This window comes from Perna viridis, chromosome 1 (assembly GCF_037379345.1).
Source record: "Perna viridis isolate PV_CMFRI_1.1 ecotype Kerala chromosome 1, ASM3737934v1, whole genome shotgun sequence".
Classification (NCBI taxonomy): Eukaryota; Metazoa; Mollusca; class Bivalvia; order Mytilida; family Mytilidae; genus Perna; species Perna viridis.
In genome coordinates, this window is record NC_142445.1 from 27324619 (window position 1) to 27452853 (window position 128235).

General features: G+C 32.2%; 3 protein-coding genes across 5 annotated transcripts; 2 read left to right on the forward strand and 1 right to left on the reverse strand.

The window, feature by feature from the left end:
• The first annotated feature begins 18857 nt into the window (after positions 1–18857).
• Positions 18858–69112, forward strand: LOC148628030 (metabotropic glutamate receptor 4-like). The gene is made up of 7 exons (XM_088583603.1): positions 18858–19906; positions 59197–59413; positions 60966–61253; positions 62904–63209; positions 64264–64390; positions 66249–67173; positions 68307–69112. The coding sequence occupies exons 1-7, from the start codon at positions 19406–19408 to the stop codon at positions 68658–68660; spliced, it is 2718 nt and encodes a 905-aa protein (XP_088439729.1). The 5' UTR covers positions 18858–19405; the 3' UTR covers positions 68661–69112.
• A 6596-nt stretch (positions 69113–75708) lies between these two features.
• On the reverse strand, positions 75709–101551 carry LOC148628031 (guanine nucleotide-binding protein G(i) subunit alpha). The gene is made up of 9 exons (XM_088583615.1): positions 101255–101551; positions 100493–100535; positions 98673–98814; positions 91385–91542; positions 88947–89075; positions 85959–86088; positions 83380–83533; positions 79886–80081; positions 75709–78284 (listed from the first exon to the last, which is right to left on the reverse strand). Exons 1-8 carry the CDS (start codon positions 101370–101372, stop codon positions 79891–79893), a joined length of 1065 nt encoding a protein of 354 aa, XP_088439741.1. The 5' UTR covers positions 101373–101551; the 3' UTR covers positions 75709–78284; positions 79886–79890.
• A 2987-nt stretch (positions 101552–104538) lies between these two features.
• LOC148628032 (TBC1 domain family member 22B-like) lies at positions 104539–125371 on the forward strand. 3 transcript variants are annotated; one of them, XM_088583635.1, is made up of 12 exons: positions 104539–104734; positions 108202–108258; positions 109081–109295; positions 110589–110777; positions 111398–111468; positions 112542–112670; positions 113609–113674; positions 116452–116572; positions 117967–118149; positions 118683–118810; positions 119698–119793; positions 120493–125371. In XM_088583635.1, exons 1-12 carry the CDS (start codon positions 104655–104657, stop codon positions 120625–120627), a joined length of 1470 nt encoding a protein of 489 aa, XP_088439761.1. In that variant the 5' UTR covers positions 104539–104654; the 3' UTR covers positions 120628–125371. The 3 variants fall into 3 exon arrangements, with proteins under 3 accessions (XP_088439761.1, XP_088439752.1, XP_088439771.1); XM_088583626.1 differs by lacking the exon at positions 113609–113674 and adding an exon at positions 114285–114350; XM_088583645.1 differs by lacking the exon at positions 113609–113674 and adding an exon at positions 114285–114350 and having other exon boundaries at positions 109081–109265.
• Positions 125372–128235: the final 2864 nt, after the last annotated feature.

A 128235-nucleotide genomic window follows, 5' to 3' on the forward strand; every position in this document is an offset into this window, starting at 1 on the left:
CCACCAATTCAACCAATGAGCATTTGGAACGTACGCAAAAATAGTCCTACGCAGAAATTACCCCTGTTCCTCTTAGCGCTGTGAAAAAAGTTCTCATCTTATTTTAAAAATTTAAAGAGTTTCTGAAAGGAAAAACATTTCTGTACATTTTATAGGTGCATTTTGCTTCTTGTGATGTGAAGCCTAATCTCCATAATGATTTTTAAATATACCCCTATCTTGTGAAAACACTGGGATTTCCCATGCTATTTATAGACCCTTCACTTCCGGTGACCAGTACTGCACTGCAAGTCTGCTAACCCCACATGCCATTCTGAGGATTGTGAGCTGACATATGTAGAATCATGCTGATATATAGTCATCTGCAGGTTAAAGTTAAGGTAAAGTCCAGAGAAGCCATTGAATATTGTGAAATTAGCATAGAAGCCTATGGGAAGTGGAATTAGTGGTTTTTAGCCTTAAATTGAAGCCATGGCAAAATGAAAAGTTTCTTGAAATAGCTTTAAACTACTTGAAGATCTTGTTAACTTTGCCATGAGAGGAATACACTACAAAAATCCTTCAAAATATGCATTTTTTTTAAGTTATAGGTCCAAATTATGGAAAATTGGTCTTTTTGGCTGATTTTTATGTCCTATCTTGTAAAAAGTGTAGAAAATTTAGTAAAAATATCAAATATTAAACTTTGAGGGCTATATTTACCTAAATATGGTAGTAATAAGCACTTGAAATCAAGTTTTGTGTAGATTTGAGCAAAAATTAGGTTAGAAATGAGGAAAAACTCACTTTCATTACTGCGGTTAAGGCCATATAAGCATTCCCCTATGGCAACATGGAAAATCCATTATTGAGCACTTTTTTTGCTTTAGGTGCCCTTTACTGGTCATGTTTTAATGTGAAAACACTGTATTTACAAATTTAATGCCAAATATATCACCTTTTGTGAAAATTTAAAGATTTAGGATTTTTGACATGTGATCAAGAAAAAGGGGGAGGCATGTCAGAAATAAATTTTTAAAAATAGACCAATTTCTCAGAAAATGATTACTTTTAAAACTATTTCTTCATTAATATTGTTAAAAAACAAGTTGTGATTGATATTTTTTATTTGAAAAGTCAGAAAAAGTTCTTTGCAAATATTTAATGCATTTCAGTATGGTAGAATATTTTCACTTTTTTGCTCGCACAACTTGGTTACCCTATATTTAAAAATCAAATATTTAAAAAAGTGCTTGTCACATTTCACTGAAACTTTGCAAATGCATTCAGTATGTGTGTAGGAAGATACCTGTATAGTTATTTATTTTTTCTAAGACAAAAAGTGACTCTTTAGGTTACAGACCACCAATTCAACCAATGAGCATTTGGAACGTACGCAAAAATAGTCCTACGCAGAAATTACCCCTGTTCCTCTTAGCGCTGTGAAAAAAGTTCTCATCTTATTTTAAAAATTTAAAGAGTTTCTGAAAGGAAAAACATTTCTGTACATTTTATAGGTGCATTTTGCTTCTTGTGATGTGAAGCCTAATCTCCATAATGATTTTTAAATATACCCCTATCTTGTGAAAACACTGGGATTTCCCATGCTATTTATAGACCCTTCACTTCCGGTGACCAGTACTGCACTGCAAGTCTGCTAACCCCACATGCCATTCTGAGGATTGTGAGCTGACATATGTAGAATCATGCTGATATATAGTCATCTGCAGGTTAAAGTTAAGGTAAAGTCCAGAGAAGCCATTGAATATTGTGAAATTAGCATAGAAGCCTATGGGAAGTGGAATTAGTGGTTTTTAGCCTTAAATTGAAGCCATGGCAAAATGAAAAGTTTCTTGAAATAGCTTTAAACTACTTGAAGATCTTGTTAACTTTGCCATGAGAGGAATACACTACAAAAATCCTTCAAAATATGCATTTTTTTTAAGTTATAGGTCCAAATTATGGAAAATTGGTCTTTTTGGCTGATTTTTATGTCCTATCTTGTAAAAAGTGTAGAAAATTTAGTAAAAATATCAAATATTAAACTTTGAGGGCTATATTTACCTAAATATGGTAGTAATAAGCACTTGAAATCAAGTTTTGTGTAGATTTGAGCAAAAATTAGGTTAGAAATGAGGAAAAACTCACTTTCATTACTGCGGTTAAGGCCATATAAGCATTCCCCTATGGCAACATGGAAAATCCATTATTGAGCACTTTTTTTGCTTTAGGTGCCCTTTACTGGTCATGTTTTAATGTGAAAACACTGTATTTACAAATTTAATGCCAAATATATCACCTTTTGTGAAAATTTAAAGATTTAGGATTTTTGACATGTGATCAAGAAAAAGGGGGAGGCATGTCAGAAATAAATTTTTAAAAATAGACCAATTTCTCAGAAAATGATTACTTTTAAAACTATTTCTTCATTAATATTGTTAAAAAACAAGTTGTGATTGATATTTTTTATTTGAAAAGTCAGAAAAAGTTCTTTGCAAATATTTAATGCATTTCAGTATGGTAGAATATTTTCACTTTTTTGCTCGCACAACTTGGTTACCCTATATTTAAAAATCAAATATTTAAAAAAGTGCTTGTCACATTTCACTGAAACTTTGCAAATGCATTCAGTATGTGTGTAGGAAGATACCTGTATAGTTATTTATTTTTTCTAAGACAAAAAGTGACTCTTTAGGTTACAGACCACCAATTCAACCAATGAGCATTTGGAACGTACGCAAAAATAGTCCTACGCAGAAATTACCCCTGTTCCTCTTAGCGCTGTGAAAAAAGTTCTCATCTTATTTTAAAAATTTAAAGAGTTTCTGAAAGGAAAAACATTTCTGTACATTTTATAGGTGCATTTTGCTTCTTGTGATGTGAAGCCTAATCTCCATAATGATTTTTAAATATACCCCTATCTTGTGAAAACACTGGGATTTCCCATGCTATTTATAGACCCTTCACTTCCGGTGACCAGTACTGCACTGCAAGTCTGCTAACCCCACATGCCATTCTGAGGATTGTGAGCTGACATATGTAGAATCATGCTGATATATAGTCATCTGCAGGTTAAAGTTAAGGTAAAGTCCAGAGAAGCCATTGAATATTGTGAAATTAGCATAGAAGCCTATGGGAAGTGGAATTAGTGGTTTTTAGCCTTAAATTGAAGCCATGGCAAAATGAAAAGTTTCTTGAAATAGCTTTAAACTACTTGAAGATCTTGTTAACTTTGCCATGAGAGGAATACACTACAAAAATCCTTCAAAATATGCATTTTTTTTAAGTTATAGGTCCAAATTATGGAAAATTGGTCTTTTTGGCTGATTTTTATGTCCTATCTTGTAAAAAGTGTAGAAAATTTAGTAAAAATATCAAATATTAAACTTTGAGGGCTATATTTACCTAAATATGGTAGTAATAAGCACTTGAAATCAAGTTTTGTGTAGATTTGAGCAAAAATTAGGTTAGAAATGAGGAAAAACTCACTTTCATTACTGCGGTTAAGGCCATATAAGCATTCCCCTATGGCAACATGGAAAATCCATTATTGAGCACTTTTTTTGCTTTAGGTGCCCTTTACTGGTCATGTTTTAATGTGAAAACACTGTATTTACAAATTTAATGCCAAATATATCACCTTTTGTGAAAATTTAAAGATTTAGGATTTTTGACATGTGATCAAGAAAAAGGGGGAGGCATGTCAGAAATAAATTTTTAAAAATAGACCAATTTCTCAGAAAATGATTACTTTTAAAACTATTTCTTCATTAATATTGTTAAAAAACAAGTTGTGATTGATATTTTTTATTTGAAAAGTCAGAAAAAGTTCTTTGCAAATATTTAATGCATTTCAGTATGGTAGAATATTTTCACTTTTTTGCTCGCACAACTTGGTTACCCTATATTTAAAAATCAAATATTTAAAAAAGTGCTTGTCACATTTCACTGAAACTTTGCAAATGCATTCAGTATGTGTGTAGGAAGATACCTGTATAGTTATTTATTTTTTCTAAGACAAAAAGTGACTCTTTAGGTTACAGACCACCAATTCAACCAATGAGCATTTGGAACGTACGCAAAAATAGTCCTACGCAGAAATTACCCCTGTTCCTCTTAGCGCTGTGAAAAAAGTTCTCATCTTATTTTAAAAATTTAAAGAGTTTCTGAAAGGAAAAACATTTCTGTACATTTTATAGGTGCATTTTGCTTCTTGTGATGTGAAGCCTAATCTCCATAATGATTTTTAAATATACCCCTATCTTGTGAAAACACTGGGATTTCCCATGCTATTTATAGACCCTTCACTTCCGGTGACCAGTACTGCACTGCAAGTCTGCTAACCCCACATGCCATTCTGAGGATTGTGAGCTGACATATGTAGAATCATGCTGATATATAGTCATCTGCAGGTTAAAGTTAAGGTAAAGTCCAGAGAAGCCATTGAATATTGTGAAATTAGCATAGAAGCCTATGGGAAGTGGAATTAGTGGTTTTTAGCCTTAAATTGAAGCCATGGCAAAATGAAAAGTTTCTTGAAATAGCTTTAAACTACTTGAAGATCTTGTTAACTTTGCCATGAGAGGAATACACTACAAAAATCCTTCAAAATATGCATTTTTTTTAAGTTATAGGTCCAAATTATGGAAAATTGGTCTTTTTGGCTGATTTTTATGTCCTATCTTGTAAAAAGTGTAGAAAATTTAGTAAAAATATCAAATATTAAACTTTGAGGGCTATATTTACCTAAATATGGTAGTAATAAGCACTTGAAATCAAGTTTTGTGTAGATTTGAGCAAAAATTAGGTTAGAAATGAGGAAAAACTCACTTTCATTACTGCGGTTAAGGCCATATAAGCATTCCCCTATGGCAACATGGAAAATCCATTATTGAGCACTTTTTTTGCTTTAGGTGCCCTTTACTGGTCATGTTTTAATGTGAAAACACTGTATTTACAAATTTAATGCCAAATATATCACCTTTTGTGAAAATTTAAAGATTTAGGATTTTTGACATGTGATCAAGAAAAAGGGGGAGGCATGTCAGAAATAAATTTTTAAAAATAGACCAATTTCTCAGAAAATGATTACTTTTAAAACTATTTCTTCATTAATATTGTTAAAAAACAAGTTGTGATTGATATTTTTTATTTGAAAAGTCAGAAAAAGTTCTTTGCAAATATTTAATGCATTTCAGTATGGTAGAATATTTTCACTTTTTTGCTCGCACAACTTGGTTACCCTATATTTAAAAATCAAATATTTAAAAAAGTGCTTGTCACATTTCACTGAAACTTTGCAAATGCATTCAGTATGTGTGTAGGAAGATACCTGTATAGTTATTTATTTTTTCTAAGACAAAAAGTGACTCTTTAGGTTACAGACCACCAATTCAACCAATGAGCATTTGGAACGTACGCAAAAATAGTCCTACGCAGAAATTACCCCTGTTCCTCTTAGCGCTGTGAAAAAAGTTCTCATCTTATTTTAAAAATTTAAAGAGTTTCTGAAAGGAAAAACATTTCTGTACATTTTATAGGTGCATTTTGCTTCTTGTGATGTGAAGCCTAATCTCCATAATGATTTTTAAATATACCCCTATCTTGTGAAAACACTGGGATTTCCCATGCTATTTATAGACCCTTCACTTCCGGTGACCAGTACTGCACTGCAAGTCTGCTAACCCCACATGCCATTCTGAGGATTGTGAGCTGACATATGTAGAATCATGCTGATATATAGTCATCTGCAGGTTAAAGTTAAGGTAAAGTCCAGAGAAGCCATTGAATATTGTGAAATTAGCATAGAAGCCTATGGGAAGTGGAATTAGTGGTTTTTAGCCTTAAATTGAAGCCATGGCAAAATGAAAAGTTTCTTGAAATAGCTTTAAACTACTTGAAGATCTTGTTAACTTTGCCATGAGAGGAATACACTACAAAAATCCTTCAAAATATGCATTTTTTTTAAGTTATAGGTCCAAATTATGGAAAATTGGTCTTTTTGGCTGATTTTTATGTCCTATCTTGTAAAAAGTGTAGAAAATTTAGTAAAAATATCAAATATTAAACTTTGAGGGCTATATTTACCTAAATATGGTAGTAATAAGCACTTGAAATCAAGTTTTGTGTAGATTTGAGCAAAAATTAGGTTAGAAATGAGGAAAAACTCACTTTCATTACTGCGGTTAAGGCCATATAAGCATTCCCCTATGGCAACATGGAAAATCCATTATTGAGCACTTTTTTTGCTTTAGGTGCCCTTTACTGGTCATGTTTTAATGTGAAAACACTGTATTTACAAATTTAATGCCAAATATATCACCTTTTGTGAAAATTTAAAGATTTAGGATTTTTGACATGTGATCAAGAAAAAGGGGGAGGCATGTCAGAAATAAATTTTTAAAAATAGACCAATTTCTCAGAAAATGATTACTTTTAAAACTATTTCTTCATTAATATTGTTAAAAAACAAGTTGTGATTGATATTTTTTATTTGAAAAGTCAGAAAAAGTTCTTTGCAAATATTTAATGCATTTCAGTATGGTAGAATATTTTCACTTTTTTGCTCGCACAACTTGGTTACCCTATATTTAAAAATCAAATATTTAAAAAAGTGCTTGTCACATTTCACTGAAACTTTGCAAATGCATTCAGTATGTGTGTAGGAAGATACCTGTATAGTTATTTATTTTTTCTAAGACAAAAAGTGACTCTTTAGGTTACAGACCACCAATTCAACCAATGAGCATTTGGAACGTACGCAAAAATAGTCCTACGCAGAAATTACCCCTGTTCCTCTTAGCGCTGTGAAAAAAGTTCTCATCTTATTTTAAAAATTTAAAGAGTTTCTGAAAGGAAAAACATTTCTGTACATTTTATAGGTGCATTTTGCTTCTTGTGATGTGAAGCCTAATCTCCATAATGATTTTTAAATATACCCCTATCTTGTGAAAACACTGGGATTTCCCATGCTATTTATAGACCCTTCACTTCCGGTGACCAGTACTGCACTGCAAGTCTGCTAACCCCACATGCCATTCTGAGGATTGTGAGCTGACATATGTAGAATCATGCTGATATATAGTCATCTGCAGGTTAAAGTTAAGGTAAAGTCCAGAGAAGCCATTGAATATTGTGAAATTAGCATAGAAGCCTATGGGAAGTGGAATTAGTGGTTTTTAGCCTTAAATTGAAGCCATGGCAAAATGAAAAGTTTCTTGAAATAGCTTTAAACTACTTGAAGATCTTGTTAACTTTGCCATGAGAGGAATACACTACAAAAATCCTTCAAAATATGCATTTTTTTTAAGTTATAGGTCCAAATTATGGAAAATTGGTCTTTTTGGCTGATTTTTATGTCCTATCTTGTAAAAAGTGTAGAAAATTTAGTAAAAATATCAAATATTAAACTTTGAGGGCTATATTTACCTAAATATGGTAGTAATAAGCACTTGAAATCAAGTTTTGTGTAGATTTGAGCAAAAATTAGGTTAGAAATGAGGAAAAACTCACTTTCATTACTGCGGTTAAGGCCATATAAGCATTCCCCTATGGCAACATGGAAAATCCATTATTGAGCACTTTTTTTGCTTTAGGTGCCCTTTACTGGTCATGTTTTAATGTGAAAACACTGTATTTACAAATTTAATGCCAAATATATCACCTTTTGTGAAAATTTAAAGATTTAGGATTTTTGACATGTGATCAAGAAAAAGGGGGAGGCATGTCAGAAATAAATTTTTAAAAATAGACCAATTTCTCAGAAAATGATTACTTTTAAAACTATTTCTTCATTAATATTGTTAAAAAACAAGTTGTGATTGATATTTTTTATTTGAAAAGTCAGAAAAAGTTCTTTGCAAATATTTAATGCATTTCAGTATGGTAGAATATTTTCACTTTTTTGCTCGCACAACTTGGTTACCCTATATTTAAAAATCAAATATTTAAAAAAGTGCTTGTCACATTTCACTGAAACTTTGCAAATGCATTCAGTATGTGTGTAGGAAGATACCTGTATAGTTATTTATTTTTTCTAAGACAAAAAGTGACTCTTTAGGTTACAGACCACCAATTCAACCAATGAGCATTTGGAACGTACGCAAAAATAGTCCTACGCAGAAATTACCCCTGTTCCTCTTAGCGCTGTGAAAAAAGTTCTCATCTTATTTTAAAAATTTAAAGAGTTTCTGAAAGGAAAAACATTTCTGTACATTTTATAGGTGCATTTTGCTTCTTGTGATGTGAAGCCTAATCTCCATAATGATTTTTAAATATACCCCTATCTTGTGAAAACACTGGGATTTCCCATGCTATTTATAGACCCTTCACTTCCGGTGACCAGTACTGCACTGCAAGTCTGCTAACCCCACATGCCATTCTGAGGATTGTGAGCTGACATATGTAGAATCATGCTGATATATAGTCATCTGCAGGTTAAAGTTAAGGTAAAGTCCAGAGAAGCCATTGAATATTGTGAAATTAGCATAGAAGCCTATGGGAAGTGGAATTAGTGGTTTTTAGCCTTAAATTGAAGCCATGGCAAAATGAAAAGTTTCTTGAAATAGCTTTAAACTACTTGAAGATCTTGTTAACTTTGCCATGAGAGGAATACACTACAAAAATCCTTCAAAATATGCATTTTTTTTAAGTTATAGGTCCAAATTATGGAAAATTGGTCTTTTTGGCTGATTTTTATGTCCTATCTTGTAAAAAGTGTAGAAAATTTAGTAAAAATATCAAATATTAAACTTTGAGGGCTATATTTACCTAAATATGGTAGTAATAAGCACTTGAAATCAAGTTTTGTGTAGATTTGAGCAAAAATTAGGTTAGAAATGAGGAAAAACTCACTTTCATTACTGCGGTTAAGGCCATATAAGCATTCCCCTATGGCAACATGGAAAATCCATTATTGAGCACTTTTTTTGCTTTAGGTGCCCTTTACTGGTCATGTTTTAATGTGAAAACACTGTATTTACAAATTTAATGCCAAATATATCACCTTTTGTGAAAATTTAAAGATTTAGGATTTTTGACATGTGATCAAGAAAAAGGGGGAGGCATGTCAGAAATAAATTTTTAAAAATAGACCAATTTCTCAGAAAATGATTACTTTTAAAACTATTTCTTCATTAATATTGTTAAAAAACAAGTTGTGATTGATATTTTTTATTTGAAAAGTCAGAAAAAGTTCTTTGCAAATATTTAATGCATTTCAGTATGGTAGAATATTTTCACTTTTTTGCTCGCACAACTTGGTTACCCTATATTTAAAAATCAAATATTTAAAAAAGTGCTTGTCACATTTCACTGAAACTTTGCAAATGCATTCAGTATGTGTGTAGGAAGATACCTGTATAGTTATTTATTTTTTCTAAGACAAAAAGTGACTCTTTAGGTTACAGACCACCAATTCAACCAATGAGCATTTGGAACGTACGCAAAAATAGTCCTACGCAGAAATTACCCCTGTTCCTCTTAGCGCTGTGAAAAAAGTTCTCATCTTATTTTAAAAATTTAAAGAGTTTCTGAAAGGAAAAACATTTCTGTACATTTTATAGGTGCATTTTGCTTCTTGTGATGTGAAGCCTAATCTCCATAATGATTTTTAAATATACCCCTATCTTGTGAAAACACTGGGATTTCCCATGCTATTTATAGACCCTTCACTTCCGGTGACCAGTACTGCACTGCAAGTCTGCTAACCCCACATGCCATTCTGAGGATTGTGAGCTGACATATGTAGAATCATGCTGATATATAGTCATCTGCAGGTTAAAGTTAAGGTAAAGTCCAGAGAAGCCATTGAATATTGTGAAATTAGCATAGAAGCCTATGGGAAGTGGAATTAGTGGTTTTTAGCCTTAAATTGAAGCCATGGCAAAATGAAAAGTTTCTTGAAATAGCTTTAAACTACTTGAAGATCTTGTTAACTTTGCCATGAGAGGAATACACTACAAAAATCCTTCAAAATATGCATTTTTTTTAAGTTATAGGTCCAAATTATGGAAAATTGGTCTTTTTGGCTGATTTTTATGTCCTATCTTGTAAAAAGTGTAGAAAATTTAGTAAAAATATCAAATATTAAACTTTGAGGGCTATATTTACCTAAATATGGTAGTAATAAGCACTTGAAATCAAGTTTTGTGTAGATTTGAGCAAAAATTAGGTTAGAAATGAGGAAAAACTCACTTTCATTACTGCGGTTAAGGCCATATAAGCATTCCCCTATGGCAACATGGAAAATCCATTATTGAGCACTTTTTTTGCTTTAGGTGCCCTTTACTGGTCATGTTTTAATGTGAAAACACTGTATTTACAAATTTAATGCCAAATATATCACCTTTTGTGAAAATTTAAAGATTTAGGATTTTTGACATGTGATCAAGAAAAAGGGGGAGGCATGTCAGAAATAAATTTTTAAAAATAGACCAATTTCTCAGAAAATGATTACTTTCAAAACTATTTCTTCATTAATATTGTTAAAAAACAAGTTGTGATTGATATTTTTTATTTGAAAAGTCAGAAAAAGTTCTTTGCAAATATTTAATGCATTTCAGTATGGTAGAATATTTTCACTTTTTTGCTCGCACAACTTGGTTACCCTATATTTAAAAATCAAATATTTAAAAAAGTGCTTGTCACATTTCACTGAAACTTTGCAAATGCATTCAGTATGTGTGTAGGAAGATACCTGTATAGTTATTTATTTTTTCTAAGACAAAAAGTGACTCTTTAAATTGAAGCCATGGCAAAATGAAAAGTTTCTTGAAATAGCTTTAAACTACTTGAAGATCTTGTTAACTTTGCCATGAGAGGAATACACTACAAAAATCCTTCAAAATATGCATTTTTTTTAAGTTATAGGTCCAAATTATGGAAAATTGGTCTTTTTGGCTGATTTTTATGTCCTATCTTGTAAAAAGTGTAGAAAATTTAGTAAAAATATCAAATATTAAACTTTGAGGGCTATATTTACCTAAATATGGTAGTAATAAGCACTTGAAATCAAGTTTTGTGTAGATTTGAGCAAAAATTAGGTTAGAAATGAGGAAAAACTCACTTTCATTACTGCGGTTAAGGCCATATAAGCATTCCCCTATGGCAACATGGAAAATCCATTATTGAGCACTTTTTTTGCTTTAGGTGCCCTTTACTGGTCATGTTTTAATGTGAAAACACTGTATTTACAAATTTAATGCCAAATATATCACCTTTTGTGAAAATTTAAAGATTTAGGATTTTTGACATGTGATCAAGAAAAAGGGGGAGGCATGTCAGAAATAAATTTTTAAAAATAGACCAATTTCTCAGAAAATGATTACTTTTAAAACTATTTCTTCATTAATATTGTTAAAAAACAAGTTGTGATTGATATTTTTTATTTGAAAAGTCAGAAAAAGTTCTTTGCAAATATTTAATGCATTTCAGTATGGTAGAATATTTTCACTTTTTTGCTCGCACAACTTGGTTACCCTATATTTAAAAATCAAATATTTAAAAAAGTGCTTGTCACATTTCACTGAAACTTTGCAAATGCATTCAGTATGTGTGTAGGAAGATACCTGTATAGTTATTTATTTTTTCTAAGACAAAAAGTGACTCTTTAGGTTACAGACCACCAATTCAACCAATGAGCATTTGGAACGTACGCAAAAATAGTCCTACGCAGAAATTACCCCTGTTCCTCTTAGCGCTGTGAAAAAAGTTCTCATCTTATTTTAAAAATTTAAAGAGTTTCTGAAAGGAAAAACATTTCTGTACATTTTATAGGTGCATTTTGCTTCTTGTGATGTGAAGCCTAATCTCCATAATGATTTTTAAATATACCCCTATCTTGTGAAAACACTGGGATTTCCCATGCTATTTATAGACCCTTCACTTCCGGTGACCAGTACTGCACTGCAAGTCTGCTAACCCCACATGCCATTCTGAGGATTGTGAGCTGACATATGTAGAATCATGCTGATATATAGTCATCTGCAGGTTAAAGTTAAGGTAAAGTCCAGAGAAGCCATTGAATATTGTGAAATTAGCATAGAAGCCTATGGGAAGTGGAATTAGTGGTTTTTAGCCTTAAATTGAAGCCATGGCAAAATGAAAAGTTTCTTGAAATAGCTTTAAACTACTTGAAGATCTTGTTAACTTTGCCATGAGAGGAATACACTACAAAAATCCTTCAAAATATGCATTTTTTTTAAGTTATAGGTCCAAATTATGGAAAATTGGTCTTTTTGGCTGATTTTTATGTCCTATCTTGTAAAAAGTGTAGAAAATTTAGTAAAAATATCAAATATTAAACTTTGAGGGCTATATTTACCTAAATATGGTAGTAATAAGCACTTGAAATCAAGTTTTGTGTAGATTTGAGCAAAAATTAGGTTAGAAATGAGGAAAAACTCACTTTCATTACTGCGGTTAAGGCCATATAAGCATTCCCCTATGGCAACATGGAAAATCCATTATTGAGCACTTTTTTTGCTTTAGGTGCCCTTTACTGGTCATGTTTTAATGTGAAAACACTGTATTTACAAATTTAATGCCAAATATATCACCTTTTGTGAAAATTTAAAGATTTAGGATTTTTGACATGTGATCAAGAAAAAGGGGGAGGCATGTCAGAAATAAATTTTTAAAAATAGACCAATTTCTCAGAAAATGATTACTTTTAAAACTATTTCTTCATTAATATTGTTAAAAAACAAGTTGTGATTGATATTTTTTATTTGAAAAGTCAGAAAAAGTTCTTTGCAAATATTTAATGCATTTCAGTATGGTAGAATATTTTCACTTTTTTGCTCGCACAACTTGGTTACCCTATATTTAAAAATCAAATATTTAAAAAAGTGCTTGTCACATTTCACTGAAACTTTGCAAATGCATTCAGTATGTGTGTAGGAAGATACCTGTATAGTTATTTATTTTTTCTAAGACAAAAAGTGACTCTTTAGGTTACAGACCACCAATTCAACCAATGAGCATTTGGAACGTACGCAAAAATAGTCCTACGCAGAAATTACCCCTGTTCCTCTTAGCGCTGTGAAAAAAGTTCTCATCTTATTTTAAAAATTTAAAGAGTTTCTGAAAGGAAAAACATTTCTGTACATTTTATAGGTGCATTTTGCTTCTTGTGATGTGAAGCCTAATCTCCATAATGATTTTTAAATATACCCCTATCTTGTGAAAACACTGGGATTTCCCATGCTATTTATAGACCCTTCACTTCCGGTGACCAGTACTGCACTGCAAGTCTGCTAACCCCACATGCCATTCTGAGGATTGTGAGCTGACATATGTAGAATCATGCTGATATATAGTCATCTGCAGGTTAAAGTTAAGGTAAAGTCCAGAGAAGCCATTGAATATTGTGAAATTAGCATAGAAGCCTATGGGAAGTGGAATTAGTGGTTTTTAGCCTTAAATTGAAGCCATGGCAAAATGAAAAGTTTCTTGAAATAGCTTTAAACTACTTGAAGATCTTGTTAACTTTGCCATGAGAGGAATACACTACAAAAATCCTTCAAAATATGCATTTTTTTTAAGTTATAGGTCCAAATTATGGAAAATTGGTCTTTTTGGCTGATTTTTATGTCCTATCTTGTAAAAAGTGTAGAAAATTTAGTAAAAATATCAAATATTAAACTTTGAGGGCTATATTTACCTAAATATGGTAGTAATAAGCACTTGAAATCAAGTTTTGTGTAGATTTGAGCAAAAATTAGGTTAGAAATGAGGAAAAACTCACTTTCATTACTGCGGTTAAGGCCATATAAGCATTCCCCTATGGCAACATGGAAAATCCATTATTGAGCACTTTTTTTGCTTTAGGTGCCCTTTACTGGTCATGTTTTAATGTGAAAACACTGTATTTACAAATTTAATGCCAAATATATCACCTTTTGTGAAAATTTAAAGATTTAGGATTTTTGACATGTGATCAAGAAAAAGGGGGAGGCATGTCAGAAATAAATTTTTAAAAATAGACCAATTTCTCAGAAAATGATTACTTTTAAAACTATTTCTTCATTAATATTGTTAAAAAACAAGTTGTGATTGATATTTTTTATTTGAAAAGTCAGAAAAAGTTCTTTGCAAATATTTAATGCATTTCAGTATGGTAGAATATTTTCACTTTTTTGCTCGCACAACTTGGTTACCCTATATTTAAAAATCAAATATTTAAAAAAGTGCTTGTCACATTTCACTGAAACTTTGCAAATGCATTCAGTATGTGTGTAGGAAGATACCTGTATAGTTATTTATTTTTTCTAAGACAAAAAGTGACTCTTTAGGTTACAGACCACCAATTCAACCAATGAGCATTTGGAACGTACGCAAAAATAGTCCTACGCAGAAATTACCCCTGTTCCTCTTAGCGCTGTGAAAAAAGTTCTCATCTTATTTTAAAAATTTAAAGAGTTTCTGAAAGGAAAAACATTTCTGTACATTTTATAGGTGCATTTTGCTTCTTGTGATGTGAAGCCTAATCTCCATAATGATTTTTAAATATACCCCTATCTTGTGAAAACACTGGGATTTCCCATGCTATTTATAGACCCTTCACTTCCGGTGACCAGTACTGCACTGCAAGTCTGCTAACCCCACATGCCATTCTGAGGATTGTGAGCTGACATATGTAGAATCATGCTGATATATAGTCATCTGCAGGTTAAAGTTAAGGTAAAGTCCAGAGAAGCCATTGAATATTGTGAAATTAGCATAGAAGCCTATGGGAAGTGGAATTAGTGGTTTGTAGCCTAGACAATTTCAACTACAGATCCGTCAACCGTCATGGTGATTAGCAATTTTGTAGTAAAATGATATTTAGAAATTGTGAAATTTCTCACCCCAGAATTGCTTGCACATGAACGTCGTTAAACTTTATTATGAACTTTGAAACGGTTTCAATATATTATTGAATTGACAGGTGCAAATTCTCTCTTAAGTGAATGTAATTGCTATTTTTTTGTAGATCCGACCTCCAAAACGTTTTTTACAGTTTTTCAACAAAAAGTGGTGCCATTTTAAATATACGCGAATGTTTCGTGGCGTACTGTTAACTTAATTACCCATGCTGTGATTGGTTCCAGTTGTCACGAACTAGGCCTTCCTATTCAGAAAGTTTGTTCACTTCTGTAATCATTCTAATTTTGTTCATTATCAAGTGTGTTCGCCACTTGTGAAAACAAAGCTGTCAAAAGAAAGCGAATTCAATTTTAAGAAAAGTTGCATTAAAAACTGTTATTCTCTAAGCATACAAACATATTGTAAGGAAGTGTTATCGTTGTTTAAAGAATGAAGATTTATGCTTGTTATTGAATATCCATCTGAACCATGCGTACAGATTTTTTCACCGTGTCATAGTTTTCCATTTCCTCTTTCTTCTTCCACGATCGTGACATTTTATGACCGTGTTCACGTGTTAATTAAGATATCCGAAAACCTATATTTTACAATGTATACGGTACTATTATATACTAAAAGTTTGTCACGTCGTTTAGCCCGGTGCAGGTCTGGATGTCAAAAAATAGGCCTGCAGCAGCGCTAAGCTTGTCGTAAAAGGCGACTAAATAGTGCTCAGAACCCTAGCCGGGAGCTAGGGACTCTGCCTACTGAGCAACTGGGATGTGTGCCCCAGGCGTGTTACATGCTGGGGTTGTCAGGCTATAATACGGGAAACCTGACCGCAAACCATAGTGGTTCACCGTGTTGGGAAATATGTCACGTTCCTCGCACGTTAAAGAACCCTACTGTGGTATTCGATAGGAGTACGAACTTTAGCGCGCCGCCACAGGAGGCTAAATTTCCCGACCTTACCCATCCCTCCCTTTTTCTGGTGGCAAACAAAATTTTTCGACCCCATCATCCTTGTGTCCCATCCCTTTTTTCATTTCATCATCATTTCATGTTCATTTTATCATCCATTTCATGTTCATCGTCTGAATATAGCTGAAACATTGCTGCTCGGATGTTAAACCCCAACGATCAATCAATCAAGTGACCACTTTTTTTTTAATTTAATGTGCATGTACTGCCTGGTATCTTACTAACTATTGTAAAAAAAAAAACATCGTATTTGCATACCGGAATATTTAATATTATTTTAATACATTGATGTATGATAATTCTTTCCATAACACTATTGCATATTAGTAATTTATCTAACATGCAATTTCTATTAGTTAAATGTTGATCAGCTGATACTTAGAATTCCAAAGTACTGAAAGGAACCCATCCGATTACCGGGTATTGTCGGTCAATACCACACAATGCGGACTGCCACTTATTGGTGAGTAAGATCCCTTAGAAAGAATGCATTGGAATACCTAACTTTGACATACTAATGCATGGTTCTTCAATACAATTATCAGAATAGTAAATGATTGTGATAGCTTTATCACAGAGTGTGATATGGAACGGAAAACTGGTATTGCACGCTCACGGCTCGGGCAATATCATTTTTCTTGGTCCATGTCACTACTCTTGGGCAGTCCGCGTTTTTTTAAATTACCCTCACAATCATGAACTTTTCTGTAAGTATCACATTACTACACTTTAACTGCCAACCGTCCTTTGCCAACACGTTTGAAGTACAATAAATACAATAAAGCAATCACTTAATTCTTTCAAAGTAAACATTTGAAATTTAGAAAATATGGAAATCAGGTACCTTAAAAGACGAAGATTTCCACCAGTGCTGGGTTTTATTCGGTACATTATATTTTACTTGGTTTATAGAATTTCAGAGCTATATATTTCGAAAAAGTTTTAATGTTTTTGCAATGAACTAGAAATAGTGTCGTGGTCTTTGTTTTGCCTTTAAATATTTAGATGAAGTGCTCTTGTGGATTTTAGACTTGATTACATAAACCGGTTTCGTAAATTTGTTAATTTAAATGATACAAATGTAATCATATTATTTCATTGTCTTGAATTTCACATTTTCAATATATATTCAATCGCAATTTTTGATTAAGTATTTTGAGTAAGTTCACACTAGTGACTTGATTATTTACTTGCACCAAAATGACTCCGTGCAGGTCCGGGTGTCAAAAGAATAGGCATGCAGCAGCGCTTAGCTTGTCGTAAAAGGCGACTAGATAGTGCTCAGAAACCTAGTCGGGGGCTAGGCGCTCTGCCCACTGAGCAACTGGGATGTGTGCCCCAGGTGGTGGAATGGGGTACCCCTGGTGTGTAACATGCTGGGGATGTCAGGCTATAATACGAAAAACCTGACCACAAACAATAGTGGTTCACCGTGTTGGGAAAGATGTTGCGTTCCTCCCACGTTAAAAAATCCTGCTGTGGTATTCGATAGAATTAGGAACCTTTGTGCTCCGCCACAGGAGGCTAAATTGCCCGACCCTACCAATCCCTCCCTTTTCTAGTGGCAATCTAAATTTGTCGACCCTGTTGCCCTTGTGTCCCATTTCATATTCATTTTATCATCCATTTCATGTTCATCGTCTGAATATTTCTATAATATTGCTGTTCGGGCGTTAAACCTCAACAATCAATCAATCATTCACCAAAATTTGTAGGAAATCGAAACTCTCTATAAATTTGTTTGAGTGCAGAAAGGTTTTTAGAATTGTTTTCGTTAAACAACTTTGACTTTGAAGTCATTATTCAGTACGCGGGTAAGATGTTTATGTAATAGATCATATTTCGTCGATTTTAATCATTTACTAATTGGGATTCGTTCATGATTTCTACTTAAGTAGTACTCCAGCCAAGAATCACGCAAAATGTGATTCATGGTTGGAAAGCCTACATATTTTTATTTTTGATACTTTGCTTATAACGTTGTACTAAACAGAAATTAACATGTGGTTTTTCATATAACCCCTGTTCATAAGAGATATAAATTATATAAAATGTACTGTAGAATTCAAAATAAACGGAGATAAATCTGTAAATGACACTAAAATACAGTAGAAACCATTGGATTTCAATGCAAATTATCTCCTAAGAGCAGACAGATTGGAATAAATGGTTATACCTTTTTTCCTATAGACCTGTAAAGCAACTTAATAACAAAAATAAAAATGTGTAGCCTATTTGGTGGTGTATCACATATTACAGAATGTGCATGATTCTTAGCTGGAGTACTACTTAATATTTCCCAACCATGATCATGTTTACAATAGTAACAAATACTCTTGATTTAAATTTTTCATAAGTCAAAATTGCATTTTTGCAATTAACAAATTAAGAGTTATGAATTGTATTGACGATAATACTTGTGCTTTTTCACTTGTTTCTGTTTTGTTTCGACTTAAATTGTTTCTTTGATAAGTTTTCTATATCAATATTTGTGTTAAATAAGAGTAATAACATTTTAATTGTTCTTTAGAGCAAGAGTTAGGAAGAGTCTGACAATTCTGTGAACTGCCTAAACAGTACCGATGACATGATTTATTGGAGAGTGGTGTTGGACAGTGGAGCGTTTTATAATTTTGTAAGTGTTAATCTTGTATGAATGGAGTAAAGCGTTATAAACGAAGCCGATTTTACTTAGCTCAGAAAACAATTGTTAAATTTTAAACGTGCATATCTCTTTCGTATAGAATGTTTGGACATCGTGTGTATTGACGGAACTGGCTATCCATATAGTGTATATTTTAATTTTTTCCATGCATTATGAATTTTATAATTCATTTTACAGAAGAAAAATATCAAAAGCTGGATTTTATGACATCATTTTAATTGTACGAATACAAATTTTCAAGTGATGTTTTTTTAAGTCACTTTATAGAGAGAAAAATATCTTTCATCGTTATATTTGAAGCAAGTACTTCTGAAATAAGTACTTAAGTATATACGCGGAAGATAAATTTAAGTAATTTATTCCCTGTAGTTCTGATTAATAAGATAGTATATGTGTAATTCCAGAGAGAGAAAATTAATACCGTATTCAGAGTATGACCTTTTTACATTACATTGTATCGCACAGCAAATGATACAATAGTCTTGTCTGTTTCGAAGTTTCGAGTGAGATTCATTTGGAATAAATTTAACTCATTTTGTCATGACCCCTAATTACTTTCTTTAGTTAGATGAAGGCAATCATTAGTAGGATCTGATCTGTTAATACTGGTGTAAAACTGGAATTACTCATCGAAAGTGACTAATTGGATGTTTTATCAATATTATGTGATTAAAAGAAAGGATGCTTTGTTTTCTAACTTTATCAGGTAGACTAACACTAGCAGGTGCCACAACCAAAGGTAATTTCTCTATTAGGCTATTAAATCGATTTGTGCATAAACGTCTTCGAATCTTTCCATAACATCACACGTAAAGCTATCGCTGCTGGCGGTGCGCATGTGTGTAACACCGTGATAGTTATGGTTAGAGTTGTTGATTTTTTGTCGCCTGCGTAACAATTCTTTGTATTTATTCTTAATGATAACATAGAAATATGAAATTAGCATGTGAAGGAAAAACTAATTGGAGTGTGTTACTTATTGTTATAATTATTTCATGTTGCGTACGATTGTGTTACCCTAAGGACAAGGCAAAACTGATAAAAGACGGGAAAATAATTTTTGGCGGTCTTTTTCCGATGCACGAAAAGGGCCAACAGGGTGAAGGCAGATGTGGAAAAATAAAGAAAGAAAAGGGAATTCAAAGATTAGAAGCTATGTTGTTCGCTGTACGAAGAATAAATGAAGACAAGACAATACTACCTGGGATAACCATAGGGGTCCACATTCTAGACACGTGTAGTTCAGATACCTACGCATTGGAACAATGCATGGATTTTATCAAAGCACAAATAACAACAATTGACAACACGGACTATTATTGTGACAATGGCACAGTACCAGAGTATACGCCTATCAAACCTGTGGTTGGGGTGATCGGAGCAGCTTCTAGCACTGTGTCTATAATGGTGGCTAACATTCTCAGGTTGTTCAAGGTAGGATGTTTTTTTTTTTTGTAATATCAATGTTGTACTTGGAATGCAATTTTTTATTCTGTGATTTCGTATCTTAAAACGGTTTCTGTCAATATACATTTTTTTTTAATCCTGAAACATACGGGGCGTTTTATAAACATATAATACAATTGGCGTAGATATTACATGTACATATTTATCCTAAATACCGTATAGAGTTTATCCATCATCAATGCAACTTTTGCAACACGAGAAACATGATAGATATTAATTATTTTAAATATATCATACTAATCCAAAAAATAAATACAAGCCGACTTTTTTTTTAAATACTAATTACTTGTATTCGTCAATATAAACGCCACGTATTATATTACACCAACAGTTTTTCTTTGATATTTACAAAAAAATGTTCTTTTCTACTTAGTAATTACAGTCACTTTTCGTCTCTGGTAAATTTCCTGTTCTAGGTTATCAAAGGAGAATTATTTGCCGACAGCCGAAAAGAAACTATCACAAATCATAAAGTTTCTCTAAAATCGATGAAGAGGAAGAACTTGGAAATCGATTGATTTTGAACTTAATTAAATTGATCTTATTTCTTATAATATCCAAAATGTATTCCGATCATTTCAATTTTTTGTATTTAGCACCACTTGGTCAATACCAAAGATACCCAAGGGTATTCACCGACCCAGTTGTCAGACTTGTCTGACTCGATTTATATTATAGATCAATAAGGGAAATTTTCAAAGTTTAGTTGAGTTTCTGTTTTGATTTGAAACCGAGGTTGTGTCAAATTTGACATACATACAAAGAAAAGATGAACATGGAAGTCCGATTACACTTAAACATCTTCAGCAGTAATTATTTTTAGCAGAAGTGTTAAGCCTATCGAAAATGAAAGTGAAAATACACTTATTATAAATACATTTTTTATGGGGGGATATAATTTCACATTTAAGCCTTAAACGTACAGAAAAAAAAAACAAAACACACACGCTCTGCTATAGAGGCAAGGGATACCAGAAGAATTACCTCAAAATTTTAATGACACAGAAACGTCGACGTTGAGAATGTAGATACAGCGCTTTGAAACTTTCAACTTTAAACTTTGAAGGTAGCAAATAAAGCTTCTAGTTTAATTACCATTGTGTGTTAGAATCGGACAACGGGTGGAACATAATAACTCTCAAATTTGTCTTTTTGCCTGAAAAATATTAAATACATCTAGAAAACAGCCAAAAAGCTATTTAAATTCTCCAGGAAGCATCTGTGACATAGATATTTTCTGACTGCTTATATAGGAAAAAAGTGTTGGAAAATTTTCACTTAAATTTGACCTATCAAAGTCTTAAAAAGGCAAACTTTACAAACGGTTGTCAACCGAATATGCCCGTAGCAGCGCTCACCTTGTCGTAAATGGCAATTAGTAGTGCTGATAACTATGGTCGGGGGCCAGGACGCTCTGCCCACAGAGCAACTGAGTTATGTGCCCCAGGTCGTGGAATGGGGTACCCCTGGTATGCTACATGCTGTGGTCGTCAGGCCATAGTACGAAAAACCTGACCGCAAACCATAGTGGTGCAACATGTTGGGAAAGACGCCACGTTACTTGCACGTTAACGAACCCAGCTGTGGTATAAGATAAAAGTAGGAACATTTGCGTTCCACCACAGGAGGCTAAATTGTCCGACCCTACCCCTCTCCCTACTTTCAGTGGCAATCAAAGTTCGTCGACCCTATTTTCCTTGTGTCCCATCCCATTTACATTTTCATCATTTCATGTACATTTCATCATCCATTTCATGTTCATCGTCTTGATATAGCTGAAATATGATTATGAGATTATGAGGTATAAATACTTGGATTATGCAATAAATGTTCTGCGTTTTTTTCAAGTGCAGCACATTACACACATTTTGCCTGATTCTTAGACAGAGAACTACTGAAAGGCTTTTAAAGTAACACAAGCATTCCGTCTTGTTTAAATAGCGTCTTACTTGTTTCCTTTAAATGGAAAAGATGATATACCCGACATCCGACTGGCAAGTCTCGCGGGAAGTCGCGTTGTGACACGTTGCATGTTAAGTTTCTATGTGACGTTATTAGTAATTGAATGAATTTTGAGCACAACCCTTGAGATTGTTTTCACGTGTTGAATGTGATTGATGCCTTCTTCAGATTTAATGTAAGGAACAATATTTGATGAAATTTCATTCTATAAATCTCAGCATATTGGAAATTTGAAAACCAACTGCATAAGAAACTAATGAAATAAGATTAACAGGAACATTGACCCAAAGTCACTTAAAGATAATAAACGTATTTTTTTCAGCATAACCACGTTTAGAATTATAAGTTTTTAAATACAATCATTGTTTTATTCGACGGTATAAATAAAAACATGAATTTATCCCAAAGTGGGTCATTTTGATATGAATAGAGTATAAGATCTGAACATGATAATGAAAATTGGTTGTAATTTTATATAATTGTACAAAAATTTGAACTCGAATTGTTAATAACCTGACAATGAGATTTACTTAAAGTGAAGTTTTGATTTCTTCGACAAAACACGTTTGGCATATTAATAACTGTAACCAGGTGCAAAATTAGCAACATAATATATATGAAATATCAGTATTAATTAAAAAAAAATCAGACAGTGATTCATGCACGTCCAAAACCTACCAAATTCACTTTTATTTCTAATTCAGAAACATACAGACCACATAACCAGTATAGGTTTGACATGAAGATGTTGCAATCTTGAGAAACGAATAATAAAAACTGTGTATAAAATTGTCACTTTGTGTGAGTTATCGTTCTTGATTTGGTTGATTTTATTTGGAAATGACTATGGTTTTCTAAAAAATATAGATCTGAATAATAAAAGGACTATTGTACGTGCATCGTTTGTTGGGTGTGTTTATCTTCATCATACAATAGCTGTGCCTGAATTATATATGGACTGGTACTTAAAAATAATCCTTCAGATTCCCCTTGCCATTAAGTATCATAAAGAACCCGTAATGATCATTTGTTTTCTGACACTTTCTCTATTTCCTGGTTTAACTTAAAGATTTTTATTTCAATGGTTTTATAATCTGGGTGTAAGAATACTGAGCATTGTTACTTTGAAATGAGATTGATAATACACTGCGTTGTATATTAATACTTGTATGTTTGTTTTCTTTATGAAGTGTATTACATGTGGTTGAACTAAATGTGACCTTTTTGAAGTGAACTTTAACATTGTTATAATTCATATACGTTTAGTATAAATTTTTAATTCTCAAATTATATCTAAAATTGAAGTGAAATTTCTTTTTTCTTTGTAATTTTATTTTTAATCACAAAGATCGAGATTGTGGATAGTTAGATAAATTTCTGTTTGTTCTAAAACTGGTATAAGCATTTCCAGCATTCTCCGGAACGGTCATAAAAACGTTGGAACTAGATCCATCCGCAATTTAGGACATACATTTTGGGGTGTCGGTTAACCTATTTTAGTTGAAAAAACACCCCATGATATGACTTTTTAGGGGGTTGTCGGTAGGCTATTGTTAGATGACCTTTTTTTGGGGGGAGGGGGGTTCTCTGTCATACAATTGATAGATGATAAAATACCATATGATATGACATAAACAAGGTCAAGGTCATCCAAACCACATCGAAAGTCAATAAATTCACAGTATTGGAGATTGTACACAATACCTTGGTTCAACATTCAATATTTAATAATTAATAGAAATTAGATATTCTCACAATTAAAAATGTGGGCATAAGGTAAAATTAGGGTAACAACAAAATTACCGAACACTAATCCGATTCATAATCAAGTCCAAACTAAATCTGGCAAAATAAATATTACACCATCGGAGTAAAACTGAGAAACAATCCAAATATAAATTGTCGATTAATGCATAAGCGGTTTTTTTCATAAAATAAGTAGTAAATTATTTTATTTTATTTTGTTTAAATTCTTTGGAATAGCCTATAGTTCTCTTAATTATCAACGTCAAACAGGATTACCACACGTAGGCATATGTCCCCCACCGCAGCAAGTTAAAAACCCAACAGAAAAGCAAAAATCTTTATCACTGAAATCGCTATATAATGAGGAGGTATAACGCTTATAGAAAATATAATTCATATCAAAACCATGTAATTAAAACAACAAGCATTTTCAAAAGATCTTTCAACTACACCACATCAGAGACCTGTTCAAATTTCCCAGCAAATTATGTTAAAGGAGTTGCGTCCACAAGGTATTGAATTGTTGAAATGTACAGAAAGAGTAATCAAGGGAACCAAGATTCTAACGGAAATCGAAAGAATGTTGCAGGGACAAGAGCCAGACAGGGGAAACAGAAACACACAAACAGAACATAAAATAACCGCAATAATACGTACCATCAAAGCAACAAAAGTAAATGAGCAAATCGGACTCCACTAAAAACTGGGAACATGGACCGACTTGCTCACAAAATGTCAAGTCCGGAGTAGACATAAGAAGAAAGAAAACTGTGACACATTGAACAAATCAGTTTTCATTGCGCAGATGGATACAACGATCCACGAGTTCATGATGACAACCATTGAACTTATGTAGTGATGACTTCAATCTTGTAGCAACATAACCCTGCTCCAGAAGCTTAATAGTAAGAAGTTTAGCGCGATACAAAAAGTCTGCGTAGTTACGGCAAGCTCTGGCATAACGTATGAGTTGTGAAACGAAAACTCCATACGCAGGTGCTGAAGGGATGTTGCCACCGATGAAAAGGTAGGTGACAATACTGAATGAAAAGTCATCACGTTTGGTCAGTAGTTTTCCTTTACCATCGATCTCTAAGTGTAGGTCAAGTTATGAGGCTGACTTCAAAGTGTCTGTAATACAAAAAAAATGTATCCTTCAAGTTCTTTGGGGTAGATGCGATGTATCAATTCCCCGAAACTAGGATTGTTTAACGATAATACGTCATCTATATAGCGGAAACTGAAATTAAAGGATCTAGGTAAACGATGTTCTTTCTTTCGGATCAGGTCAGCTATAAAGTCAGCTTCATAAGAGTGAAGGAATAGGTCAGCAAATAAAGGAGCACAATTTGTTCCCATTGGAATGCCGACCGTTTTGAAAAACGCGTCGACCACACTGAACAAATATGTTGTGAATAAAAAATTCCAGCACTTTGGAAACATCTTCGTTGTATTTGGAAGATGATTTGGAATTATTTTTACGAAGTATGAGGAATGTTGCTAAAATTTTAACTGAAAAAGTATATGACTGAATCAACTTTTCACATATTAAATGTTTTTAATACATTTTTTTCATTAAGGTTATTAGAAAGTAAAACGATTAAATCTATCTCATGCTACGTATGAAATGTTTCTTTAAAATATCCCCTAATAATTAAAGATTTTGCCACCAACATCACAAGCAAATTTATTTACTTTAAAATTAAAAAAAAACATTTTAAGTTTTGTAAACAATATTTAAAGTAAGACACACTTGTTCTTGAATTCTCGTTACCATAAGGAATAATATAAATAAATACAACTTATTTACTTTGAATTGACGAGATCGTGAAAGTCATTATAAGGTTGTGGTGGTACAGTAGCTCCTGTTATAAGTAACTGCTCATTCCACAATTTACCTTGATTACGGTCTGTTTCATCGCGCAGAATTTGTCATACAACAAAAGAAACACAATTGGTCTCTATCTTCTAGTTACTGTATCATTATTCAGCTTTTACTTTAGTGGTATGAATATGATCAAATCATGACAAGCTATAGAGTAATTATTTTATACTGACATTTTAAGAGTTTGTGCCAAAATTCGAGCTTTATTTCCAAGACAATTGGAGCTCTTCGTAAAATTAAAGCAATTTAATTTAGATTTTTCTTATCAAAATTCTATATATCTATAATATGTGAACAATCAACATATTTGGTTGAGACTAAATTCTATATATATCCATGTCATTAATTTCACAAAAACTCGTAAGAGTCAAGTTGATCGCAACTTATGACGTCATAACTTACAACAAAATTTACACTTACGACATCTGCTGAAACTTTTCTGATATGTACAGTCACTTAAACAAAACGAAACTTAACGTAGACAAGTACATAACTTAAGAGAGTGCAGGAATAAAAGCCAATTCTGGATTTTCTCTCAGACTTATTTTTTTACCTGACGTTTTATTTTTGTCCCCCGCGAAATGCCGGGGATCCATCCATTCGTCCATCCATCCGTGTGTTCGTCCGTCCGCCAACGTTTTCCGCTCTTTTTTATAATGCTTTTACCAAATAAGTTTGTTTTTTTTTTTTTTTTTGTATTTGGCCTTATTATGAAGAGTTGCAGATTAAGTTTGACTTTGGTTACGGTTAAATGATTTTTACGGAAGTTATGGCCGTTGGACTTAAAAAAATTTAGTGAATTTAAAGTTTTCCGCACTTTTTTGTAATGCTTTTACCAATTGATTTTATATTTTGCATGTAGGCTTACTATGAGAAGTTACAGATTAAGTTCGACTTTGGTTAAGGTTGAATGATTTTTACGGAAGTTACGGTCCTTGGGCATTGAAAATTTCAGTAAATTTACAGTTTTCAGCACATTTTTTGTAATGCTTTTACCAATTGATTTTATATTTTGTATGTTGTCTTACTATGAGAAGTTACAGATCAAGATTGACTTCGTTACGGTTGATTGATTTTTATGGACGTTACGGTCCTAATTGGAATTAGAAAATTTGCCCCGTGCAGGTCCGGGTGTTAAAAGAATAGGCCTACAGCAGCGCTAAGCTTGTCGTAAAAGGCGACTAAATAGTTCTCAGAAACCTAGCCGGGGGCTAGGCGCTCTGCCCACAGAGCAACTGGGATGTGTGCCCCAGGTGGTGGAATGGGGTACCCCTGGCATGTTAAATGCTGGGGTTGTCAGGCTATAATACGGAAAACCTGACCGCAAACCACAGTGGTGCACTTTGTTAGGGAAGATATCACGTTCCTCGCACGTTAAAGAACCCTGCTGTGGTATTCGATAGGATTAGGAACCTTTGCGCTCCGCCACAGGAGGCTAATTGCCCGATCTTGCCCATCCCTCCCTTTTTCTGGTGGCAATCAAAATTTTTCGACCCTATTATCCTTGTGTTCCATCCCTTTTTTTTTTTCATTGCATCGTCATTTCATGTTCATCGCCTGAATATAGCTGAAATATTGCTGCTCGGACGTTAAACCCCAACAATCAATCAATCAACTTAAAAATTTCAGTGAATTTAAAGTTTTCCGCATTTTTTTTTTGGCGGGGGACATTGGAACGCTGTTTACTTATAACATTTAATCTTCTACTTGTAATGGGTTTGTTTTACAATTATATCTGGTCTCATCACTTTAAAGTCAAATTGTGTATGTATGGACATTATCTAACACATGCAATCAGAGAAATATCCATTTTGTGAAAGCTGTTACTGGAAGGTTATTATAGCAGCTTTGGTAAAAAAAAACATATTTTTAAGGGGGAAAATTAGAAATGCACTTTGTGGACTCTTATGATAAAACAACTCTTTAAAAGTACAGAATGACAGTTTGACAGAAAAAATCGAGTTGAACATAGAAAATTACGTTATTTTTGAAGCATGATGGAAGCGTTCACACATTATCAGACATGTAAACAGTTAATATTATCTCACAAGGACAACTTACAGGTTTTAAACTATAGGGAATCATTCGTAATCTAATTAGAATCCATATTTGTCTGCTTTCTAGTGGTTTATATATTTTGGTTTTCTGACGTAAACCTCAGTGTATTAAGAAAGATACGATTAGCCAGTAAGTTGTGTACAATGAAACCTGTGTAAACCTAGCCCCTTTTGGACTGTAGAATTCGTTCGGTTAAAACAGGTGTTCGGTTTGCTCAGATTCAAAGTATATATTATTTGACACGAAGTGTTTAAATAAGTGTCTTGTGAAAGCAGATTCGGATTAGATAGGTTTCACTGTATCAATCGCAGCACAAAACGTGCTTGCCTGTCGAAAAACGTGCAGTGCACATAGAATTCATACATCCCAACTATGTTAAGCGCAGGATCAACGAAGAATTACTGAGATGGGGGTGAGTTCAAATATTTTTGTTAACTTCATTCTTCATAAGCAGTGTAAATGCAGCCAGTTCGTTCACTTGTTAAAAGGTTATGAAGTAGGTCGTAAAATTGAAGAAACGTACTAATTAGAAGGTTCTCTGTCGAGAAGAAAAAAAATAAACGGATTTATTTTTCAGTGAAATTCAACTCAACGGTGTAATTAGTAATTATACCAGTTTTACCAACCAAACTAAATAATGTGACTTTCTGAAAGAGTTGTGGTTATTTTCACCTTTGATTCAAGTTAACCTTACTTTATTAAGAATATGTACCCATATTCGATGGCTTCAAAATGCCCTAAAATGTCATAAATATTTGTTAACACAAGTCTGTTGCCTCATGCCTTAGTTTTGTACGGGCAAACTGAGTAACAAATCGTATGCACAAAACTTTTTTCTAAGATATCTGGTGACTTCGTCGTTAAATAGCACAAAGTTTTACACTGTCAATGTACCGTACAACCAATCTTAGGTTGTCATTCAGATGTTGCACCTTCCGAATGATATATATATATATATAGAAAGGTCTGAAAAATTTATTCCCAACGATGTTAGAACTGTCAAATTTGCGATGCAAATTTTTGGTCGTTCCCTCCGCGGGACTTGAACTCGTACCGCTGTGACATATATGGCAACACCGCCTGATGTTATTATGTAGGAGAGAGAATTATATAATATTGATTTGTTGTGACATGCATCATTAATTTGATCCTCTCTCCTACATAATAACATCTAAAATGAACTGTCCCGTACTACCATACATCGTGTACTAAGTTGCAGCCCTAGATTAATCCTACGAGGAGGAACGACGACCCGGCCAGCGAAAGCTATATTTTTATATAGCCTAGCTGGCCGAGTGGTCTAGGCCGCTGGACTTTGTGCAGGCGGTGTTGCCATAGATGTCACAGCGGTACGAGTTCAAGTCCCGCGGAGGGAACGACCAAAAAAATTGCCTCGCAAATTTGAGTTCTAACATCGTTGGGAATTTTTCAGACCTGTCTATACGTTTATATATCTTCCCTGTATCAATTTGATCCGATGGAGCAGTGTAGCGAATAGAGTCGTCACATTCTGAGACGTTTATATATATATGTGTGTGTGTGTGTGAAAATCGCAATTTTCTAGAGTTATCGTCCTTGATTTAGTTGAATAAATAGGAAATGAATGTATTGTTTACTCCAAAGTACAGATCTCTTTGCAGAAAGGGCTATAGTTACGCACAAATATGGTGTATGTAGATAGATTGTTCTGTGGGTTTTCTGGACCATGAATCAACTATACCATTGGTAGTTGATGTGAATTGGTTCTGTGAGTTTTCTGAACCATAAATCAACTATACCTTTGGTAGTGTCTGAATTTGATACAGATTTGACCTTAAATAATACTACCAATCATATGCACTTGTGTTTAAGGTTCTTCAAATGGAAAACCCATCAAGGATATGAAGAAAACTACCTGAACAAAATAAAACGGAATAAAACTCATGGAAAATTGGTTCAGTCATTAATGTGATCGAATTGACGTCGACAATAGTGACGTGTTCTTTAAAATGTTATCTTGCGCCAAAAGTTAAATATGGCTAGGTTTGTTAGTGTATGATTTTTTGTGTGTTATTGTCAACTTTTGAATTGATGTTTTTGACCCATTCGCACGAATTCATAGGGTCACGTTACGACACGTGCAAGACTTATTGACAGTTGCGTTTTTATGAATATATACAATAAATGGTTACGTATACTTATATTGAAATAAAAATCCTTTAGTAAATGGTAAGTAGTTTTTTCGATCACATGGTTCCTTTTCGTCGGTTTAATACATTATTAGAATATGACCGAATTTAACCTTTTATGATGGGTAGACAATCTAGGAATAGGTGTTTTTCACACAGTTTGAACTTACATGATTAGGAATGGCACAGCAAATTCTGATTAGATTCAACGTTCTAAAAACAGAATCTATCCATCACGTTATGTAAATTAGACTATTATATTTATATTTATCATTTGGTGCATACTTAGACCGGAATTCAAAATTAAACCAACAGTTTTGAGAATACTACCACTTGCATTGATCTTCTTTTGGAATTGAATATTTTGATTAATGAAATACTTCTTAATCCAAGTTGTTTTTGCAAATTTCCATTGTACCCACATTGAATACCTGCATGTAATGTAACAGTATAGCAAATTATACCCCCACTCAACGAGTTGGTGATTTATTGGAATCACCTAGTCCTTTCGTCCGTCCGAATTTAGCTATGCTGCCGAAGGATGGGTTGATTGAATATTTGGTGTTTGTCTTTAAATAGATAAGGCACACGTGGTAAGCAGTTATAGATGCTGTCTAATATCATATCAACCTCCTGTTTCGTGTGGATGTATGGAATGATCGAAAAAATATCGTCAAATGGATGGATTTATTTTAAATTTAATTTGAGTGCTTTCCGATATTAACTTTCTGTACGAGTGGATGTATTTCTAGCACGACAACGTGTCAAATTAACTTTAATTTAAAATTCAATCTTTAAACTAGGTATTAATAAATCTAAGAAATGTACCATATACTTCCTACAGAGTTTATGATGGCCGCATTCAAGATAACGACCATAAAATGTTCGAAGTGATGGCTTATTTTTAAGAGATAAAAAATTGCTAAATAAACCTCAACAAAGATTATGAAAGATTGAATGTTTTAAATATTTCAATAGGATTGTAATTGTCAAAACTGATATCTTGAAGTCAAATGTACTGAGCTTGGAAGGTCCAAAATTTGCACTGCATCATCCGTTCCAAAATATTTCAAATTCACTTTCATCTTTTTTTATTCATTTCAATATGTTATATGCATTTTATGAATTTACAATAAAGGACCTATTGAAAATACCACATGTTGTGTATCTCAACGAACTGAAAATAATTTACATTGTTAACGATCCATTAGGTTATGTCAATTCACTATTACTTTAGTTTTGAAAATCTTCAGTTTTCTTTATTCTATCATTAACCAAACTTATGGAATTTACAAGAAAGCAATGCAAATCGACTTCTAGATAGAACTAATAGCCAAGTATTGTGGTCTTGTATCATGAATAATAAATACATAGTCATATTCACCATATCTCTGAAACAAGTAGGTCATTACTGTCAATACCTGTGATTAAATATGATTTCTTGATCAAGTTAAAGTAACCTTTACCACCTGTAAACCCTTTTGATGGTTTTCTGTTGTAGAATGGTCTATAAATGTTATGATAGGACTGCACATCGTTTAGCTTCAAATACTTGATATAAAACGCAATACAAGAATTTTCCATCTATATTCAGTGCCGCCACTCACCGTGAGGAAATTTACCTTGGAGTTGTTACAGCATAATAATTAGCTCAATTCATTAATTTTTATTAAGACAGGAGATTGCACTATTGATCTTTTATGACCATTAATGAATAACAATGAGGGGTTCCGGACAACAAATATGGCTGTCGTGCAACCATTAGTGCCATAAAGATTCAATCACTATGCCAAGTCAGTCGTTACACATTACAATATTTTACTCTTAGAAACCCTTCGTTGTCCAGATGATAGCTGAATTAATATACATTTTTTCCAGTTTCTGTCACAGTCTATCATCTTTCTTTAAGAAAAAAAATGTTTGATTTTTAAGCACAGTCTTCATGTGTTGTTTTTTTTTTATGACCGACCTTTGGTATATGCTTTTGTTAATAACATTGTATCAACACATTTTTGGAAGGGAGAAAATCGGTGAGGCAAACAGAATAAAAGATTAACAAGTAGAAAGTTAGCGAACAAAGAACTGTGAAAATTACATTAGCATTAAAGATGCAATTTATAATTGAATTATATTTTTTTCCATCATGAAATTATTGTAATTTAATTTATCAAGATACACAATGAAGTAGGATAATTTAATTTCAATTCGTAGTAGTGATGCAATTTTAATCTGATTAAATCTCACAAGTAATAACGATTTCAATTTCGCTTTAACCTCAAACATACTTACAAGGGTATTATAAACTATTTGTATCACAGTTGTGTTTTTCTTTTTTCTTTTTGATTCTTTCCCAACTTGGGAACCTCATTGATTAACCATGAGCGACTTAGCGAAATTCGAATATTTTCTATGATTTGGTCATTTTATCCACCTCTTGAACATCTAAATAATTTACCATATCACATCATGTGAAGATGTGATACGAACAAGTGATATAAAAGATCTCCATTTTTTATCAAATCTGATTGGTCGACAGCAATCGAAAGTGACGTTTCTTACGTACTTCTCCCTTAAAAACTGTTGACGTCATAAAGGGACAACCGAGAGGATTTCAGTTATGACAGATGCCGAATATCAAGAGGCCAATTATTCTTTAAAAAAAAGAATCATGAGAAAAAAGTTTTATAACTCGTGAAAATTGAATTTTCCAATATTTCAACACGCTTTATTTTATTTCAACATCATAACAAACTCGCCGAGTCTCGTTTATTATGATGTTGTAATTGAATAACTTAAGTCTTTTGCAATATTCGATTTTCATTCGTTATGAAACCACCTATAATTACATACTGAACACGAGGTGTTATTACATTTGCAGTCGAGACATACGTTAATTTAAAGGATGCTTTAAAAGAAAAAACAGCAGTTTAGAAAAACAGTTATTTTGATAGTTCTTGATAACTCTGGTTATATGCTTTTATATTTAGATTTATCTCGGTTACTTCAAATTTTATAAGCGGACAAAGTAATCTCGTTTAAACTTTTCTAATTTCCTTGTTTTTTTTGGGTTTTTTTTTTTGTTTTTTTTTTACTTTGTCAAAACATTATTGCCAAATTAAAAGAATTGTCTAGTACCACATTTTTTTTCAATTCTGGACGGAAGCAACTTTGATTTCCAACTTTTGATTATGTATAAACAAACAAGTTGAGGAAATCAATAATGAATATTCTTCGGCAAGAGTTCTGATTCTAAAAAAAACTCGGTTGTATCTAAAATTTTCTTAAAAGCCATTCTTGTTCTTTGATGAAACGTTTTTATTTTGCATTTTATTAGTATCCATTCCAGGGTTTCGAGCAATTTGCAATAAAATTAATAGTTTAATTCAAACTATTATTTATCACAGTTGATGCACAGATAAATATATATGTGCCATATTAAGCCCAAATTATAAAAAAAAACTAATAATGGATCGGTTCGTTTTATTGATTGGCTGCTATATCACTTTATTAATTGTTCAATAAAGTTAAATGTTACACATTGTCCATGAATTAATACAAACTGTTTAGAAAGCAATAAAGAAGTGAAATTACTAAAATAGGACAATACTTCTATTCTTCTAACTATGTAATTGTAAACAATTTAGCCAGCCTGAATCATTATGACTAGTCGAGACGGACCATTGACCACGGTTAAAAATACTCTGACTATTTAATTGCAATAATCGGCGGATATTGTAGCATTGAGAGACAGAAACGAAATTAAGTTGAACATCGATAAAACAACTTGGTTGAATATCTAATTTAGGTGATATTGCTTTTAATCGCCTTTTTTTCTGACAACATAAGTTGCTCAGGAGATTTGTTAATGCTGCCTTTTTATATAATGTGAAAGCATTATTTGAACAGTGACTATTATAGGATCGGGAAATGTTTATATAATCTTTTTGAATATTTCTACAAAAAATGCTTGTGAACATATAGTCTAGAAGTTGATGTCCTAGCTTTTGACATCTGAAGGCCAGTAAATCATTAAGAATTGTTTTAGTTAACTGCTACGCCAATGCCACATTCCATATCTGGATTTCACTAAGGTTGGTTCACTATGGTTTGGTCAGTTTTTGATGCAAACAGTGGTCATAACAAGACAACTATTTTTACAGTGTAGTTTCGCTATTTGTTCAAAGTAATATACGTCATACAGTTTTGCAAGCGCCACGCAGCGGCAGTCATTCAATTATTCTCTTACTAACCGCTGCAGACAATCCATTAAAAATTCTCGGACATTATACAAATCAAACTTCATTTGACATTCGGATAACCGAGTAAAATTATTCACTTCCCCCCGACATTGCAAGATTTTCGCATTTTCAAAGAGAGCTTGCTGCAGCATCAGGAGTTCATTTCGAACGTCAGACGCTGTTTCGGAGCTTGACCGTTTTGGTGATTTTAAAAAAACAAATTCATGGGCCGCCAATTCTGGTGTCAAACATTTTAAAATTCTATATAACATTAATTCATTGGCTTTACAAACAGGTAAAATTTGAGTAAACAAATCAAAAATAGTAAATTTTACCATTGAAATGATTAGTGACATTGTTTGATATCTTATATGTTCCTTCTTTTGGTATTTATATTTTCAATATTTCCGAAAAAAAAATGAAAGGTCATTTTCACTAATAGAAAAAAAATATATATTTCCACTTGCATTCGCGTGCTGAGTCTCTACAAACGTTTGAATAGAATAATCGATTGGTATCATATTCTGAAAAAAAAGAACAGGATGATAATACAGAATAAATTTACTGCGATGGTGAATATAAAAAACAATGTGGTTAGTTGTACCAAGAACGCACGCAATTTTCACATGCTCTTCATTCGTTAAAAAGAATTATGGAACGTGTATCTGTATATTTAGTGTTAAAAAGCTTTAGTTTGTTATCCTATGTACTTAGTGAGTTATAAAAGATTTATTTTATTTTATCAAAAATATTTATAAAAAAAGGCATAACTTGTCGTCGTAAATTCTTCTGTGATTTTAATTTTAAAAAGTGGTTAAAATAGTTAATACGCTAAAACGTGAAAAAAAGTTCACTGCTTTACAAACCATGGAGACAAAATTTACGAGGATTTTTTTTTTTTCGTAAAGTTTCAAACATCTTACTTTACTATGTTTTTTTTTATTTTTTGTTTTGTTTTTTTGTTTTTGTTTTTTATTTTTGTTTTGGTTTTGTGTTTTTGTTTTTGTTTTTGATTTTTGGTAATGAATACTTCTTTTATACATTTTTGTTTATCATTACATAGTACTTTGAGGTTCTTTAGTATTTGGAATACTGAAATTTGCAATATTTATATGATTGAAATCTTGTAGTTACTGTATTCAAGGATTTAAAAAAAAAAAAAGCTTTTAAACACAAAGTTCTTTTAGTATTTTATTGGTTTCGGTACTGATTGTAGCATACGGTCATTGTAATGTTACACTGGCATATGTTTTACGTGAAATTCATGTTATTCGAGCTTCACATGGAAATTCACGTGAACTGCACATGAAATAAACATGATTTTCACATGAAATTTACTTAACACGAATTGCATGTGAACAATTCACATGAATTTCATGTGAAGGCTCGGTTCACCTGAATTTCACATTAACTCTTGTCAAAAAGTTTATTTGCTGAATTCGGGTGAAAATCATTTGAAATTCGTGTGAAAATCATGTGAAATAATTTTGCTTGTGTAGTATCAAAGTAATTGCTTTTCATCTAAGACAATCCATCACACGTTCAAGGATAGACCATTGCATGTCGAAATATAATACGACTACAGTTTTTCAAATAAGTTAAAGAATCGTCTTTTATTACTAATTGATCAAAAGGTGCAGTGTGCATGTTAAATGCATCTTAAATCTTACATTTCTAATTCGAAAATGTGAAGAGTCTTATTTTTCGACCATACTTTTTAATGACTTCGTTGCATTTGATGTTTATAATGGGACTTAGTTTTCTTCATAATGTCCTGCACTATCTTTGAATTCAGTCAAATGATTTGTATTACTTCCACTGGGATAGAAATATTAAAGAAATATGTTCCTTCTCAACAAACACGCTTAAAGAAATACAAAATAGAATAGTATTTTCAATTTCCAATACAACTTAGTAATTTCCGAACGGATTAATGGTTACATAAGACGTTCGGAAACAAGCTCAATTATTTTGTTATAGAGATTTTTCGAACTTTTTAGGGAGTAACAAGTCATAAAGTGACAAAAGCATTATAAACATTACAGATATAACGTGTTAATAAAAAGCTATTAACCAAAATAGCATCGGAAATAAAGTCTGCTAAAGGGAACGTGAACTATCAGTTACAAATACTTGAAACTGATCCTTTCATGTGATTGATAAGTTTTACATGTATTATTTCTATTTTTAATATATATGCTTGTAGAGTATATACCATGGTGTTTATTGTCTCTCTGTCCCTTGAAATTGATATTTAGTTATCATTCTGGACGTGGTTTCTCTTATATATTAAGTAGTGGTCCAGGGGGAAAGAGTTTAATTCAGGAGATCTATTTCAAGTACAAAGACTAAACAGGGAAAACACACAAGAAAGAAAATGAAATGGCCAAAATAACACGTACAATGAAACTAAAGTAAGTGGGCACCCCTGACTCCACTAAAAACCATGGACCATGTGCATTTGTAGGCCACGCATCCTCTGCTTTAAGGGGGGGATTTATGGGACAAAAGATAATGTATTGTTATATGTAGTATGTTGTTAAGAATACTTTAAGGTATTTGAGTTCGCTATAAATTTGATAAAATTTTCTATTGGCGGAGAAAAAATAAATAAAATGAAACTTTTTTCAAACGGAGATAGTTCTGATTTTACTTGCATATTATAACTCTCGCTTTAAATATCAATTACTAGAATCAAATGCTCTTGAGACAAAGAAAGTGCCTATTCCTCAAGCGACTTTACATCAACAACCAAAATATTAAGAGGATAAAAAGTTGGAAAGGGTGAATAACTAAAATATTATCACGACTGCCGAAGAACGCCTAAATTAAACAAGTGTGCGGAACTTGTTCGCGCACGAGGATAATCTTCAAGAATTCTTGGCACGAGTGATCATATTTTGGTTATTCACGATAACCAATTGATTATTCCATTTTTTATATAGTTATTCGTCATAATTTATCGAAATGTTCAACATGAGTTTTAAATTCTGTAATTGGTATCAACTGGGTTGATATCAAAGTTATAACGTTTTGGCAGGAGAAAGTCTAAAAGTGAAATTATCGAATTTATTTCACAATGTGAATTATCGAAAATTTATTACACTGCGAACATTCGGTAAATCATTGCTATCTATATAATAAACGATCGTATTTGAATTAATCGCTTAATTCACAATTAACTTGAGTCTTAATTTACTTTAAAACGCCTGAGGCTGATATTTTAAGTACTTATTTATGGATTAGAGCAGAAACTGCATCCTTTCAGTTTGGTAACTTGTCGATATTATAATTTCTTTGGTAAAACACAGTTCCTCAATGATACTTACTTATTTATGGGAAGATTATACAAAATCAATGTAATTTTGATGAACGCCTTAGTTAATTAGCAAAATACATAGTTGCTGTATCGATCCTTGCTGTACAAATATAATCACTCTCAATATGGTTCTTATTTTAAGGGTTCTGTATGTTCACATACCAGTGCGCAAAAGTCAAACAGCTTTTACTATTCACTTTTAAATTACTAGCATCGAAAACAAATTTGATTCAGCGCGATTTTTTGGGGAACCTGGCAGCCCGGGTAATGTTTTCGTTCCTCTAGTTTCAAATATAACCCGGGTCACCAGTGACGTCTTCTGTCTTTTGATTGGCTGAGTGGAAATGACGTTATTTTATTTATTTCATACGTTCTAATTTTCAAATTAAAAAAAAAAAACAGCGTATAAATATTTCTTTCAAATTACTTAGATTATCTTTCGATACAATAAATGAATTATTTTAGATGATTTCATATTGCTTTTTACATTTTATTTCATAAGCGGCAATTTACTCACAAAATGTGCATATCCGTCGCTGGTGACCTGAGTCTATATTTTTATATCCTGGTTCCCCGGACTACGTTCCAGGTATTAGCTACTAGCAATACACTCTCACGAGACTGAATATTGCGATCGGGAACCAGTCTTATATTTTTAGCGATCCTAGGGTCGCTTATGATATTGACCAGGGAACCAGATTAGATTTTTAGGGTGGTAAAGTAATTACAGTTATCATTTGGTTTTGTGTTTCCTTTCGAATATAAACCCGAGAGTAATTAAAAGTATAAAATAACTATAAAAGCAAAGCCAAAAATAGAATTTTGTGGATATAACAGTGCCAGTATTACCGGCATTTACACGTACAACCCGCAAAAAATAAAACTAAAAAGTGTAAAGAGACAAATGAAAACACGGGATGAACTCAGTTGCCTTGAAAGGATGGGGAAATCAATCAGCTTATCGAATATATGGATAAACATTTTTTTTACTCTTAAACATGGGATGACTTGATAAGTTCGATGGGTGTGTCATGAAAAATAGAGGATACTGAATGTACTCCATCGGTTTATCTATTCAATACTTATATTACTGTTTTAGTTGTTATTTATATAATTTGACGTTTCTGTTCGTCTTTTTCGTTTTGCTTTTGCATCTCGATAACCTAGCCACCTTCTTGAACTACCACCATGGTGGATGTTTTTGCATCAGGAATGCATGAAGTGCTGGCTCTTCCGAAGAACCTGACGTCTTCTCTGATTTTTAGTGGGGTTCAAGCTGTATGTGTGTATGCGTGTGTGTGTGGAATTGATATATTTCTAGTGTTTCACGACTTGTTCTATGTTTGTTAACCTTCTTGTATTCACGGCGTTATTTTGATTACGAATTTTTTCGCGTTAGTGCCTTTGGTATTGCTTTTTCGTTCTTCGTTACACATCTTTCATGTTCTTTTATTGTTTGAAATCTCTATTCGTTCCATTATATTAAACAAGCTCCTGATTTCCATAGAAACACCTACATTTGTAAAGAAATGATCTTATGTTTGGCACAAAATCTGCATCACAATGCGCAATCGTGCATTTACATATAGATATAATGCATTTCCTTGTAATAATTAGGAATCTTAATTATGCATATTCAATTATGTTACATTTCGATTCTATTTAAGCTGCTATTAACCTTCTATATTTAAGACACAAGTCTATGTTAATATTGTTAAAATATTCATAGGTTTTACGGAAATGATGTCATGGTTGGAAAATATTTCAATTTCCATGCATATAAAAGGAAATAAAATGTATTTAACTTGACAGAAAGCATCAACGTTACCATGAATATGGCAGCACATACTTTAAATAGGTTTTAACTCTTAGGAAATCTGACATGAATTCTGTTCATAGTGTATGTGGGTTATCACCTCGTTCGTTTTAATTATATTAGTCGAAATGTTCTAAGTTAGCGAATCGTTCCATAGCATTCATTTTATTGTATAATGAAAAAACTGTAATATCGATATTACGTATTTTGAATCCTGCAATATTGAAAACGTATTAATTTTTGCGTTTTCAAAAAAAGATTAGTATTATAAAGTGTTAAAATAAATTTCGCGGGTTGCTTTTCGCGCCATTCTTTCCAACCCAAAAATAGCGAAAAGCAATGCGTTTACATTAGCTTACGCTGTTAGTGATAACTCCTCTGAAGATACATGCAGATGGTGGTACATCAATAATTTTGTTTTACCCTTTCATGTGATTGATTGAATTGAAATATGACAATTACTACATTCAGGACGAAAGAGTTTTATCAATCGAACAGGCCGTGCTTTGTTCTACCCCGATACGTTGAGTCTGATTTTATTTTGTACTAGCTTACAGAAGTATTATCCCACATGGTATCTTAATCGATACTGACTCAAAATCAAGATGTCGTCATGTTATCTCCTTTACACCACGTGCTTGATAAAGAAACAGTCATCAACAACTGTTTAGTCTTCGAAGTGATTCGTTCGCGGATCTAACCCACGGAATCACACACCCCACCCCCCCCCCCCCCCGTAGCGAGAATGTTAACACGAGACCACCGAGATTGTTTATATGAAAGATGCACAAATGATAAGTACACATGAACAGCTTTTTTTTTCTTTTTTTGTTTTTGTTTTGTTTTTTGTTTTTGTTTACTTTGATCCATTTTTGCAATTATGACATAATATTAAACCTTATTCGTTTTAATTTTCACGAGAGAACTAGAACTTTTTATTGCGGATACAAATAGGATAACCCTGTTTATAGACTCAATGCTTTACCTCATTGTTCTATGCGTACATGGTTTTTTTTATTTGTAAATAAAAAAATGTGAAGTTTTCCAAATGTATTTTCAAATGCTTAACTGGCCTAATTGAAATATTAACTAGCACCAGGACTTCAACAGTTAAAGAATTGTCATTGATTTTAAATCATTAAATCATATACGTAAGCTAAATCCTTGATCACAATATTGAGAAAAATTGTCCATATGAACAAGGTTGATATACTGTATCAATTTTTGTGGTGTACTAATTTTTGCTATTTTGGCGATGAACAGAAAACCGCGAAAAATAGTACCTGCGAATGGATTATTTGACATCATATTACACTAATATGTTTCTAAACCACGAAAATCGATACCAGCGAATATATACATTTGACAGAACCCACGAAAATTAGCAACCGCGAAACTTAATACGTTTACAGTAACTCGAGACTTTACGCATATCTAGGTTTTTTCAGTACGAGGCTTATCAATAAATGATAAATACATAAAAGCAATCTTCAAATAAACAGTTGACAAGCTTTGAAGAGGTCTGGAACTATGTAAATAAGAAACTAAACTTCTTATATTCATTAGTTGCATAAGAGATGACGTGGTTTCTATTATCAAAGGAAAAAATAATTCTAATTATGATAAATAAAATGCACTTTATACAGTAAGCGTTAAAACCTCAAAATCAATGTACACCTTTTTTGGTATAGAAGCTAATGGTGCAATTCAATAGAAACCCAAAAACTTTACCCATACTTTTGTTTAGAGGCAGAAAAAATGATTGTTTTTAGCTTTTCTAATAACCTTACTCCTTACCGGTTCTGGTTTAACTCCTACAATTTGTGATATAGAGCATTGTAGAACAAATTTGCTGAAATCCAAACATCAGTTATTTAAAGTTTATGAAAATTTTTGTTATTGTTGGTTTTTTTACTCTTTATGGTCGCTAATGTAAAAAATATTTGATGTCTTAATCTCCCTTAATCAATACAAAGTTTCATTATTTGGTTTGACACATTATTATATATTTTAGTTCTCCAACATTGTGATCAGGTCATTTCGATTTGCAATGCTCATATTTTTTGTAAGTATATGAATAGAAGAGAAGGCTGAAAAATATGTTTTCTTTTTTGATTTTTTGTTTTTTTGGTTTTGTTTTGTTTTGTCTTGTTTTGTATTCTAATACTGAACATGGTCGCAGTTGCAGTCACAAGCTACTTAAACATGCAAGTATTGCATTAAATAGTTTTTTAATGCGCTTTGGATATTCGTACAAAACTGTCTATGTATGTATCTGATTATGTATGTTGCGTGACCTATCTAATAAACTGAATAATCCCTATAACTTGCTTTGTGCTGTGCTTGCAAATGTAATATTTGACTTTCGTTGTTACTTAGATTTTAGTAATAAGCAGATTTCCCATTAATATATAAATTACAAAAATATAATTGAAATTCGTAATATACATTGACAGAACACAAATGAAGGAACGATTAACAATTCTATGACATTTCTTTTGTAAAAGTAATCAAGGGAACCAAGGTTATAGCGGTAATCAAAAGAATGCAATCCAGGGACAAAGACCAGACATGGAAAACAGACATACACAACAAAGAACATAAAGTAACTAAAATCATACATACAAAGTAACAAAAGCAAATGAGCAACTCGGACTCCACTAAAAACTGGGAGCATGGACCAGGTACACCGGTAGGGTAAGCGTCCTCTGCAAATTAGGTTCCATGAATCAAACAGTACAAAAACAAAAAATGACACAAAAGTACAATTTATAATCTTTGTTAGACACTACATGGATTAGAGCAAACCTTTTTCGTGGACGTTTATAATAATATCAGGACATTTTGAATTATTTAAATGACACTTGTATATTGAAATAATTTTTTTCTATCTAGCATAGTAATTCTTGTTTGAGTATAACATTTCAAATCAACCATGTCAAATCACTCGTTGTAATTAAGTGTCATAATTTGAATGATAGTAATTAAGTTTTGGGTGTCCATATGACGCATATTTGACAAAAACATACTAAAGAAATTATCATAAACATCAAAATTATTTATTTCGCACAAAAGTAAAGTCATTATGAAATATTGTTGTTTTAAGCTTTTTATCGAAATTAAGAAAACAAATGTTGTCGTAGTTCTCTTGGGCATCAACAAAGTCGTGATTACGATCACCACAGGACATATATTAAGCTCTTGATCTAATCTAAAGTGCTTTATTTTGTATGATGTATGATGAATCCAACTCTGTAGGGTATGTAAATCTCGTTCTAGTTTCATTTTTTTTCTTTACCAAAATTTCCGACGTAGAACGTATTGAAAACCGAAAACCGATCTGCATTTTATTGTTTACTTCCGGGTACTCGAAGCACTGTATTACAATGTAAAATCTTTTATGTTTTTTCTTAATACCTTTAGCATGTAGAAATAGATATTTATCATTTTTATCGGTATATTTTTATACATACAAAAAGATATTTTGCCCTTAACACTGAACTCAACGCTCTTTATATGACAAATCTTTATACTTTTGAATGGTAGACTAGGACCCATTCTCGTGAAATCTCGGAGTCACATGACGAGACTTAGATACCCTATTGTAGTGTATCAAAATCAGGACTAGTAAACTGCAAATATATCAGATATCCATATGCTACAGAATTTTGTTGAAATATCATTTTCCCTAAAGTCTCACTTCTGTCAATTTGTTCTGATAAAATTTCGTTGCTGTTCAAAATAAGAACGAAATAAAATATCGCCATAGGAAACATTGTATGCTAAAAGATGTCTGGATATGAAAGGCAGAACTTTATTGTTAACAAGAAAACATCAACAGTTTTTCCTTTCGTACCATATATAAATAACACACCACAAAAAATATTTATTTGATGTTTATTTCTTATTCCTAGATGACAAATGTAATTTTTGTCTTATAATTTCACCACATACAAGGAAGTAAAACAGACATTCAAATAAGAGAAGTGATACCTTCTTTAAAGCTTATTACATACTGCGGACATTAAGAACTTTCTCTGAAAATAGCATGATTCTATTCAGTCTAAATGATTTAAAAGAGTAATCAAGGGAACCAAGGTTATAGCGGTAATCAAAGAGTAGTCAAGGGAACCAAGGTTATAGCGGTAATCAAAAGAATGTATTCCAGGGACAAAGACCAGACATGGAAAACAGACATACACAACAAAGAACATAAAGTAACTAAAATCATACATACACAGTAACAAAAGCAATTGAGCACCTCGGACTCCACTAAAAAGGATTTATATAATTTAAGATTGTATTGATGCATTGAACAAACATACAAGCCGCTTTGTAGGAACAAAGAGCACATGAGTTAACAATTTTCAATTGAAAAAATGATAATAGAATTTAGGCAAGTTTATCTTTTTCTTCAATTATAATATTTATACAACTTACGTGTTGTTGATATATTGTATTATAAAGTTTTATAATTGAAAAAAACGAGGAAATGCAAGCTTGAATAGTCTCCACAAGTAGCGATTTGCACAGATTACGTAATTTTTCTCAGTTCATTAAATGTGATGAGGAGATTTGATCCATAAAAGTAAATGAGAAAATTTAATTTGTATTAATTGATGTTGCAATAACCGAATTTCAACGCCTAAATTGCTAGAAAATTCTCATACTTGCTCTTTTAATCTTTTCGTATTTTACTTCCCCCCTTAAGCGAGAAAAATTGTTTTGTAATTATCATTTGAATAATTTAAAATGTCCTAATATCATTATAAACGTCCAAGATAAGGGTCTACTCTAATCCCTGTAGTGAGTAATAAGATAATAAATTAAATCTGTAACAGATTTATCCTTTTCTGGATATGTTTGTTCTTGTGTACTGTTTGACTGATGGAACCTAATTTACAAAAGAAATATAATAGAATTGTTGATAGTTCCTTCATTTGTTTCGTGCTACATTGACAATAGGGTTCCACGTGTTCTGTCAATGTATATTACGAATTTCAATATATTTTTGTAATTTTTAAATGGGAAAGCTGCTTATTTCTAAATATATTTAATGACAATAAAAGTCAAATATTATTTAACATTTGCAAGCATAGCACAAAGCAAGCGTTAGGGATAATAGTTTTCAGTTTTAAAATAAGAAACGTCACGCAAGCACTCAATATATATTGAAAGATTTTTTTATGTTTGTTTCCAATCAAATTTGTTTCAATGAAACCATATTAGTAGTATGAGAAAAATTTCTTAGTATACTTTTGTTACAACTAGAAATTTAGGAATGCTCGTGTGTAAAAAAATAATTCAGAATTATTCCCGTTTGCTTTGTTCATCTGCAAACGTGTGTATCTTTCTTATAATTTAATTGATTAAGACACTGTTGTTAACGATATGTATATATTAGAACTATCATGTTATGCAATGTCAAATACGATAAAAATACAAAATTAAACGGGATGGTACAGATTTTGTGTGTTTCTAGTGAATCAGATGACACTTACCCTATCCTATTGGTTCCATTGATTACTCTTGCCAAAAGAAAAGAGTAAATTTAGTACTGAACGTGATGCTGCTCTTATTTATATAGGTTTCACGGTTAATGTCTATGAATGGTACAATGACTTAAACAATTTAATGTTAATATATTTATTTAGGTATGCTTCATGTCATGGGTGTTTAGTAAAATTTAAGTGCTCAGACCCAGACTCGTAACGGCAATTCGCAAGAGAATAATAATACATGTTTTGACTGAAATTAATAAATCAAAAACTTTAGCTTGCTTTTCGTAATACTTCTCTAGAAATATCTATCAAAATAGCGTGGTTGGCTTTGGGTAGTTTCGTTGTATAACGCACCACATAGGCACAAAGAAACTGTCTGAAGCACCTAAAATTCGTCTAAAATAGTTGTCAATAGTTCAATAGTTCTGATGACTTGGCTAAAACATTCAGTTTAATGATATGGTGATTTACGAACACTCGTATAATACACATCAAAACGAAAACAGATAATTTGTTTCCGTCATGCCGTTAATATGATGATACAATTGTCGGATCTGACTTTGTTTAAATGTCAATGTTAATCTTATTTTCTCTAAATTGGATGCATCTCTTGATTTCATTTGTCGTGTTAAGTAAATTTCCAATCATCAAACTTTGGGAAATGTCACTGGTTTAATGTTTGTTTGATTGAATATTTGTCTACATTTTTCTATCAAATGAGGTAACGTATAGTTCACACACATTAGATCATGCGTCTAACGTATCAATCGAGCTCCTAATTTTGTTTGCGGTACTTGTCTTTACCAAAAACAAAAAAAAACAACCAATATAATTAGTTGTACTGCCTCAATCGGTTAACTGTTTTTCTTTATTGTATTTGTTTTGCCTTCATTTTTCGTAAATATTGTGAAAGCACCTTTATTCGCTGTTATCAGTTTTCGTTGTTTTACGATATCTCGTTGTTTCTCTGTGGGTTTTGTTAACGTTCTACATATACTTTTTACAACATTTGATATTTTCTGGTAATATTTGATTTAATTTAACCCATGAGAACATATCAATTCATTGTAATGAAGTAGAGTATATTCCGAGTTATCATCCTAACACTGAAAGAACATCAACATAAGCATACGTTAAAACCAGCTTGATATGTACTAGTTTGAAGTAATTTCCGAGCAAGAATTCTTTGTAATACATAGTGAATTCTTCCAAGAGATTTCCTTAGAAATGTCCTTTAAGAGCCATTTTGTTACATTTTAATTTCACAAATCAGATTACAAATTCCTAAAATTGTTTAAGATAAAAAAATCATATTGCGGTTAAGATATACAGGTGTCATGAAGCATGTGTCCTGTATAACTCAAACTGTAGATTTTGAACCATGGTATCACATTTGGATACAAATGGTCAGGATTGTATTCATATACAAATGGTCAGGATTGTATTCATATCCCCTTTGAAAACGGACATCAATTATTAACGGGCATGCAGAAATCCTAATTATTCTCTGGCAGTGATCCCTAGTTTCATTTTGCCTAGCTCACTGTTGTAAATTGTAAGGAATCTCGGTTTAATCAATTGCCTTGTAGGCTTTGTAAGTATGACAAATGTGCCGACCTGGCTAAAAAGAACCCATAGTTTTGTCATTTCCAGATAACAACCAGAATGTCATTGCACTTTCAGTACAATTTTACTGGAAAAAAATAAAATCCAAATTAAGCCTAGGATAGTGAATTCTAGTTTAAAGATAAATTTCCCTCTTCATATGGCAGTATAATCTCTTGTAGTAATGAATATTTATTGTCGTTTCGGAAAGAGGGAATTACCTTTTAACATTACGTTATTCACTGAAGCAAATGAGGAAAATGAAACGACATTGACTAATGTCCTTCGGTGTAATTCTTTGAATTTTTTTGTTATGTTTTAAAATATGCTGAGCTGACATTGTTTTTGAACAAGTTGTTCCAAATGCAGTAGTGCATATCACGCAATCAGTGCTGCAAGTTTGGTTCTTTGTGTTTCATCTGTCTTGTTTGCTTATTTATGGATTTATGTTGTGTTTTTGTCACTGTTTTCTTTTTAACGATTATCTAACTTTATCTTTTGCCCAAGAACATTTTTGAAATAAATTTTCTTACTTTACCGAGTAAGTCACTAGACGACATTGTCATTGTCGTTATTATCTGAGAAATCTTTCATTCAGCCGTTCAATAATGACACAAATTGACCAAGACAAATTAAACAGCAGGTGAAAATGTGTTATCTGAAATATTATAGAATGACTACAATGGTTTTCTTGTACTTGTCTAGGGATGGCATGTGCTCCTGAGCTTAAAAAAAGAGTTGTTGAAATTGTCTTTCAAGAGGACAATTTAAGAGATTAATATAACTAAAATCACTTCGTTAAAAACTGGAGTTCTGCATTTTATTTCTTAAATAAATGTGAAATTAAAATTGTGAAAAAAAATAATGTTGCCGATGGTATGTGTCATAACTTGAATTCGTGTTTAATTACACAGTTTAATGTTCTTTTAGTTTAGCAATACTTTAAAGAACGTCCATAATTCAATTTAAATATTGATGATTTTTGTCAAAGACCATGTGTACATTATAATGCTTTGTAGGGATTTGTATACCTTTTTTCCAAAATTATTCAATTTTTGTATGAATTTTTCCATTATTCAGTCATCAATATATAACTTTCATAACAATTTCCCGACCGCTTTACCGTCTTAGTCTACTGTTCACTACGAGATATAGTGCGTCATGCTTAACCTTACGTTATCTGTTTCCAAATGGGGAATCAATAGGACCAGTCGAAGCACGGTGATTGATAGAACCGGTTTTCAGTTTTTAATTACAAGGTTAGCAATAAAGCTCAAATGATTTGTTACCTCCTGTTTATTCGACCAGTGTGATAAATGCGATGTTTTAATCAGGACCGATTACAGAAGGGACAGTCGATACGGTTACGTCTTTGTAAACATCAAAAGACAGCGACGAGGTTTTTATATTAATGACCTTGTTTAAACTGACATCAGTCACTGGTGTTGGCAGTTTCTTGATAAACGATGACTGTAAGTACTTCTTCGTATTTAATTGACTCAGGCATCTAGAATTGGGATAGCAGAAGTTGCTATTGTTGTTTTCGGTCAAACATAAGAACTGATGTACTCAGTTATCTGTTTATTCAGGTCTGTGCGTCTGCTGCTTTTTAACAAGTTCTAGTGTCTTTATTTTTTTCATTTGGTTTTGTTTGTTTATACTTTGTTTGTCTCCTTTCAACGTCATTGATAATTAAAACTTACTGCCTGCCAAACATTTAGAATACAACGTTACAATGGATGTCACTTTTTTCAGTAATCAAATGAATGGAAAAAAACTCATTAAACTCATTTTTGCTTCTAATGGAATGTTTAGTTTTACAAAAAAAGGTATATCTAAGTAACCATTATAGCTCATATTTATTTTTATATCATGCCTATAAATATGATGTATTTTACACTAATAAAGTTCACCGCTTTTAACTAAGTTACTAGCCACTGAACTGCGCAACGGGATTATTGAATGTCGCGCTGACAAACAGCTTCATAAAGTAGTAGTTTTGTATGTCGTCTGTGATGTTTTAATTTATTTGAACTTCCTGGTTTGAAAATAAAAAATGTAGCACAGACAAACTTCAAAAGACGAATTTTGATGGCGGAAAACAGATCCATTGCACCATTTTTTAATTTAAAAAAAAATTTCGTTCTCATTGTCTTATAAACATCCTTTTCTAGCAATATCCTCCGCCGATCTTACACTATAAATCTATCTGCTAAGTTTTGAGTTCTTACATTCGGGCGCGAGTACTACTCATAAATATTCTACGAAACTCTTTCCAATGTACTGGGCCCATTAATATTTTGTTTTGTGTTTTTCGTTTCGTTTTGTTTTGTTTTGTTTTGTTTTTGTTTTTGTTTTTGTTTTTGTTTGTTTTTGTTTTGTTTTGTTATGTTATGTTTTTGGTATTTGCTTTCGAAGTTCAGAATGGACTGTGAACTGTGTAACGTCAGACAAACAAAAGATAGTTCGACGGAATGTTTTTAAACATAATGATAAATCGGTGTATTTCATTATGTCATTAACTCAAATTAAGTGTATAGACCCATCGCTAAATAAACAAACATCGAAAGGAATATTTTGAATTAACCAAAAACAAATACATTCTCATTATTAAGGTTTACTATTGAGATTCTTAACACTGCGGTAAATATTTAAACGAAAATGCAGTTCACATTGAATATGTAATACAATATTGGAGATTAAAACACCTTGGAGGACCTGTATGTGCTATATTTTGATCATCTAGAATGTCTACTATTGGTGCATACATTGTATATGTATGCACACTTTTAATAAACGTTGACAAACGTTTGACTTACTACAATGTCGACCCAGCTAGAATATGTAACAGTAAAGTTCATTTCATTAATTGTAATTGAGATAATAATGCCAGGGATGTCAAAAGAACTTCCGTTTCAGTCTCTGTAAAAATCTTGCAGTGTATGAAACATGATATAAAAAGAAACTACCAGTGTGACTATTTGCACCATCAGAACAAGGAAAAAAGACAAGATTTTCTATATCATTTGGTAAACTGAGATAATTTCATTGAAATGCACTGAAAATGAAAATTTAATGGGCAGATAATTCTGTCAAAAACCTAATTTTTTAACATTCATCTTTTTTTCTTTGGAAAAAAAATTCTTAGCAAATCCAATGATGCAGAGATCAAATAATTGTCTTTTCAAACAAGGAAAGCATCCTTGAAAGAAATCATACTGTAAGTTCGATGGGTTTTGACGTGCATGTTTCTAATTTTCCCCATTTTGCCTGTTTCTTACAAAATCTTACACTTAACTAGTACAAGTCATCTGAAAGTATGTTTTTGATATAAATTGATTCTTTTTCCTCCAATCAAGGAAGTTCAAATAAATTTTAGCATCAAAGAAGACGTATAAAACTACTACTTGATCAAGCTGTTTGTCATGGCAAAACTCAATAATTTTAAGGATTCAGTACGATTAAGGTTACAGACCACCAATTCAACCGATGAGCAGTTGGAACGTACGCAAAAATAGTCCTATGCAGAAATTACCCCTGTTCCTCATAGTGCTGTGAAAAAAATTCTCATCTTATTAAAAAAATGCAAACAGTTTCTGAAAGGAAAAACATTTCTGTACATTTTATAGGTACATTTTGCTTCTTGTGATGTGAAGCCTAATCTCCATAATGATTTCTAAATATACCCCTATCTTGTGAAAACACTGGGATTTCCCATGCTATTTATAGACACTTCACTTCCGGTGACCAGTACTGCACTGCAAGTCTGCTAACCCCACATGCTATTCTGAGGCTTGTGAGCTGACATATGTAGAATCATGCTGATATATAGTCCTCTGCAGGTTAAAGTTAAGGTAAAGTCTAGAGAAGCCATTGAATATTGTGAAATTTGCATAGAAGCCTATGGGAAGTGGAATTAGTGGTTTCTAACCTTAACAGGGACTTTAAATACAGTGCATATTCGTTGAAATTGAATTATTATTGTCAAAATTTACCTTCAACCAGTATATCAAATCGCTTATAAATTGAGCACATTTTTTTTTTAATTTCACCATGACCCTTACCGTAACAATGTATGATAGACGTGAATATAGACGGAATAATTTCAACAACGAGATAGACATTTGCATTAAAAAAAATACTTGGCTACTATTGGGATATTATCTGTGTTTTTTCTAAACGTCAATTCGTGATCCTACACATCCCAGCATCATCAATTACTACTCAATCTTTTGTTTGAAAATCTATGCCACCCATATCATCAATAGTCCATTAATGACAAGGAAAGCAAATTTTAACATATGAGATTTTTTTTATTTCAGGTCATTAATCGGTGACTAATGATAAAACGATAAAATCTTGCGAAGTTCCGATTTCATTTGTTTATTTATCAATGCGACTGGTTTCTCTTTTGAAGATTGAAGCGATGACATGGTATTTCTCAATATCTATATGACGTTGTTAACATAATCTGTATTTGTATTCAATTAATTTTGTATAATGTAAATTGTTTTCATTCATCATTGAGTGTCAATCTTTGTACGAATCAGGCAGTGGGTGAAACATGGTATGAAAAAAAAACCATCATTTTGATGGTGTAGTTTGACTATTTGCACAATCAGAATCAAGGAGAAAAAAGATTCTCCATATCATGTTGCTGCATTGAGATATTATTTCATTGAAATGCACTGTAAATGAATATTTAAAGGGCAGATAACTCTGTCAAAAACCTCATTTTTCTAACATTCTATTGAAAAATTTACGAGCAAATCCAATGATGCAGAGATCAAATAAATGTTCTTTACACATTTAGAAAGCATCCCTGAGTGAAATTATATTGTCAGTTCGGTGGGGTTTTGACATGCATGTTTCTGATTTTTCCCATTTTGCCTGATTCTTACACTTAATGACATTGAATTTGACTAGAATAAACATTAGATTTTCTGTTCATATCCATGTCATTGTATCTTAAATATCCTACTCGGACAAGTCTACCAGCAGTTACATACCTGCTCCTTATAGTGGGTGAAATCGTTAATGATGTTGTTTGTAGGTTAACCTGTGTTTCTTTTTTGACAACATTCATTTTTTTTTCGCCATATAAGATGTTTCGTCAAAGTCCTTACATAGTTCAGTCAAACAAAAACCTTTCAATGCATGAGGCATGTAAATGCGAAAAGGCCGCTAAACATTCAGTAGGTTATTCTGTCAAACACCGTCTCTCGTGTGTTGCCTTGAATGTCACTCTCATGGGTAATTAAACATTTGATATGTGCACTTGAATGTCATGTTCCAATCTGCACTATGATTTCTTAAGTGTATGATTAAGAATGTTACCCAGCCATGCAGTATATGTTGATTTTTTATTTTAAAAATTGCAATGAACCTTACAAATTTATTGTATAAACCTTTAGAACAAGAAGCAAACCTTTAAGTTTATCATGTTACAACCGAAGACAATTCAATGCGTTTGATTTGATCGGTTTTTTTATCTATTTGGTAGTCATAACGCATTTTGAAATTCAAACTGTGAAAATTTCAATGAATGAAAATAATATGATCTTATTCGCTCTATGCACATTTCTCTGAAACAGGTTTTACATTTATAATTCTATTTCCAGATAAATGGAAAAGTTCCCATGAGAATAGTTAGATATACCTATAATTGAATTACATGCTCAGACCGGGCGGAAACATCCCTATACAATTATCTCGCTTTTCTGAAAAATCGGATTATTTAAACCACGTGTCTGGAACAATCGTTGCCTATGTCATTACACTTAATTAGATAAACCTTTTGTCTTTCACTGCACAAGAGTGCAAAGCTAAAGTATTAAGTCCAAATGATTCGCTTTATATCATTCCATGATCTAATAAAGAATGGGTAATTACAATGTTTAATAAAGTTAGGGAATAGAAACTTGAGTAATATCCCTACAAGCATATTCACATGTTAAATACTTCATTTCCGAACATAGTGAGTACCAAATAACGGTATCTCCCTAATCTACCCACAATGCTTTCTCCATTTCTCCCACTCCAAAACACCCAGGGATGAATTTCTGTTAAATAAATATTACTAGTGGATGACTTATAAAAACATTTTGATCTTTAAGCATGGCACAAATTACAACAAAGTTAAAAAAAAAAAAGCCTCCGCAGACCACAATTACCGCTTTCTGAGTCAATACATATCACTCCGCTTACATGTAAGCTTAATTATACAGGGTGTAAAAATAAATCACAAGGCATAAGCACTACCCATTTAAAATCTGAGAAGCTATTTCCGTTGTATGTTTCTAATTTGCATAAAGAGGCGGTGTTAAATACTGATTGTGGAAGAGATGTGAAGCTTTGAAATAGCGAATAAGGCCGCTGTGCAGGAGATTGTATGAAAGCTTGACTTAAAAAAAAACGCTTTTGAAATATTTATTTTTTTTAATTATTATTATATGGATTTCTATGAAATTTTGTATGTTTCTTGTGTAATAGTTTTTGACAGTTCACACGTAAAAAATTCTGTATTTATTTTCAAACTATTAATATTGTGACGTAACTGGTGATTAAGAATATCAATCTGCCGATCACACAATTTAATATTATATGAAGATAACAACAAATTGTAATAAATACAATAATAACTTGGTTATCGTGAATACATAATAAAATAACTCGCATTGCGAACGCTTTGAGACTTAAATCATGCAGGGAACAAGTTCCGCGCATTTGTTGGTCTGGCATTCTTCGATTCTTATAATCATAATTTAGTCACCAACTCTTTCCAAGTATACTCCAATGCCATTTTAATTTCCTTCTACATTTATACAGATGTGCCTAGATTGTGCGTCTCATTTTGATAGTACATCCACTATCAAGTAAACTTACTGCATTGTGTTGTTTTTAATATCTGATCATCTACATCCGTCGCATGACGAATCCTCTTACTCCAAAGTCCAAGTATTGACATATCATCGCCATCCGAAAAACTTGAATGAGCAATAATTTAAAGAATCCAACAGTACCGTATCGTGACGTAGACCGGATGAAGACATGATTATTCCTACCCAATTACTGATTTCCCGTCCTTTTCTACTACTCATTACCAATCACTCGGACTGGTCATCTAGGTCCAGACCAGAAATTGGCTGTTATTGTCAAGGAGGAAATCACTTCAGTACTGACGTATAAGTTTCCTTTTCTATCGTAATTCTTTTTTTTTCTTATTTATCTGAATTATCCAACGTATTAAGAGGTTGTCCATGTAAAAATCAGGCAGATCCTATGATATGAGTGGTGCAGGGTAAATTTTATCATCCTGAATTTTTTGTTCCAATGCAATGTATATATTACGTGTATGACAAAAAGTATAAAGTGTGTTTTGAATACATACAATGGATGGGTCAAAGACTATTTTAAAGTTCCCTAACAAAGCAACTAAATTGTGGCACAATTATAAGTTATCTCCATTTCTTCAATTATGTTCAATGCTTTCTATGTAATATGTTTCTCTTTAATTGTTGAAGTCAATCAATTGCCAGCTTTCAACTTTGAGAAAGAATGCATTTATGATATGAAATGGGTAAAAAATCTTTGAAAACAAAATTTGTCATATGCAACCTCCTGCCTTGTTTTTGTATGTACTCCCTCTTAAGTTATTACATCGTCTGAAAATATAAATAGGATTGTTTTGAAGGGAATATTAAAGCAACGACTTACCATATCTTTATCATTTTTTAGTTGTATCTTTTTTTCTGCTGTGGATTCAAACGAACTTCTTAATTAATTCAATAAATTACATCATATAAAAAGTATTTGGTTGGAAATGCAATAAGAGGCAATGATTGCAATGATAAATTTCTTACTAATTTGATAATATTCCCACTCGTCTTGAATAAATGGAACAAAAGGAAGTTAGACAAAGTTTTAGCTTACTATTTTTCTATGCTATATATAAAACCTCTTAATAAAACATAAATAAGTTGCTATTTAAATGTCCTTTTATTCTTTCTTAAAGCTTTTGGAATAATGTTATTTGATTGGTGAACATGTCAATCAGAAATATTGACAAAGTTCTTTCAAAACAGGAACCGTATACCATAAGTCATCATATTAACTGACTAACAACCCTATTTGTAAGTTGACTGACATTTGCGTTGCCATTTGTTGTTATATATGGTAAAATTTACTAATTTACTTCCATATTTCATTTGATCAATTTTATCAGACTGGATGATTAACGGCCGTGATATGTTACTCTTTAAACAAACATATGTCTTGATTTTTAATGACATCTTTCCTTACGCTCAGACGCGCATCTATAGAAATTTCAATCTGAGCATTAGTTTCCATTTACAAAATTGAATGTTTAAAAAATTGCATTGTGCGATTTCCAGATTTATTACCTATTTTTACAAAGCAGACATTGTAAGTGCACTGTGTGCAAATACTGCATTAGCAGATTAAACTGCAACTTTTATTTAAGGAAGGATGATGAAAGCAACTAATATTACGTGGCAATATTTATGTCTTAATTTCAGACGTACGGTTTTGTTTCGTTTCTTTGTTTCCGTTTATTAAAACCTATTTCAAAGTTAGTATGAGTACTTCAAGGTCAAAAATTGATCTATCATTGCGCATACTGAATGCGCATATAGTTAGCTATGTCGACGGGAAAAATATTTTCAACTTGAAATGAAATAAGATGTTTTTAAGTCATAAAATATGCTTCAGCTGTAAAATTTGCAAATGTGTCAAATGATGAACAGGATTCTTCTACCAGTGGCTTGTTTATATGTAAGATCAAGAAATAAATTAACCTACGGTGGTAATTATACCAATAAAACATTGTTTATTATAACATAACTAATGTGTTGAATATTTGAGTAATTCTTAACCTTGTCTATGATTACAAGTGTCAATTCGTGCTGGTTTGGTAATAGGAGCAATTACAAACAGTATATTTTATTACATTTCAAAGCATCCTTCTAGGATTTTGAAAGTTCAATTTCCTATATTTCGTAGTTTAATCATTCTCAAATTCTTTTTTACACAATACCATATTGGAATAGTATGTGACTGCTTGCAAATATGGTTGAGATATCAAATTGCTGTATAACTGGTACATATGTCTAGAGTAACAATGGAAATTGCGGAGCTTCCCGATGGTCACATGACACAGTGCTTTCTTTTTAGATCGAGCCATCTTAAATTATTTTCATTGTAATCTAGACGAAAATGCACTGCATATCTACAATGTGTGCGACGATGTGGGCGATTATCGAATACAAGAAATAGGGACATTTGTACTTGGTTAAAACAAGATATATTTTCTTTTCTCTGTTGGTAAAGACAGCCACGTTAACAAAATGATGTGAATATCGAAGAAAATAATTTTTTCGTGTATGCAAAGGATACACTGATATCCAGTGCTGTTTGTATAAAAGCATTATATATATATATATATATATATATATATATATATATATATATATATATATATATATATATATGTGTGTGTGTGTGTGTGTGTGTGTCATTGGAAGAAAAAATAAGGAAACATAAGAGATATAAAAATATTAGTAATTCTCTTTGGTTTGCTCGTTTTTTTTTCTACGTCTAAACGGCAAGATATTTGCGATATCACACCATTGGACGAACTGATATGAAAAAATCGCCCTTGCAATTGGTTGTTTTATGGTTGTGGATCATTTTCTATAAAACCTGACTGTTCGAAAGCGACGTTGTGGCGTTTCAAACATTGTTGATGGATGATCGCTAGAATTTCCACCATGCAGATGCCGAATACCAAGCGGCCAAAATGTTCCAAAGGAATCGCAGAGAAAAAAGTTTTATAACTCGTGATAACTGAATATAGCAAAAAATCAATTCACTTTATTTTAATTTCAACATTATAACATACTCGCCAAGGCTCGTTTGTTTTGATGTTGAAATTAAATAACTTGTGTTGATATTTTGCAATAATCAACTTGCACTCATTATGAAATCTTTCATTACCACGGTGTATTCTAACTAAAACACGTTACTATATTATGTAAGAAGTTGTACGAGTACAATTATTTATTTGATATCAGACCATAGTTTTAAATCTAAACTTTGCTTCAGTCAGTTGGAAGGGATAAAAAACAAGACAAAACTATTAAAATTACTCAGTATTGTTCTGTCGGAGAAAATTACAGTAATCAAAGTGAAAGATGTACCAAAGCATAAAATCATCCCTTGTGTTGCACTAATGAAAATCTTGATTTTAATACCGTGTTACGTGCAAACTGAATCTTAGTTTAAATACCACCTTGTATCAAATTATATCGATTTGGCTTACTCTAGAAGCATGTTGTCTGAGAGAAATTCAATTTCCATTTTATTTTTTAATTGGCTTTTTCCCATTCTTGTGTCTAACCATTTAACCGATTGTATAGCTGCAAATTAAGCTCCGGTGTATATGGTATGTTGACACAGAGATACAAAACTCGAAGGCGGCTTTAAATTTATGTACTTTTTCACAAAAAGATTATATTTCGCATTTTTTTCTGTTTTATTCTTAATCGGGGTGTGTGTGTGTGTGTGTGTGTGTGTGTGTGTGTGTGTGTGTGTGTGTTGAAGAAAAAAAGAAAAATAGAAAATCTTCTCACAGACCCTCTTGAATGAGATAACGAATAAGTTGCAACTAATACGTTAGATTGATTTTAAAAGCATGACATTTAAGAAGAATACAATAAAGGCAGCTTCGGATACTTACTTTTGTTTTTAATTCAGTAAATAGAGGTGCATCTATACATAAATTCCTGCGATATCGTTTTCGAATCGGGAATTATACAAAAATACTGCATTACTACAACTATAAGATTTTTAATCAAATTTATGTAATAAGACACTAAAGAACCTTTCCAAAGTTAAAGGAAAATGTATACGTACTCCAAAATAACTCAAACTGAGATGTGTAAGAAAAAGACGCATAAATCTTAATATCGATTATTATAAACGCGGAAATATCCCTATTCTCCCAATTCAAATTCCTCATCCCCATAGGAAATCATCATTCCCTACTCTCAATATACCACAGAATGGGAAGTGTACTCCGGCCACTGTACTTTTACAACAGTCAACTAGCTCAGCTTGAAAAAATCATCGATGTATCTAATACTCTGGATCGGAAAAAAGATAATCTCAAAGAATTGATAGAAATACATGTGTACCCATTCATTCAAGTTTCCTTACATAAAACGTTGAATGAAATCGATTGAAACAAAAGGTGTAGATATAAAAATCAGATAAACTCTTTTAAAAATGAATTCAACTTTACAACGTCGAGAAACGCCATCGAAATGTAGAACAATTGAGCGGCGAAAACATAGATACCGGTACAACAAAAAAAAAACTTGGGTATCTTTGAATTCCAGCAAATTTTAATGGATTTTGAACGCACTTGTAACTATTAGCTGCAACAATCTGCAAAATACTGCATGCGTACATGCATAAAACTGGCGTAGCATTGGAAACTATCACTGTAGCATGTTCAGTTTTGGATTTAAACCATTTTCCGTTTTATTCCTGTTCTTGTAGTGATTTACACAAATCAGTAATTCAGTTAATTAGGGTGGTTGTATGAATAATTGATGACTCTAACTTGGGCTTCACTTATCGCTACAAAAATAAATACTGTCTTATTTCAGATTTTAAATTGAGAAAAATCACAGCTAAATATTTTATAACTGCATTACTTGATTGTGAAAGTCTTGTGCACATCATGAATTAGTTGTAGTATCCAGTGGTTTTTGCTTAATTGTGAATCATGCCTGCTTCGTTAATAATTTTAAGGGTTGACTATTCTTTCCTAAGTACTTGAGTAGACTTTAGAATTCAGTAATCTGTACTTTTTACCTTTGATCTTTTTGACAGGTAGTTCTCTATCTCTAGTACTTGAAAAAGGTATACAATTTTTTTTCGTCAAAACATCTCAACTGATTGTGATGTAATCAGATCTTCTTTGGAGTTTTGAAAGAAACAAGTGTATTGTCTAACTTTTTTCGCGAAAAAGGTAGCCCACAAAAAATACAATGTACATTTAAATGATTAAAATGCGATAAATAGACTAACGATGAACAGTATAGTTGTTACTTGCGATTTTGATGATGACGACATGAAGTGGAATATTTAAATATTCGGTCTTGCGGTCGTCGATAAATTGTCAGTATCGAAATCGCAGGTAAATACTGTTCTATATTTTACTACACTCGTGACAAAGATACGTAGATAGCAAATACAATAATCCCTAGGCAAGCTTGAAGTTTACACAAAATATCCATTATCAGATTGCTTATTTTCGTAATTTTCATATAGAGTTTAAAAGATTGCTACCACTAACATCATCACGTTGATTAAAGCTTTTAGAAACAATGCCCGTAGACAATTTAAATCCTTTCCTTTTTTTAAAACCAGGAAAGCAATAATTTTCGTCGCAACCGTTATGATTCATTTTTACAATGTGTTGTGCACTTAACAAAGTACTTTCTATAAAAGATGTCGAGCTTAAAGATACAATACGCTGGTGGGCATTTACTTGTATATAAATGAATAAACACTCGAGCGTGCATATTCAAGTCAATTTTGTAAGCACCGAGTTAATCAGGTGACAAATAGTTGCTGCAATGCTTATTTTATAGCACTTTTCCAGTAGAATTGGTTTACTGTAAATAGCTTTGGTGCCGTTGAGTACATAGCATGTCTAATGAAGACATAGTTCACTAATGGGTTCTTAGATCACTGCAATTAGATGGGGTACTTAATTTGGCAATAAATGCTACGTCTATAGCGAATGGAAATCAGATTCAAATTTAAACGAAACTTTAATGCATTGCCTGCCATAATTTGTTTCTCTTCAAGTAAAATCGATTTTCTTCGTCATGGCAATGCCCTAACTAGTTATTGTTTGTAAATTACAGATCCCACAGATAAGCTACGCTTCTACCAGCATAGATCTCAGCGACAAGAGCAGATATGAGTATTTTTCCAGAGTTGTTCCCCCTGATTCTTACCAAGCCCAAGCAATGATAGATATTGCAAAGTATTTTGGATGGAATTACGTAATGACAATACAGGACGAGGGGAATTATGGGGACAAGGGTATTGGTGCTTTTAGGGACAAATCAACGGTGCAAGGTGGGTACAGCAGTAGTTCCTTAAAATCTCATTAGACCCTTTTTGTGGTATGTTTTTGATAATGCTCAAAATACACTTCCGCGAGGTAGGGCTTGGGTAAAACAAAAGGACTTTCCTTATGGAAGTGTGTAATAAACATGCCTTACTCATGCTCATGTAAGGCATGCTCATCGACTATCCCGCAGTTAGCACAAAAGGGTCTATTGACAACATATTTTGCTATTTTGGAGGCCTTATAAATCCTTTGGCTTTTTAGGGTCTTCCCTTTTCTCTTTTAAGGTGTATTGTTAACACTTTTCTTGAAAGAATAACAAAGAAAGATGAATAAAACTAATAACACAACACTTATTGCAGAATTTCCTTAAACAAAGACAAAACTGATGTATTTACTAAGAAAAGTTCACCCAAAGATATCAGGGATCTTTCTGTGTTTTATGCAACGGTTGAGTAATCGTATTGCATTGGAACACCCATTTATAGACCATATTTGAAGTTTGGTTAAAATACATGATATACTGAACATGACATGTCAAAATCTGTATCACTTGCTGTATCAACCCTCGACCTATATCACCCCGTGGGCCGGTGGACCTTGGGATGATATAGGAGTCTCGGGTTGATACAGCATGCGATACAGATTTAAACATGTAATATTCAGTATATATCTTAGGTGCCTAACAAAGACAACATGATATATATTTTGTTTAGTAAGAATAGGTAGTTAGCAGCTGGGTTGACATTTGTTATAATCGGGTTCAAAATGATAGAAGAAAAACTAACGAATGATATTACAAAATAAAACAGAGATATCATTAATTATCCTTTTTGTTGTTTGTAACATTAATAAAGAGTAATCAAAGGAACCAAGATTCGAGCAGAAATCAAAAGAATGAAACTCAAGGATAAAGAAAACGCAGAATCGTGATTGAAAGTCAGAAAGTTAAAAATTACATTTAAAGAAGAAAAGTTCTTTTCGTAAGCTGATATGAAACTTGAAAGTAAAAAATATACAAAAAAAATAGACAGAAAAAATCAAAGCTTAATATTTGAAAACATAGAATACCTTTTTAAAAGTAGTACAAATTCATTAATTACTTTTTCATGGAATGCTCAAGTTGCTGATTCAACAGTATGATAAACAGAGAGAGCAAGCATTCTGGTACAACTTTATTAGTACGCACCCTTATCTGTCTGTTATTAAAGATATTTAGTATTTATGAAGAAAATGTAGACACGTATGAAGATTAACACAAAAAGAATGTATGTGTTTTTGCAAGCCCCTGGTTACATTATTTTTTCTACCTACATTTCAGCTTCTGTTTGTAGACGTAAGAGATATTTTTAACAGTTGAAAGTTTCAATAGCGGTCTGAATCGGTTGGTTTGAGAAAATCCGACGAACTTGAGTTGCGTAAAGGTTATACCTACAACATATCCTATACAGTGGACTTCCCACAATCATCTGCATTCTTACCACGGTCTCACTGTCTGGTGTTTCTTAGTAATACAAAGTCATATAAATTCATCTGAATAACCTTAACTTTCTTCCATAGGTATATGCGTTGCAGACTCTTTCACCATAGTACGTGACCCGACGGAAGAATTTTTCAATACAGTGGTTGAAAAACTGTTCAAGACTGAAAAAGCTCGAGTTGTTGTCATGTTTGTAAATGAGGACAATGCCAAGCATTTATTAGAAGCCGTGATGAGAACAAACAGAACGTCAGAATTATGGTTCTTGGCAAGTGACAGTTGGGGTGCCAAAGTACATCCGGTTGTTGGACAAGAGCTTGCTGCAGAGGGTGCTGTCACCCTTCTACCAAAACGGTCCGACATTGAAGGTATAACCCTTAACGGTATTGTTTTCGTCTTATTTGAACAATTTTGCTTTGTTCAGAGTAGAGTTTACGATTAAGCTTATGTTAATAATAAAGTCTGAGATAAACACGGTGAATCTTTAAACTATGTTTTTTTATCAATTATATTTAGGTAAAGTTTACATGTATAGTACAGTTTAATTTGTATGTGTAGACACGTAACATTGCGTGTACTGTGCATCTGCGTTGCCTATGTACGATGACCCGTGATTTTTTAATGTATTGAAGATGTAGACACGAGAACTTTACGTGTAGTATACAGTTTAGTTGTCTGTGTAATTAAATGAACTTGACGTGCACAGTACAGATAAATTGTCTGTAAACACATGAGTGTTATGTGTGCTGAGCAGCTTTATTGCCTATGTACGAAGACATGATCTTCAAATGTACTAAAGATGTAGTCACGTGATCTTTAAATGTATTGAAAATGTAGACACGAGAACTTTACATGTACTATACAGTTTAATTGTCTATGTAATCACATTACTTTTACGTGTATAGTACATATCATTTTGTCTGTATAGACAAGGGAACATTACGTGTACTGTGCAGCTGTATTGCCTGTGTACGTAGACATCTCTAAAGTTAATCTTGATATATACTGAAGATGTAGTCATGTGATCTTTAAATGTACCGAGATGTAGAATAGTGATCTTTAAATGTAATGAAGATGCAGAAATGTGAACTTTAGTTTAATTGCCTATGTAGATACAAAATATGATAGTTTTACACTGAAACTTGTCGAAAAAAGCCCTTTTGGACTTTTACAATGGCCGGATTAAACGGGTGGTCGGTTTATAAAGGATCAATGTATATTTAAATTTATATAAAGGAACTTTAAAAAGTGTCTGGTTAAGGCAGGCTTTCGTTTTATTCAGGTTTCAGTTATGACAAGTATCGTTAAACCATACAAATAGCCTTTTATATCAAAATCAGTCCATTGAAAAATTCAGATATTTATCCTTTTGAAATATCTTCCATAATCCATATCATGAAAGTAACATCAAGCGTAAACCAATCCATCTCGATAGCTACAGCCATTTTAAAGATGAAAATTAATAGGTGAAATTTTCAATATAACTTGAATTGCTTTTCTGTCCGCAATTATGTCGATTTTCTTTGTATAAGTAGTTCCCTTGATTGCTATTCAGGGAAGGAACTCATTATCAGAAGAAGTTACAAGAGCAAAGCATTTATTTTCAGACAAACCAAATAACTAATTCTACTTATTAAATAGACGAAGTGCCTAATAAACAAAGGAGCAGCATTGGAAATCCTTAATGAAATCTGTGCTATATTTTGTTAAGCTGTAAATTTATATCTATAAAAAATCTCAAAACAGAGAAAGAAATGGGATTTTAAAAAGTATAAAGTGTATTATACGCAACAGAAGATGAACCAGTACAATGAATATGGAAAGCCTAAAACCCAATGGAATTCAGATGCATAATAAAACTATAAAAGCATGAAACAGAAGAAAATAAAAAGACTTTCCCGGTGCTTTACAAACATGTTGAAACCAAGTGGCGTGCATGCGTTAGTAGATTTTGTAAAATGTATATTGCAAAGAAACTCATTGGTTCTACGCAGTATTTGATTTCTTTCTATTTTCAGAATTTGATGATTACTTTATGAACCTGACCTTGAAAAACAATAACAAAAATGTTTGGTTTAAAGAATACTGGGAAGAAACACACAATTGCGTCGTGGAAAATGTACTTCTACACAATTGTACGAAACACAAATACGAACAAGAAGGACTGGTGCAATTCGTAATCGATTCAGTTTATGCCCTAGCACATGCACTTCACAACTACTTACATAGTAAATGTACGTCTGAAAGGATGAAGGACTGTCACCTCTTGAACTCTCCAGACAGGGAGGAGCTTCTGAAATTCATACGAAATGTCTCTTTTAAAGGTAGAATGATAATCAATAACGTTTGTCAAATTATCTTTTTTATGATTTATTCTTCAATAATTCAATTTGGTTTGTTACACGCTTTCTGATTGGTTGGTTCTCATTGAGCATAGCAGATTATTTAGTATAATCTGGCTATGCACTTTGACGTCATTAAGGTAGATTGACCTACAGTTTGCAATTCCGATCATGAAAAAATAACACTGAATATGATTCCATTCTTAATATTTGCTTTTTTTACAGGTTATACGCAATAACTTGGTTTGTGGCAGTTAACACTTATAAACCGCGAATTTTTATTAACTATTCCGCGGTAAAGTCCTGCAAACTATCACCTGTTCAAAAGTAAGAAACATTCCTTAACAGTCTCTCAGTATCGTAAAGTATATGATTGTGTTAATTGTTTGAAATATTTCAAAATATTCAGTGAATAAATGGGTTATTTAAAAAAAATCAAATGTCCGTATCCACTGTAATGTCCACCTAGTTTAGTATCATTCCCAATCAGATCTCCTCATGCAGCCTTTCTCGTTACACAGTGTGGCGGAAATGGCCGAGTAGTTCCGATTGGTATCATTCCCTCCACGGGCTTTAAGGGCGTTAGAATTTCAGGGACAAGCGATGAGCAGTCGTTCAGTGTAACGAACCAGTGCGTCTGTTCCATGTTTGTTGTCATTCTTAAGATTTCATGTTACTTGTTGAACCATTTCTATGATTTTCTGTCCTTTTATCCCTGATTAGGGTTTTTATTCTTCATTTTTACCAAATTGTCAGTGCCTGCATAACATTTGTTCATAAACCACTTTTCTGTTTATTAAGCTCAAATAGTTCTTAAGTTGATTCTGTCGTATAATGTGGTAAAAATGAGAAAAAAATCATTAATTTTACATTTAAAACTTCTTGCATTGATATGAATATTTCAATTCAATGTCAATATTGCATCATATGCACTTATATCAGTGTGAGCAGAGACGGTATCTTGTCATTAAAAAGCGTACAATTGGAAAAATCGAATTGATAACCAGAACCTGGTATGACTCTTTCATCTTTATAGGCATAGCTGGTGATTTAGTGGAATTTAATGATGAAGGAGACGGTTTAGGGAGATATGACGTCTATCAGTATCAGAAATTACTGGACGGTGGTTATGGATATGTCAAGATTGGAGAATGGATTGACAGGTAAGGGCGACAACTCAGATCGGTCTGTGTACTCTTAACTTTTTTTCAAATTGGTAGACCTCAAATTATGACATACGTTATTATCAAGTGTGTTTTCTCAGAAAATAAAAATCGTTGCTGTTACAAATGCTTCTATATTTAATGTATTATATAGAATTGTTTTGCAATTCACATTTGTGACAATTTGAGGCAGGTATAACCTAGAAGAGGAAAAAGTTGAATATACTGATATGTTAAAGTATTCATGCCCTTTTTTATATCAAGTAGGATTTTCTTCTCGTGTTTTAACAAATTAAACTTGTAGATGTTTGTTTGGGTTTAACGTCCGAGCAGCAATATTTCAGCTATATTCAGACGATGAACTTGAAATGGATGAAAAAAAAGGATGGGACGCAAGGATAATAGGGTCGACAAATTTTGATTGCCACTGGAAAAAGGGGGAAGGGTAAGGTCGGGCAATTTAGCCTCCTGTGGCGGAGCGCAAAGGTTCCTACTCCTATCGAATACCACAGCAGGGTTCTTTAACGTGCGAGGAACGTGGCGTCTTTCCCAACACGGTGCACCACTATGGTTTGCGGTCAGGTTTTCCGTATTATAGCCTGACAACCTCAGCATGTAACACGCCAGGGGTACCCCATTCCACCACCTGGGGCACACATCCCAGTTGCTCTGTGGGCAGAGCGCCTAGCCCCCGGCTAGGTTTCTGAGCACTATTTAGTCGCCTTATACGACAAGCTTAGAGCTGCTGCAGGCCTATTCTTTTAACACCCGGACCTGCACGGGGTTTAAACTTGTAGAAGAGAGCTACAAACAGATAAACATTTGTTTATTGTTTAAGATGCGAAACTAGTAAGGATCACAGGTAAACTTCCTGTCAGACTGAAATCAGGGTTTCAGTGCTTCTAAGGTCAAAGGTTATATTCGTATTGATAACTGCCTCTATCGATTCATTTCGATAAGAAATCAAGTTCACATTCTCGCAGACTCTGGTTTAAAACTTACTCTCTTCAAAACCCTGGAGAGTAACATATAGAGACATGACATGTGAAGTTTTTTTTTGCTAAAACTCCAGAAAAATACATGAAGTAACATTGAACGAGGCAAGGTAAGGTATTGCGATATAAATACTCAACCTTGTTTTTAAAGAAATCCAATAGAACTGTTACATATTTTGTAAGAACATCAATGAAAAAAACATATTTTGTCACGGGCAAGTGATCCTTGTGAACTATAAAGATATTGCGGGGTATCTGTGGTCTTTTTCACAAAAAATCTTAAGTGTAAAATTAGTCGTAAGTTATGATGCCACAATACTTTTATTTACTATGACGTCATAACTTACGACTAATTTTACTCTTCCGATTTTTTTGTGAAAAGGACCACTGGATTTAATACGATTTATCATTATTAAACCCTTTGTGTGTGAAAAGGGGAAAACTCCCTATATACATGCATATAATTATTAACGTGCAGCTAGAATGGGTCTATGTTTCAAGTTATTAAATGAATGAATGAATGAATGAATGAATGACATTTTAATGATTTTAAGTATGATTAACTTGACGAATATATATGAATGGGGTATGATTTTCATTTGCTTGGTTATGGCATTTGTTGCATATAATTTTGTACATCTACATATTAGAGGATTTTGTAAGACCTTTTACAATTACTTTAAGAAGATTATATTTGCAGTTCTTTAAAAGGGTAAGGCAGTAAAACCTCCGGCCTTACGTCCTTACAGTGAAAGACCTCCCTTTTTTCCAGACTCTTCCTTGAATTTCAAGGTTCACAGAGGGTTTCTATGTTTCTGTGAATTACATGAACATCATATGATTTTTTTTTCATTTGCTATAAGGTTGAAGATAAACAGTAGTGTCTTAAGCTGGAAGGAATGGGGTACGGAATATCCAAAATCTGTGTGCAGTGAACCATGCCCTATCGGTCACCAAAAAGTCGAAAAGACTCTCGTCTGCTGCTGGATATGCATTCCATGTGGATCTAACCAATATTTGGTTGATGAGTTAACTTGTAAGGACTGTGAGGACGGTTTCCGACCGAGTGAAAATTTTACGTCATGCCAACCGCTCCCCCTTTTAACGTTAGAATGGAATAGTCTCTGGGTCATATTGCCGATCGCATTTTCAAGTTTTGGAATTGTCTGCACCATACTTACTATAGCTGTGTTCATCAAATTTAACAACACGCCAATTATCATGGCGTCTGGGCGGGAGTTGTGTTATGTTCTCCTTGTCGGCATATTAATGGCGTACGGGACATCTTTAATCATGCTTGCCAAGCCTACCATCATTCTTTGCACACTAATTCGTCTAGGGCTGGGCGTGTCATTGTGTTTGATATATGCCGCAATGCTTACAAAAACCAACAGAATCTACCGAATATTCAACAATGGAATCAAAGCTATGGTAAAACGACCTAGTTACACGAGTCCAAGGTCACAGATTGTTATCTGTATGGCTCTAGTATCAGTGCAAATAGTCGGAGGATTGACTTGGTTAGGCTTCGAAAAACCAGATACAATGTTTACAAGACAGCATTCCGATTTTCAAGTTTTAAAATGCAAGGCGAGTCAGATTGCCATAATTGCATCATTGACATACAATATCGTACTAATTATTCTCTGTACCATATATGGTATAAAGACAAGAAAAATTCCACAAAATTTTAACGAAGCAAAGTGTATAGCTTTTACAATGTATAGCACTTGCATTGTCTGGCTTGCTTTTGGTGCGATTTATTTTGGTGCTAGTAGTGACTTTAAGGTAAGTCAACAGGATTATTCTTTGAATTAGATCTGTCTCTTGCTAAATCCTCGATAAGTCACTGTTCTACGCGTTAAATAGTTGATCACAAAATATGGACTTAGACAAAATCAAATGAATTTCAGTAAAAAGGCAACAACATAAAATTCGGAAAATTAGAATTGAAATGTAGAACTTTTTCATTACAGAGAAAACAGTCTGTACCGCACCATTGGATCTATGAATTGGTTCCGTTAAGCCAGATGTTCGGACGTAAGCTCCACGCAGCGGCAGACGTTCGTTCCGTCTTTCACTAATCGCTGCAGACAGGTTTTCGAAATTCTCGGACACTTTTCAAATAAAACGTTGCATGACAATCGGATAACGTCGCGTAAAATCATTTACTTTTTCCCAACTTTGCAAGATTTGTGCATTTTCGGAGGGGCTGGTTGCAGCGTCTAGAGTGAATTTCGAACGTCAAACGCTGTTTCGGAGCTTGGTTTGGACCTAGCATTGAAGTTCATTCAAACTGATACAAAATGACTGTTAAAAATGTCTAGACATAAAGGTTTTCATTTTATTCAGAGGTTGCAATGTAATTTATCCAGAGACAATTAAATATTTCCATGGTAGCAGGTGCAGATGTAACAAATGCAATAAAACAACACAAGTATTTATCCTTTTCACACAAATGTCCATTTTAAGTATTTTTTTTAGCATATACATGGTCAAGTGTTACAAAGACAAAAGAATGAAAATTAATTTATCGTTTTATGCAATTTACCCTACCGGTGCACCTGGACATGCTCCCAGTTTTTAGTGGAGTCCGAGTTGCTCATTTGCTTTTGTTACTTTGTATGTATGGTTTAAGTTGCTTTGTGTTATTTGTTGTCCCTTGATTACATTCTTTTGATTACCACTGTAACCTTGGTTCCCTTGATTACTTTTTTAATTGCTCTATATGTCAAAATAATGGAAGCTTAAAGTACCCTACTGAATAAAATATACAAACAATTACCCCATTTTTGAGCAAGAAATTTACACATTTTGTATAATATAATAATTTTGTTGGTATGAATGAGAATCATTGTAATATCAATATACATTTATCAGTTGAGTTAGAGCGCCGATTTACGTTTTCTTTTCCTTTTCAGATTGAAGTAACATCGTTGTGTATGTGTGTTAGTATCAGTGCTACAGTTGCTCTTGTTTGTGTGTTCGTTCCGAAACTCTATATCGTTTTATTACAACCCCATAAAAATGTCAGACAAGGCGCCTCAATGTATAACAATTCTTATAAATCCGGACGCCAAAATTCATTCGGAAGTTTCCCTCTTCCGTGCCCTAATGGAAATCTTTTCAATAATCTTAATGCAAACACTCAAATAACACAGACGACGTATAATGACGTCTTTTCAGACGATATGGATGACATTTCATGCGAGGATGAACCCAACGTGAACAATAACAGTACACAAACGGGAAATCCGGAGAATAATTCCGAGTGAATTTAGTGTTTTATTATTGGTCGATTGACACAAACCTTTACACTGAGATAGGAGGTCTGGATGGAGATGATAGTAAAAAATTGACCTTCTTCTTAATTGAAAAGATTTATTGTAATTTTGGTAATGCATTCCTCAAGCGGATGCCATATAATAGGAAAAGCGTTTTATTTTGATTTGACGTTATGATTAATTCCTATAAAATCTACTAACTTCATAACCGTTAAGAATTACAAAGACATTTCTTAGAAACATGTTTGATAAGATTGTTTGCAATATGACACTTGTCAGTCATGATCTGAATTGCGCTGTATAAAAGCCATATACATATCTCCGCATACCGCTAAGTTATGAAATTAAGTGCTTTTTACGTAATTGCGGAAGGGACCAACGGAGAAAATGCATTATATTTCATAAATCGCTTCTTTAAAAGAAGTAATAAACCTGGTGTACAATTTGTTGTGTATTTTTATCTTTTCGTGATTTGCGATAGAAACCGCCTGGAAATACAAAGCCATACGTACCCATTCTGTTTGTGTTCTTTACAGCTAGTATGTGCTTTTCATTTTCATTGCATGACGTTTTCCGCTAAATGTTATCAGTCATTTCATGTCTTTGTACGAGATAATGAAAATGTAAAAGACTTAATAAAATCAGGCAAAACTCATCAAAGAACAATGATATTCAGATCTGGACCCAGTAATCTAACACCAATGTTGTAATAATGATAAAAATTTCATTTTACACCTTGAACTGATTATTGTGTTGTATTTAGCATGATTTCTGCTGCAAATTTGCAATGGCCGATATATTGTTAGAAAATATACAATGAATAATTTTGAAAATATCTGATGATGTAACATGTTTTTTTTTCAACCACAATTTTTTTCTTCATGGTTTATCTGCAAATAAAACCATGTAATTTGTGTTAGTATTCAAAAACTAATATGCGACGATACCCTTATTTCATAATAGACTTATTTCTTACATTTTTTTACTGGTTTGATTTAATAACCCAGTGATAATAACAACAAATAACCACGATCGAAATAGAATGGGGACAAAACGGATATCACGATGGAATGCAACAAATGCATCATCTTTTGTAATACTTAAATCCAAAATACATGTAGCAAATATTTTCGGAGATCACCAAAAGGTCTTCTTCAAGGGTACACACACCTTTAAGTAAACTTTGACAGGAATAAATTTAGCATATCTTACTAAAGACTACAACAACATCACTTAACAAGCACTAGATTGACTAGTACCCACAGGAACACAGAAAACAGGAAGCAAAAGAACAAATGAACTTTCAAAAATGACCTGAAGAGAATCGAAACGAACAGCAATGGACAGGAAAAGATGGGGAAAAAATCTTCCTCAAGGAACCGAGCGGATTCAGTCAAGTTAAGTAGAAAGAATAAAAGACCCTTGTCTGAAATTTTATGGAAATTGTTAAAAAAAAATAAGGTTAAAGAGTAACAGTTATGGACAAGGCCATTTAAAGATCGTTGGAAATCCACTAACAGAATATTAACCCTTTCTTATACACATTAATACTGTTGTTCGTTTAAGTAATTTTCAAATTTTGGGTTATTTCGCCGTCTTATTGTTGCTACATCTTTGAAAGAGCTAGATTTCAGTCGCAGATTTTAAGGTACAGATATATTTTACTCGTTAATGTATGTGTAAAAAGCTTTATACACTTTCCCAATAAAATCTAACCGAAGAACTCTTCCTTAACATTGTTTGAATTTCAAAAACTACGCATATCTACAAATAAACATGAAAGAAAAATTACAGCGAGAACTTCATGAAGAAAGTTTTTGGTTCTTACCGAGCGTCACGTATACAGATTTAAAAAAAAACGAGATGAATTTTCTCTAAGTCTGCTATTTTTCATTAATATTTACACATTAAGTGTAAGTATTTGTAAGAATCAGGCAAAATGGAAAAAATCAGAAACATGCATGTCAAAAACCTACTAATCTGACAATATAATTTCACTCAAGGATGCTTTCCCTATTTGAAAAGACCACTATTCGATTTCTGTATCTGTATTCACTGGATTTGCACCGAAGTTTTCCGACAGAATGTTAGAAAAATAAAGTTTTTGACAGAGTTATCTGCCCTTGAAATGTTCATTTCAGTGAAATTGTTACTCAATGGTCCTGCATAATATGGAAAATCTTGTCTGCTTTCTGTGATTCTGGTGGTGAAAATAGTCAATTTACACTATCAAAACAGCCCCTTTTAAAACAATTATGGATCCGCCCCTGAATGTCTACAATTTAAGGATGTAGTTTGGTATATGAAATATGAACTCAAGACAGTCTGTCCAAAAAAAAAACAACTCGCAACTAACAAATGCCTGTCAAAATAAGTAAGTTAGAGTTATCTTTCGTTTGCCACAGTCTTTCGACATCCCGAACAGTAAATACCTTCAGAGATCACAAAATGTCTTCATACATGAATTAGACGGTCCTTATAGAAATGCAGGCCTTTAAAGTAACAGAAACTCATTCACCTAGCTCATAAGAAACAACACTTAAGTGTCACTCCCTGTAAGAATCAGGTAGTAGGTGAAACATGGTATGAAAAAAAAAATCATTTTTGTAGTGCTATTTAACGATTTGCACGGACAGAATCAAGGGGGAAAATATTCTCCATATCATGCTGGACCATCGAGTTACAATTTCATTGAAATGCACTGAAAATGAATATTTCAAGGGCAGATAACACTGTCAAAAACCTCAATTTTCTAACATTCTATTGAAAAATTTCTGAGCAAAACCAGTGCTGCAGAGATCAAATAATGGTATTTTCAAATAGTGAAAGTATGTTTCTGATTTATCCATTTTTTGCCTGATTCTTACAAATACTTACACTTAAAAACAAATACAGGATAGTACATTTAAGAAGAAAACATAAATCACGTCAAGTTTACTGTCTTCGTAAGCTATCTTGACACTATGTTGTGCCAAGAGTGTTTTCTTAAAGTTCAGCGATTTTTTTTTAATTCATCACCACCATGGGCATGAGCTGGAAATATACTTTGTCCGATGAAACCGTCATTGATACTTTTACAGGTATGCTTCTATTGAATTTTCAAATAGCTTTGATTTTAATGTAATTATCGTTACCAGGACATTATCTCGGAAAGAACATTGGAACTAAAGTAACAGTGTATGGGATAGCAGATTTTAAGTATCAGTCTTTGTAAGAATCGTGCAAATTCTGTAAAATGTGATACACCTAAACAAATTGTCGGCATATTTTCATTTATGTTATTAAGTTGCTCTATAGGTCTATATGATAAAATATATAATTATTCATTCCAATCTGTCTGTACTTAGGAGATAATCCACATGGAAAATCCAATAGTTTCTATTGTATTTTAGGGTCATTTACAGAGTTATCTCCCATAATTTTGAATTCTACAGTACATTCTATACATTTTTTTTTATCTCCTATGAACATGGGTAATATGAAAAGCCTCGTGTATCTTTCTGTTTACTATGACATTTTAAACAAAACATCGAAAATAAGAATATGAAGGCTTTCCAACCATGAATCACATTTTGCATGATTCTCATATGGAGTGCTACTTAACCCTTTCACTGGGAAAAAAATCACCATTTAAAACGAGGCTTGTTAAGCGTACGTTACATAATGATGAGAAATTTATTATGTCACAATTTTTTTTTTCTATGTTCAAAGGGATAATTCAATGCTTGCCTGTTATAGACATGTCACCATGGTAGTAATGAAAACTATGAGAAGGAATGTTATTTTAGACACGTATAAGTAATATATTCAGTAAATTTCTGAGAAACATCGTTACAGTCCTCAGCCTTGTACGATTAATGGGAAATGTAAATACAAGTACATTCGACAGTTACAGTGTTAATCCAGTGATTGTGAAAAGGGGGATGGGTTCCATTATTACTTGTCCACTTGTGCTGAACGTTTGCACAAAACAAATTTTCAACAAAAAGGAGGGGTCCGATTCCAACATACCCGCTGGATTCGCTACTGAGTTATCAAAACAGTATATTACTCCTTTGGAATTAATTTATGCCTACATTCACAGAAAAACATATGCACTTTTTTAAAACTTGTAAAAATTTCCGCTGACATTTCAATCCATAAATCACCAAGATCCATGGCCAGTTGTAAGGGCAAAAATCATAAGTTAAAGCGGGTCCAAATGTCATTCCTGTCACATTTTGTAAAAACTATCTAGTCGTTAAACAAAATGTTTCAAATTTTGAAAATGCATCACAAAGATGGCAGCAAAAAAGTGATGCATTAATTCACTTGAACCTTAATTAGTAGTAGGTGAACTGAAAGGTCATTTATACCTTCCCCTCTGTATTATGATTTTTTCCTTAACGTTTTTAAAAGTTATGACAAACTATTTTAATTGTCACATGAATTATATCTGCATAAAATTATCTCATGTTTTTGGATAACATTATCTAAAATTATCACATATTATATGAAATACTAAATTTTATAACAAGCAACAACTTTGCAAGTCAAATAAAATATAAAAAAAATAAAAAAATATGGTTGGTACTTCCGGTGTACTGGAACAATTGAAATCTGGCCATGTCTGGTCAACTTTTCCTGTGTCATTAATTTTTGACCACCGACCTTCAAGTCAATAGGGTTCGAGATTTCCTGTAAACGCCCCTCTTTTTAGTTTCAAGTGAACTTTGATCATGTTAAACCCTAATGCTGAATAACCTCCCCTTACACTAAATTAACCCTACATTATTTTAAATTTGTTCATTCATTTAAGCTCATCTACATTACAAGGGCGCTACATGCATATATCTAGTATACCCTTAATATTGTTACTATGTCTATAGGGATTAATACATAATTATACCAATTAATGAATTTCTCCTCCACGGAAACGTACGGTCTGATGGACATCATAATAAATTCTTTGTCCAACTTCTGAAATAGAGAGTTGCATGATACGACGACAGCCTGTTGAACTCAGTTCACTTCGGGGAAGTGTACATGGACACAATACTAGTTTTTTGGCACACTTAAACATGCTACTAGGGACTTACAGTTCATTATGGACACAACAACTGATTTAGACTCATTATAGCACAATATTTGAAAATACGAAATTCAATTGAAGACGGAAAAAACTCGGCTTGAAGGGTGTTAATCGACTATCTTTGTCTTCGACCCTGAATCATCAAAATCGGATTTACAAGAAAATGTTTCAATCGGTTCTTAAGATACAACTATTTCCCGTCTTTTGGTCCCTTACTTTCAAATGGTTGGGCACATATCTCCAAATACTATACGAACCTCCATCAAATCCCTATTTATTATGTGCTAAAATTTCAAAAAAATGTTGGATAAGGTTTACTCAAGTTATTGTAAATAAACTCAAGTAAATTGACACCGGTGACGCAGACGATGACACATAGAGAAAAAGATGCATCGTATTAAAAGTACATGTCTCGTTGTAAATTGCAACAACAAAAGTACATATTAAGTTCTAATGAACAATAACAATAATGTGGATCTTGTAATTAATATTGAAGATTAATATAAAAGTGGTACTTTTAATGTCATAGAATATCGTGTTTAATTAGGTTTTGTGGTAATTTGTTTATCTAATTTTTTCTGGCAGGCGTTTAGCTGAGGCCAAATTGAAGTGTAGGCAAAATTACGGCAGGGGGTCTGGGGCCACTTAAGCCCCCCCCCCCGAAGCTCCGCGGAGATAGCGTTTTAGAGCATCATTTATGCCTCTCCTGGATGTATTTTATCTCAAAAAAAAAAAAAAAAAAAAAAAATTGGCAAAATTAAGTGCAGGCAAAAGCTTTAATGCCTAACGGCAGCTACGCGCCTGTCTGGTGTAGTAGATGTCGATTTTTTTTGCTGTTCATATTGAAGACAAAGAGTGATGTTTGTTTTCAGTTTTCTATGTGTAATATGCTTCATGAAAAGGCTTTTTGGTACCATATGTGATATGGTATGAAAAAAAGTGTGTCAGTTAAAAAAAAAGAGGAACATTAAGTGCTTGTTCCATTGCACCAGTCTCACAACTACGAGAAATTTTGCATGGTCTCTAACACATGTAAAACTTATAAAAACTAAAAGATATTTGAAAAAGCCTTTAAAACATCCGTTTAAAAACAAAAAGTAAAAGATGTTAGGTCGGAAAAATATCGGGAAAGTAATTGCAAAGAAAAAATGCATATAACATATAACAATTTTGCTTACTTGTATACCCCCATTCATTAAAGAGTGGGGCTATATTATCACCTCGTCCGTCCGTCAGTTACACTTTTTCTTAACAGATTTCTCAGCTTCATTCGGAGGGAATGCTTAGATATTTGGTATATTGCTTTATTCATGATGACTTGTACCATGTCTCCCCTTTCCAGGTTCGAAGAAATGAGTATTCTTAACACGACGAAGCGTGCAACAACTTCTTCGGTTAATTAGTACGCCCAATTGATACGTTTTGCATACCTAATGATGGATTCACATGTAGGTTAACGTCTATAACCAGAAAAAAACATGTCCAAGAAAATTTCTAATCGAAAACCATTAAGCGGTTGTGGGGAAGTTACACTTAGGTACCTACATGTGAAAGCATGAAGTTTTTGGCATAGTAATTAATTATCTAAGTATTATTTGCAGACATTGGTCAATAGTTATCTTCCTTTGTGCACGTCTACTTCTAAAGAGCTTTAGTTGTATTGCAACTTAACTTGCCAACTTTAAATAAAGCTCATTTGAATTGACTGCCTGATCTTTCTATAACATGTTATCAAATTCCATTGAGCAGTTTAGGAGGAATTGTACTTTCAATTAAGAGATTTCACTGGTATGTATGGAAAATAATCATCTCTGCTTAGATTAAATGGCCAAGATCCAACAAAAGGAGTTCGATTCTAGAGCATTCATAAGGGTTACAAACAGATGAAGAACAAATGCAAGTTATACTGTTTCCCTTAGAAAATCAATTGACAAAGGAGGGAAAAAGTAACTGATAGAAATGAACAAATAGATTTGATGCTTTATTCCACATTCATGAGTCTTACAACAGTTCTTACTGAACAATAAGATAGTTACTGCTCACTGGCTAATTAATGTTCAGGAGAAGTATAGGTATTGATGTACACAAGCTTTAAAGCAAACATCAATTAAAATTCTTGCCATTCAAAGATTCAAAGTTCATTGATGAAAATATTACATTTATTATTTGTATAACATACATGGGCCTTAAGCACCCTAAAAAAGTCCATTAAGTCTAACTAAAGCAAAGCATAAAAAAAATCCCTAACCAATTATCAAAACCTACTGTATACAACTAAATATGTTGTCATTTGGTGCTAAATAATATACCTGTGATACAGAAAATAATTCACTCATTAACTCACACTAGTGAATACATAGTGTTCCATACTGTCCTATCATTTCTTATCAATAAGTTTAATCTATTTCTGGCCTAAGACATACAGAAAAAAAACCAATGTTAACTATTTGTTTCCTAAGTGTTCAGACATACAATTCTCGAATCTGGCCTAAGACTCTTGACTTACAACTTCTTTCCAGCATTCTGGCCAATAACAAAATTCAAATTTTTGACCTATAATTTCTCACTACCATTTGACCAATAACAAAAGTCAAATTAGCAATTTACAACTATGTATCTATTACTTGAATGTTATGGCATTCATACAGAAATTGTTTTAAAATTATCTGAAGATCTTTAGAATGTAATACATGTAGCACAAAGGATTATTTTTTTTTGACATATAAATATAAATTTGACCATTCGTGTCCACAATGGTCCCTATAACTACACTAATCAACTATAGTGATTGAGACTGGTCATTAAATGTTGTGATGAATGAAATTTAATGCTTTAATCAAGTGAAACATGCATTTTCTGACGGTATTAAAACCCCTCCTATCAACTCCAAAAAAAGGACAATACCGTATGCCATTTAAACAATAAAAAATCAGGAAAACACATGTATGTTGTAGGGGTAAAACCTCTGCAAAATGAGTTTGTAAACTTTACTACTTCAAGATATCATAAATCAATTCCAACACGAAAATTCTTGAACTTTGATCCAACTCTAGGAACCAGAAAATGGAAAATATTATGCTTTATGACCTATGAACCTAACATAGAAACATATTGTCATTTTGAGTTCTATAAGCTATTGGAATTTTATTTCCTCTTCAGAAAAACAAATAAAGAAAAAATTACATGCTTCATAGCTGGAAGAATACAAAATAAAGAAAAAATACAAAACACACGATAGAATCAAAGATTGTAATACATAAACTTGAAATATGAAGAAGTATAATATACACTTATTAAATTTGTTCTGATAACAGGAACAGTGAAACCTGTCTAAACCAAACCATCAATAATCCAAAACCCTATTCAAACCAGACAATTTTTAAGCAGGTAGACCTAGGGTAAGGGACACAACTCTTACAAATCATTGGCATGCTTGTATTCAGCATTTTACATCAATCTCATGTAAACAATGTAATTTGGACTGATTTCATTCTATTTCAAACGAAAGCTTGAAAGGCTTTAGTGAAATTGAATATGATACAAACATTTAACTGATTTCAAGAGTTATATCCCTTAACCTAAGTCTACCTCCTTTAAGTCCCTTTCAATCAATTTAAATGTATTTTGAACCTTGGTAAATCAAACACCTGTCCAAACCAATCCAATTTTAATGTCCACAAGGGTTTGGTTTAGACAGGTTTAACTGTAATTAAGAAATGAAATAGTTTGATTATCAATATACATCATAATATATACATAATATCTCACCTTACAAAATGGAATACTTAAAATATTGCACTACATTTGTTCTATTCCATTTCCGTCTCTACATGAAAACAAAGTCCCTGAAACTGCTTTGGAAATATTAATCTTTACTTAACTAGCTACCTACATACAGGAAGAAAGATTTCTTTGTATAAGAAAACACTTGTAGAGTCAGTCATGTTAACTTTTAGCTAGTATGTTGAATTCTAAATTTTGTACTTTCCTTAAGTAAAAATTGTTATATACTCTATCTAACTAACAATGGAAAGTTATTAGTATTGTGACCATAGCAATAATGGCAAGGTTTCAGCATAACAACATCTAAATGACCTTGACATCAGACATGAATTCAGCACTTTTAAATTTGGGCATGATCTACTTAGTCTAGAAATACCAAAAATAAATGAACATTTTTCCTTCATGGTCAAATAAATGGTAGAAAATTTTGTTCTTTACTTAAAAAGTAAAACTAGAGAAAATATTTTTTACAAATATAAAATCCATCCTAAGCAACTAACTTATAAAAATAGAACGAATTATAATAAAATTCATATAAAAGAGTTCTGTAAATGAAGAAAAATATAGACATCTTTCAACAAACACAAAACATTTAACATAAAAAATGAAATGGTCCCGAATAACTCTACCCTTCTCTGACAATAAATAAAGGGGTTTACACAACATATACAGAATGAGCATCACTGATACACACGGCATGGCTGTACATAATTATTTACACATTCTATATACACTTCCATACAAAACAGTCCTATCACCACCTAAAATAGAAAAAAAAATCTTTCAGTATTCAGTATAACCTAAAAACGAAGGCATGAAGTTTTATATTTGTAAATTTTACACACTTCAGATCAATTACTAAGGAGTCTTAAATCTTGTTTTGGTGAGGATATAAACATACAGTCAAACCTGTATTTGCGACCAACTATACATGAATTCAGTAACACTACAGTCAAACCTGTATTTATGACCAACTATACATGAATTCAGTAACAAACTACAGTCAAACCTGTATTTGCGACCAACTATACATGAATTCAGTAACACTACAGTCAGACCTGTATTTACAACCAACTATACATCAATTCAGTAACACTACAGTCAAACCTGTATTTGCGACCAACTATACATGAATTCAGTAACAAACTACAGTCAAACCTGTATTTACTACCAACTATACATCAATTCAGTAACACTACAGTCAAACCTGTATTTGCAACCAACTATACATTAATTCAGTAACACTACAGTCAAACCTGTATTTACGACCAACTATACATCAATTCAGTAACACTACAGTCAAACCTGTATTTACTACCAACTATACATGAATTCAGTAACACTACAGTCGAACCTGTATTTGCGACCAAGTATACATCAATTCAGTAACAAACTACAGTCAGACCTGTATTTACGACCAACTATACATCAATTCAGTAACACTACAGTCAAACCTGTATTTACGACCAACTATACATCAATTCAGTAACACTACAGTCAAACCTGTATTTACGACCAATTATACATGAATTCAGTAACAAACTACAGTCAAACCTGTATTTATGACCAACTATACATGAATTCAGTAATAAACAATATCAAAAACTATGAGAAAGATATTTTTTACAAAACATTATATGAAAGAGTAACCAGTATATGAAGACCACCAGTCTTATGCGATGCAACCATGAAATTGCTCCCCTTTGAGAGTTACTTAAAACAGGTCCGACTGTACATTACACAACATTTGAGCCAATGTCAAACATGACCAACCATTGATCAGTATGCATGATTTCTACTTTAAACATAAATTTTACATGTTTTCCCATTTTATATGTGTGTCAATAGGCTGAATAACAAAGAAAAATAGTTCACTGCTTGTAGTGTTTTATTCCAGTTTTAGTGCTCATTTTGTTTGTATTATTTTAGTTACTTATGTTCTTTGTTGTGTATGTCTATTTTCCATGTCTGGTCTTAGTCCCTGGATTACATTCTTTTGATTACCGCTAGAACTTTGGTTCCCTCGATTACTCTTGTACAGTTTCAATCCTACCTTGTATCACTTTTTAAAAAAAATTTGCTTATAACAAACCAATAGAGTAGAATATTAAGATTTAAAACAATAGGAAATTAAATCTGCTTGTGAGGTACTTCAGTGTAAAAATAAAGGTTCAATTTAAATTTTGAGCGTGAAAGGTCAAGGACCTATGAAAATTTAAAATCTTGTCATCCTGATGAAAAAACAAAGGTCTTCAAAACAGATTCAATGTAGGATACTGAAGGTCTAAGACCTTGAACCTTCATTATTTTGAACCCATAAATACTTTTTCATATTTTTGTCATAACAGTATAACATACCAACCTTCACTAGAAAAGACCACAGTCTTTCAAGTTGTTCTTGATAATAACATCAGTCACAGCATCAAATACAAACTGAACATTATTGGTATCTGTTGCACATGTGAAATGTGTGTAGATTTCTTTTGTATCTTTTCTTTTATTCAGATTCTCAAACTGTAACTGTATGTAGGCTGCAGCTTGTTCATAATTATTTTCACCTGAAAAATAAACATGAAGTTCAATATCTCATCGTGCTAGGTATAATCCAACTGATACAGAAGGTGGATATCCCTCAGTTACCAAAATGGCTTACAATGCATCCCAATCTATATAAAGCCACATACAAAATTTGAATCTTAAATCCAGTGACTTAGAATAACAGTGGCAAGTGATGGCAATAGATCACATGACCTTTTGACAGGCGAGTTAAAAAAAAAAAAAAAAAAATCTATGTAACTTAACATAATGTCAAAAAAGTATTTGAACAAGAGGCTTCCAGGAGCCTGAATCTCACTCACCTGGTTAAATTTTGTTTTTCAAGGGCAATAAATTTAACAAGGAGTTGTCCAACAATTTTGACTCAAGAAGATTTTGGTGGGACTTATCATAAGGATCATTTCAGCAACTGAAAGTTCTTTTTATCTGTTAAAGTTTTCAAGAAGAAAATGGGAATAACTCCAACATGGCTAAACAAATTAAAATGAAAATTTGACAATAGACAGATCTCATTATGCTGAACACTTTTATCAGAATTAGGCTAAACCTAACAGTTTTGAAGATATGCAGGAAAAACTACTGTCTGACCCGTATGTTCTATTTTAGTAGTAGCAGCCATGTTTTTCAACGGATCAAAAAATCCCATGTCAGTACTATTCAGATTCAGGATACCCCAAGGTATATTCATACCAAGTTTAGTTCAAATTGGTCAAGAAGTGTCAGAGGAGAAGAATTTTGAAAAACTGTTAATGATGATGACTGCCACCGAGTGATGGCAAGAGCTAAAAAGGATAATGTAGCATTATGTTACTCAAACCAATCATATGTCAAGAACGAAAATGTCCCTTGAGAGGAGAATATTATTTTTTTCATACTGGTCAGATGAAATTAAAAAATAAATTGTACTTGGGTAAACCTAAGAATGAAAATAAGATAAACTGATCTGTTTAGGTAAAAGGTATTTAACCCATTATCTTTTAACTGGGTATGCTTTTCCTATAAACCTGCATTTACCAGGAACTTATATTAAGGCACAAAAAGCAAGAATAAAAAGTTGTCCTTAAGCACAAGTTAGTTGAAGATGCATGTACCTACAAATGTATCCCACTACAATTTCAATCAAGCATAAGTTATCAATACTTGAGTGAATTAAACTGAATTATTAAATAGATAGCAGTGATTCATATAATATTTCCTGTTGATAATTCAAACTGAAATAAACTTGATATTTTAATCTTGGAGTTTCCTCTGCCAAAATGTCACAACACCAATGTCAATCAGCATTTCACAAAATGTAAAATTTATGTTGAAGATAGCAGCAACTTATGGAAAAAACCTACATGTATATAATAAATACGATAATCAATTGGTTATAGAGAAAAACCAAAATATTATTACTGTGCCAGGAACGCTAACAAATTTAACTTGTGCACAGAGCAAGTTGTGCACACTAGTTAAGTATAAGCCCTCGTGACTATATTTTAATTATTCACTCTTTCTAATTAGTTGTCCTATTAATAATGGGATATTCAAGAAATGTTAACCTACCGCCACCTCATTTCCAAGTCCTGATGGAAGGGATGGGAATGTAGAAACAATCATCTTTTAAAAGGGAGCCTAAGTCATCAATACTCATTAAAGCTGATTCAGAAAATACTATGCCCCATGGTCCATGCCCAAGACACATTTTTACCCCTACTCCCCATATACAAATTTTGTTGACTACATGAAAATTTGGAACATTTACCTATGCCATTTATGCACATAAAATATAAGAGCCTTTTGTGGAAAAAATAACATTTGTTTACACTGTTTAGGAAATAATCCATGCTAATCATATGTTAATGAAATTTAGACTTTAGAAGCTTCAAAAATGTCTAGACCATTTCAAAATGTTTCCCCACATTTCTTATAATGTATAAAGTTTGTTTAACCAGACTGATCTAGATTTTATTAACCTTTTCCGACATTTCAACTAGATCTTATCTAATGTTTTTATTAGAGCAGTATTGATTCTATCCTTTAATGTGCAAAATAACATGATAGAAATGAATCATTTGCCATAATCTTTGTTCATTTATCCCTAAGGATGTGTATACAGTATCAGTATATTATAAATTTATAACAATTGTAAGCTTTCATTTCCCAATGTTGAATTATTTATCTTTTTAATATGTAAATTATAGACAACTTTGTAATGCTGTTATGAATATAATTAACTTATTGTTTATTCTTTGGGGAAGGTGTGATGTCAGAGTTGCAAACTTACACTTTTAAAACACAAGGTCTGGCAACTATGGAAGCGAGCATAACATGTTTACAGGTTCTTGAATTTTCATCACAAAACATATGACCAACAAGGTTTCCTCTTAAAAAAAATGGAATTATGGGAAAATTTTGGGTTACTCCACAGTGCCTGAAATAGCCACTCGCCCACTCGCCAGTGGCGATTAAAACCTTATCTGGGCGATTGAAAAGTGCTAAAAGTAGATGAAAAGCTGGCCCAAAAAAAAACTGTCTGGGCGATTGATAAAAAATCGTCAAAAAATAATTACTGCGGTTATTTTTCCAGTTGTTGGTATTTAGTCCTTTTGCATGGCATACCCGAATGTCTGATAAAACAGCCACGCTGATTGGTTTAAGAATAGAATTTAAACCAATGGGAACTCAGTTGATATAATTAATCAGAATACTTCGGATTTTATCGTAGCGATCGGGGTTTATCTTAACCGCTAACTTAATGCGGCAATGTCGAAGTAGTAAAAAATTGAGCATGGACAAATCGTGGTCTTTTTTAAAGAGAACATCGACAGCCGATGAAAAGAAATAGTCAAAATATGCAAAGTAAGAACCCTACATATTTCTCTACTTTCACGTAAGTAGCCAACCATGTTCGAGTAATTGCATTTATTCTCTACTCATTGCTTGGCAAAAAAAATTGGGCAAGTCATAATCATTTTGGGCCAGTGACTTCAAATTTTTACTAGCCCAAAAAAAATTTTTCTGGCCAGCCTTTGGCTGGCCCTTATTTCAGGCACTGCTCCAGGTCCTAGACCTTGAGTTAAAATATGCAATTTATCTGGCTAAAACCAGTGAAAGAATATGTGCAGTCGAATCTATGCTAGCAATTACCTGTATTTGGCAATAACCTGTATTGAAATATTCTGCATCAGTGTATGGAATAAAATCTTAACCAGTATATTAAGACCACCTTTTTGTGCAACCCTGAATTTTTTCTCCCTTAGAAGATCACTTGAGAGATTGACTGTATATATGAACCATTTCTCCTCTATAACCTACCAGCGAATTCAGGGAAACAGATCGTCAGTGGGGATTTCTTTATCTTCTCTTCAAACAAATCCTTTTTGTTGAGGAAAAGAATAATAGATGTATCTGTGAACCACTTGTTATTACAGATGGAATCAAATAGCTTCATACTCTCCATCATTCGATTCTGAAATGAAAAGATTAATCTTTATTCTATAACTTAGAAGTGGCTTTACGGAGCCAACCAAAAAGCAGAAATTGCCAAAGTCAGAAGTAAACATACAATAAAACAAGAGGCTCCCAGGAGACTGAATCGCTCACCTTGTTGAATTTTGCCTTCCAAAGGTAATAAATTAAACGAAGTTGTCCAACAATTTTGACTCAAGAAGTCCTTGGTAGGACTCACCACAAGATCTTTTCAACAATTGAAAGTTTCTTTTAATCTATCATAGTTTTCAAGATATTGAAAATAGGAAAAGGTGGGTAGGGTCGGGCAATTTAGCCTCCTGTGGTGGAGGCCTATGGTTCCTACTCCGGGAGAATACCACAGTAGGGTTCTTTAACGTGCAAGGAACATGGCAACTTTCCCAACACGGTGCACCACTATGGTTTGCGGTCAGGTTTTCCGTATTATAGACTGACAACCCCAGCATGTAACACACCAGGGGTACCCCATTCCACCACCTGGGGCTCCCATCCAAGTTGCTCTATGGGCAGAGCGCCCTAGCCCCCGGCTAGGGTTCTGAGCACTATTTAGTCGCCTCTTACGACAAGCTTAGCGCTGCTGCAGGCCTATTCTTTTAATAACCGGACCTGCACGGGGCACAACAACTCTTACAAGGAGTCTGAAGACTTTTGTAGTCCTAATAATATGGATCATTTTAACTATTGAAAGAATTTGGAAAAACCTAACAGTTTTGGAGATATATGTGAAAAACTACTGTCTGACCCGTATGTTCTATTTTTAGTAACGGCGGCCATGTTTTTCGATGAATCAAAAATCCCTACATCAGTTCTATGCAAGATACCCCAAGGAACATTCATACAAAGTTTGGTTCTAATTAGTCAAGTAGTTTCAGAGGAGAAGAGTTATGTATAATTGTTAACAATGACAATGGATGCCAAGTGATGGCAATATCTAAAATAGCTAAAAAAAAACTGTCATGGTAAATTCCAGATTTTAAAAGCAGAAAAAATTAGGTCTGGTCAAATACATTTCAATTCAATATCTATTAGGACTGATTGCAAATTTATTAGATGCAATAAAGAATATTCACCATTTAAATCAAAATTCTATGATCATATATGTATACCTTAAACTAAATTTTTAACATTTGGCTGTATCAATACAATTAATGATATACTATGAAATTCTATGTACTTTTTTGGTAACTTAAAAAGATCAAACCCACATTTACTAGAGAATACAAAAAGCTTGAAGATCACTCTGACAAAGTCAACATAATCCTTATTTTCACTGATCTTTCCTATAAAATGATTTAATGATAAGAGATAACACATTTTCCTGCATTTAGGGCTATAAATAAACTATGATTTATGTATCTTATTTTCTTTAAACCTTGCTATTTGCAGTGTTTGATCTATCTCCATACATACTTCCTCTTTCCTTATTGTAATGAAAGTCTGTTTGATATTCATTATTCAATAGGGGTGTTTGATACGTCAGCTGATTTATGGTGACAATTCAAATAAAAGTAGGAATTCCTATTACATGACATAACAGTTTTGCAGCATAGTACATTGTTTACATAAGGGTTTTTCTTATAAAATTAAGTATAAGTGAATTTGACTTTTTGGAGTTATCAATGTAGACCTAGGGGGTGGTTCCGGGATTTGAAACCCCTGTGCAAAATTTGGGCAAAAATTAAAAAAAAAAATTCTTCCCCTTTTTTCCAACCCCCATCAAAATCTCAGGCTCCATGCATTTGGTTATCTTTTCCTAAATGAAACTTAATTTCTGAGATTCAACTTAAAATAAGGTAAACACAGAAACTCAATTAATTCAGATCCAATCATTCACTGCAAAATAAGAATCACTCAAACTAAATTAAATTTTATTTTTATTTTTTGCTCAATTTAGGTTTCTTTCAAATTAAAAGCATTTTTCACTAAAATTGATAAAAAATTTAAAAAATAAAATTTGCCACCTGCCCCTAATTTTGAAAAATGTTGGCTGAGAATCTAATAATTTTTTTTTATTATGGCATTATCAAGATCCTTTCTATTGTAATCTTGCACCTTTTACCATGAACAAATATCAGAAACCTAATTACACAAGTGTGACAGAATGTGTTAGCAACAGTTGGGAGAAACCCATATTAGCTTCAGTTACAATTAACTAAAGCTTATAATTATATATAAAATTAATATTGATCGGCTAACACATGACATGTACTTTGCAGGAAAAAAAACCTGCAAAACTCTGAACATGTATCTTGTATTTGTATTCTTTTTCCTGTTAAATGTATATAAATATCTTGAATATAGTCTAAATAACCTTGAACCAAATTTAGAACAAATGTGATTATATAATTTTTTTTCTGTTCTAAATTGCAAAAGATCAAGTGTACTACTGCAGGAATATAATTTACCATTTCTTGGTCTTCCACTAAAGTCAAGTCATATTCACTCATAGCTACTATAAAGATAATTGCTGTTACTCCCTCAAAACAATGGATCCATTTCTTCCTCTCTGACCTTTGACCTCCAACATCAAACATTCTGAAAGTAGAATTTGAATTTATAGTTTATACTGTTAACATTTCTATTCAATTCTAACATAACACTCAGCAAAAAACAGATCTCCATCTTACAGCAGCACCTAAGTAGTCATTAGTTTAGTAGTTATCAGGGATGATTTCACAAAGGTCAACATTCAACAAATAAATTGGAAATTGACAAAATCAGAAGTAAATACATGTATACAGTGAAAAAAAAAAGAATTGTAACGGTGAAATCCAGATTTGAAATAGTGGAATCCCATTTAAAAGCAGAAGAAAATCATGTCTGATATATACACTTACATGTACCAAGAATGAAGGTTTACCCTGGTATTTCATTAATATATATACATGCAATAATGAAATTCTTGATGTGTTTAGTAGGGTAAAAATAATGCTTTTTTCTCTATTCCTACCTAGAAAATTAGTTTTTTGCTCACTGTTCTTATTTTTTTTAACAGTCAATTTTTAATTTAGTAAATGCTTTGTTTGTTTTGGACATAAAAATTCATTAGAGTGACAAAAAATATCCTACTCAGCTACATGTACAGTCCGCAAGGTGAAACCTTTTAAATCAAAGGGTTGGTCCACATTTTATTATACATGTAATCATCATGAAACACAAGTTAATTAACCTAAAAAGAGCAATGACACTTTGATACCATTATAAAGGAGTAAAGACAATAACAAAGACCTATTTGGACTAATCATAAAGTACTCTAAAAATAATTATTTCCTTTCCATTACCAATATTCTTTCAATGGGATTCAGACATGCAAAGCTGCTCAAGATAAACATTTACAGAACAATAAACATAAAACAGCACATACTGAAAAGTAAACAGCTTAAAAAAAAATGTCATTGGTTTGTTCCTACCACATGAATCTAGACCTATTCATAATCTCCGATAAACAAATAAAACCGAACAGTAACCACGACTGGAAACCATTGTTTACTTATGATGCTTTCAGGTTTTATTAGAAGAAAGCAGTGTTATATGTTTCAGTAAACATCAGTTCTGTATAAAAAGGCACTGATCAAAAGAATATCTGCCAGACAGATCAGGTTAGTCCCTAAATAGAATAACAGGATATCAATACTAATACTGTCAGAAGTTTCATGTGTCATGGTAACACATCAAATAATCTTCTCTTATCATGATATTGTTTCAACAAATACCATTCTGTAATACTGTTAATGTCTTAAATAGCAGTCTTTATAAAAATCAGACAGGAGGTAATTCATTCATGTCAAAAACCCACCTAAGTCACTTTCATTTCTAATTCAAAAAACAGTTAATGACCACATGAACAGTATTTGTTTGTCATTCAGTTATTTGCACTTTGCAAGAGTTATTGTTCTTGATTTGGTTGATTAAAGTGGGAGGTGAATGAATGATTTTCTAAAATATACAGATCTGAATTTTAATTATCATAATGTAAAAATATAGCATATTCTGATCGAAAAAGCATTATTTATTTGGTGAGTTTTCCACACCATGAATCACCTTACATGTAACTATAAGCAGTGTCTGAATTTTATATGAACTGGTGCTTATAACACTGTCATCATATTAAATGTGAGCTATATTAATTCATTATGACAGTTCTTTACTCATTGCTTGGTTAGAATAAAATTCATTATCAACATTTTCATAAAAGAAACAAATATAGGGCATAAAACAGGACATTCAATGATGCACAAATATCCTGACAACAGACTACATATGTTAATAACCATTTATATTTACATGTATTAACAAGTTGACTAAATTATGGTTACATTTGGCTGGTTTCTTTAACAGCATACTGTGCATTACTTTTTCCTGCCAGTCCATGACAGGTTGATTGGTCCATTATGACTTATTATGGGTTTTCAGACCAGTCCATAATGACTTTCTAAACATATGTCATGTTTATACATCATTAGGTAAACAAATGTAGGAATGTCAGTTTCAGTTTTCTTAATTTTGTGTTAAGTAGCTGTCTTTGTAAGAATCATGCAAAATCTGAAAAATGTGATACACCCCAAAAAAGGTTACAAATTTTTATTTTCGTAATTAAGTTGTTTTATGGGTCTATACTATGAAATGTGTAATTATTCATTCAAATCTGCCTGCTCTTAGGAGATAATCGACATTGAAGATACAGTAGATTCTATTGTATTTGAGCGCCATTTACAGAGTTATCTCCCTTAATTTTGCCATATTTACATGTACATGGAGCCACATGTCAAATTTGAAATCAATCATTCCATTGAGAGTCAAGATTATTGCAATGAAATTCGGAGGAATGTAAGGAATGATGTACAGATGTTAAGCCTCATAGAGTTGGGGTATAAAAATCTATTGAAGGATACTAATTCACAAAAGGTGTTACAATATCTATATTGTATGGTAGGACCAACAGCATTGCTTCATTCATTCATATTGTACGCATAAAAATCCTGAATACAAGTATGGACAAGTAACTGAACACTTCTGATGGCATGTCAATCTTAAATACGCCAGGGTAGGAAACTCACTCAAATTCTAGCCAGTCCTGATTACAACTTTTCAATACATTTACTATATGGCTATATAGATTTTTGCTCAAATTAGCCAGCCCTGCCAAATAATAGCCAGACTGGGGATGGCGGGCAGGTTACTATTTCTAACTCTGAATTCACACATATTTCTCTGCTATACTTACATATGTACTAAAACTTCATCTTAGTCAATATTTCTTCACTAAACACAGAGTATGTGTATGGAACTTAATAGTTATCCTTACATGTACATTGCTACTAAACACTTGAGTAATTGGATGAAACTTTTTCATTAAAATTTAAAAAAGCTAAACAACTGCATCTGTTTCTTACTTAAAATGGAGGTCTTTGAAGGTGAAGTGTGTTTCAACAATTCCTGTGGTTTTGACTCTGGTTCGTAGCACATCTTGTTCTGTTGGAATATAAGATGGCTGGGAGATTCTATCTAAGGAATTCAAATAGCTGAAAAAGAAATTATAGAAAATTATAATTATAAATTATTATTATTATAATATGTATAATTGTAGCATGCATGTTTGACAGAGTAATCAAGATACTAGATTTGACAGCATATGCAAGCTTACTCTAATTTGAATTCCTTTAATTTTCAAAATAAAAAAAATACAAATTAAATCTCCCATCATCTGGTTGCTAGTGGATGAGAATTTACAAATCATGAAATTACATTTTAACTTGATGTGAAATAATTTACATGTAGTACTACTGTGTGATGTGAAATAATTTACATGTAGTACTACTGTGAGAAACAATGTACAAGTGTATCAAGTAAACTACTCAATTTCATTAATTAGTTTTTATTTGGATGCAAGGATCAGGTTTCTATTACATTTGTTGCTTTACTTATATACAAGTACATGTAACCATATACATGTACTAAAATGTGCCAATCACTTCTATGTCAACTTATAAATTGACAGGAGGAAATGGTAGGTCCTGGGAACCTGAGGCTCCTTAACTTCAATATTTGGTAGCCCATGTGGGGGATTCATAGGGCAGAACTAGAATATGCCCCTCCCTTAAAATAAGGGAAACTAATTTTTGGGGTCATGAAATCTTGATTTTCCACAAATTCAAAAAATTCTTGCCTTGCTTTACTCGGCCAAACCTGAATTCCCCATAACCCTTTTTTTCCCATCTATCATTGTATCCATGTAAAGAATTCTGTATTTATGTCAAGACACCATCTAGGTAAAATTTAGGAGTTTAAAATGTAAACAGTATTAACAAAAGATGAGCGCTTACGTAATATTTTATCACTTGTTTTTAAGAGTACACCCAGATTATACAAATCATGTATAATCAAGTAGAACATGTCTTTTACTAAACCAACTACAAACAAAACTTCACTGATAACCAAAACAACAGGGAAATTTTATGTTACCTGAAAAATCTAGTAAAACTTCCTATCTCTTTAACAAATACCCTAGTATATTCACCTATGTAAAATCTTTGTCACATACTTCCTTATAAAGGCATAGTATAATTTTGAATCCGATAAAGTGTAATTTCTTCCTCATTAAATATAAGATTTCTACCTACATGTATTTTTGTAGATCCTATAGCTACAAAAATATTTAATTTTAAAACCTCTGTTTACTTTGCCAGTCCTCAAAAATGAAACTGTGCCATATTTGAGAAGGTTAAACAATAGAAATTAAATATCTATTGAAAAATAGAAAATATATAGAAAGTTAAGAAACTCCCAGTTCCAACTGAAAAGAAATAAAATAGAAAATAAATCTACATTGCAGTCCAGGGTTTTAAGTCAGAACAAAACTTAATTTGTAGCTGCTACAGGCAGTTATAATATTCTTCATACTTTCTCTATATCACATCTCAAATATCTTTAACTTTAGGTATCTAATATCATTTACAGCCATTATCATTTAAATCAATAGACCGACTAACATAATTATCTTAAGGTCAGAAAAGGAAATTTTTTCTTTCATGAGTATGTATTCGTCTTAACACAGCTTTAAGCCTTCTAATGAGTGAGATCATTAATTCAGGATTTAGTACATGTATATGACAGTCCCTGTAAAGTTTTAAGGCCTACAGGCTGAGGTCATTTATCTAGACTTTAGTTTACACACAGAACAGGTTTGCTCAGTAATTACACCAATTCAATTTTAATATTTCTAAACTGAAACAAGTGTCACTATCTTTAAATCTATACATGCATTTTAAGTCCCTTTTATACTACAGAGTACCTACATACAAAATTTACATTCATTATCATTTTTCTCATTAAGTTCAAATTACATTCCCAATAAACCCACAGAAAGATTTTGCATTGAAAATATGTTTTAATCGGGCAGAAGTGTTACTCGGTAAGGATTAAACCACGCCTTAATTAGATAGCTTAAAACTGTATACCAACTCAGTTTATGAACATTTACCATAAATGTATTATTTTCCACAAATTTTGTAAAGTGGACATATTTGTGGGTATCAATTTTCTCAGTTGTAAAAAACTGATAACATTATTTAGTGTTAAAGGTCAATTTCATGGGTACTATTTTTGCACTGGACACTTGCTTAAAACTTGCTTAGTACATGTAGTTGGGTCATCTTCAATTTTTTTCTCACCAAGTTGCTCACACAAATGTAAGATATCAAAATCCTAGTTAAAACTTAAGTGGGAAATACATCAGTGATTGATTCTGTTTTGACCATTGAGATGGCCATGCCATAAAGATTTCAAGAAACATTGATTCACGAATATGTTGTGTTCTAACACAGTTACTTACTATTCTGCAGAATCATTTAACTGGTACTCTCTTGACCTACTAAAACATCCCTGCACCCCAGAATCTTTCCATAACCGCTTCATAATGGCTGCTAACTCAGGTGACAATTCTCCTTCATCAGCATTTCCCATCAATGCAAACAACTGTCTAGCATCATCCTGAAAAATAATATATGGAATATTAACCATGTAGTGAAACAGTCTAATTTTAATAATATGTATTATGTTCATCAATTAACTAAGTACTATTTGCCCACAAACCTCCTGAGAATTCTGTTCTCAAAATAGCATGTACAAATACACTAGTAACCCTCTAAAAGAACATCATGTACATCAGAAATTGGTGTAACTATGTTTTTGTACATGTTAAAGTGAGAGCAATATTTGCATGGCTTAACTCTATAAGTATTTCACTCTCAAAATTACAGCTTCGGTAATGTACATGATGTGGTATGACTAAGTACTATGGTTGTTTTATTATTTTTTTTAATAGTTTAGTTACTCCATGATTATGTAGAAATAAAGGGATCCTTTGTAAGGACAGTGCCATATGGGAATTTTCATTTATTACTCTATATCATTTAAGGTACAAACAACTGTAAGGTACATTAGAAGGTACACATTACATGTATATGAATATTTCAAGCCAGTGCTTCAACCTGATAATTGTGCTAGCTAAAGTTTATTCAAATGCTGGTTCATTTAACATATAAAATGCAGGAATTTTTAGTTTTGGCTAAGTCAGATGTTAAATTTTGGCACACACTGTTCTATCCTTGAAATCTTTAGTTTACATTTTGTTTCAACACTATTATTCTAAGTAACCATCGTGTTGTATAACTAATTTCCTTTTTCCTGTGTATCAGGTCAAGTTCATGTAGTTTTCCTTAAAAAAAACAATCCTAATGAACATAATACCCAAAATAAATAATTTATACATATACATAAATATCTTAACTAAACAAGTATTTTAAAATCCAAATACCTGAAGTATATTATTGACAAATAGGTTTACTTAACGCCTAATACTAAGAGGAATTTCCCTAATACATGTATTACAACCTACATGGACATAATGTATCATTTGAACCATTAAATCTGAGATATAGTGAGACCTGTCTAAACTGAACTCTGAATAGACAGGTAGCTTATCTAAACTAATCCTGGCATTTTTTTTTCAGTTCCTTTATATCAGTTTCAATGCATTTTAAATCTATATAAACCAACTTCATGTCAAAATAAAACTAATGTTCAGGCTAAAATAGGTTTGGGTAAGATACATGTAAATGAAAGTTTCACTGTATTATTAAAATATTCATACTCATAAGGGAAAGGCTAAAGCATATACATTTACAATAATGGAGGAAGTGGCCGGAGATATTTTAATAAGCTACATGTATAATCCTTTCATTTACATGTAAATGACAAAATAATACTACAATATAGTAACCCATCTTACTGTACAGATATCAATCTTCATTACATTAATGGGCAGTGCAGCTGCAACAACAATGCAGAAAATGTCAAAAACATAACAGAGAATTAATCAAACTAGTTCTATAAATAAAATGTATTTGGGTAGTTTAAACAATTCATGTCTGAAGATAAATACTGAAGTGCAGACTTCTACATGTACATTGTATTTAAGGTATGAATCCATTCTTTATTCTACGAATCATGTCTAACCTAAGGTAATAAAGATGTAGGAATTCAGACAATAGGGAAAGATAATTACGGGGCATATAACAAATTCAAGTTAAAAATTCAATTCAAAGCAGTAAAAAATATAACCCTTACATATAGACTGACCTACATGTATTTGGGATCAGAGAATCATTTGATTGTGGCAAAAGTTCTAAAGCAGAACTCAGAAGCAAGTCCACCAAATTTTTAAAAAGTTCAAAATTAAATTGATCTACATGTACATGTACACTTAAAGAAGCCATCAAAAAAGTTTCAGTGAATGCACATTTAAATTTTCTTGGGGAATAGTTTTTTTTTATTTGGATATAGTTCTACAAGTACATGTACATGAACAGCGACACAAAAATTTAGTCAAAAATGGGTTCAACTGCCTGTGGGAATTCTACATACAGGTTAAATATGGGTTAAGTACTATACTTAACCCATTCAAGAATAATTCAAGATTAATACATATCAACTGGAAAAAAAAACCTGTTGAACAAATTCAAACAAGGACAAACTGCTGAAGTTTGCTTTAATTCATGCTATTTTTATAGAGATTTGAAGTTGTGTTATTATGTGCATTTCATTTAACACTTGTCTTCTGATGACCAGTTCATTTATTTTGTGCTAGAAGAATTCTGATCGAGAGAATAACCTTATAAGACATTAGTAAGTTACTAGTTACATGTATACAAATACATGAACATGTAGATAAGTAAACAAACACATGTGTTTGTCACCACAATACATGTATGTGTTATCCTGACACACCTGACTGTGTCATCAATTGTCCGATATCAAAATAAAACTTCTTTAATAGTGATAATCTATTACAACAATGTAACAACAATAGTTATATGAATACTTAAGGATAAAACAGATATCATTTGTCCATTGATTCATATACAGTAATACTGGGTATTCTGGCATGCTTTTTCAGTATCAGTCCACATAAAATTCAGATACTGCCAATTTTTAAGTGATTCCTGGTGAAAAAAAACCCACAAAACAAACGATGCTTTTTTAGTCTACATATACTATACTTTCAAATAACAACAATCATTTCTGCATTCATAACTGCACTTTTAAGAAAAAATAATATGTTCATCTCCCACCGAAATCAACCAAATGAAGCCAAATCAAGAAGGATAACTCTTCCAAAGTGCAAATTTCATGTATAATCTATATAATTTTATCTCAAAAACACAACCAAATGAAGAATTAAGACTGGTTATGTGATCAGTAACTTTCTGAACAAAAAATAAAGACTGAATTTGGTGGGTTTTTTACATGCATGAATCACCTCCTGTCTGATTTTTAAAAAGACTGCTACTTAAATTTTAAGGTCACAATAGGAAGCTTGCCATGAAAACGGAAATGCCCTTTCCCAAAAGCCAATGTCTGCATGTCTTCTACCTGTGAACGGGAAAGTGGAATATCCCTCACCAATATTACAGCTAGTTGAAAAGGACCAGTCCCAATTTCAATAAAAATCTAGGTAGGCTACTAAGTAGTTTATATAGCTGTTTAGGTAGAAATCTGCTGTACATTATACCAATGTGTCCTACTTAACTACCATGGAACACCTGTGTGCACTGATCCACAATTAACATGTACATATACATGATAACAGAATTAATTTATCAATGAAAATATCTAATTGATATTTTCTATGTAAAATACCAATTGGAAACAATTCTATTGTGACTAAAATTCAGTAAGAAAAAAAAACCAAATAAACATATGGCCATATTTTTTATCACATATACGTCACCTACACATAACTGTAAGAGATGAGCATCCCAAATGATGTACAATCTTTATACAAAATTTATCAAGAGAAAAAAAATCCATTCATAAAAGTAATATATCCCATTACAGACTAGTAATTTCAATTGAGATTTATAACTTTGAAGCCTGAAGTGTAAAATTTCACAAGCTGATCACACTTGATGGTAATTGACTATAAATGGGAGTGAAAGTTTTTGTTGACATTTACTGTAGATAGCTGAATGTACTCCCCAGAGTCCTTCTGGCAAAAAATCAATACCACTCAGGCTATAAGGAATATGACCATAAAAACACTCTATGGAAAAAAACAGCTGGTAACTTGTGTTGCTTTAAAATGCATCTAAATGCCAGAAATTGAACACCATTTGGGTAAAACTCAAACATGGAACTCAAACATGTACAAGTACACATGTATAAAATCAAACTCCCTCCTTTAAATGACCTCATCAGCATGATCAAAATCAAAGGCATATATGTACATGTAGGTACATATGTACATGTATATATACCAGGCTGCATTTGCATGAAATGTTTAAGCTGTGAAAACAAAAGAAACAAATATAGTAACTTACAATGTACAATAAAACACTAAAGAATGACTTAAAATCAAAATTGTACCAGTGTCGCTACCCACAGAAAATAGGAGTACAGTGTACAAAGTAACATGTGAACATCAATTTACTGTATATGTACATTGCAAAAAATCTTTCTTTGACAGCATTGGTTTCATTATTGGTACTTGTATTACAAACAGCCCAGATTTGTATCAAATACAATTTTTATTAATACATGTAGCAATAGATTCTATGGCAATATACATGTCCACTGTATGCAGGCCATGATAAATGTGAAGTACAATGTATCAATCTTCAGGATCACCACATGACCAACAGGATGATTATAACAATGATAAGTTTGGAATATTTTGACATACATTGCACATGAACATTTGTACATGTATCTGAAGTCTGTACTTTTGTGGTGCATTTATAGATCAATCTTTGACATTTGGTATGAAGTGCAATTAAGTATCACATCTTGTGCAGCTATAAATACATGTACAATGTAAGTAATAACCACATGGTATATACTTGACTGTAAACCCGTCTTCCTGTTTGATTAAGAAATGAAAACATGCCTTCACCGTCAAGTGTTGGTGTTCAAGAAGGTTGAAGGTCAACAATTAACACGGGATTACAGTTTACAATGAAAATCAGATGGACAACCAAAATGACGGACAGATAAGGTGATTCCAATATACATGTACTACCAACTCCTTGAGTGGGGGTAGGACATTTAACAAAAAACTTTAAAATGCACCAATTATAATATTTAGTATTATTTTACCACAAAATAATTGTTTCTTTTTAAAATATATGCATTTGTACATGACTACATGTAGTGTATTGTTGCAGTTTTTATTTCCTGTACTACAGTATATAGGAGGTCTCTATTGAAAATTTTCCTAATCCTGTATGTCATTTGGAATATTTTAACAGCTGAAATGGCAGAAAAAAGAAAAGTATGATAAAACGTAAGTTGACATTTGTCAGCCAAATCAACTTTTCACATGACTTAACTGACACTTTTCAGAATTCTCTCTTGATGTATAAATTAGTATAATTTGGAAGCCCAAGTAAAAAATAATGTCTGATGAAACTTCAGGTGACATTTGTCAGCAAAACCAAATGCTGAAATGACACTTTTCATGAAATCTGTTTTGGTGTATAAATACAATTTATTATTAATTAACTGGTTTTTTTTCATCTTATCAAAGACTTGTACGACATTAATGTGTGACTGACACATAAAACATATGTATCCATGTGCAAATGTACATGTATAACTGCTGCATACCAAATTTCAAATTATCACCATTAAAAAAAAATTAAATAATTAATCCTACATTTGGGTTCATACAGTATGTACATGTACTGGCAGCAATAACAATTTGCATGTACTATCAATGTAAAATGTATACACAAGTACAGTGTCCAATGTACATGTATATGCATATGTACATGAATGTACGCATTGCACACTGAATGTCTTACACTTAAATGCAGGAATATAAATTATTGGCTATTGTATACTCTGGAATTGATGTCTGATAAACCTATACATTTGTACATGTAAACACACAAGCATTGTTCATGCAATTGCAATAATTTAAACTGGGTTATGAAATTACAAGATGAAGCTGGATTTTCTTCCTATATCATATTTGCAAACAAAAATTTCTGAATTCTACATACTCGACAATGTGATAAAGTAGAGCAGGCTGTCAAGCTAGTAACAAAACTAGGAGACAGTTGCTGTGATCTTGAAATCAGTGAAAACACAATAGATCTTATTGTACAAGCTATGAACAGTTCAAACAACAATATAGAAAAACAGTAAATTAGAGCAAGCAATCTTCCACCTAACATGTAATTACAATAAATGTCAAAGACAATCACAGCCATATAATGTGTAGTAATTAAGTCTAAACATATCAGATTGAATTATTTAAAAAAAGCCTTAATTATCTCTGCTTCCATGGCATGTGCAATTAAATATCAATTATTCATAAGATTAGAAAAAGTTTGTCTCTTATACATTTGTATTCAGAAATCTACCTGTCTTACAAAACAGAAGATCTGTTTATTCACACTTTCCAAATACAAGTAAAAAATTCTATAAAATTCCTAAAATTAATTGATAAACAAAAACTGGGTGAACTAATTGCTTTTGAATGATGTCCACATTATATTCTTATTGATTTATCTTCTGTTCTAGGGTGAAAGTACATTATATATAACAGCATTTCATCTTGAAAGCAACAACTCAAAACATGGACATGTGTACAAAATGTACATGTACATTTAGGTTACAAACACTGGGATCTTGAAAATATAATATGGATTTGCTTTTACTATAAAATTCAGATAATTCACATTATCATTTGACATATTATTATTGTTCATGTACAGTTTGTTATTGTATTTAGAGGTGCACAGACAGTTCACATACATGTAGTTAACTGTAAAGCATACTGGTACAAGTAGATGTACATGTACACATAATGCCACCATATAACAAGGTTTAACATATTATGGACCTTAATGAACAGCTCATAATAAAGGTGTCAAAAAAAGGTGATGACATTATGCCAATAAACAACCCTCACAAAGGAATGTGGACACCACAAAACGAAATCCACACATATTTATACAGGTACAAGAAATGTATATGATGGCTATGCCATATAATCAATCATGAGAGTGACCTAATTTTCCAACCACAGCATGAAAAAAATAAAATCTGACAAAAAATATACATGCACAAGTGGAAATGTAAACTTATAACATGTTTGGTTTGGCTGGTTAATCCTTTTTCTTTAAGTTGACAGAAAATTACATATAAGGACATTTCCTTGGTTGTTTGGATGTTGGCCTTTAGAGCCATTTACAGAAAGTTTTTTTCACTGATACCTAGCTAACTAGGAATCACAGTTCAAAGGTTTATTTGATCTCACTCGAAAACGTAGATGGACTGACTTAACTCATGCAGAGAAAGCATCAGTCCACAATAAAATACATGTACATGTACAATCCACAGCTCCCTATAATTGTACATATACACAATGGTAACTTTAAATTATCATACACATTATAAGTATTTCTTGTCAGGCTATTGATTTTCCTGATAAAAAATAAGGCAATACACAATGTGACATGAATCTCAATCACCCTAAGGACACCAAAAAACCTTGTTATGTATCTACAAAATGATTATTTGTTAGCTCTTTAAAAAAATACACTAATACTTACTGCTCTGTCTGGGTGTCCAAAATCTATTTTGAGTTGACCCATAGCTCTAATGATTGCCATCATAGACTGTATTGTGTTACTGTATACCACTGGTTTGTATGTTAGGCATTCTTCTTGTGAGTAACCTTTTTCATGGATAATTCTGTAATACATGTATAATTTTCGTGAGAAAAAGTACAATGTACATTTATGTATAATATGTTTTGTATATGCAGAAACATATACATGTACATGTACATCATCTAGACCAAGCTTCAGCAAATATAATTTAGATTTAACACTTACCTAAAGACAGTATTTCTCACAAATATGAACAGGTACATATACATGTACATTGAAAAAGTACTTTGTGTACACTTATTTGTTTCTGCATTTTTTTTCAGTTTCATTGTTGAATGTAAAAAACATAAACAAACAAGTACACTTACATGTACATTTTTGTACATGTAATCATGATTGTTTATTCATTTATACTGAAGGCCAAATGATTTCCACAACTGTAGTTGTAATGGATATTACTTGAAAATTGACAAGGTATTTAGTGGCCACTCAAATAACAGATCAAGCATTGTATATATACAAGTATATACATGTATACAAAATGTACATGCAGCCCTCAAATTACCTTTTGAAACTAGGTGGTCTTTTGGCCACCAACCTTGAAATTTTAGTGGCCAACGCAAATTTTAGGTCGCCAGAAAAAATGTTATCACAAGTTCAAGTAATACCATGTATTTTCATTTTGTCCAGGTCATTCACTTTTTTAATTTTTAGTGTGTTTTTGGTATTAGTTTTTCATGTTGTCTGGTGTCCTTGTTTGTTAAAAAACTTGTCAAAAGTGTTTGTTTTACTTTCTCCGCCATTACGGGGAATTAGAAACAATCGATGACATGCTTGAAATCGTTTTCAAAATCTCGTTACTTTCAAACCTACTGGTGACAATTGAGTACCATATGAAAAATACCAGCTCGGACATGATTTTTTTCCGGATTTTTCGGTCGCCAGTCAATATTATTTCAAGTTGCCAATTGGTGACTTTAATATTGTTTTCAGTTGCAAAAACATTATTTAAGTCGCCAATGCGACCATTTCACTAGACTAAACTGAGGACTGACATGTAATTTGAATGTACTTGTACTTTACAAGTAAAATTTTAGGTGATAAATTAAACAATAATTCTTTAGTCAAATGACCTTAATCCTTTTTGAGGCTGTTACTAAATGTACTTAATTGTAATGTAACTGTTTAAGCAGTCTACGTACATTTACATGTACAATGTATCTGCCTTAGCATGTACCATTCAAATTTTAATACATGTGTCAGTCATGTGGATACCAAAAAACCTTGTTATATATAATAATTTTGAAACAACTGTGTACAAAAACTGCAGATTGTTCGTGGATTCCACTATTCTGTCACCTACGGCAAGTGTAATTTTCGTGTGAGAAAGTTGTTGAAATGTTCCCCAATCCCTTTGGCAAGTAGATAACTTGAATCTTTCAAAGGATTTGTGAAGTTGGGAAAGTACACTTTGCTTGTGGGAAAATTAATCTTCTTATACAGTTTTCCTCTGAAAACCAATCTTTTTCTTTTAAATCCTAAAACCTTAAAAAAACTGAAATTGTATTTTTTTCAATACATGTACATACAAATGTACATTGATATCAGTTGCAAAAATGAAAATACATGTATAAGGAAAATCTCATTTCAATTTTCAAAACTGACAACTTGTTTTTCATTAAATTTTCGGTGATTAAAAATTATCCTATCAGTATTGGGGTAAGAAATGACAACATAACAAGTATATGTACAGTACTTACTTCATTTGTTTAACAATGGTACTTTTTCCCGATTCTCCAGCACCTAGAAAAACACAAGGATTTGTGTAAGTCTCTTAAAAAATTATGGATGGTGTCCATTGAATAAATACATTTTGTAGTTTACACATGTTCAGGTACACATGTACATTTGATACTTTTTATTGCTTGTTTTTTCTTCAACCTCAATTTATAAAAACTGCTGAAAACTAAAAATGTCATGAAAAACATTTGTTCCATCTTTCCAACTAGAAAAACTAGACTATGCAAATACATTTTCTATTTGTTGTAAAAGCTCAGTCTGATCTGCTGCCCATAAGTCATATTAGGCAATCAATGGAAAAAGTAGGTCATTCACTGTACTTGTACATGTATGCTGGCCATGAGTCTGGCATTGGCATTATTGTTCACAAACAATTTCATGTACAATTTTATACATTTATCAGCTTTGACTTACACTTATGACAAATTTACTCAAATTTTGGCCACACTTTCCTTGTTTTCAATTTCATCACACAAATGCGTTATTGAATGGCTTAGTTGATAATACTTGATTTTGACAAACTTCATTCATAAAGTATTAAAATCATTCACAGATTCTACAAAGTAACTAAATTTACTGAATGACAGGAAAGGAAAGTAAAATTACACGAAGAGAACACACTTTTTAGTCACATGTCGGATTAAACAGATGTCTTGTGGCCGACTTTCGTCTTTCCTTTTGCATTACATCAGGTGTGTGATGAACCTTTGTCTTTAACTTACCGAGTAACAATAATTTCACTTCTCTGGCCGCTTTTTCTCCATCCATACGAAGTGTTTTATCAATTTGTTTTGATCTTTCGGATGCAGCTTTGTCATCGGAAGAAGCAGCACACCCCATGTTGACGTTAATATAATGAACCCTCTTAGACTATAGTATCACCATAAATTTAAAATTAATCCAGAAGAAAAAGTAAATCGGGAATTTACAACACTTTCTCACAATTTAACACAAAAAATCCAAATAAATCGCTGACATTTCGATGGTTGTTGTCCGATGCTTTTTGAAAGTAAAAACTCCCCGGATGAACAAGCACCTTGCGAGATAAAACGAGATTTCAACAATGTAGCAATAGCAGGGGGCATCTCAAGACATGAGTATCTTTTGCTAATAGCAATATTAATACGAACAATACTAATAATTATTTTTTTCCCAAATTAAAGCACAACATGAACAACAACATGACAAAAACATTAAAAAATGAATAAAGAAACATCAAATAATGAGATCTATCCACAAATTTTCTACAAATATATCAGATATACTTCCATGTACAATTGACCAAGAAGTTAAATTCTTGAATTGACGCAGATATTTCATGTGGTAGTGGAAAATCGGTTGGGACACAAGGGCTTGATCAAACTATAAAATACGCAGCCCGACTAGTATTTGATGGTGAGAGAAAGCCCCTGTTGTTGGGGTCGGTAACCAAGTAACGTTTTACTTTGCCACAAATTCAATCAGAAGATATGTATGAAAAGAACGAGTATCATAACTAAAGTCAGAGCGGATGTGAGGAACAATATACACAAATTTGTGGAGAAAAATCAACACTCTGCAAAGCTAAATATCAGCAAAAATACTGGAGTAAATATTGGGATTTAATTCAGATTCATCAAATTAAAGGACATTGCATAAACGTGATATAACTGATATAACTGAAGCACTATAGAAATATTAACTCCCATGAAAACGGGGGTGATATCAGCTGCTCCGGAATGAAAGGTGAGCATGTCATGCATGTTTCGCTGCCGGGACCCGTCACATTGCATAATCCAGTAAAAGTCTAGCTACAATTATGCAGCCCCCTCTATACTCTGTCAAGACAGAGATAAAATAATGTAAAAACAAGTCATGGAAAATATATATGTAATATGTATATATTACTCCAAGAACCAATGTCATAAATCATCACTTTATCTTGGAATGTATATTAAGTTTATATTGTTTTGTTATATTGTTACAATTTAAGGAGTAAAAATTTAAATAGTCGTTATATATTGCTTCAGTACATAAGTACTTTGATTCTTTCTGTGAGTATGAAAAGGAGTGAACCGTTGTCCCGTAGAAGTAAGACATCCGCATCAAGAGTTAATTGTTTCAACATATCTTGTTGCAAAATATAGCAATAGGACCAGACAAAAGTTATACACATATCAACAATCTTGCTTTAAAGTAAATCAATACCAAGTAAATTTTTTAACGTTTAAAACACTTAGACAAGAGATAGATTAATTTATTTTGAAATTTAGCCTGTTCATGCCTTAGAGTAGGCCATTAGCTATAATGTCAGTAATACAAAAATCTCGTTTAACAATCTCACATACATCGATTACGATTTTGGAAGGAGTGGTTCCATACGTATTGACCAAAATAAAGCCTTTGATCGCTTACCCTATGATATACTCCTGTAAAAACTAAGGAAAGACTCAGTGAGTACGCTGAAAAAAATATATATATTCTCTTTGTCAAAAAATGTGATCTCCACAATTATGGCTATGATGACACCTTATGAAAAATCCGGCGAATCTTTAGAAAAGGTCACATTTCCTATTTATTTAGAAGAAGATAGTAGACCCATAATCTCATGGTCTGTGGCGGATCCCTTTTATTGGAAAATTTGTCATTTGCATGTGTAAAATTGACAAAAAATGGTAAATAATGTTCAAGCACACCCCCCTTTTTGTAGGGTTCACCTGGCTGGCACCCCTCCTTTTCAAAGTGCCTGGACCCGCCCCTGCATGCATGGTTTACATTCAACACAATACAGGCAAATCCAGAAAATTCCAGGTGGTTGCCATTGGACCCGCTCACAAAATACAACGTTCAATAAATCTTGATATTAACAACATAAAATTTGGGGACGAGGTGAATCTGCTTTGTACCACAATTGATTATAACTAATTTTGACAACCACATATCAATCTACAACTTAATGTTCCTTAACTAATATAGGCACCCATGCACTTAAACAAATATTCGATCAAAACTCACAATTTATCACTCATTTATAATGTCTTATCCCGGCTACTATTCCCTAGTAAGTCATTTTTGCACAGAACACATGCAACACCACCAAAATCGAACGTGTGCTCAGATTTATATATGATGGCTATAACAGCTCATACACTGCACTGCTCGAAAACTCTTAACTTCCATTACTAAAAATACGCAGAATGTCCCATGGCATTAGAGACTTTTAAAATACTCAACAACTCTGGTCCGAAATTTCTCCATGATTTGATTGATTTTAACAATAATTCCTATAGATTTGAGGTACCGTACAAGGGCATTGCCGAAATTCCACGTCCGAGAACAACCAGTTATGGTAAGATAATTTAAGTTTTGGGTACGAGGAATTACGTGCGAGGCAGCAGAATCTGCATGGAACACCTTGTCAAATGAGACAGTTAAGGAGTTTATCAACTTTCGGACATTTTATAAAAAATTCACATCATATTGTTTTTTCTTCTGTAGAGCCTGCCGACATTCTTAGTGCTTGCTGTCACGTGGCCATTCTCTTATACCTGCTTTTATGTTGCTTTTCATTTTGTTTTACTGCTTTTTTTTGCAGCTTTTATGATTATTGTTTTTATGTGTGCATGATAGTGCTTTATGTATGCCTTGTTTATGCAGGTGCTTGTTTTTTTTTATTAAATCTATTGTCGGTTAAAGAGCTCTCAGAGCTAATTTACCATGACCTATGTTATATTGCATATATTTTATTCCTATTCTTAATCAAAATTACTTAATTTTTAGTTACATAAAGGGTTAACACTGAATTCCAGGCTATTATTTACTCAGTTTTGCCCAAAATTCACAACATTTTCCACAAATAAGAAGGCTCCAACCCAAGACCCCTGGAACTTTGACGACTATCATCATTTTAAGTCAGTAATTCGTTTTCAACACACAAATGGAGATTCCGAGCTGCTTTGTTTAGTGTACCTTGAAATGACCCAATTTTAAGCGTATGTGGGATATAGATCACACGAATCAATGTCACCGGAAATTAACGTCAGCCATATCGTCAACAATTTGTCAAGAAGGGAAAGTTATACTAAATTTAGATGATGTAGATCGTATTATACAGATGATTATTGAACCAAAGCAATTCAGGAGATGTCTGCAGTCAGTTCTAATCCTGTTAAAGACCCAAACAAGCAAAGTTTTTGGAAAAAGGAGTCGAATGTTCCTGGAAGGTGTTTAAATATTTTTATTTTTTCAAGTATTTACAGTCATGTCATTACTGCATGCTCGTCGGGTAGCTCCGGTCTCCGAACCAAAGAAAATAACAATCTGCCATTGATGGTGTGAATCGGCCAAATCAGAAAAGAAAAACAAGCCATACTTTGAGTCATTTTCAGTGAATGCATGGTCAATGTTTCCATAACCATCAAAAGATATGTCCTGCATCAATATTTACACCAGTCCCAGTCGTCTGTAATAAATCGTTTAATCAATTAAGCATGTGCCACTAAAACTTTGGATAATTGTCAGTCATCACCTGTTGTTATATAATCATCACACATCTTTTAAATTATGTCTCGTCGATAACCACTAAAGCCATAAATTACTGTTTATGACCCTAATTAACGGTGATTAACAGTTCATCTGTCTACCTGAGATCAACTGGATATGTCGTTATTCAATCCTCTCAGGTTTTTTCTTTCAGTAAATAAAAAAGTGGCGTCCAAAATTTGTTTATGGTATAATGTTCGGAAAGTGGTAGATTTTCTGTTTCAATGGTAGAACGGTAGGAAGGTTCTAATTCCGGTAGAATTGAACTACCGCCGGTAGGTTCACATGTATGGCCATAGATCTGAAGATTTAGAGGCATCAGTCATGCATTTTGTGATGCATCAACAGACTCTGAAAAGAATACTAATATCAAACCCTAAATGCTGACTGTCACGGTGTATATCGTGATACAAGGGTAATGGAACGATACATTTCGATACGATATACAACAGCATGTTGTCCTGTATATTTTGTTCAATTTGGAATGAAAGATATTCAATAGATTTAATAATGATAATTTTTTTTTTCTTAGAGTCTATAACTGATCTGAACATATATTAATGGATTTTTCCTCACATGGCATGTCCTACTATGCTATTACATAGTAATGTCATCAGTTGTTTGAAAATAAGTTGTATTTTGACCTGTAATGTATCATATCAAAACCTCAGTCAAATGCATCATATTGTATTGTCACCAAAGTATTGTGAGACATCGATATCACAATGAATCGATTCATCCTTAGTCATTCTTTGTGTTATGTTACTCTTTAAAAGAAGTCTGTAAGAGAAAGATTTCATGTTATGATCTGGTGCCTACATGTATACATGTAAATGTATGAAACATTTTGTTAGGAACACTACAGTATTATTATGCTATGGTGTACTTGTATAAATATTCACCGGTGTATTTTTGTTTTAACACATGTTTTTCATGGTTATCAGACAGCGATTTCAGTTTTGTCTAATTTGTTGTGCAATACTCACTGATGATAATTAATAAATGTATTTATTACCTCCACTGATTTCAGTTACTTAATGTTGACAGGATTTTCCTTTAGAATGACTTGAAATGGTTTATGTGTCACTTTATGGTATTTAAAAAAGTCGTTTCTGAGTTGCATGTACATGTACCATTATTCAGGGTTTTTTTTCCAGGATTTTGAAAGCTTTTGTCACTTTTGTGTGAGAAAGTGAGGACCATTTTAATGGTATATTTTTTTTAAGTTGTATTTGCATCTGACATAAGATATATCAGTATCATATGAATAAAGCATATTTTTTGCTATTATGCAAGCATGTTTTCCAGACATCCAAATAGCATATATACCTGAGATTCAATTAAAAAAAAATCCTCAGCTTTTAAGAATCATCAAAAATAGAAATCCTTTTACACTCTTATACTTAGTCAGGGACTATATATTCTATGCATCCCTGGCATAATTTTAAATTCTTCAATATTGAAAAAAAATGCTGTTTTCTGCATGGCCACCTTTTGTAGACAGACAAAAATACATCTAGCACAATGTTGATATAGATATGAACTGCCTAAGATGCACCAGTAATACAACATGCATTGGACAGATATGAATATATTAAAATAAATATTGCCCCTTTGTTGCCTCATGAAATTCTATTTTAGCCTCATATTTTGACCTACAGTTAGAAATTGGTGGTAAATGAAAACTATTGACCAAACTTTACGACAAATGTGATGACTTTTCATTCAGAAGTGTTAACTTTCCCTTCATCTGTGGCAACATCCCTTCAGCACCTGCGTATGGAGTGTTCATATCACAACTCCTGCGTTATGCCAGAGTTTGCCAAACTGCACAGACTTTTTGTGTCACACTAGAATTCTAACAAATAGGCTTCTGGAACAGGACTATGTTGCTACAAGATTGAAGTCATCACTACAGAAGTTTTTTGGTCGTCATCATGAGCTCATGGATCTTTACAGTGTATCCATCTGCGCCATGAAAACTGATTTGTTCAATGTGTCATTGTAGTTTTCCTTTCCTCTTTTGTCTACCCCGGACTTGACTTTTTATGAGCAAGTAGAAAAGCAGAGGACACTTACCCTACCGGTGCACCTGGTCCATGCTCCCAGGTTTTAGTGGAGTCCGAGTTGCTCATTTGCTTTTTTTACTTTGTACAATGTTGTATGTATGATTTTAGTTACTATATCTTCTTTGTTTTGTATGTCTGTTTTCCATGTCTGATTTTTGTCACTGGATTATATTCTTTTGATTACTGCTATAACCTTGGTTCCCTTGATTACTCCTTAGCACAATTTCAAAATTTGTGCTTTTGGGATCCAGACAGTTAATCACAAAATTTATGTCATCATTTCACAGTTATATTTCGTATTGGTCTCTGAGAAGTTCATTGATAGCATAAATAATATTTTCAAGATTGTTAATATTGCTGACATGCAACCACAAAACAGAGTGACACCTGTGTGGTGACCAAATTACCCACATTGGTTTACACTCAAATTTGATGTACAAAAATAAATGATAAATAACTTTTGACGTCATTTTGATGCAAAGTTAACAAGAAGTAAAGGAATTTTCCCAGCAGAAATTTTGTACCAGCATTTGAACTTTATTGCCTTTTAACTGTGTGCATTAAAGTCACGTTTGAGTGGTCAAGAGATGGACATTTACTCTATGTGCCTGATTAGTGAATTAGGTGAATGTTTAACAAAATTTTGACACCTGTTGAGAGTTATAATTAGCTTGGGTTAATAAAATTGTCACTTTCACCACTTGAACCAATGTTGGGCTTACAACTCCTAATGTTTTTTGTACTTTTAAAGATTTCAGGTGATGAAATAAGACAAGGCTATTTTTGTCACTCTGAAAAGGCTTTCGTCAATGCCAAGCCCCAGAAAAATCACTGATAATTGTAGAAAGTTAACAGCTACATGAAATAATTTGAAATGATTTACAATGTACCTCATCTGTAGAAGATATAATTTAGAATTTTTACCCATTTGAATTTTTAACCTTGTCACTTACATTCATGCTTAAAAACTAAACCATAAATTTGATGTTTCTGCAGAAGTGTACACATGTAATAAAACTAATAATTTTTTTACATTTATTTTCATACATATGTCATGTGTGTGTGTGGTTTTTTTTCAGTATAAAACCAGTATATGGAGCACAGCATCCACCATTACACCAGTCAATACCAAAGAAGTAAGTTAAATTTTGAAATTGTTCTTCTATTCATGTGAGTTTCCTTTGGAATTTTATTAATGTTAATTTTTTGTTTCAAAACTATGGGACCTTATTTATACAAAAATGAAATGTGAATGCTTTCACCATTTTACATGAAGCATTGGGAAATTGTTTCTTTTAAAAATGCTATTGTTGTTAGCTCCCTTTTGAATTTCTGATTTTTTTGTGATTCTAAAAAAAAATTCTGAGTAATACATCTAGATCTATACGTAACAAATATATGAACCACATACATGTACATGCATGACTAGATCAATAGGAAAATGTAATTTTAATGTGATAAGGGAAACAAGTTGTAGGCAAATATTTGCTTTGCTTGTGTACAGTTAAAAAAAACTTAAACCAGTATGTCAAACAACTTTAAGTGCAGAAGGCCAAATATAAAAAAAATATGTGGTTCCAGTCATTGGACAGTCAGACCTTAGATTTTATTGCCAAAACGAAAAAAAAAAATCAAATAAAAACCAACTGACCCATATTTTATATTCACTTCCTTTTTTTCTTTTAAAGTTTTGAGTTATCTCTACCATTACTTAGTTCAGTCATCATGGTAGCAGGAGGATTAAGGTTTGGAAATACAGAATTTTGAGTTAAAAGCAGTATTCATCAATGAAAATGACAAGTACAACTTGTGAAGTTTGCTCAAAAAACCTAAAAAATCCCTACCTACCAACCATGTATGTGTCTATGAGGTGAACAGAACCACACACATTTTTTTTTGGCCTTATTTAATTTCCAAAGCTCAGATTAATATACAATATGTGCTCTCTATTCTTTAAGGGAAGAAAAAGGAAAGACTATGAAGAAGGATGCTTTCCATGATTTTGAGAACAACACGTCAGATGCTTGGGATGATGGGGACGATGATTTATTGTTGATGTCTAATATACCAATGTCATTACGAGATGTGCAGTCAACAGCAAGGGCAGTGATAGACAATCATAGTCGCCAACAAAAAGCAAAAAGTGAGGCACAGAGAGCTAATGCTATCAAAAGTAGAGTTTACTTTTATTTTCTTTAGCAGCATGTCACTGATACATTGTATTTCCATACACGATAAATTTTGATGAACCAAAGTCTGCTTAATACGAAAGATATCTTTTTGTAGAAGGGGGCAAATGTTTCATCAGAATTTATCTGTGATTTTGACTTCACTTGATAAGGGCTTTTATTATGCAGCTTTTTATCTATTACATGTTTAAATTTGTCCAGTGTAATTATTTGAAAGGCTTGTGTATATCATAAAAATGGTAGAAACTCTTTAGTTGTGGCAGAAACACTGTTTTAAGATTTATAAAAATGTGGCTCATAATTTGAAGTTATAAATTACGTCAGCTGTACAGCTCTTTCCTATTACCTGTCACTATAAGTAATCTATTAATAGTAAGAAGAACAAAGGTAATACTTTTAGGGTTTATTTTTTACAATACATATACAGTCACATAAAAACAACCTAAATACTAATAATATACTCAGTACTTTCCACATATGAAGGGTAAGAATGAAATTACTGAACTGATAAACTGTAGTCAAAAGGAATAGTGAAAAAGGAAAGTCTGTATAAAAAATGACAATATTATGGTAAAAGGGGGAAAGTTAGAAAACCACTGCAATGGTCCTGACTTGGAACAGGCATTATGGATAATGATACATGTAGTGGGTTAAGGAGATAGACCTAGAGTAAGGGACATAACTCTTAAAAGTCATTGGAACGTTTGTATTCAGCATCTTACATCAATCTTATGTAAGCATCTAATTAACTTGGATTCATTTTATTCTGCTTCAAACGGAAGCTGGAGAGGCTTTGGTGAAATTGAATATGATACAAACATATCATTGATTTCATGAGTTATGTCCCTTACTCTAGGTCTACTTCCTTAAAACAGTTTTATTGTGCAAAACCTCCCACTTCTATTAAGTTTAATTTTTATGGCATATATAATACTGGCATTTCCAGGCATATTAGAGATTATAAAAGAAGTATGAATGGCATATTTGATTTATGTAACGATGAATGTCATTTTGTGTCTAGTTCAAAATGGCCAGAGCCAATCAATATGTTATCAAAGCCTTGAAAGAGGTCATCAGTGAAGTATTTAATGTCTTGAAAGGAAAATCAAGGGAACCAAGAATCTTAGATTTGAACAATAATTGAGAGAATTTATTGAAAGTACTCACTCACTACTGTAGATACCAAAGAATAATGCATTAAACAAACTTGATATTTACATTCTCAGATTTATTAGGCTTAATGTACACATTTTAAAATTTTGTTTGGTTTAATTAAGGTCATGTTACTGCAGTTCCATCAGCACTTTCTGGTAATGCAGGTCCTGGTGTTGGAGTTCGTTTGAACTATGGTTGGCAGCCACCAAAGTCTACTCCAGTTAGGTTTTCAAAACCAGTAGTCCCTGACAGAGAGGCAGCAAAACTAGAGAAATTTAATTCAGTATTGGCTGGTCCAAATACTGATTTAGGTAAATAAGGTCAAACTGGAAAATGTTGGTAGCTCTAGCTATTGCTTGAGCAGGACATGAAATGAAAAACAACACCAACATTTGAAATTGGTGTTTTTTACATAATACAGGACATTTTTGTTATTTTGTTACATAATTTAGAAAAATGTTGTTATAATCACATGAACTTTATGTTATTACCAACATAGGTATAAATCTTTTTGCATACTACAGGGCATGTTACTAATGATTTCAAAAGCAGTTTTTTTTAATTTTTTACAGATAAAAAAGGTGTTAATTTTTCAAACCCAGAAGTCCATTACTGAGTATAATGTCATTGTTATTCCATATAATTAGCAATTTCCACAAAAATTCTGGGTGTTGAATTGATCTAGTATGATTCTTTTCTAATTCTCATTTTACTATTTCTATTCTTTTTTTTTATTATAAATTTTGCCTATGTATGCTTCCATCTTATTCTGTATAAATTCATCCCTGATCATCTGACAGTCTTTTTTTACATGGGTGCTTGTTAATCAAGAAAATAATTACCTGCAAACATGCATTATATCCCAAATATGGGGAATTATGCACTTAAAAAAACATTTCCTTTGATTGAATGATGTTTTAATTTTTTTTAGATGAACTCAGAAAACTTAGTTGGTCAGGTATACCCAAGGCAGTACGTCCTACAGCATGGAAGATTTTATCTGTAAGTCAAATGGGTATAGATTATTACACTGTTTTAGTATAGGATTACCAATGCCAAGTTGTTTTATTCATTCAAATGTTTAATGCAAAAATGTTGGGTTTTTTTTTCAGTTATTCACCAACCTTGCCAATATCAGTTATATTTTTGTTGTCAAATTTTAGTAGAGAAATTTAAATTTAGCCAGGCTCGTATATATAATATGAGGAGTAAAGTAGTAGTAATAATCATGCAAATTTTGTAAAATGGGATACACCCTGAGAAAGACTACACATTTTTATTCTTTTTAATAAGTTGATTCATAGGTCTGTATGATAAAATGTATTAGCATTCATTCCAATTTGTCCACATTGAAAATCCAACAGTTTCTATTGTATTTTAGTGTCATTTACAGAGTTTGAATTCTACAGTACATTCTATATAATTATTATTTCCCATGAACAAGGATTATATGAAAAGCCACATGTTAATTTCTGTTTACTATAACATTTTAAACAAAATATCAAAAATAAAAATATGTAGGCTTTTCAACCATGAATCATTTTTTTGCAATTTTTTTATCTGGAGTGCTAAAGCTGTATGACCAACAGTATCAATGATGTAAAAATATTTAATTGATATTTGAACAGAGGTAAATGTCACCAGTTAGAAAATAGTAATAAACAATCATTTAATTCATTGAGAATGAAGTCCAACCAATATTGACCATAAAATGATATTTGTATCATTTGTACGTTCGTTTGAAAGTCAATTTTACAAATAGAAAAACTACTTATAGAATAAAGATTGTACAAATTTAAAATCATTGCAAATACTTTCTATATTTATGGTTATCAACAAAAAATCATTAATCATAATAGTATATCACCTAGAACTTTAACTTGAAGGATTTGAACTTGGGGAAAAAATGAATCTACAAAAATACATGAAAACTGGTTAATAGTACATAGATTGTGAACAAAACATATTTTTCTGACTGAATATTTTTTTTAACATCTTTGACTACCCTTTTGGGTCTCACATGAACAGTTTGTGTTTCTTTTGACTAAATTAATTTTACTCTTACTTATTTTTAGGGTTATCTCCCTTGTTCTATGGACAGACGAGCTCCAACGTTGGAGAGAAAGAGGAATGAATACTTTGGTTTTATAGACCAATATTTTGAAACTAGATTTCAGGAAATGCACGAATCTACATTTAGACAGGTAAATGTAGTTGTCATTGTAGAACTTTTGTAGTATAAAACATAAAGTAAAAATGAACATTTTTTCATATAAACTTGAAATAGTAGATACTGTTGTTTTTTTATAGATTGTAACCACTTAGTTAACCTTATATTTGACCTTGTGACTGTTATCTAATATCAAAGGGTTGATGGATCTAAAAGGTAGTTGAGACAATGGCATACAAACTTTATGATGAAGTGACACAAATTGTTATATAATTCATCTTACTGATTCTTAGTTTATATGGATAAAATGGAATAAACAATTTTTACCAGTTGATAATATTTCCTGTAAATTGACTGCACTCTGATTAAACAAGTCTTCATATGGTTAAAAGACTCATGAAAAACATGAATGTAAACATTTAAAGGAAACTTTAAAAATGTAGGTTGTCAGTTATGTCAAATCGCTGTAGATAATTCTAAACAAAATTGTTTTAGTAATGATGTATTTATGCATTCAGTTGTAATGATTATGCAAATAATATTTTAATGTATCTAATTTGTGGATGTATGCATAATTGATATAAAAAAAAACTAATACATTATTCCTTATATTAACTTCCTATACACAGGCAAATGTGCCACATATGATAATCATATGGTGCTTGATTCATATGATAATCGTATGGTAATCATATGAAAATCATATGATATTTAATAAATGATAGTCATATGATTATCATATGATTCTCATATGTTAATTTTGGCTTGAAAACATATGACTGTCGTATGTTTGTGAAGAACATATTATTATCATGTGATTATCATATGTAAACCGAAACATATGGTGCTCGATTTATATGATAATCATATGATGGAAACAATATGATTCTCATGTGTGGCACATTTGCTTGTATATATGTGATAACATTAATAATGCAATTTGTATGCACTTTTATGAAACATTAATTGCAGATACACATAGATATACCTAGAATGAACCCCTTAATACCTATTTTTCAACAATTACTTGTGCAACAAGTAAGTTCAAACATGGACTGTTGTCATGGTGATGGCCTTGCCCTTGTTTGTATGTTTGTCATGTGACATTGTCACATGGTATATGTAAACTTGCCTATTTTTTCTATCTGTGAAGCATGTCTTACTAGAGTTGATTTAATGTGAGATAAATCTAGAAATCAACAAAGTATAAACAAATATTGCTTGCAACCTATATATAGATATTGTATCAATTCGTTTAAGGCATGCAAATGGTGTACGGCATGATTTTTAAGGAACACAACTTTATGCATACTTTGATGAAAAAAAAATTAAGAAGTGAGGAGGAAACTTGTCAAAAGCTGTGCCCCAAACCCCTTTCATAGTTACTGCACTAAGTGCTTTTATTTTTTAAATTTTATGTAGAGATCAATGTGGCAAAAATTATTGAACCACAATGGTCTACTCTTATAGATGCAATATTTTCTCAATGAGAACTTCAGAAAACATGCAATTTTCTTACAAAAATGACCCTTTGGAATAAATATTCATATACTTGAAGTATGCATAGAGTTTAATTAGACTTTTTTTATACCCAGTATTGTCAAATTTTAATGGGATATTTTTTTAAAGAAATAAGATTTTATTGCAGATATTAAAAGATATACCCAGAATGACCTCGCTAGCACATTTACTGCAGCAAAAGGTTGTTCAAGAAGTGAGTATTTAGGCAGAGTGAGGTGTAGTCTTAGGACATAACACTTAGTCAGACTAACAAAATGGATGTAGATGTAACTAGTGATCAATTGGTACACTACTAACAATAGAAACTAACTTTCATCAGGGTTTTACTTTTGAACTAACCTTTCTAATCACCATTCTAATCTCCAATCTAATAAAAATTATACCTTATAAATGTAACACCCCACTCAACAAGTGGGTGGTATATTAGAATCACCTCGTATGTCCATTCAAATTTTTGTCACAATTATCTCGGCTCCCAGTGATGGGATCAATTTCAAATTTGTCATGTGGCTTCATATAGATGGGGCATATGTTTTTAGTCAGTGTAGGAAACTCACTCAAATTCTAGCCAGTCCTGATTACAATTTTTCAATGTATTTACTATATGGTTTTATAAATTTTTGCTAAAATTAGCCAGCCCTGCCGAAAAAAAGCCTGTCTCGGGCAGGCGGGCAGACTACTATTATTTACTCTGTGTTAGTGATTTTGGGTGCTGTTTTATATTGACTTCCTCTTTCATAGGACTTTGCCATTTATCACTATATAGAATGATAGAGAAAATTTCTGTCACAGAAATTTCTGCTTCCATTGGATGTATTGATTTTAAATTTGGTGTGTGGCTTCATACAGATGGGGCATACATTGTAAGTGATTCTGGTTGCTCTCCAATATCAAATTCCTATTTGAGTTAGGGAATGCCTAGCACAACAACACATGCTATTTCATGTTCCATTCAGTCACTGTGTATAGGATCTAATAGTACTCCATTTTACTTTCTGTTCAGATGACCTTTTTTATCAGCCAATCAGATTTTAGTTTTCATTATTGTGAAGGGGAAATCTGAGAATTTTCAAAAGGTCAACTGAACAAAAATTAGAATGGAATGTTATTAGATCCTCTATCCACTGACTATATTGAACAATTAGAAGGTCTAATTTTAATTAGATTGGTCTAATCACTTACCGAATCCATTATCATCATTTATTTACATAGTATGGTTTTACAATACATTGATTTGCCTCAACACTTTCAATAATAGTAATATCTGCATGGTTTGTATAAATTCACAGAGTGCTATAATATTATTAAAAATAAATAATTTATTGTATATTACTATAGTAAAAACATTACAAATTTTGACTCTGTAGCGTTATATCTGAACATTACACCAATCAATGAAACCACAGTTTATTTGTTTATAATTAAGGGAAGAAGAAATTTATGGGCATTCACGATGGAGCCTTGTTTGGATTGAGTCTATTACAGTTTATTGGAAGACTGTATTGTCTTTCATTACAAGGAATGCTAGTTAAAGTGTTTTTTTTTAAATCTGAGTTCTTTTTTTTTTATGTTTGGGTAATCTTTTGAACATAGATTAATGGGTGTGTATAGATTTTCTTTTAAATCTAAATCTTCCAAGAGCTTACCAGTAAGTTAATACTGGAAAACTCAGTCAATCTAAATTTTCATTGATTTTAACAAAAATCATTTCTGGTGAATACATTATACTGGAAATTTTTTTAATAATTTTTTCGAAATGATAAAAAGTTAAGAAAGTGGTACCCATAATACTAGCACTGTATTTATATTATTTGTGTAGAATATTATTTGTGATACTGCATGTTGTCTGTAGCAACAAAATAGCTTGGTAGATGTAGAGCACCATTTTGTTTGAAAGTTATGGGCCTTGGTTTAGAGATAGAATACACTTGTCAATAATATTTATGTTTTTATTCAAAGTCTAGCTCTTTGTTTTACTGTTTTGATGAATCTATAATAAGCACTGACAATATGAATATTGGATTGAATTACTTCCCTTTTTTCATTTCCTGTCTTATAGAATCACATGTATTAAGTAACAAATTTAAAGGACCAAAATCAGTATCATTGATACTGTTTTGATAAAACTTTCTACATGTATCTCTACAAGAGAAACATTTGTTTGAGACCATACTTATATTTATGAAATTCAGTTGTAAATATAACAACAGTAAACTGAATAGTTATATAAAACTAAAATCATAATTTTGAATGCTATTATGTCCACATGCTTCATGATTTTATTATTATTTCAGATATTTGAGCGAATACTGTATATTTGGGCAATACGACATCCAGCTAGTGGATATGTACAAGGAATTAATGATTTAGTTACTCCATTCTTTGTTGTGTTTTTGTTAGAGTATATTGATAATGGTAAGGATCTGGAGTAAAATAACAGATGTTAAACACATAGAGTAACCAATAATGTTTGTAATTGTACATTTCTTATACAAAACTACAATGTTTCATGAATTGTAAAAACACTCCTGTCAAGTAATTTCTAACTAAATTTTCTTAAATAGGAGAAATATATTTATCTGTAGCTTTATCATTTTTCTATGTTCTTACTGCCTGATATATACTAAAACAATGACAATGTTAATACGATTGTGATGTTGCCAATAAGCTGAATAACATCAGTTTTGAATATCTCAACATCAAAACTGCTGTTATTCTGTATAAAGTATTAAGTGTAAGTGTTTGTAAGAGTCAGGCAAAATGGGAAAAATCGGAAACATGCATGTCAAAACCCCACCGATCTGACAATGTAATATCACTCAAGGATACTTTTTCTCTTTGAAAAAAACCATTATTTGATCTCTGCATCATTGGATTTGCTCATAAATTTTTCAAAAGAATGATAGAAAAATGAGGTTTTTGGCAGAGTTATCTGTCCTTGAAATATTCATTTTCAGTGCATTTCAATGAAATTGTAACTCAGTGGTCCAGCGTGATCTTGAAAACTGTGTCTGCTTTCCTTGATTCTGATGGTGTAAATAGTCACATTCAATGATCAAAATGGTGGTTTCTTTAAGACCATGTTTCACCCACTGCCTGATTCTTACAGGTACTGACACTTAAGATCTTCCATAGTTGCTTTAAATCAGGAAACATTTTCTAGTATCAATAAAAAAAATGTAAACAAACTTTTCACCCTCAGAACCTGTTCATGTGTAATTTTTTAAAGTTGGGTGTTTGTACCAAGTTTGATGAAAATCAAAGATTTTACATGTCATCATGATCAAAATCAAAGATTTTATATGCCATCGTTCTGACAAAAACTGGTCATTGTAAAAAATAGGTCATTTGATAAACAGATGTAACAATGTCATTCTTTAAAAGAAATTTATTATGTAGATGACAGTGAATTATCGAATGTTCCTGTGTAATGAGTTTCAATAAATCAATTGTGAAGGGAATTCTTTATATATTCCCTCTAAAACATCAAATCACTTTTTTTTTGTGTTAGGTAAACTTAATTTAATCTCTCTGATAATTTGGAATATCAATTTAAACACCTCAAAAATTAATAGTTATTTGAAAATAACTATAAATTATTGAAAAAATAAATAGGATGATTAATTTGTTATCAATAATAATCAAATTATAATAATTTGTGCCAAGAACACATTGAGATTTAATTCATGCATGAAACAAATTCCAAGCACTTCCTAAATCTTCGTTTTCTTTGGCAGTTGTGATCATATTTTGGTTGTTCACTCTTCCCAATTAAGTACTAATATAGTTATTCCTTTTTTTTTTGACAGATATAGAATCTGAGAACTGTGATCTGACTGAGTTACCAAAAGAAACATTGAACATAATCGAGGCTGATAGTTTCTGGTGTATGTCAAAGTTATTAGATGGTATACAAGATAACTATACCTTCGCTCAGCCAGGGATACAGATGAAAGTTAATGCTCTTAAAGGTCTTATCAAGAGAATCAATGGTAGGTATATACTATGATGAAACTAAAATGTATAATGTATTTACTTTTGTTTATGGACATAAAGAATTTAGAGTCATCTAAAGCTGTTGATTGAGGTCCATATCTATTTATTTGGTCCTAAAACTTATATTGATTAATAGAAAAAAAGACTTTTTTATTTCAAAATTTTACAGTTCCATTTCTTCATGTATTATATGCTTATTTTCAATTACACCAATATCTACTTATTTTGGCTTCATGTAAACATGCCTGAGAAAGGAGACAAAATTGTTTTCGATTACAACACAAAATTAATTTGATTTTCAATTAAAAAAAAGGAGGTCATACATCACTCAATTATTTAAAGGTTAGTAATGATCTTAAAAAATGTACTGTCAAAATGGAATGTCAGCTGACATCATATCAGCTAATTAAACTATGGTATTTGTGGAAAATTGATTTATATTAATGATGTTTGAGTTCAATTGGTTGTTAGATTTTTTCTTCATTTCATTGTCATATCTGTGTTATCTGTATTATTTTATTATTTTCAGTTCCTTTATATAACCATCTAGAAGACCAGCATGTAGAATTTTTACAATTTTCTTTCCGATGGATGAATAATTTGTTGATGAGAGAAATACCTTTACGATGTACAGTAAGATTATGGGACACTTATCAGGTAAGTTAGTATAAACTCGTTTACTGCTGACTGTGAAAATTGTCCTTTGATCTAACTACAACTAGAATTTTTCTATCAACTTACTGTACACTTCCATAATTATCATTGACGAGTAGAAGATCTGCAAGTTTTCAGTGAGATTCCATGTATTGATGAGTAGAAGATCTGCGATTTTTGAATGAGATTCCATGTAATCATTTTAGGAAATTGTAAGGTGCATTCTTTTACAGACCCATGTTCTGTGTGTACTAATAAACATCATTAATAATATTTTGAAAAATCAAACAATATGAAAATGCAAAAATGTGTCTTTTTTCAAAAATTGATGAAAAAAAGCTTCAATAATAAAAAAGAGAATTTAGAATCAACAACTTATTGTTAAGTGTCAGTCCCTGTAAGAATCAGGCAGTAGGTGAAACGTGGTATGAAAAACCCACCATTTTGATAGCATAACTTGACTATTTGCACCATCAGAATCGAGGAAAACAGACAAGATTTGCCATATGCTGAACTATTGAGTTACAATTTCATTGAAATGCACTGAAAATGAACATTTCAAGGGCAGATAACTTTGACTTTGTCAAAAACCTCATTTTTCTAACATTCTTTTGAAAAATTTTGGAGCAATGCTGGTGATGCAGAGATCAAATAATGGTCTTGTCAAATAGAGAAAGTATCGTTGATTGATATTACTTGGTCAGATCGGTTGGGTTTTGACATGCATGTTTCTGATTTTTCCCATTTTGCCTGATTGTTACAAACACTTACACTTTAATTTCAATTGAAATTGCCTTCATAGTTCAATGATCTTGAATTAATGAGTTCACAAAGATGAGATTACTTACGGTTAAAAATTGAATTGTCAGTATCATCATTCTTTATTACAGTCAGAACAGAATGGCTTCGCTGATTTCCATTTGTATGTATGTGCAGCATTTTTAGACAGATTTTCCTCAGATTGTTTGAGAGAGAAAGATTTTCAGGTATAAATTCTCAAATACTTAATTTATAGAACCTCTCCTCATTCTGCTGTGTAAATAGCAGATAGTTTTGCCATATTATAGTCAATACATTTTAATTACTTGAATGGGTGTGTTAGATATGACTTTAATTTAAATTTAGCATCGTTTTAAAGACTTGTACCTGAGTATATATGTTCAGGAAGTTATTTCAGGTTATATTGGACGAAACCACTTTGTTTCAAGCATTTTTTGTTTTCATTCTGACAAACAGTTTACCAAATATTGTTTCTTCCCATTCTAAGCCTGTGATTAAAAATGAATGTGATTTTTTAACCACCAGGCCATGATTAAATATCTGTGAGACTTTCCTGCTTTTTACATTTTCCAAGGTTTCAACAGATTTCCTGGGAGAAATCAATTCTCCTGAAGCCTTTTATTAATTTAAATTTTTTCTCCACTCTCTTTTGTAAAAAAGGAGACCTAGAGTAAGGGACATAACTCTTGAAATCAGTGATATATTTGTATCATATTCAATTTCACCAAAGCCTATCAAGCTTTCATTTGAAACAGAATGAAATCAATGCTTAAGTGAGATTGATGTAAAATGGTGAATACAAACATTCCAATGATTTGTAAGAGTTGTATCCCTTACCCTTGGACTACCTCCTTATGATATATTCAAACTAATGATCCTTTTGATAAATTATTATCTTGTTTTAGGGAATATTAATGTTTCTACAGAACCTACCAACACACCATTGGAATGATGAAGAAATAGGAGAACTCTTAGCTGAAGCATTTAAACTGAAATATATGTTTGCTGATGCTCCTAATCACCTCAACAAAAAGTCATAGCACTAATTTCATCGTAGATAGTTGCAAAAGTTTTACACATGTGTTGATATATCTGAGTTCTAGTGATAATTTGATCCTTTTCTTGATAAATGTGTCTTGATTTCCTGATACATGTGTAACAAGTATCTAGCACTGTGCATCTCATTTCCCGGTATCGTCAGCAGTACAGCCATTGATTCACTATGTTAACTAATCCTCCTGTTTTGGGGGATTGAGTGGTGGCAAATTGGTTAGCCTGCTGGATTGCAGGCGCAAGGTGGGAAGTACTGTAAGGGAATGAGTATGATCTCATTAACATGAGATTATGATACTAAAAATATTAATGTTTTAAGGCACACATTTTTCCAATTGAAATATAACAGCTGATGAATCAAGTATTTTTTATAGTTAATTTAAATGCATTAAATCAAAAATATTTTAGATTAAGATAAGTAACTTTTTGATATATTTCTGTTGTGTTTTAGAAAAGTAATTTTAAGATCTATGGGTGGAATTTTTGTTCAATGAGCATATATATACAACTCATAGCTCAGGAAATTAAAACCAACGATAAAAAAGTATATATGGTAAAAACCATGATGGATATCAGGTGCCAAATTCTAATAGCTATAGTGCTAATACTGTTGACAGGTACAGTGTGTACATTGTGTAATAGCTCAGAACAGCTTGCATATTTGCTGAGTTGATAATACTAATGTGAAGTATGCATTTGTACTCCTTTTTCATATATAATCCCTTTTCCAGTATCTACTTCAACACTGGTTCTTAGACATTTCAAGCAAGTGGGAATAACTCACATATCCAGAAAAATTTGATTGCTGCTTCATTTTGAATAAGATAAACATTAAATTTTGTTTTTAGAAAATAAAACTACTATTACTTTGTACATGAATGATTTCAGAAAAAAATACAAAAATCACTGAGTAATTACCAATGTTCTGATTGTTTTAGTTATCTGTTCTGACTCTACTTAACTAGACAGTGAACCAGTCTGCCTGTGTGTGAGTTGTTTCCCTTTTTATGAAATTTCTAAGTACCAGAGTAAAAGCAGAATCTGTGGAAGAACTATTATCTGTTATTCCTAAATACTATTAATTCAGTGAATACTACATTGAAATACTTTCACATTTATAGGTTAAATTTATAAAAATATTCATAGATTCTTTTTTCTTTAATCACCACATTTAATTTTCTAGTAATAAGTAATGAATACAAGGATCAAAGATATAACATGTATAAAATATACAATATTATTGGTAAATATGATTTTTTTCAAAAATTGAGGTACAAATATTCAACTTTAGCAGTTGGTTATTTTTGTGCTTCCAGGATTTTAAAATTAGAAATTTTCCAATATTTAGACTAAAGTTTAGCAAGCATTTCTTTTTAAATTTCTTTTTTAGCTTCCTAACATCTTGCAAATATAGTGAAAATGATAACTTTTCCCCACCATACGGTATTTTAGTACATGTTTAGTATTTCTTTTGTAGTTCAAAATTATCACAGATATTATCAAATGAACATATTCATGCCATTAATTGGCTGTTTTTAATTTTATGACTCTCTGTGGATGAGATATTTCTTTGTGTAAGAAAATATTTGCACAAACACGTTATTTCACAGAGTTACTGCTGTGAAAAAATGAAAAATTCCACACTGCTTTCTTTATGAGGGGTATGTTTTAGGAGTTGAAATATAAAGTACCATTAAAATGTTGTTTTTACCATATGTCCAGCTTTTTCAAAACATCAGTATCCATTGTTCCAGCTAGGAACTTGGGCAGAGTTGAACAATTATAGTGTAATGGGAAAAGCATGTTTTGACTCACAAAATAATACTCCGCCACCGAGGATCAAACCGTAGACCGCTCAGTGACAAGCCAGCAACAAACCGATTCGGCTAAAGAATTAATCCTTTAGCCAAGTCAATTAACTGGCTATTTAAATCTCACTGCCTACTACATCGCAGGTAGACCGTCCTGCCACAATAGAAAAGAAGGCACTTTAGCACCCTGAGGGCAACTTAAATTAGTTTCTTCATTGTCAGCCCCCTCTTTGTCACTTTTTAAGGGACAGGTATTTCTCTACCCATTTTCATGATCATATCTTTAAATAAAAACAAAAAAGCACCCTACATCATTTTGGCTATGAACAAGGTGAAAAAACACCCATGCTGCTTTTTTTTTTCTTTTTTTTTTGGGGGGGGGGTATTTTTTAATGCAGCCCCTTCCTCATTGGTTTGCTTGAAAAATGGAATAAAAACCAAGAAATCAACTTTGCATGGCCTTATAAGCAAAATAAAAAGCCTTCTTTATAGAATTTAGGTGAAATAGTGATTGGATGGTTTTATTTTGACAGTTTCTTTGTTTAAGATGGGTATTTCAGTGGTACATGTAGTATAAAACACTACTTTATTAGATGTATAAAACCTTTGATGCTTCATGGGAGAAAGATTATTTAGTTCTATGTTTTGTGAACAAACATAAGGAGGTAGACCTATGGTAAGGGACTTAACTATTGAAATCAGTGATATGATTGTATCATATTCAATTTCACCAAAGCCTCTCAAGCTTTCATTTGAAACAGAATGAATTCAATCCAAGTTACTTTGATGCTCGCATGACATTGTTATAAAATGCTGAATACAAACATTCCAATGATTTGTAAGAGTTGTGTCCTTTTCCCTATGTCTACCTCCTTAAAATAATATGGTTAAATGATTGATGTGTGTTATATATGGGTAATTGAAGTAAGTTGTTAGACATGTTTTGTTGACTTCATTTTTAAGAGTATATATTTTTTGTTTGTGGCATTTTTTTTTGGCATAAATAAGTGCAATTTTATTGAATGGATGGGATAGTATGAGGCATGGGCTATGCATTTTTGGGGCAATAATGTAGCTTAATTCAAGTAAATTATAAGTATGAGATTTACATGTACATAAGATGTTAATCATAACCTCATATTATTTGTTTCTAATGTAATATACATGTAGATAAATGTGCTGTAAATAGTTACATCAGTACCTGTCTGAATAGACTCATCAGAGTATGATGTCTGATTGGACAGGTTGCTTGAACACAGGTATGAAATAAGTAAAATCACAGACACTTGTCTAAAAAAAACCCACCCGTATAAACCAAGTATAACTTGAAATTCATGGTATAGTGTACATGTAAATTTGAGGCAAGTTCATGTGAATAAAAATCTGAGTATTCAACTAGATAGGTCTTTAGAATAATGAAATCAGACCATATAGATTTCATTCAACTACTAATATTCAGGTGAAAATATATGGCCTGATCTTATAACTTGTATTATCTCGGAAGAGAGTACCAGGTAATAATTTTTTTATATGTGTACCAGTAATTAAAATATTACCAAGTTTAATGCTTTAATTCAGTAAAAAACACAGACATTAATGTCATCATTTGGTTATGTTTCTCGCTTTAATTAATAATACTGGTTATAACATCCAGTTCACATCCTTTTTTTTTTCAGTGTACAAAAAACTGGAAATGTGGATCTTTCTCAAAGCAAATTTAACATTCGCATTTGTCAATTATTTTGATTTCATAAACAAGACTCCAAGTATTACTGTCTTGAAGAATTGCATACATTTTATTTTAAGAATTTGTTTTCTTGACTAGAGAAGTTAATGTTTTCATGGTTTGGTGCTCAAAGTATATACATTCCTAATGAAGTGCTATAAATTTTATGCATTTTGTGTTAGAAAAAAAATTAGAATTTAGTATCTATTTCACAATATACGCTTAATGCAAATGTTTATTTTTTTTTCATCTTGAAAACTGTAGGTTTAAAAGACTGGGTCATTTTACTTCTAAGATGAAATTGGTCAATTAATTTTTTTCCTGATTTTAGAACATTTTCTGTCTGGTAAATGAAAATAATTTAAAACATAATTTGATGAGCATTTCACTCATTGTTAACGTGAAAAACTTTCAGACACATGACTCATTTGTAGATCTACAGTTGTATCTTTAAGTGCTTCATGTTCAGTTTGTGTAGGGCAAAGAATAAAACTTAAGTTATATTTATTGTAATGTAAAACTTATCATAAGGAGGTAGACCTATGGTAAGGGACACAACTCTTGAAATTAGTGATATGCTTGTACCATATTCAATTTTACCGAAGCCTATCAAGCTTTCATTTGAAACAGTATCAAATTAGTGCAAGTTACTTTGGTGCTTACACAAGATTGATGTAAATACTGAATACAAATATTCCAATGATTTGTGAGAGTTGTGTCCCTTACCTTAGGTCTACCTCCTTAACCAAACCTCTGAAGGGTTTGAGTTAGGACGGGTGTTTGGTTTATTCAGTTTTAAAATGCATTAAAATGATATGAAGGGACCTCAGAAAATGTCTGTTTTGGACAGGTTCTCCTTTATTCTTGGCTTTGTTCCTTATAAAGAGACTCTTGTATTCTTGTTGGTAATGTTGAAAGCAAAATGTGTTCATTCTTTATAGATGTCTCTGATTTTGAAATTGAGAGAATATTGTAAAGCACCATGTATATTCAAAATTGTATCATATATTTATTATCCAGATTTTTAAGTCTCTGTGATCAATGTAAAACCTGTTTATAATGGGTATGAAACTATTTGGTTTGGATGAATGAGTGAGCGAGTTAGTAAGATAGTGTCTGGGGTTATGTTTTATTTGTAAATTACATTTTACAATGAAATACAGGAGAAAATAATAAATTTTTAAAAATGAACAATTTTAGTTTCTTATTTCCTGGCATTGATTATGAATCCCCTGCTTTGTGAAGCTCTAAGTATATAGTAATTGTGCTATTTTATTTCCTGGCATTGATTATGAATCCCCTGCTTTGTGAAGCTCTAGGTATATAGTAATTGTGCTATCGGTCCATTTCCCTGTCTTGCTGGATGTCTGTTCACAGTTTCATCCATAATCTATCAGAAACTGCTGAAAGGAATTTTATTTAGAAATAAATCACAGAAACTCCATTTTATCATTGTTTTTCCACGGGCTGACCATTTATGCCACATTATTTTACCCGAGCAATAGCCCTAAAAAATTTCCCTTTTTTAGAGTTATGGCCCTAAAACAAGAGTTTTGTAATGTATAACAGTTATACAGTTTAAGTATATGGATTACATTAAGTGATTATTTTTTTTACCCCACCACACAAAGTGGCAAGATATTATGTGATAATCTCCGTAAAGTTGGGTGTACACCTCTTGACAGTTACCAGATGATAACTGGAGATTTTTGTTTGTTTGTTTTGAAACTTTGGACAGTTGTCAAGTACCCTTAAATACAGGTTAAGTTCAATTATCAGCAAAATTCAAATCATAGTTTTCGAGCATTCTCAGCATTACTTGGCAGGGTATCAATTAAAGTTCGATTAATGCTCTATTTTTTTAGTGTAACTGAAATTACCAAGTAGTTCCAACAGCAACAAATCATAACATCATTCTGTATTCATCTCTAACTTTATTGCTAAGTGATACAAACTCTGAACTAGTTATACGTCAACAGATTTATTTTCTTTTGAAGACACAAAAACATACTTTGCTGTGATGGTATCAATAATTGTGTAGATATATCATACTTTCATGGTTTAATAAAATTTCAATTTTAAATACATGGATATGAGTCGAGTCTAAAAGTTTTTCACAAAAATAATACTTCTGGTTGGGAATTTGAATTTGTAGCTAAACCAAAACCATGAAAACTATGAAATTGTTTCCCTCAACAAACAATAATTCTTCAATTTAATATCAAAATACTGGTGCTATAATACTAAATATGGAAGTTAGTGATATCAACCAATATAACTATATATATATATATGCATGTAGTTTAATGAATCTACTAGTGATGTAAACCAGTATAACTCTATAAATACATGTACATGTAGTTTGATAAATCTGCTAGTGATATCAACCAGTATAACTATACAGATAGTTGGATAACTAAATCTGCTGGAGATATTTATATATTATTACACTGCATTTTCAATATTGGCCCATGTATCAGCATGAAACTTCTATATCAAGCCCAGCATTAGTTAAGGGGCAAGAAACATCCATATCAGTTCCAAATATGTGTTAACACATAATAGCTATGCAGGTAGTTTGATAACTAAATCTGCTAGTGATATCACACAGTATAACTTTATACATGTTGTTAGTTTGATAACTAAAATGGTGAATACAAACGTTTCAATGCTTTATAGGAGTTCCTTACCCTATGTCAACATCCTTACAAAAGGTTTTATTGTATTTGTTACTGGTTCATAATGACATAGATAACTACATTTGGGAATAGAATTGAATTAATGACCAAGTTTACTGCTCTGATTTATCAACTTCGTATTAACTGCCAATCCTATTTTGCATAAGGGGAAAAAAATTGTGATCCAGTACAATTTTTGTTCCATATAGTGTGGTGGATAAGACTAGCTATACATGACTAGCAAACAAAAATTCATACAATTCCAACAATTTCTTAATATAAATATTGTGAAATCATAATTTTAAACTAAGCTATTAATACATGCAAAGAGGACTACATTGTAACTGGAATGTGGCCAAATCTAATAAGGATTCATTGTATTGTATTCACAGAAAACTGCAAGTACATTTACCATGAGGTAATTTCATGAAAATAACAGTGGTATCTGATTAATATATAACATGGAAATTTTCAAGGGGGAAATTTGGAAAAAAATAATCCCCCACAAAAAAGTTTTCTTATTTTATTTTATTAAATATATTAAGATATTTTACCACAAAATTTACACCCATATGAAATGCTTGCCCTAGCAAATCCCAAAAGTAACACCCAGTGAAAAGTTCTTTTACATTATAAATATGTATTCTTATAGTTTACAGTGATGCAGATGTGTGTTACTTTCAAATTCTAAATTGAGTCATCTAAGTTGTATGTACTACTTACCTGAACCAACAATGATGTGTAAACTCACAATACAAACTATCTATATGTACACAACATTAGAGGATTTTGATATTCTGATCATTAAGCCAAAATGAAACGGAGATAATAATTCAAAATAAGGAGTTAAAAGCTTAAGTAGCAGTCCATGTAAAATTCGCAGTCCTGATGGCAGAGGTCATCAATGGAATAATGCTTTTTCAGTCAACATATGCTATATTTTTTACATTACCCTACCAGTGCACCTGGTCCTTGCTCCCAATTTTCGTGGAGTCCGAGTTGTTCATTTGCTTTTGTTGCTTTGTGTGTATGGTTTTAGTTACTTTATGTTCTTGGTTGTGTATGTCTGTTTTCCATGTCTGGTTTTTGTCCCTGGATTACATTCTTTTGATTACCGCTATAACCTTGATCACTCTTACATAGCAATATTCCTTTCTGTACTCAGATCTGTGTTTTTCATCAACTATAACTAACCAAATCAACCCAAATCAAGAAAGATAACCTTGCAAAGTGCCATATTCATGTACAATTTATATAATTTTTTTCTCAAAAGTGCAAAGATGAAAAATTAAACTGATTATGTAATCAGTAACTAATTCTGGATAAGAAATTAAGTGACTTTGGTGGGTTTTGAAAATGTGTGATTCGCCTACTGTCTGA

Coding starts and splice junctions, on each gene's coding strand:
- LOC148628030 (XM_088583603.1), top strand. CDS start 19,406: ATGAAATTAGCATGTGAAGGAAAAACTAATTGGAGTGTGTTACTTATT. Junction 63,210..64,263: donor ACGAAATGTCTCTTTTAAAG/GTAGAATGATAA, acceptor TCATCTTTATAG/GCATAGCTGGTGATTTAGTG. Junction 64,391..66,248: donor ATTGGAGAATGGATTGACAG/GTAAGGGCGACA, acceptor ATTTGCTATAAG/GTTGAAGATAAACAGTAGTG.
- LOC148628032 (XM_088583635.1), top strand. CDS start 104,655: ATGTCTGCAGTCAGTTCTAATCCTGTTAAAGACCCAAACAAGCAAAGT. Junction 109,296..110,588: donor GAGAGCTAATGCTATCAAAA/GTAGAGTTTACT, acceptor GGTTTAATTAAG/GTCATGTTACTGCAGTTCCA. Junction 112,671..113,608: donor ACGAATCTACATTTAGACAG/GTAAATGTAGTT, acceptor CATTAATTGCAG/ATACACATAGATATACCTAG.
- LOC148628031 (XM_088583615.1), bottom strand. CDS start 101,372: ATGGGGTGTGCTGCTTCTTCCGATGACAAAGCTGCATCCGAAAGATCA. Junction 100,536..101,254: donor AGTGAAATTATTGTTACTCG/GTAAGTTAAAGA, acceptor GTGTTTTTCTAG/GTGCTGGAGAATCGGGAAAA. Junction 80,082..83,379: donor CTGTTTCCCTGAATTCGCTG/GTAGGTTATAGA, acceptor TTTATTTTTCAG/GTGAAAATAATTATGAACAA.